We start from the raw sequence: 127127 nt of genomic DNA, 5'->3' as shown, positions 1-127127 counted from the left end.
GTCTTAAAATATAACCACCTTGACCTTTAGTTATAACTTATAACTAATTAACTAGATATAGAACTTATTCATAGTTTTAAAAATATATAAATCATAAAATATAGTAGGTACTGTTAAGTAATAGAAACAAAAGTAGCAAAACTTCCGAATTGCGAATTAACAGAGAGGTATATTGTAATGTGTATAGTGTATCAGTGTATACCTAGTATTAGTAGGTATAGGTAATATCGAAAATATATGGATATATTGTTACATCTTAAAATATAAGATATGTGAGGTATATTATATACATATAATTGCACAATATAACTTTTATTTTTATTTATCATGTGTAATTTATTCTCAAGTCTCAAATTAAATTAAAAATGTTGAGTTCTTTATACTGTCTGTGCTAAATCAGCAAACGCGAGTTAGAATCTTAGAATACAAGGTAAGTTCCTTATAACTTATTGATTATTCATTTATCATTTAAAAAATATCAAAAATACTTATTCACATTTTTTAATAACATTTAATGTAAAAATGTTGATGATATACATTTAAATCGTGAAAATATTTCTCATTATTTTGTAGTTTTAAATAAATAAAATATAAAAATGTTCTTTCATATCTAAGATTGAAAATGAAATGTACGATTTCTCATAAGTTTTTATACTTGTAATGAAAACAAGTTTATAGGAAAGTCTAATCACTTTTTTATGAGCGCTTTGATATATTTTTTTAATTAAACAACAAATAACTGTAGACACTAAATGCTCACCAACTGTATTAATTGTTATTTCTAACATGTGGTATAATTTTCTAAATATTTTGATACTCTTTTTGAGTATTGAGTTATTTATAAACATTTTAAGTTTTCAATTATTAAATATTTAAACATTTTTCTACATAAATTATCAAACAAAAAGTGCTTGCTGAGTCAAAAAGCTCGCAAAATTTAATACAAAGTTCTTCATACGTTTTTATTATACATTTATACCTAACCTAACCTACCCATTTAAAAATACTAAAAATACATCGGTAGTCGGTACAATTTATTTTCATGAGCATTTGAAGTTAAAATGTTGACAAAATCAAAATAAATTACAAATAACTTGGTAGGTAGTTAAAAAAGTATGTAAGTGGATACCGGCGTCCGGCGTTATCGATCTAGTTGACGAAATTGCTCCATCACATGCATAGTGTCGCACACTCGTATTATTATATTTATCGATTTACGTAGCCGTCGTCAGTCGCTTGAACAACACGGAAAGCACACTACCGAAGTGCGCAACGCGTCCTCCGTGCCGTTTATAAAAATTATTTTTTATTCTCAAAATCTCAATTATTATTCAAAATAGTTAATCTTGGAATACAGTCCACATATACACGAATAATTACGTTTTTCTTATTTATTTATTATCCTTGCTTACCACGTCCCAACACTCCCAACAATTCTTATTATATACTATATAGTAGGTATATATTTTAAAATAAATATACAAGGGGGATAAACAGTAGCCGGCGGAATCAATATGTAGATATTATAAACGGTAGCCGGCGGAATCGATACAAACCTTTTTCCTAAACAGGTAGTTTCGGCGGAATCGATAATTCCCCGTTTAATACATAATACGAATAGGTAATATTTTAAAATTAATCTACATATATTTTGAAAAAAATCATGGCGTAAAGTAAAATGTATAATGTACACACAAGTTTTAAGTCTATAAATAATATTATTAAATTATAAGAAAATTATAAAAATCATTATTCATCGTTTAAATATGTTACTTCGTTCAAATTTTAATTTCAATTAATATCTATAAAAAAAATTACGTTTTTACATTTTTCAGATTTTAAGTTCCATTATGAACAATATTGTAATACATTTTTAAACCTTAGCTATAAAAATTGAAGATTTTAAAATCTTAATTTGAATATTTTTTTGAATTCACTTAAACAGACAATATTCCTAATAAGTAATATTACCATATATTTATATAGCTGTCATTACAATTCATTTGAAAAAATATAACTGAGTGATTTAACACGTAAAGGTCTTCAAAAATTATAAATTGACAATTGGGAAACGTTAATATTATACATTATTAAATGTATTCCTTTTCCAATATTCATGTTATATGAAATAATATTTTTTTTAAATTACTCAACATTAAAAAAAAATAATAATTTATCATAATATAACTCTTATTTATGTAGGTAAGTCTTTTAGATTCTGAGTAGAGTGATAATGAATGTATTGATTTTACTATAGTAATAATTATTATAAATTATTTAAAAATAATAATATTGAATAGTTTCTTATATTACAATATTATAATATCGAATCATACCTGTTAGATTTTACGTTCATGTAGGTACTAGGTATATACATAAATTTATCGCGTTGTACCTATAAAAATAAAGCGCGATAACGATTAACGAGACATGCATATAGAATTCTCTGGACGACGAGATTAAGCGTGTAACTATTAAAATATAACAATAATTATTGTACTATAATAGTATTAATGTGAACTAGTGAACTTGTGAAAACACTGAAAACTTACTTTCCGTACCTCCCGCCAGCTCATAGACGAAATCATGATAACCGTATAGCCGGCGAGGGCAACGCACTGCTTTTCATCATCGTTATCAGCCAATAGCCATCAAGTTAATGTATGACGTATATATATTTTTACGCGATTACTGCACGCAAGAGAAACAATATTAATATATTTATATAAATATTAAATATATTATACATATTATATATATCATGATACATACAAAACTAGGTATAAAGCAAATTATGTTTATGATGTATGTTTTCCACTCGTGTGGCTATTCATCAGTGACGATTAAATAATTGCTTGGCCGATAGTACGTGTTGAGAAAAATATTTTACATATTTCTGAAAACATCAGTGACCTAAGTTAAAAAAAAATTGACCTCTAATAAATGTATAATAATATGTATATACATGGAAAACGCCGAAAAGTTGTACACACGAGCCCATCACTTAGTCTGTGGTATTGTGCACTCGATATTAATGATTAAAATTAATTTATTATTTCATTCATTATTGACACTAAAAAACACACATTAATCTTAGAATAGGTATTATGATAAGGATAACAGTTAACAGGGCTAATGTAAATTGAACAACTGCATTTTTGTACATCAATAAATTCCATTCAAAATTCAAAATAACCTTACACATTTGATGAAAAACATCATTAGTAAATTACCATTCTATATACAACATAAACATATTATACAGCATATTTATGAATTATGTGCATATAAATGCATACTACTACTTTTTTTAAATATTTATAATTATTTTCTTGATTTCATTTATTTTTTTTAATTTTCTCATTTATTTATATTTTAAAAATATTTTTTTTTATTTAAGCCTTTAATATTCTAAGATAATTTCAAGTCATAAATATAATTTTTAATTTATTTTGAATATTTTGGAATTGTTAACACTTATTTATGTAATACTTTTGTTGTTAAAAAACATAATAGTGATGAACTAGAGTAAAATTACACAAGAATATATAAAAACTTTACATTGTAACAAATAAAAGTATCATTTAACAATTTAATTTGATATTAATTTTGTTGTCATAAATCAAATAAATTATAATACAACATAAAATGTATGTATTCTACTAGTCAGGCTTCAGAGAAATTTGTTTTAGTTAATTTTTTTTTTTTTTTTAGTTTAGTTTTGTCAAACTAATATCTAGTGTATAATATTAAATAGATTTAAGACTGTAGAGGACACCATAGTGACATTAGATATATAAATGTTTAACTAATTGAACTTCTGATTAAAATAATAAGTACATACAATTTCCCTGGATTACTTCTATATTAATAGCTGTTGAAAGACAATTTATGTAGAGTAGAGGATTTTTTTCAAATTCACATTGAAATAATAAAAACCAACTAGAATTTTACTAAATAAGTAATAACACATTAAGGTAAAACCTTAATATAATACAGTTCTTTGTTAACTTTGAACAATAATTGATCAAATATCAAACAGAAATTTACTTAAACAGTATGAGTATTTGAGAAATAAAATATTTTGTCACAAATAATCTAAACCTTATAGTTACAGTTTACAACAACTGGGCACTGGAATTTGCTGCTATGTCTAATAATTTCCAAGCAGCTCTTGGATTTACTTCATTTACATCTCTACACATTGCCCAAGTATACATCACTCTGATAACAGTATGAGGATCTCCATCGATGATTAACCCATTCACATCTTTAATATACATGATTTGTTGGGCACTAAATGATATTATTAATACAGGACCATGTTCCATTAATTTTCCAGTTACAACATCCACATTATGTACATCTAGTACTTTGCAGTATGTTTGGTGACCTTTTTGTCGATGCTCATTAATAGGATGTGATAATACTCTATAAGGAGCTTCAAAACACCAGTCTTTAAGAATAACTAAATCTTCCCGTGCTATAGCTTCTAGTACATTTGGTATAATATCAGTTTCACATTGTCGGATAAAGTTTACTAGACTGAAATCAGGTTCAACACGACACAATTCTGTGACTACATCTGACATTTCAGCATTATGAAACACCGATGATAAAGTATCAGTTACTGAACGTGTTGCACGTGCTAAAACATGATCACTGTCATCATAGCGTTCTTTTAAGTCAGATAACTTTTGCATGAATGCATTTTCAGATTTGAATTTTTTCCAACTTTCATATAGCCTAAAACCAAAACAAAATTTCATTAATAATAATAATAACCCTCGAGGAAAACCTATAATGTACCATACATTTTTATTGTAATGCATAATACAATATTATATTATAATTATATATTAGAGCCTAGGGGTTACTAACTATTAGAGTTATTGTTTTATTCATAGACTAAGATTTAATGAACTGGTATCACTAAGGTGATGGGAAAGAGTCTATCAACATTCCGATTCATACAACACAAATGATTTACAACTGCTTTATAAAATCTACCTTTTATATGTTATTTGTGTAAATAAAATTTGCTATGCGATGTATGAAACATTAAAGTATTGAAATAAAAATTTGAATATGAATATTATAATATTAAATAATAAATTTATCAATCTTGATTAGAGTTTTTTTATGATAGCCTAAGCAACAATTATTAGATAGAGTTGATACAATAATAAGAAAAGATCTGAAGAATATTTAAATTTATTCTTGGACCCCATTTGAGGTCCACTGAAATTATTGTTTTGATGCAAGTCCATTATATTTAAGTCCGTAGTTTTATTCAATAGTTTTTTTTATAAAATAATTATGTAATTTGCTTGAGAAATTTTACCTAAATATAATGAAAATGACATAATTTAAAATAAATATTTTAAAGAACCATAGTATATATACGATATATTAACTATATGTGTGAATCTTTAGTACAACAATTTAACACCGCGAAGTTAGTTTATTTTCTGCTAGGCAAATCCATGTTATTTGGGTTAAGAAGGTTTAAGTCTATTTCCAATTTTATAAATTAATTTATAGTCAAGTTAAAAATTTTCAAAATAATAATAAAATACGCATATAAAGGTATAAAAGGAATGCCATTTCATCTACCAACAATAAGTATTATGAATTAAACGAAGTTTGAATCACACAAGAAGTGCCATTTTAATGGGCAATGAAGTGCACAGGGGCAGCTAGCTAATATAATATTAAACTTATATATTATACACATATATACACATATACGCATATGAATGTAATTTTAATTTTGTTATAGTTAGAATTTTTTTATTGTCCACGAAACTTCATAGTATAGAAGTAAAAATACCCAAAAACAATTACAATTACATTTTTGAAAAATTATCCTTAAGTTAGCCATCTCTGATAAATAATATAATAAAATATTTAAATGATAACTATCTTATAAAAATACTTAAGTAAAATGTATTTACATTGAATCTTTATGAACAGTAATACCAGTCTCTGTTTCATTAGGAACAACTGTTCCCTGATGACCCAAGTCGGAACGTTTCCTCAAAGTTTTTGGTGCTTTGTAGACCTAAATAAGTGGTAAAACAATATTGTTACACAAATATTGAATATTAAAAATAAAAATACTTACATGTGAATTTAATGAAGTATCACTTTCAATTTGTGCCGAAATAGCTTCAGCAGTACTTGAAAAAGTCTTGACAGGACCAGACTGACCAATTTTAGATCCCTTTTCCAATACTGTTTTGCTTATACTTCCGCTTAATAGCCCTTAATTTATAATTAATGATTAATAATAAAAACATTTAAACATATGCGCATAAAATATTTTAATTTATGAATTATTTTAATAATATACCTGCTTTTTTTGCCAAATCAGACTCACTAGCTTCATTTACTTTTTTCTTTACAGAAGCCATAACGATATTAGCAACAGATTTGGCTTGTTGAGTTACTTTGAATGTTTCTGATTCTATTGTGTTTAATTTCTGTCTAAAATGTTTATAAATTAGTTACCAAAATAATAATAGAACAGTCATAACTCATAATTATATTACCTAGCTTTAATTAAATTATCAGATTCTTCTAATTTCTTTTTTTCAGCTCGAAATTGTTTTAAGTTTTGTTTCATCTCTTTGCTTTTAGACATCTCATCTTTTATATTATTTAATAGCTGCATGATAAAATTTGGTTTTTGTGGAGGTGACATTGAATAATACTTCACACAATGCTATAATATAAAATAAGTTTAATAAAATTCATGTATTATATAAAAATTTCTAAAATAAGTGATTAGTAAAAACAAAATTAGGCAGTGGCGCCCACTTAGAGTACTAACTACTAAGTACTGCAATTTTACTGGTTTCACATGGGTTCCCAGGCCAACATAAAAAAAATGTCGGGCATAAAGTTACAATATTTTTAAATTTATTTAAAGAAAACATAAGAAATTGAGAAGTGTTATGTATTAGAACTTATAAAATAACTTATAAACTATAGTATTTGTAAAAAAATTATTTGAATCAAGTGAATACGAATATAGACGAAAATAAATTTGGTAGCCCTATAATTATAACTTTACTGATTCATGAGAAACTTGTGTCCTTGCGGATACTACTTTAATAAGGTATAATATTTTTTCATTATCATTTATAACTCTAGTAAACTTGTTTAAATAATATGAGCTTATTACCTAAAGAACATGGAAACCCATAAGAATGTCATAAACAGAACATCTAGAATATAATATATACTAATGTAAAATATAATATAATAAATTGAAGAAATAAATACAATATTTAGAGGAATTATTTTTTTTCTAAATGTGTTGGTTAATGTATTAACTTGAGTTTAATAAGAAACCAAGTTTAAATCAATAATTACATTATGTATAATATCATGGTGAATTAGTGACATTTACATACAGGTAATTATTTTGTTTAGTGATTGTATTAAGAAATATAAGCAATTAAATATAATTATTTTCACAGAAAATCACATTTACCCTAATACTCAAAGAACAAGATTTTTATTTCGTTTCCCAATTTATCATATGCCTAATGTACTTACTGTATTCCTGTAGACATATTGATACTGTCGCCAAACAGAATACATGGTTGAAGTTTTTAGTGTTTGTATTTATTAATATAAATCCTTAAAAGTCACACATTTGGGTAAAAAAAAAAAATGTTTTATTATTTACGAAACATGGATCGCCGGACCGGATGGACGACGGTAAAGTGAATTGGAGTGAGGTGATAATGAACGAAACATGATAAGGAACATTAAAACATGATTTCCAGACGATTACGAATGGGGCGTGACATTATTGAAGTTATATCGTAAATTATTTTTGAAAACGACAAAGGTATAAAAAATAATAACATGTACAAAGTCGATAATACGAATTTTCGAGTTTTATTCGAAAAATGTCTACGAAACTTGTGAAAATACTGAAAATAAAAAAAAAACGATGTAAACTGAATAAATAAAAAAATTTACGGCAATTTGATCCATCGTCCAACTGTGCGAAATCGTGAACGGCCTAATGTCCGCCACAGCGCTACTCCCACAAACCGCCAACCGGGCGGCCAGAATCTGACGGTAACTTCTATAACCACGTTCGCCCCCGTTCACGAAATAATGATTACTTTTCGGCTAAGCAAACCGTTTGCTCCATGAGCTCGGACGTTGGTTACAAAATCGTAATAAAATTTATAAAATACCCATATTTTACAATTTTTTTATTTGGGTCGGCAAAATACGATCGTATGAACCGAGTGTGGAATTCTTATTTAATTTTATAACTCACTATTTTGACGAGCTAAAAATGTGAGAATTATGCGATTTTGAGGGGCTATTGCATTTCATATTTTCATGGCATGTACAGTTTCGATTGTCGACGGAAGACGTGTCTAATCAATATTTTACAACACGACAACGCGACGGCTATGATAACGAATAATCACAAAAATCACGATAATGATGATTACAACTTAAGAAATTCGAGTTAATATTCGTATTAAAAAGAATCATTTTGGAACGGCTTTCAATGTTTCGTACTCTATAGTACAGACACTTGGAACCGTGCTCACAGAATTTCCGTATTGGTTGTTTACTAGACGCAATTGTTAAACCAAAATTTAACGCGAAAATACCTACCACCTATTCAACACTCAATGCATTAGAACACTGAACAATGTGGTCCGATACATTTCTCATCGTATTTATTTCAATTTGTACGGCTCTATTAGGAGAAGGTAAATTTAGCTTTATCAATTGTAGGTATATCGATTATCGCGTTTGTGTTTTGTTTTAAACTTGGAACTAGATGCAAATGCGAGGCAGATAAATATGATTTTATGCAATGATATTTTTGTACTCTTTTTATATTATGTTTAACATAGGGTAGGTGTGGTTTAGTTTGTGACAAATTTCCTAATTAAAGTTTGCTGTGTTAATGAAATCAAATATACAGTACATATTATAGCTAAACAATCAGTGTTATGGATATCATTAGTGTAAGACTTACTACTAGTGATTTGTTATCATGTGCTTGATTTTTAAAATTATATTTATCTAGTCTGTTAAAAACAATATCTATACATGTTACATATAAAAGGATCATTATTGTTTTATTTTATACTGGATAAACATGAATTTTTTACAAGTAAACTACTAATTAAAGTTACTAATAAAGATTGCATTTAAAAAAAATAAATAATTTGTTATTAAAAATGCATAAATGGTTTTGTAAAATAATGCATAGATATGTACATGAAATACATTCTAATGATTTACAGTTTTAAAATGTTATGTAGAGGTACATACATTTATATACATTATATTTAAGTATGAAATATTTATTTAATTACATCAACTATAGCTACCGCTAGTACTGATATTAATATTTTTAATTATTAAGTAGTTAGTTATTCAAATATATTTTCCATGGCTCTAAGGAGTTAAACCATGTTATTTGTAAGTAATATAATTATTACAATAATATATGTAATTATTAGTTTCAATGATAAGGTTTTTTTTAGATAGTGTAGACTTCAGACTATCATCTTATCAAAATCCAACAGTTTATTTTATATTAAGAGGATGCCATACCCACATGTGTTGTCTCTGTCTTACTAATGTACATCATAACACAATTTTTGTTCAGTAGAATACATTTTGTGATGTTAGCTTTAATATTAGAGTAAATTTGATAATATGTAAATTTACTCTAATATTAAAGCTAACATCACAAAATGTATTCTGCTGAACGAAAACTTGTTATGATGTACGTTAGTGAGACAGACAACACATACGGGTATGGTGTCCTCTTAAATAATCAACACAATTGAGTACCAATAAAAATAGCATTAAAATAGTTTATTTATTTAAAGTTGATCATAATTGATTAATAATCTTTATTATGCAATAGATAATTATTTTGTATTTATAATATTTGTTAATGTGTGTTATTTTGTATTTATAATACGTATTCATATGTAATTTAGTAATTTAGTATAATATTCATACTAATGTACATATTTTAATATACTGCATTACTTCATTAATTGCATTATTTTAAAAATGATTTCTAAATTTTTGAATTTTATGTAAAATTAATCATATATTTTAATATTAAAAATTAAATTAAAAAACAAAAGTAATTTAATTATTTTTGAATTGAATGTATTGATTTTTAATATCTAAAACTGTAAATAATACACTTGCCATTTCTATAACTTTTTATTTATTTAATCTTCAAACAAATAATGGGCCCTACTCAAAATATTTGTGAGGACCCATGAGTTCACATTTAAAAAGAATTAATAGACAAATAGTGCAACTAATCAAATATCAATTACAATAAATTGTTCTAGTATAACTAAATCATTAATATGATTTATGATTGATGTATTGTATTATTAATTTATAATGTAATATTACATATAAAATTATTTACTAAAATAATACGATGTAAAGCTATACTACTATTAATAACTATTAATTACTCAAATGATCATCTGCTATCAATTGTAATGAGTAGGTGGATAATTAAGCTAGCATTAACATAAAATTTTATTGAGAGAGAGAGAGAGAGATATCACACCCAAGCGGTATAACGATTTGAATCCACGTCGGCATGAACAGTCCTAAAATTTCTGTTTTTTAAATTTTCTCAAAATTATTATAGCTAAAAAGTTGATTGACAGCTCATTAAAAGGGGATTATCAAGTAAATACAGAATGTGAGATTAAAAATTTTCAAAAAAAATTATTTAATTTTATACAGTTAAAAAATAGTTATTTTTTGCTAGATTTTCATTTAATGTGGTAAATTTCCCGAAACTGAAGAACGGATTTTGTTATTTAGGGTCTTGTTAGATTCACATTAGCTAGGAGAAGTGCAGTGAAGATTTTCAGAATTATATCTTCAATTGTTAACTCACTACAAAGCTATAAAGCAGAAAAACATAAAAAAAACGCCCAATAAAATGAGTTTTAATTTTTTTTGAAGCTCTGTAGTGAATAAACTATAAAAGATAAAGTTCTGAAAATCTTCACTGCACTTCTCCTAGCTAATGTGAATCTAACAAGACCCTAAACAACAAAATCCCCTCTCCGGTTTCAGAGATCTATCTCACTAAATGAAAATAAAATACATTATACATATATATTGCATTACAATTAACAAATTTCTAAAAATTGAAAATCAAGAAAATTTACATGCCGTTCTCTGACTTGGCAAGCGTTGTTTTTAAGAATTTTGTGTTTAAATTTTAATGGCAGTTTGTTGTAATAAGTTTGTGGATTGTGTTAATTATTTGTACATTATACATGGTTGTTATTTTGATGTTAGGTATTTCAATATTTGTCTAGTATTATCAATTATGTCTGTGTTTAATTTTAAAAGTAAAATTATTTTTAGTTATTTTAAGAACCGAAGCTTTGTAAAATAATTTTCCTTCTGGTTGTCTATTAATATCATTGTGTGTTATCTTGGAGTCTTTTTTAATGGATCTAGAGTCATTTCATACATACCTCTTCATAGAGAAATATCATAATTAATTATGAATTCTATTAATATATAACTCTAACTTTTGTTAGATTTTTGAAAGCGTACATTTTTTTTCTTAATTTTTTGTGACAAGTTTCATAGTATAGTCCAGGGGTTTTCAACCTGTGCGTCGCGGCTCCCAGGGGCGTCGCCGGTTATTATCAAGGGAGCCGCGTTCGCAATAGAAACTAAAAATAAAATTTCGGCAATAAATTGTATCATTATTCATTATCTTTACCAGAATTTTGGATAGCTATGAAGAAGCAATATCCGATCGTAGCCAATAAGGCTATCAGGACTTTAATTCCATTTGCTTCTTCATACTTATGTGAAACGGGTTTTTCGGCCTTAGCAGTTATCAAAAGTAAATACAGAGGAAAACTAAATACCGAAAAGGAAATGAGAATCGCACTATCAAAATTTACCCCACGATTTGATGATTTAATGCAACAAAAACAAGCACAGCCGTCCCATTAAAAATTAAAATTATTATTAATGTATTAATTTTTTAATTGTATGTAAAAAAATGTTTCCTATTATTAATACCTAATTACATGTTTATCATTAAATAAAGTTAGATTAAAATTATTATAAGTAATGTAAATTTGTTTATTTTAAATGTTCGTATGGGAGCCGTATATTTTATTTCAAAATCAAAAGGAGCCGTGGACCCAAAAAGGTTGACAACCACTGGTATAGTCATTCTATCAACGATTATGACACATTTCTGTACATAAATATTTACAATTTTTAACTAGTTTTACTTAAGTTTGGCTTATACATAAGTTTTGATTTACACAATTATTCTCATGTACACAGATATATTTTATCTGGTTGATTAGAATTAATTATATATGTGGTAATTTTTTTTCCAAGTCAATATACAAGTTATTTTTGCATAAACATTTTTGAATATATTTCAATTTAGTATGAACATTAGTAAACCTCATCTTAAGACTGTCCTCCCTACAAAAGGTACTACATTGTCTGCATAGCAAGCTACTTTATCATGTGCATGTGTATTAAAATCATTTATTTGGTGGTTGATATTATGAATAATAAAATATAATGTGAGCGATGATAGAGTAGTCCTTTGAGGTACATCACATATTATTGAATTTTATTCACTTAATTCATTGTTTATTCAAACATGTTGTTTTCTATTTTTTAAATATCACCTTACTAATTTTTAAGCTGTTCCTTATAACACAAAATGTATTTAAATTTTGTAGTAACATTTTTATGATCTATAGTATCAAATACTTTTGTTAGATCCAAAAAAACAGTTACACATTTTTTTTTATTTTCAAAAGAAGAATTATAAATGTAGCTTGATAGTTAATACTGTAGCAATTGCTTGTTCAGTGCTTTTAACAGGTGTAAAATTGAATTGAATATATGTTAGTATATTATTATTTTAAAAATAATTAACTAATTCTGTTTTAACAATTTTTTCAAAAGCTTTAACAATATTTGATATTTGTGAGAATAGATGATAATTTTTAATGTTGGATTTGTCATATTTTTTTAATATTGGTGTTGTTACTAACATTTTAAAACTTTCTGGAATAGTAAACAATGTGACAACTAAATTAAAAATGTAGAGCCATGATTTTATTAATTAATGTGTATTTATTTTGAATATTTCTACTGTAATTCCATCTAACACAGAAGAAGAGTCATCTTTTAGTATTTTTATTGCTTTTATTATTTCTTCATTATTAATTAAACTAAATGTATTAAATAAAATATACGTGATGTTAGTGATTGTTTACTATCTATATTGACTTTGTCATGTATCGATTGATTTGTATTTTGTATTTGGTTATACATGTTAAGTACTGCGTTTGTGAAGTATATAAGGTGTAACAAGACTATTTGACAAATTTCCATTACAAATATTACTATATTTGTTAAATAGTCCTGTTACACCCTGTATATTATATTAGTAACTAAAATATGAAATGATATTATAACATGAGTTATAATTTATAATTTATATACAATAATAAAATTATTGTGTATGTAATTAAAAATTGTAATTACAACGAACAAGTGTTTGTAGTTTATTATAAATGAAAATTAAAAAACTCAAATTTTTGTAATAAAATGCATTAAATATGTTCACTATTTTAAAATGAAGTAATATCATTAGAAAATTAAGTAGGTATGTTTAGTGAATTATTATTTGTATCCTATATAATAATATTTCATATACTTTTTAAGCTGGGTGATTTATTTAACATAAATTACTCATTATTTTATCAAAAATTATTGAAAATTTTAAATATATTTTTGTTATATAATTTTAGGTAATTAAAAGTGTTATTTTTTTAAAAAAAATATATATTCTTTTGAGTACTTTGGTAAATAAAAGTTTTGGACGATAAGTTTAAAAGTTATAAGTAGGTATTTAAAGCGTAGATGAGCAGGGCGGAGTGATACAAACGTACTCTATAAACTAGACCATTATTCCGCTCATTTAAATTTTAAATACATAGATAAATTATAATTAAAAAACTACTTGTCCAGAATTTGATTTTGATAGATCCAAATACTACGAAAAAATGTTTTGCTCCAGATTGTGAAATTAAAAATGTATGCTGTAATTTTAAAGTTGTAATTTATGTAAAATATTACAACTTTAAAATGCTCATAACTTGCTTAAAAATGATTATATCAATAAAATCATTTAAGATGCCCTAGATCGGTGTTTCCCAACTTCTTTTACTCGCGGAACCTTTGCAGGAGCTTGAACGTTTTGTAGAACCCCCGTATAATTTTTCTAGCTTTTCAATGTTCAAATCAAAATTATTATTAATTAATATATATTTTCTCAAATTTCTCACGGAACCCTTGGCATCGGCTGACGGAACCCTTAGGTTCCGCGGAACAACAGTTGGGAAACACTGCCCTAGATAATACCTTAAAGTTTGATATTAGGTAAATTTATTCAAATATTAAAGCTAACAGCATAAAATGTGTTTTGCTGAGTACAAATTTGCTATGATGTATATTGTACACTAGAAAGACAGTGACAACACATGCGGGTGTAACGTGTTCTTATTGTGAATTATTCTGTATATACATGAACAAATTTAATTTTTCAAGTAATATTAACTATTCATTAGGATTTTTGCTTTTATAAACCCTAATTAAATTGTCGTGTCCAAAATTTTTACACAAAGTTTGATAATTTTAAATTTGAATTCATTATATAAGAACTTTTAATTTCCTTTAATTATAGTTTAAATTGTTTAGTGTTTTTATAATCTGAACTTTTAAAATTTTTATAAAATTAATGTTTTGCAGGCTTAACATGGTTATTAGTATATCGAACAGAAAAATATCAAAAGCTAAAAGTAGAAATTGAAAAATCTAGTAAAAAACGTAAGTTTTCAAACTTTAACAAAACATATTATATATCTTTATAATTTGTTGGAAAACTATTAATTTCATTTTAGTTGAAAAACGTAAAGAAGCTCATGGAGATTCTGTCGACAAACAACAAAAGAAAAAGATTGAACGTGTTGAGGAAAAACTTAAAATTAATAATCGTGATTTATCAATGGTAAAAATGAAGTCTATGTTTGCCATTGGTTTTGCATTTACAGCATTATTGAGCATGTTCAATAGCATGTGAGTTTTATTTGTTAATTTCTTAGACACACAAAAGATATTTAAAATATTTCATTTACATAGATTTGACGGACGTGTTGTAGCAAGATTACCTTTTACACCCATTTCCTGGGTTCAGGGATTATCACACAGAAATTTACCAGGTGATAATTACACAGAATGTTCATTTATTTTCCTGTATATATTGTGTACCATGTCAATTCGTCAAGTAAGTTTAAAAACATTATTAAAATCATGTAATATTTATTCATTGACAATTAAACAACTAGATAAGCAATTCGATAATATACAGCATATTACAGGCAGAGTGATACCAAAATTAGTGTAGCTCATACTAAACATGTATATCAAACATATTTTATTATCAAAATAAAAGTAATGGTATTTTTATGTAAACATTACCATCATGTTTATAGTGACTGTACATCAGAGTTGCTCTATTATAATATAGTCGGCTATATATTTTATTTAACTTTTACGAGCCATTTAGGCTCTACTTCTAAAACCAATCAATTCATCTCATACTTCTTGTGCGTAAGCTAGCCTCTATTCCAATCTGGTATTAACATCTCAGGTCTTTTGGAATTTATTTAATTTACGATAACCATTTAAATAATAAAACATCATATTAATGCTCAGATACTTAAAATAACCAAATTGTTGAAAGGAAGAGAGTTAGGTATCTAGTTGTTTTATGATTGAGTATTTATTGTACATTCAAATAATGTAACATGTTTTTTTTTTTATTATAGAATATTCAAAAACTATTAGGATTTGCTCCATCAAGAATGGCTAATAAACAAAGTGGTGGCTTATTTGGACCGCAACCTCAACAATTTAAATAAATTTATTTGAACATAAAAAATTAGTATTAATATAAAAGACCAATTTATGTTTTTTTTTTTTTTTTGTGTTACAAAAAAAATAATGAAATTATATTTGTACTTTTATAAGTTTTTGTAAGATGTTATATGATATTATTAGCTAAATGCAACTAAATGATATATAATTTCATATTTGATATTTAAATATCAAAAATTAAAATATGAATATGCAATATTTACCATAATTTATTCATTATTAAATTGCATGTAAATGTTATGACTCTATTGACTATTAAATGTCTTAAATGCCTTGTTCATGGTGAGAAATAGTGAAATGTATAACAAAATAAGATATAACTACTTAATATTCCGTTTAAAGTTAATTGAGAATTTTCCAAAATGCAAAAAAAAAAGTACTATCAATGATAGAATACCTATTACATTATTTAACTATTACAGCAACTTATTACAGTGAATTTGTGATACATAAACATAATTACTAGTCTAGTTTTTTTACTATGGTTATTTTTCAATTGACAATCAATAAGGAAGTAAACAAAAATTGTGAATGTATTCTTCTTTCCTGCCTATATTAGGCATTATAGTTATAAATTTTATAACTTTAATTTATAAAATAACATATTTTCTACTTTGTAAGTACTCGTAATATGTTAATCATAACTTATATTTATACTGCATTATAATCAATTATGGTACTTCTTTATGTGGAGTTACTTATGAAATAATTATAGACCTATTAAAAATAAAACTATTGACCATGCATAAGAAACTAACAAAATCCACATATTTATACATAGGTCATAGGTCCTAACTATAACTATAACTGTACAAACTATAAAAATTTTAAAACAAATATTATAGCAAGAACAAAATAAAAATATTGTATAACAAATTAATATCAGTAATTTGTTACTTAATCAATTATAGAATTTAATAATTTTAAAATACATAAAAATGATATTTTTAGTTACATAAGATACATGTTTGTAATTATTCTATTAATAAACTTATAAAATATTTTTTTTTTTATTGAAATTATACTTAACTTAAATTGTGAACATATAGGACTCCACACATATTCAGTTAATTACCTTGAGCATTACATTGAACTATTAGATATTTTCTTAAGTTGGGAATTAAAAACTTACCCATTCATATAAATAATTGTAAAATATGCATTTATAAAATGAACAATGGTCAAATATGCAAAATATGCAACTATAAATTTTAATTATAAACTCGTATTGCTATGAAACAAATTTCATCAATAGTAAATTAGCTATGTTTTTAATGATTATTTAAAAACATGCAAACACCTAGAAGTCCTGAGCCCTAATAATAAATATAATATGATTAATATAAAAAATGTACTCAAGTAGATTATAACAATGCTTAACTTGAATATACAGATATTTGTTTTTTTATATTCTCCCATTTTTTTGGTAGAAACAAATGTGTTATATCAAGTTTTTTTTAGTATTTGTAGACCTAGAAAAATTAGCAAAATGTTCGACACGTAATAGATATTTGATTTATTTTTACAATTTATAAAATAATTTTTTCCATATTATCTGTATCCCCAACAGCTCTAACCAATTAACTAAGGTAGCAATTATATGTTTGTAATCTGCATTAAACCAGTTGCATACAATTTTGTTTTGTTTTAATCATATAAAAAAACCAATTAATATCAAGAGGGGGGATGGTGATTAACGATATTTACAATTAGTATACAGTTTAAAGTAACATTGATTAAATTATTTTTAGATAGTATAAGATCTAATGTACTTTTATTTGAATTTAAAATATTGTTAAATTGATATAAATTTAGAAATGATACATAATTATTTTTTATAACCATTTATGTCAGGAGAAGATGTAGAAGGTACATTAAAATCACCTAATAATGTGATATCAAAATCAGGACACTCAAGTGAAATATTAATTATTATAATATTCAACGTACAAAACTAAAAGACAATAAATAGCCAGAACTTAAAATAATACTTTTCTTATTAAAATTAGAAACATTTCTATTAAAATTGATAATAGTCGAGCCTAATATTCTATATTAGCTTTCATACTTATTTTTTTTCAATATACAGTAGATACCTAAAGTATTTATTAAAACCATGATTAAAAATAAATAAGTATATGATTAAAACACACAATGATTAAATTAAATTTGTCACGGTCTTATTTAAGACCGTGACAAATTTTTTTTCTTATCAGAGTTGCTTTTGTACCATAGAATTAATGAAATTTATTATATTATTAATTTCATTTATTTTGTAGGTGTACCATCAAATTTGTATTTAATTATAATATTGATGATAAGTTTTCCAATATCTAAAATATCTCTTATAGATTTTCAACTGCCTCACCAATATTTTGGCTTTCTAGAATGTATAACAGTGTCGCTCAAAAATAATTACTCCTTATACTCGGTTTATTACTTACCAAATTTTATTCAATAACCAGCAATTATTTTACTATTTATTATTGAGTAATGCGTTAATATTTAGACATCATATTTTTTTTTCTTTGGCTAATGTCGTACTTATACTTATTGTGTCTTACATAACTTATAACAACTAAACCTAACTTAAAATAATTCTTATAAGGTAAATATTCTCGACAATTTTAATTAAAAAATATCCAAAAATTTGTTATGAAATGTCTTAAAATATGTTTAATTTTGTTATACATGATGCTTCAGTTGTAACTTGAAGATAATATATTAAAAAGTAAAAACAAATGTAAATCTTATGTCAATTGAATATAATTAATAATAAATGTATGTAAGTCATATAAAATGCATATACTGATAACAAGCAAAACACAACATAATATTATTAATAATTTAAAAGTCATAGCTAAAGTAACAATCAATTTTAAACTTATATAGATTGTTATAAATTATTATTAATTGCATATCAATAGTTAAAAAAAAGTTTCTATGCAGTTTATTAATAAGTCATTATAAATAAAAATGTACAATTAAACTAAAAATTGTGATACAATAAACACGAGTTTTTTTTCAAATAATGTACAGAATAATGTAGATATTATTCGTGAGTTATAATTTAAGCAGTTTCAATAAAATTAAGTGATTAATCTTAGAAATATCATAATGTTTAAAACAATTTTCTAAATGTTGGACTAGTAGTAGAATATTATTTAATATTATAAGTATATTACCAAAAACCTAAAGACTGTCCACCAGGAGGATTTCTTACACGAATACTAGACTTCTTAACGGGATCATTAAACTCAGCTGAAATCATTATTTTTCTCATTACCCACTTACTACAAATGAAAAATAAATTAATTTTTTATTGATAATTTTACTTACAACTGATTGAAAATGTGGAGCTCTGAAGATCTCGCTGTCCTTCCATACGCATTCCTTTTCCTGTATGAATCATAGGAGATTTAGTACATGTAGATACATCACTTATGACACTTGATGGTGGAGATATTTGCAATTTCAGTTCCTTGATTTCTTTGCTTTCGTCAATAACTTCTATTTCAGATATCTTAATATTGAAAAAAAAAATAGTTGATATGAAACATTATATATTATAAATTAAAATATTATTATAAATAAGTACAGCCTCCTGCAAAGTTAAATAATGATAAAATAATTTAATCTTATATAATTTAGAAATCTGTTAATTGTGGTGAAATATTAAAATAACTGAATTCCAATTTAAAAAAAAAAAAACATATAATTAACAATTTTATAAAGTTTTGTTCTAAGATTTATGTATGGCATTTAAAGATATATTAAGGTGAAAATACCAAAAAACTATATTTTTAAGTATAAATTTATAACTAAAAACTTTGTTACACCAACAAATAAATCATATAATATGCTAAGTTATAAATTAGAGAATTAATACACTAATCAAAATGATTAGGATTGATTAAATATCAATTTTAAAAAGTACATACTTTTTCATTGTTGTATACAAATTCTGAATGTGTAGGCGTCGGAACATATTTTCCATGACCTTGAACAACTTTTAATTGTCCTTCATCAACACAAACACGTCCACCAACTAATACATACTCAGGAATACCATGACATTCCATTCCCTAAATTAAAAAATATTGGTAAAAAATAAAAATATACATGACCGTCTATTTTTAGTTGTATTTTTAAATTGGTTTAAGTTTATATTTGTCACAAATATATATACTTCAAAAATATTATAATCAACAGCTTGATGGTGGGTTTTTGCAGAAATAATGCGTTTTCCTTTTGGATTCCATATGACTATGTCAGCATCTGACCCAACGTCTATACAACCCTAAAAATAAATATATACTTTAGAAAAAAATAATTTCAGTGATTAAAAGTATAGTTATATAATTTGACCATAATATATATTCTATTCATATCTAAGTAAAATATAATAAAAAAAAATTCCACAATTAAATATTACTTTATGAAATTTTGTATAATAAACTCAGCCTAATCAACTTGTACTATTTTTACTAAAATAATATAATATTTAATATAAAATTAAAAAATTTGAATCACTTTTTCTGAATTTTTTATTTTGATTTTAAACAGATATTTTTTGCTTTATTTTTAGAGGAGGAGGGGTCGTACATCATAAGTAATTGAAAAAAGCTACATTAGATTGTGGTTTTGAAAAACAAATTGGATTTTGTTTGTACTTTAGAGAGGTCAAAATTAAAAAATTGTAGTACTTTTTTTATGATAAAAAAAAAATAAAAAATTTAAAAAATGGGAATTTTATGCAAATCCAATACATAAACCTTATACTGAGGTATTAGTAAAAGATCTATGCTTCAATATTATTATAAAAATATTTGTTTTTATATTATTATTAATCATTATTATTATATGTAAATTCATTTTAAGATATTATCTACCTATTTACTATATACCCTAGGTACATACTATACCTATATAATGTAATGTTTTCATCAGCAATTAAATAAATTTACCTTAATACTTATGATAAAATTAATTGCTTTTAATGACTTTCAAAAAACATACTATATTGTACTTAGTAGATTATTTCTATCCAAAATTATTTTTCATAAACAATAATATACTCTCAGTATTATTTTAATCCAAATTTAATATATCCATAATAGTCATCCATTCGACACCCACTTGCCTACCATTTTACAGTTAAATCTAATACATACAATGATGTATAGGCGAGCTGATATTCATAAAGTATAAAATTAAAAATATGTTAAGTTAATACTAATACTAATAATTTATTTTATCAACAGAACCTAATAAATAAATATATTATATTATAATAATATATAAAACTTACTTTTCTGGGAAAAATATTGAAAATTTTGGCTGCATTTGTACTGGTGATTGCAACAAAACGACATGGGTCAAAAAGTTCTGACACCACACCCTTTTCCCAAATAACAGACATACGATCCTCAACTCCATTAACGCCATTAGGTATTTTTGTAAAATCACCTTTACCCAAAGATTTTTGATCTTTGTTAAATGTTGCATTATCACTGCCAGTTGTTTGTAATTTATCGCTAGAATATTAAAATATTTAAAATTTTGACATCAAGTAAGGTAAAAAACAAAAATAAAGATATGTTTCTACAATTTAATTTTAATAAGGTAAAATTACCTGGCTAACATATTTAGTAAAAAATTTGGAGTATTAGGATCAGCTCTTAATGGTGGACTTAGGACATGTGCTGCAGCATCATGCCAACATGTTAATTTATTTTCATCCCAATGTGTTCCAACTGCAGCTGCTAATGTCTCACCAAAAATTTTAGTATTTCCATTTTGCTTAATTTGTTCAGTACGATGTTTTGCTAAAACTTCAGCAGCTGCCTTACTCATAACATGAACAACATACAACGGTGACCCTACCTAAAAATACATATATATTTTATTTAAAAAAGTTAAAGCTTATACATACTAATGCAAAAACATATATTTGAATTTATTCATATGCCGGAGATTGGTGAATCTTTACAATTGATAATAAATAGTTAAATTAAGAAATCATTAATTTTCTACAAATAAAAAAAAATAATAAATAGGTATATATTATGTGGTTATTAGATCAAATCAAGATTTTAATAAAAGGTAATTTAAATTTAAAATGAAGCAGCTATTTGAACTTGATATTATTATCAGAAAATTTTCACATGACGTAATAGTATTTTACTATTTGAAATATTAAAAATAATACTAACATATTTTTAGTTAGTATAAACAGTGGAAAGATTACTATAGTTTTTAAGGGTAGCTTTCTGATGCTATACAATTGATAAGGCTATCACATGATAATCTACATGAAATTATAAAGAATTTTAATTATACAATTACCTAATACATAGATAAATAAATAATAAATCTTAATTTTGATCAATTTTTTTTCATTTCTAGACCACTAGAATGCTAAATACTAAATATTTGAATATTTTATTGTGATTTTGATCATAGCTACTCTTTATCTCCATAGTCACCTAGGCATCTGCTATTTAGACACAGCGAAATTAATTATTTTTTTATCTAAGAATAATTATACCTGATTTGCTAAAGTACAAGCTCTATTAACGGCTTCTGCTTCGACTTCTTCAGGTCGAGATAATGCATGTCCATCAGGTCCATTAATACCAGACTTTAATAATCGTTTTGTATTCTTAAACAGAAATAAGTTTAGAACTTTTTTTTATAAATTAATAGCTATAAATGCTGCTTACTTCAAATACTATATCTCCATTTTCAGCATGTACCATTGGAATTGCACCAAGCTCTTTGCATGCTTCAAAACTGTTATATAATTCGGAATCAGTTACCATAAAAACTCCTTTATATGCCATAAACATCTTAAAAGAATTTATTCCGTGCAATTTACAAAGCTCTTCCATTTCTTTTTTCACCTGAATATCATGATTAATGTTTAACAATAACATATAAAATTAACTATAAGTTAAAACATTTTGGATTATATCATCAAATAGAAAATGCATAACAATTGTATAACAATAAATAGTAGTAAAAATAAACAAAAGAAAATTATAACATGTAACTTTTTTTTATTTTAAAATTCTGGGTAAAATTTACCTCATCTGACCATGAAGTAACACCTATATGTAGAGCATAGTCACAACAAACTTTATTTGTTGCCCGTGTTCTCCATTTATGATAAGCATCTAATAAAGACTCGCCCTTACTCGGTAACACAAAATCAACTATAATAAACATAATGGTTTTTTAAATTATTTTATTTTTTATAAACTAAAATATTCCGTACTTATCATTGTAGTTCCACCAGCTATTGCAGCTTTAGTTCCTTGATAAAAATCATCCACTGACACTGCTCCCATAAATTCTAATTCCAAATGTGTGTGAGGATCTATACCACCTGTAATTTTACACTTGATATATACTTTTTTACAAATAAAAATTATAAAAATACTGTCTTAAAAAAAGAAAAAAAACCAAAATATATTATATCGCTTACTTAAAATGTATTATAAATGTATAATGTACAATTAGAAATTTTGGATAAAAAATATAGTATTTTCCTTGTATAATCTACCATTTTAATACAAAACATGATTATTAGACTACTTACAATTTCTAATACATCAGTATATAGTGATAAATGACAAAATAAGACTATATCATTAATAATAAATTTAAATAAGAATATAAAATTGCATTAAAATTAAAACGCAGCAAATCAAAATAATTAAATTTTAATATATATGTTTGGCAAAATATTTTAAAAACTAATAATAATATCAACAAATATTGTTAATTATAATATAGTTGTCTATTGTTTTAAAATTATAATATTGCCTATCACTATTTTATTTTATTTACTCCAATTAAAAGATCCTACATGTTTTGTAAATAAATTATTTAAACCTGGTTATAATTATTTTAGTAAATAAAAAGCTAAATAATGAAATGTTTAAAAGTTTAATATTTTTGTTAAGCTTTTATTTCAATACATCCTTAAAATAAATTAATAATGTAAGATTTATTATAATAGATATTTCTTTGAAATTAATTTGATATAGCTATTATTTTTAAAGATACACTTTCCAAAGTATGAAATGTTTGTGGCGTTTGTACCTAAAAATCATTTTAAGGTTAAATTATAAGCTGAGTAACAAAACTTCACCAATTTTTAAAAATATAAAAGATTATTTTTAAATCTTTTAGTAAATGTTTAATATGGGTAAAATGTTTTGAAATTAAAAAAAAAATACATAGTGAGATTGTATTATTAATGATCCAACAATTTGGTAATAAGCACTATAATAACTGACTTAAAACTTATAAGATAAGTTTTTTTAATTATATAAAGTGGATTTTTAAGAACTATTTAGATAATATTCTATAAATAACAAATATTATGTATTTATTTTAACCGCTGAATACTTTTATACAACTATTTAAAATATGGTAAAATTATGATTTTAGTATAATAAATGTTTCATCCTGCCATCTAATAGGTCTGTTAATTTATTCATGTTCATTTTAAACTAATCTTATACCTCAACTTGTCTGGATATCATTTCAAACAATTAATGCACGTCTCGATATTGTATTTTACCCAGTAGAGGAGTTGTGCTTGGCGCTCCGAGAGATGGTGATGACGTCAAAATAATTTACACAGTATATAAACATTGCTGTAATAAGATAATTCTTTGTCATTGGTAATATAAAACATTTAATTTGAAGCTAAAAGCAGAATTAATATCATATAAATATTATCTTTAAACGTGCAAAGCATGTTCCACCAGTATTATTGAAAAACTAGATAGATAATTGGTACTGTAATTATGTTTTGTTTAAAATTAAAAATTAGTGATTAGTAATTACACTAATAAAAACAAATGGGTCATTGGAGTCATTATGCTGTTTAATAGCAGTATTTGAATGCACTTCGCACTTTGTATACTTCATTATTGAGTTAGTCACTAATGAATGTATTAAAATTGAATTTAAAATTTAATGATTGCGTACAAAAAGCAATTCTGAATGTAGCTGAATTCCAAATCAGCCTTCAGTTTTAAGAATATCTTAGAAATGTATTAATCATAGCCATAAATATCACATTTATCATTTAATAATAATTATTATATTATTCTTCTTAACTTGATTTGAATAGGTTCATGGAATAAATACCTTAGAATTAGTTAAAATAATTTAAAAACATCATAGTGTATAGAAATAATAATACGAGTTTCAAAAATGTCTCAACTTAAAAAGTTGGTTAAACTACCAAAATTCATTTAAAAAAAAATAAGCAAAATATAATAAGTAGTTGCCATTTAAGAAAAAAAAAGTTGTACTGCGTATGTGCATGCCTAATTAGGTTTAAAAAATTCATAGGCCATATAAATGTATATTTTGTCATAACAACCAACTAAAAATCAGTATTCAAATTGCAGGGCTCTACGCAGAGATATTGAGTGTTTTCAATTAGTGTTTACACTCTATATTCAGTATTGAAAGATTTAAATTATTTGAACGATAGCCCGATAAATAGGGTTATTAAAATGTATTAACATTTGTATTTTTATAAAATTTGACCTATAATTATTAATAATATTCATTAATTAATTTTACAAATAAAATTATTTTTTTATTATATAATACCAGTATTTTTTGCTTTACTGGTTAATTGATAATATAATAACTAAAAATTATTCATTATATTATGAACTTCAATAATCATATTATATAGCTTATATCAGTGGTTTTCAAGCTGTGCGTAGCGGCTCCCAAGGGCATTGTTGGTTAATATCTGCAGTCGAAATTAAAAATAAAATTGTTAAAAATTGTTTTTATTACTATCATTATTTGTATGAGAGCTGTATATTTAATTTTAAAATCAAAAGGAACCATGGACACAAATAGGTTGAAAACCACTATCTTATATCGTATCTTTGCAAAAAATGTTAAAAATTATTTATCAAATTTAGTCAAAAAAATCATAACAAAGCTTAGATCTAAGTAACAAAGTAACCAGAATACCAGATTTAAATTTAAAATTATTATCTATCAATGTAAATTAGATTTCTTATATCTTACCATAGAGTAAGACTCTATGTATCTTACCAACGTGCAGTCTATCAATAACAATGAGATAAAAATATTATATGAGACCTAATTAGTAATTCTAATACATTATCTATTATAAGAGTACTACTAACAATATTTATGAATAATTTTAACAGTTAATACATAATAAGTACACAATATGCTTGTTACATTATCTTCACTTAAGTATACATAATTAATAGTATTATTAACCTTTTGTAGACGTTAATAATTATGTACTTAATACTATCTACTCGTATATTCAGTTAATAAATATATTCCCAAATAGTAAATTTAGTTTGAAGCTTTTAATATTTTTTTGATATTTATAAATCTGCAATTTAAAACTTTACCACCATGTCCAAAAGCGATGGTAAATTATATATTAAGGTTATATACATATAGAGGCTATATTAACAGCAAGGTGATAAGAATTAAATTTAAATAATTTCTTTAAAATTTTACCTGGCATAACCAACATTGATGTTGCATCAATAACTCGTGTACCTCCTGGTATAATGAGATTGCAACCAACCATTCTAATATAATAATAAAACAATTAATTTATTAGTTCATACATAATAAACAAACATATAAATAAATATGATTATTGTAGGATTTAAAGTATAAAGTTAAGTTTGATATAAAAATTGTTCACAAGTAGTAAGACTAAGAATAAAAATTGTACGCATATTTTTTTAATTTATTATGTTTTTATGAATTTTTTTTAATTTTAAGGACGTATATATTTTGGCAATATTTTATAGTATTCTAAGACTTTATACATTCCATAATCCATACATATAGTTTATCTTTAATCATTCCGATCGTAAACATTTACACCGCAGTGTTTTGCAACCGTACTATTTTTATTTTGTGTTCACTGATGCGATTTTTGTGTCAGTAAAACCTATCTACATATTCGCTTGTACAAAATGACCGCGATATGCAATACACGCTTTCTTTAAAACATAAAATAATTTTTTTCGATTTGTCAATTAGATTTGACACATCTATATTGGTCTACCTAGGTATATATTTTTTTAATTTTTGCTCAAAATCATTACAATATTATGATTATTTTATTAACCATTTTACACGTTTTTTTTTTTTGTATAAATAAATCATTAAATGTTAAATTAGTCCGTAAAATTAAAATAAAAAAATTATAAATAGTTATAAATTATAATTAATAATAAGCTAGCGATTGTCATTCATTAAACCACCATAATATATTCAATCAAATAAATAATTATTCTAGACGTTTAGGTCATCTTAATCCTTTTAATGTATCCAATACAAAAGCATAAAGGGAAAATCGTTATTTTTTTGCACCGGTAATAGCAATATAAGAAGAATTTTTAATTACAAAATTATTTGAAAATGTTCGTGATTTTGATGAATGTCATCAATTATTTCAAACATAAATAAAAAAAATATTGTGACCGTATAATTTTGATATCTATATTTAAATTGTTATAAGAACAGCTATATATGAGAAACATAATACTAAATATTCTTGATTTTTACTTACAAATAAAAAATAAAAAATAAATAAAATATTTTAAAAAAATTGTTTTTTATTTTTAAACTACAGTGAATAAACAGTCTATTTAATCGAAAACTGGTTTTACGTAAATATTCTCGTTTTTCGTTTATTATTTATTAGATTTCTTGATTATTTTGGAAAGTATTTTTTACCTTCACTGTCTCTTAGACCTAGAGTTCTAAATACATCAATTTTTTTTATCAGAAACTAATCTAAAAATAAAGATTTAATCATTTTTACTGATCCAAAAGGTGAGTGAAATACTAAAATAAAATATAATGTAATTTTATAGTAATTACATACGTATGCTATTATTTGGGTTAATAGTCAAATTATATCCAATTTAAAAAATAACGGATATCCTTTGAATATATTAGATAGGTCAATGCAGCTACTGCTACAGACTTATAACAGGGAAAGGGTTCTATCAAATTAAAGTATAATTATTATTACTAGAATAGTATAGGGCTTGGATGTATATACATGATATAAAATAGCAAAATATGTATTTAATTTTGTTAGAATATGCTAAAATATGTAATAAAAATATAATAAATTATACAACGAATTTACCAATAATAACTATATTATTAGGTAGGTATGTGAAATAAAATAGCATTAAATAAAATGAATAAAGTTACTTTTAAATTACTTAAGTTAAATAATGCATGTTAGTCTTACTTAAAAATAAATTTATATTTTATATATTTTTTATTATTTCGTCAATGACAAAATCGCCGAATTTATGAAATTAAAAATATCCTATATTGGTGTAATATAACGCGGCATCTATAGCCTTGTAGGTACACTAATTTTTATAAAATATACCATAAATCCACAAAACATACTTTTTTCGAGTTTATAGTTTTAGTATGCAAAATTATGCAATAATATGCATTACACTTAAAATATAAAAAAATATGCAAAATAATAATTGACCATTTATATGAGACGATACATGAACAATAACATCGTAATCAAAACTGTAAAAATACGGTGCAAACAAATATGACATAAATCTTCGTCCAAATCCCTTACATACAAAACATCTTCCGAACGTACATTTTAAAACAGATAAACTAAAAAAGGGGGTGAAATTTTAAAATAATTATTATTGTAAAATGTAAATATATTTTACAACAAAAACAGTCTTAATAATCTTATTTTAGAACAGGATCCACGTAATATACTGAGAAAAAAACTATGGGTCAGCGAAACTCCCTATAACCCTTACTCTAATGGAGAAAAAATATTTTAAGTAAAGATCAGACATAAAATATGGCATTTTGGATTTCCCCTTAATTTTTTTTATAAAGTTAAACTTTAATAGGTAGTATTTTATACACTACCTTATAATATAATATAATAAATTATACATACTTAATAACGCCATCTTCGATATAAACATCGCTGTCAACCATTTTGTCTGCATTAACAATCTTGCCATTTTTGATCAAAATACGGTTTTGCGAGCTCTAAAACAAAATTTAATGTTACTAAAATTTGAACAACATTTGAAGTCCTAACTTTCTTAATTTTATAGACACACTTATAGGTATTATTAGTTAATTGTTTGACATCATATAAAAATAAATATAAATTAGTATTTTTGTTTTAATTTAATTATCATTTTTAAGTAAGATACAAATCAAACAATATGAGTATAACAAATATAACCGTAACTAAACTAACCAAAAAATATCAAAGATATCTTCCAAAATTATTTTCTTTTAACCGGGGATAAGTCGGTCGCTCTGCTACAAGTATAATACCTCGTAATTTAGTAGGTCACTGTAATGAATGTGTCAAATACGAATTCAATAATAAATCGATAAATCATTGCTTACCAAAAAAGATTCCGAGGCCACAATTTCTTAGAATATTTTATAATTATTTAGTATTAAGTAATAAAAATAGTTTATTTTTCTTTAACATCAATATTATCATATTATGTAATAACTAAGGGACGGATTTATTTATTTAACCAAACTTCACCTTATAAAGTTATAAATAATAATTGGTTTTAGTTTGTATTATAAATATGTTTTATTAATTTCCGAGTAAAATGGCAATAACAAAATATTGCATATTAATGAATATTTGTGAAAAAATACATATTTTTAAAGTATTTTTAAAAATTGTTGATTTTTTCGATGTTTAGAAATTTATAATAAATAAAACCAATACGATCCACTCAAAATCTAAAATGCTTATAATAAATTATCAATATAATTAAAATGTACTATTATTCAAAAAATCATTACTACTTTATATTCTGACCGGGCGATGAATGTATTGATTTTATAACGATGTGTATTTGTAATTGAATCTAGTTTGTAGTTTGTACTTTTGAGATCAAAATTAAAATTTATTTATTTTTATGATTGGAACAAAAAAAAAAATAAATAAATAAAACAGGAATTGTTATATACATCAAATTTTTTGACAAAATAGATTGTTTTACTTTTTGTGTAACTTGAGAACAAATAACCATAGGTATTTAAAATTTTCATCAAATATTTAAATTTATTTTCTATTTACGATCAAATTTTCAAAATATTTCGACTATTTTGATCTATTTTTAGGCATAAGATTTTCAATTTTTATAATAACTGTCATTAAAAAAATTATTTGCTAGGTCAAAATTATTGAAAATTTAATACAAAACTTCTATAATTTTTTCTTGTATATGTATTTATATATTAAAAATGCATAGGCACAATTTTTTATACCCTTTAAAATAAAAACTTTAACAAAATTTGTTAAAATCACAAAAAATCACAAACTTTTTTGTATTCAGAAACTCATAAAAACTTTTTTTTTAATATCTAAGTTTGAAAATGATTCCTCATAAGTACTGAAACCATAAAATGTATAAAATAAATAATATAAATAATGTTATAAACAACAACTACTTTTTAAAAACTTTTGTGGGGACTTAAAATTTACGAATTTTACTATACATTTTACTATACACAATGACATATTTGATTTGTTTTAAGATATTATCTATTTATACTATGAATTTACTGTTTACAGAAATATGTTATTACATTTTGAGTTTTATAAGTTGATATAATGTGGTATAAATTACAATAACTAAATACTAATTATATAATAAAGTAATTAAATTACTATACAAAAAAACATATTGTGAAATATACTTAGTGATATAGGCTGACAGAGTCAGTCTGACACTCTGATAGACCATCTCTGCCCAGAATCGTTAATCATGTACAATAATATTACATTGAATTCAAATTTTACACATCCATAATAATGACCCACTCAACAGTTAATGTACAGTTGAGTAGTACTGACTTGCCTGTTCTTTAAAAATTCAAATTGAAATTTTTGAGTACATGATTTTACTATAGATTATATTATTGTGAAGAATGAAGTCTGAATAAAATAATAATGTATTAATTGTAATATTATAGTAGCTTGCAATGATGTACTTTTATTATTTCACACACAATATCGTGTTAGATTATTTAACATAATACAATATGTTCCAGTGAATAATTACTATGTAGTTATTACAAATACACAATTCTTCTCATAAAATTAATTAATTAATTTCATAACAATTATGTGTAACTAAATATTAAAATATTAAATACCACATAGACCAATTCATACTTTGTACTAAAAATAACATATAATTACCTGTAAATGAATAGGAACTTTTTTCACAGGATTTGACTGGTTGGCCATATTTTAATCTGAAAATAATTTAAATAATATATGAATAATAACACTCTCAGTTTCACACGCACAGGAAGTGCTGAAGTTAAATTTTATACATTTCACAGGAATTATTTATACTTGTTGTTATTAGAATAGAAGACATAGCACATACACATGATTAAATGCCTTTATGTTAATGTTAATTCATTACAGTTTTATTTTACTTTTACCAAAATGGAAAAAAATAATGTTTGTTTATACCTATCAATTCTTTCATGAAAATCAAAATATAAACAATACTGATTAAAAAAAAAAGTATAAACAATACCAAATTTTGATATAAACTAAATTATAAATTATAATCAAAAAATTATCCTTACCACAATACCACTGTGTTTTGTGTTAATATTTTGCACACATAAATTATTATTTTATTTTTATTATTACTGTATGGTTATAAACTTATTTTTTAGTGTTTTTAAAGCACTAAATATTTATTTTATGAATAAATAAGTATTTTAAAAGCAATAAAAATCAATAAACTAATAAAATTTATTATGTTTACACAGCCAAGGCCAGATAAGACATTAGGTACATTGAATAGCTACACTGTCAAAAATAACTAATATTCAAGCTTTTGACTAGATGCCTATTGTTGTATTACATAGGTTGGGCTATAGGTACAAGTGGAACTACCTATTGTACAAAGCTAATAATTTGAATACTACCTTCAAAATTCATTAACATATTATTAAATTAATAAAAGAAACTCAATAAATTGTATTTTGACCATTTAAAAAAAAAATAATGTTATAAAATTATTTAACTGACAAACTTTTTTCTACAAATATATTTTTGTATGTTAAAAAACATAGCGATATCAGGATTACAGAGAAATCTAAGTTTTAAAACTATAGCTATTTGTTATTTTTATGGTTTTACAAACTTACTAAGATAATTTTACATAATAAATATTGAAGGAAATTTAAATTGTCTAAGCAAATACAGTGAAAGAGTAACTTAGTTGTATGTGCTGTAAAAAATATTGAATGGGCGAGTACCAATATTATTTAATTCTGAGCTGAAAAGGCACTTTTATATTGATGGAACTTTAAAGTTAGGTACTCTAAACCAACTAGCTATTTCTCTTCATTTATTAAAATACTTAAGATACTACTCAATTATTTATATTTTGCAGTAACTAAATACCACTACTTAAGTTTTGAATACTGCCTATAATGCTATAATTAATGTAGACAGATAGATTCTTATTTCTTATATATTATCCAGGCTATTCATGGATAATTTACTGGACAACTATAAATACCATTGCTATTTTTGCATATTTTTATTTATTGCATAGTTAATACATAATATAAAATATCACAGTATATTATTATTATGTATTTTTACATAACGCCAATCAACTATGTATAAAATAAAATAAAATGATACAAAATTAATATTATATAAAAACATTCTATGTCTTTAAAAATTTAATAAAATTGGTTCATATTGTTGGGATTTTTTCACCAAATAAATTCTATCAAATATGAACCAATATAGTATCTCTTTCGGTCTCTATGTGGACTTTGTTGTGCCATTTTACTGATCCTCATAAGTCATAGGTTATAATAAACAGATAATCTTTCTAAATTTTGCATGTGGTTTATAATATGGCTTCATGATAAATTAAACATACTCTAACAAGTGGCAAAACTCCTCTCTCTTAAAGCATTTGCACTGATTCTTGTTCATTATTTGGTAATAACCTCAAATTCATTATAAAAAGGAAATATCTAAATGTTGCAAACAGTTTGGAAAACAGACATTACGAAAATGATAATCAAACTATGTGTATTGTATACTCTAAGTTCTTTTATTGGCATATCAACAATTTATTAATATTATTAAATTTACATTTTAAATCGATCCAGGTAGTCTAGGTAATATGTAACTATGTAAGTACCTACTAACACAACTATTATAAAATAGATATATAATTATTAATTTGTTTAAACTATGTTACTACTTACTACGTACATATTATACAAATTATAAATACAATAATTTACTGAAACTTATGATAGGAAATAATAATTATTGCTAATTGAATTAGTTATATGTACTTATTGGCTATTATTATTACTATTCATTAAATTTATAATATGAAAAACTATTAAAACTAAAAGATAATAAATTATAAAAAAAAGATTATAATTTATAGTTATACTTTTCTATTTTTTTTTCGTAAACCTGAAATTTCAATAATAGAATATAACAACAATAATCAAGAATCAATAGAACATAGGTTATCTCAAATGGTATACTGCACATCCACTTCATAGGCGTGTTCATGTTAAATTATTGGCAAGAGGACAAAAACTAAAAAAGTATAATTTATAGTGGGCATAAAATGATACAACCCTGACAAAATGTATTTTAAATTTAGTTTTAGGTTTTATTTATAGTCAATATTGTATTAATAATTCGCATGAAATCGAAATTCAGTTAAATACAATAATAAATGGCGATCTACTTGATCTCGATAATTTATAGGGGGTAGGATGTCGGTAGTCTACCCTGCCGCCCCGAAAAACAATAGCAGACACGCCTACGTCGGACAGCAGATTTGATCGACCCTTTTATTATTATTTATTAATTATGTGTAGGTTTAAGAAAAATGTATTAAAATAATGATGATGGGTAATTTAAAAATAACTCACCGGAGACAAAACTCTACTCGCACGTAAGATTGATATGTAAATTGATTAAAATACTAAACAGTCGAACCGAAAAAATCGAGCAGAGGGCACAGAATGTGTTCTGAGAACGACCGATCGGTGGATACCTAATATAATTGTATTATATTATTATTTATCAGTCAACAATAACAGCGACAGACACTGCGAGACAAAATAATATTAAATGTTATTAATACTATATTATTAGTATTAACGTCGTCGTTTGTGCGGACTGCGGAGGGAACGAAACACGACTGGTCAGAAACGTACGCGATCAATTACTACTCGGGTAATTCGGTGTACGGTGCTAGTTGTAGTACACAACCGTATACGCCGCCGTTGATAAGCCACGGCGGATATCAGCGGAACATGCTCTACGCGAGTGCGCTTGCGCGCGTGTGTACGGGTAAGTGTGAACGTGTACGAGTGCGCGTGTGGTGTGCATGCGTGTGTGCGAATAGTGTGGCGTGTGCGTGTTGCGCCGGCGCGTGAATGTTCGTGTGTGTGTGTGTCCGCGCGTATTTGTGTGTGTGTGGCGGCGGCGGCGGCGGCCTACTTGTTACAAATTAAAATCATCGATTTAAACGCGACGGCTACACGTCCGAGCGGTGAGCCGCGAACGGCAGATGCAGTTCAAAACGCGGCTGTTGCTCCGGTTGAAAATAATCTAATCGTCCCCCTTTTGCGTATAGTATACTGCATAATGTAAAGGTATACAATACGAAAAATAATGTTTCCCGCAAGTGTAATAGTGTAAATATTGAGTTACGCTATTATACTATTACCGGTGTATCGTATTATAATATATGTTGAAATGTGTATTATACTGTGTGTGTGTGTGTGTGTGTGCCGCACAGGTATCATACAACAGTCAATAACCTGTTATAATATTATAATATATGACATAAATAAATAGGTCACTACAGTGACCTACTTATTATCGACGAGTGTACGGTACGGTACCTGCCCGCGGTGTCGCATACGCCGGACGTATAAAAAAAAATATTTATTGCCGCAATAAATGTTGATAGGTATACGGTAAATAATTCGAATAGATGTTCATCGCGCCGAACGTCGAATCTGGTGTGATTTAACCGATTGACCTCCGGAGGAGAATAGTAAAGGTTTTTTTCTCGGAGCCCGCTGCAGGAAGGGCTTAATCGCTTGCGGAAAACTCGCCCTCCAATGTTATTTACGCGCCACCGCCCTTTTACATCTGCACTTTTGCGGTCGTGCATAGTGATCTGCAGAGTAATATACTTGAAATCAATAAATTAATTTTTACTATGATATTCAATCGTTGTTCATAGTTCAAATTTGTAATTTTGTGTAACTTAAAAATTTAAGTGCATATATAATATTAAATTGTGACTATGTCGTATTTTAAATATTTTTATATAACTATAAAAACAACATATTATGTATTTATATGGGATCTTGTATTACATTTTTAAGCTTTTTGATCGAGCGTAAATATTTTTATCGCCAATAATTAAAAAAAAATTTCAAATATCAAATGTCTGCGAATTATTCAAAAAATCGTTCAAACATTTTGTAAAAACCTATACCTATATAAAATATTAATTTGAACATTTTGTGATAATTTCAAGTATTGAAGACTGAAGTATCTATAGTTATTCGTTTTTAAATCGCAACAAAATATTGAAAATCGTTTAAGGAGAAATAATTATTTTACGGGTATGTTATAAAAAATTGAACTTCACTCATAAAAAATTAATGTGATTACGGATTCCTACCTATTTATTATAATTAGAAAAACTTATAATAAATCTTATAGATATAAAAAGACAATTTTTAATGAATTTCTAACTACAAAATAATTTAAATGTTTTTGAAGTTTCATAAATTTTATTAAAATTCTATATTTAATAAATTATTATAAAAATATTGTGACAATGTATTTTAAATATTTGTTAATTGGTAATAATAATTAACAAATTATGAGGAACACTTCGTAAGTATTTCTTCCTAGATGTTAATAATATTATATCAACATTTATAAAAAAAAAACTAAATTTAATACCATGTCTAGAAAACGCTAACATAAATATTTGGTGAAAATTACTTATAAGGATTAAGGACTGAGGTTATTCGATTTCATGTTATTCCATATAAAAATCAAAAAAATTTTGTTTGATTTTGTCTTCTCCAAAGTACAAATTAGAATAAATTAGATCTAGTTTGTTACCACAAATACCAGATACCATCGTCTATCATACTTTTTAAGTTGAAGATTCAAGTTATTTTATCAACTTTTTAAGTTCTTATTGTGTATACAAATACAACAAATATACACTTACATCATTGTAAAATCAATACATTCATCACTCAGCTTAGAATTTAAATCGTTAAAACCTTAGTTTTTTGAGCATAATAATATCTTCGGCTAGATAGCTCATAATATGGGTCTACACTCTACACTACATCAAGTATCAACGTATATCCGGTCATTGTTTTCCCGTACACGAGCCATAAGTTAACGATAATCAAGTATTCAAGTATTTATTTTAGTGTTTCAGAAGTTTATGGCTTCCTGCACTCCTGCGGAATACCAATATAATAGCCTTAATAGGTAAACGTGTCAAAACTTAAAAGACAAAAGTTAAGTCTATCGCAATGGCATTCCGTTGCAGCTGACTTCTATGCAAGGTCTATGTCTATTATTTATGATTATAGATTTATTATTTATATAATATATGCATCATACATTTTTATTATAAATATTTCAATATTTGAATACCTATTGTAAATATAATATATTACACACATATTCATATGCACGATGTACAAATTAAGTCATTTAGACCAGCGTTTCTCAACCTTTTTAGTCTCGCGAGTCGCGACCCCCCAAAAAAGATATAAAATATGGTCAATTACTTCATGACCCTTCTCCCTATCTATATTAAATTTGAAAAATAAAAATACCATATCGTTGGGAAAGCCAAATTTTGAATGAAAAGGTTCATTTTGTAAATCGGTGTTTTATTATTTCTTACCTACACAGAAAAAAAATTGGTTATAGTAAATAGTTGGTAATTGGTATAATAAATATTTTAGTTGTGTCAAACAATACGTTTAGTTAAAAATACTAAAATGAATTAGTTGAACAATTATAGTCAAAACAACTTACTTTATAGTTATTGCAATTATACCTATATAAACTAGGCAGTAATTCAAATATAACTATATGAAATGGTTGATGTACAAAAATTAAACATTTAAAGCAACCATAACCATGGCACAACTTTCCCGCCTAATTCAAAAGATAGAATTTTGTACTAAGTTATATGAATTATGAAATGTAAAATGATTAAAATTTGGTTTAAATACAATTAAAAACGTATGAATATATTGAATAACTTTTGTCACATTACACGCGCGATAGCTAGTTTAAGGAAGGATAGCCTGCAGCCTGCATACTCCACGATGTATAGCCGTGTAGGTACCTCGTAATTATACATTATATAGTATCTAAATGGCATATAGTGAACTTGCACTTATGACTTATATATAATACCTACTTTTATAGTTCCAATTAAACGATATTCGCGAAAACGGGTTAATATTGTTTACACTTGCGGATTACGTCATACATTTAAATATTTAATATTAAATCAACTGCCTAATACAGTAATACATAGAATTTATATTTTTAATTATTTGTTAAATCTTAAACACAAAGAAAAATAGAAAATTGTATGATATATTATATACGACCCCCAATCAAGGCAATCGCGACCGCTCCGGATAAAAAACGCTGGCTTAGACTGTTTAGAGGTCTGGAAATATTAAATACGAATATTTTTTAATATTACCTGTTGTTATACGTAATATTGAAATATTTTAAATATTTAAACTTTGGCACAAATATAATTTTAAAAATTTTAAATATACTAAATAGTAAATAATATAAGAGCAATAAAGCCAATATACAGGTACGTGTATACATTTCAATTGTTAAAAATTAAATAAAAATAAATTAGAATTTTCAATTTTTAAATGGATAACGTAGGCACGCAGCAATATAATGAGAAGTATATTTATTGAGCTTATTACTTTACTTAGGTTTCAGATATTTCAGTTAGGTATTAAAATAATTTGAATAACGAATAACAATCAAAGTATTTTCATCATAAAGACACACACTAAATGAGTTGACATTATAATTTCAAATAATTTGTTTTTTATAATTGATAATAATAATAAAATAAATAGAGTAATTAGATGAAAAAAAACAATTTTTATAGAAGGAGATGACCTATGGAAATATGGGTTACGCATTGGGCAATTACGACAGAGAAGGAGCTATATTTTAAAATTTACTTTTTTTAAAATATTTGGACATTTGGTCGCCATATATATATAGGTAACTATATCTACATAGTGGATTTCCAATATTTCCATATTCTATTGTATTATTTTTTCGGACTTAACATTTTATCTATTTATATTTTTTCAATGTTTGTATATCAAGCAATAATATTTATAAGTATTAAATAGTAATTATTATTTATTTTTAAGATAAAATTAAATATTTTGTTCAGTGTAACGATTAGACATTCGAAGACAGGTACGCACCAGTATTCTCTAGTAGTTATTTTTAGTTATATTCGTTCGTCAATAATAATTGTGAGACATTGACTCTCGGTTAGGCTATTTATATATACGTTTTAATGCTTAGGGCGATTGATAGCCACTATACTATGCTAGTTTAGCAATAATTTATTTTTTTTTATGTCACGTACTTATATGTCTGATAATTTAGAAAATATTGTATAATATAATTAAAAGAACATACTGTACTTTATCACGTTGTATTTATTATTATACATTATTTTACAATATTCTATATATTATAAATAAAACACAATAAAAAATATGAATAACGATGTCCGTGGTTAGTCCTGGGAATATATTATATTGACAGTGGTTGCGATGTTGTTATTATTTATACCTAATTAATAGGTACGTCGCTTATTTTCGGTGAATTAAAAATAAATATATAAACATGTAGGAAAATATTCTCTTGCCGGTTACAAAAGCGATCGAGTTATTATTATCAAATATTAATAATGAATAATCGGTTACCATGTCCATGTGGCTACTGGCTAGTTAAATTTGAATTTTTAGCTATTCATTTATTTGGTACCTACTCAGTATTCAACAAGCCAGAAAAAAATGTGTGATTTTGTTTTTAACATTTAAATAAACTTTATTAAATTTTTATAATAATACTATATAAATTTAGGACCGGCGCTAGGTTTTGCGAGGCCCTAGGCAAAATATTCCTGAGGGCCTCGAAAAAAGCTTTTACAAATCAACAGTGAAAAACAAAAAGATACATTTTAGTATTTTAGTAATTTACTATAAATTCATAAAATGATCTTTGTTAATGAACATTTTTTTTGCTCATCACCATAGGTTACCTATAGGTATATTATAATATTATTATAACCATGTAACTAATATACGAGTTTTAGATTCTGAACTGAGTGATGAATATATTTATTCATAATGATATGTGATTTTTGACTTCAGCCCCTCTTTGAAAAGGAAAATTCATCTAGCTGGTACTTTGGGGGGTAAAAAGTAAAAAAATTCCAGTAGTTTTCAAAAGCGTCAAGAAAAATCTAGAAAAAGTAACGAAAAAAACAGGAATTTTTACGCATAACCACTTTTCGACAAAATCGATTTTTTTATTTTGCTGTAACTCAAAAACGAAACATTGTAAATACTTGAAATTTTAGCGTTATCTATTTACGATTATATTTTGACCTTTTTTAAGCTACTTATAGGCAATTGAAATTTTCGAGTTTTCTAAGTTTTTTTTTCTGAAATGATTATAAAAAAAAATTGGCTAACCAAAAAATCTTTAAAATTTAATTCAAGGTTTATTATAAGTAAACTACTTATCGTAGTAAAAAAAAAAAAAACAAAAATCATTAGTCACAATTTTTGTTTATAAGCATTTAAAGTTAAAATATTTACAAAATATATCAATATCGCGAAAATTTACAAGGAAATTTGAAGTTGAAAATTCATAAAATTGTTGTGATTTATACCTAAGGTTAAAAAATCTAATACAAGGTTATCCATAAGTTTTCCTTCAAGTAACTGTAAAAAAAAATATCTGCGTCAATATAGCAAAAATTTTATGAGCGTATGAAATTTAATTTTTTACGAAATCGCGTAAAATAACGATATATTACAATTTAAATATAGGTAATAATATAAAATAATCCTACTAATTATCATTGACTGACAAATCATCTCCGTTCAGAATCGTTTTTTGTATACAATGATACCTGTCATTGCATTTACATTTATTATAGTAACCAGTGACCTACTCTCCATCTCTACTATACAGCAGAGCAATACCTACTTGCCCGCCTTTTTTTGTTGTTTTTTTTAATATAATATATTATATAATTTATAATAATCATAATTATAATTATTTATAATTAGGTACATAAATAAATATAAATAATTTGCTACACTGAAAGTTTAACTATTGGAATAAACAGTGGCTATTTATTAAGTAGGTACACAACATTTTGTGCACTACGAAATCACAAATGTGTACTACGGAAAATAAAAATGTGCACCTATGTCTTTATAATAATCAAGCTGTTATATTTTTCCTAATAATTTACAAAGCTATTGCCTATTAGTAAGATTAATAAAAATTTAGTTTAACTATACAAAATAAACTAGTAAAAATTATTTTGTTAAGAGGCCCAACAAACAATAGGACAAAATCGACCGTAAAAAACATGTTAAATGAACATGTATAAACGTTAAAAAAAACATTAAAATAAAATATTTACAAATGTATAATAACTATAATAATATTAATATCTATATCTATTATAATTTATAATGTAATATATAATAATTCATTATAGTACGTATAATGACCGCTACTTACGTAATTTTGACAACGACAAGCAATCTATAAGAAAATGAAATTGTGTAGTTTTTATTCACTCGTGTGTTTATCAATAGAGGCAAATATTCGGCAAAACCCATGAATATCAAACAATTTGAAATTATTCCTTATCAAGATTGGACTATACTATTATTATACTTGTACATATTTAATGACTCTGTTGGATAAGTAATTCAGGTATAAAAAAAACCTAACATATCATTAATCATATGAGTTTTAACTCATATAAAACGCAAAGCCCTATAAAGCGCGAGGCCCTAGGCGGGTGCTCAGTTTGCCACCCCCTTCCGCCGGCCATGGGTAGGGAGACGTTCAAAAATCCACCGGCACCGAGCACATATCTTGGTACCTAACCTACTTAGAATAATAGAATAACTACATAATATTATTAGTTCAGGTGTCATTAAGGTAGTATATTTTTGTACATTCATATTTTAAGCTTAATATCTATAATTCAATATACCTAATTACATAATTTGATGTTATTTATTATTTATTATTAATTTAAGTTATAAATTGTGAGCACAACTCGTATCTTGTTTGGTACATTCCTTAGGGGTACTGCACACGCTAATATGAATCATTAAATTATTATTACTTATTATCCTCTTATATTTGACTAATGTTAGGATTGGGGTGCCTTTTGATATTAAACAGTATTTTATAACTATTAAAATTTTTTACTACAGTTAATTTTAATATTCTTTCAATGTCGAATTCCTTTATATACATTTTGTATTATTATTTATTTTTATTTGATTAATAGTTCTATTAGTTCTTAACTTGTTTTTTTCTTTGGGACATCCATTCTAATGCATACTGTACTATATTAGGGTTTTACGTGTTGGGCGATTAATTAATTATTATTAATTATCAATCTGTATTGTAATTAGTTTATATTCTGTTTATCAATATTATATTGTTTTTAAATGTTTTGTCTTTGGACAGTTTTATTAATTTATTCTATTATCATACTATTAGACGATTAGTTGGTGATACATTAATTAATTATTATAATCTAATTTGACAATTTATTATCAGCTCAATATTCAATTAATTTAATTGTTATGTTATGTTGGTTGATTATTTCTTAACGTTTATTGAACTTTATTTAGTTTGTTCTTTATTTTATTTTTATTTTTTTTTAGTTAACTGTTAATTATTATATTTTTATATTAGGTTAATTATTTTTTAACCGCTCATTGTTTGGTTAGTCAGTATTTTATGTTTCAATAGCTTAGATTATAAGTCAACTATTTTATATTTGGCTAATTATTTATAAGTTCTCATTGAACCTTATTCAATTCATCATTTGTTGTTAGTTGTTGTTTTAAATTAAATAAACTCCTTGACTGCTTATGTTGGGACTCAGTTCGATACTCCCTGTCTATAGTTCGACTAAGTTCCTATAAGTTTACGTAGTAGGAAACCTGTAGGTGTTATCCTTGAACGATTTTTCCACTGTTTTTATTGAAACAATTTATTTACAATTCAATAATTACCTACTCTTATCATATGTTATTTATTTATTATCTATTATTATTGTTATTATTATTAATTTTTTTTTTGTATTTAACTTTTTGAGGTTATAAAAATATATGTATAGAAATGTTTAAGTGTGTAGCTCACGTTGTGAGTCTCCTATATTAAAGAAATTAAAAGAATCTTAAATTGTATCAACTCCTATTAACTGAAAAAATCCACTCCTCGAATTTTCATTTCCTTCAAAATTGGATTGATTAATGCAGTTATATTTGATATTTAGTGTGTATCTACTTTTTTTTGTTAATAAAAAAATTATTTCAATTTAAAAAATAAAACAAGTGGAAAAATTAGTACGTCTTTTATATTTCTTAGCTGCGGAAATTGATATTAAAATTTAAAATTGTATGTATGGCGTACAATTTTTGCTTCAGCAGTACAATCAAGACTACGTTAGTGTTTATATTCAAATATTACTCCAAGTTTTAATGGCATACAGTACACACTACACTTTATTTCAAATTTGGAGGGAAATAGTTTTCTGATACAGAAGAGAGGTTGCCACAAGATAGTTAATAGTAGGTACCAAATAAAGTAATAAACTATAATAGTTAAGTTATTCACATTTTGCACCGCAAACTGTATGATAATTTAATAGGAGTTAATGTCTTAATATAATAATCCGTGATCACTGATCAAAATCACTCTTATAAAAACAGTAAAATCTTAGTAGTACCACTTGCTTAATATTATTACCTATTTAATACAATTTTATAAATCAGCAAAAGTGATAAATTACCTCATTGTAGAACCCATTGTAAAAAGATATTATGTTAGCGATATTGGATTTACCATTTCTAATTCGTAACAAATTGTTTTCTATTAGTCAGGTAAAAAAAAATGTTTATATACAATTAAAATAGTATTAAAATATTTATTGAGATTTAATATAGTAACAAAATAAAGTTAAGTGTATATAACTTAAATATTATATCATTTATATCAAATATATTAAAAAAAATATAAATAATCATAAGTTTTATAATAATAATATTGCTTAATTGTTATAAAACAAATTTGAAGTTTTCTAGGTTTATATATTTTTGCTTAAATTATTTCCACGTAATAACATTTGTCGTTCATAAACTTATTTGTTTACTAAAAAGTATATAAAACATTTATTGTAGGTAGTTCTGGTAGTTAATTATAAATTTTCAAAAGATCAACATATAACTATCACTATTAATATTAATGTGAAAAAAAAGTCAAACCATATAGTCATGATAACTTGATAATCAACATCGCCCAATTAAATATAAAATATGATAGTTTATAATGCTTTATCCGTGCTATTTAAAGGTATAGTTCAGTGGTTCTTAACCTTTTTTAGTTCAGTGCCCCTTTATCGCAATAACACTAATAATTAACTATTAACGCTCCCCTCCTTCATGCAAAATCAAATTTTCTTCCTATATATTTATTTATTAATCAGTTATTCATTCACTATTATAAACAAGACGTTTCCTATTGACACATAAAATCCGATTAGATAACATGCCGTATGACGATGTATAGCGTATTCAATTACAACTATTCTGATTTCACGTTCAGTTAGTAGGTATATATTGAAAAATTTTATTATTTTAATCTCCGAGTTTGAAAAAGCTCACCGCCCCCCGGAGAGACCGAAATGATCCTAAGGGGGCGATAGCGCTCCAGTTAAGAACCACTGGTATAGTTGATAAATTAAATGCATAAATATAAGATTAATACTCCTATGGTTTACATGTAACATAATTAAATCATTATTTAACAACTAACTTTTCTTAAAAAAAAAATGAACGAAACTAAATCTGTAGTACAAATTAAGTGTCAGATCTGTTAAAGTATTTATATAAATATTTTGTACATTGTTCATGTATTCTAAGGCTTAATATATTTTTGTTATAAAAAAGTTTTTTAAGTTAAAAATTTATAATTTATTTGTTTAACTAAAAAATAAGATTTCATTGGATATACTTAGTATCTTACAAGAATAACGCATAACAGAACATTTAAATTCAGCAGAACCCATTTTGTATCGTTATTCATCTAGGGAACCTCAAGATTTAATTAATATTGATACATGTAACCATAACCAATTTTTAAGATTAGAAGAACTATTCTTGATAATATTTTTTCATTTAAGTTTGATAATAGGTTAATTCATTTTAATATTAAAACTAACATAAGATTGGTTCCACGATCACAAATTTTCCATGATGTACATACAACATAGGTCAAAGAGAAAATAAATGGTATACTAACATTCTATTTTTATATAATAAAATCACAACCCATCAATTCTTTTAACATTATTGTCTAAAATTATGCAAAAAATGTTATATAGCTACCCTCCTCAAAGGATAGTTTTTTAAATTTTTAAACACTTGTCTCGGAATAATTATTTGAATTTTTAAAACTAACTAAATAAAATAACAAAATATATAAGTATTAAATTTGAATCTGTCTGCAAGTTAATTTAAATGCACATATCAAATTGGCTGACTGTTATCATGTCATAAATAATGTATGTAACAAATTCAATAAATGATAAATTCTTTTAAAATTTCTAATCATTCTAATATAATAAATATTAATATCACAAATAAACAAATTTTGTGCTAAAAATCTTAAATATGTTGATGTTAATACATACATAAACATCAATTACAAAATAAAATTACATACAAATAAATTATATACATTAATAGTCTTTTGTGTCTACACCTCCTAAACCGCTAAATATTAATAAGAATACATGTTGAATAAAAATAAATACATTTACATCAATACAACCAGTTGAAAAAAAAATATTATAAATGTTAAATCATGTTCATAAAAATTAAAACAAATAACAAGTCATATTAAGAACATATTAAATCATTCATTGCCTCCAACATTTAACAATGATATTAATTTCTTATAATTAATGTAGTTAAATTTAATTAAAAACATAATCTTAAGTAAACTATACTAATAGACAGAACATCTTGGTGAGTAGTGTGGTTTATTATAACTATGCTTTTTGTACACTTGGTTTGTCTTTTACATTAATATAAGTGTGGCATATCGTTTGTTAAAAACCGTGTGAACTACTGTAATGCTCTGTTATTAGTATAAAGCCTATTACAAAAAATATTGATAACTCTAAAAATTAAGACAGTCTTGTTCTTTTATCAGAGATCAAAATTTTAATATTATAATAATAAAAAGGCTTAATTATGAGAATTTAAAAATAATTATAATAAAATGGTAGTTAGAATCACAGCCTAAGACATGAAATAAAACATTTTAATTTTTATATTTATCCGTTTGAGGACACATAAAATAATTCCAAAATAATATTACCGCATAAATTACCACAAGTTATGGTAAAAATACATGGTATTTAAAATGAACAAACATTTAAAACTATTAATTACTTAAATTAATACTTTAAATGTTACACTTTTAGATTAAAAAGTATAATATTAACCTGTGGTACATGGTTAGAATAATAAACTTTTACTTTATTGACATTTTCAATTGTATTTAAAAGGACCACTAATTGGAAAGTTAATATAAAATATTAAGAGTACTGCAGTTTGCTTTATTTTAAACATATTTTGATACCTTGTGAGAAACAGTATTAATTTTTTTTTTTTAAATGTTCATTTAAACATCAATATGAAGGTTTTATGTCTAAGTATGAGTTTATTATTAAACTACTATGTATGTACTCAAATTTGTAAGTTATATGATTATTTTGTTATAAAAATACAAGTTATTGTAATTATAAGAGCTTGACTATATTATTTCATTAATTGGTTACTTCGATTGTAAACATATCAATAACAATTTGTAACTATTGATTTTATTTTTATTCTTCGATTAGCCGTTAAGGGAAACAGAAAGTCAGTGACAACAACTAATGAAATTAGGAAATGACAATAACTGCATGCTTAGCGTGGTAGCTTTACCTAGTCAGTTCTCAAAGAAATGAGACTTGTGAATAGTGTGGAGGCTGTGTAGTATTTATTATAAAGTATAATGATTAAATAAGATGCATAATTAAATACAATTTGAGCATTCTAGCTAAGTTAATCAACTAAAATCTACTTGTTAATGAATAAAAATCTATCTTCAACATTATATTTAGTCTAACCAAATGTATAACAAGTTATTAAACCTAAATACAGTATTAAATAGTTTGTATAGTGATATTAAGTATAGAAAACGGAAGGAATTATTCTACATATAGAAGAATAAAATATCCTATAATTGGTACATCAAAATACTTATCTGTATTACCTATTATTTTCTATAAGTATAATTTTGAAAATATAAAAAAAAAATTACATATTATATCACATAACTTAACTAAAAATTAAAAATACCTTATACTAAAAATATAAAATCATAGCTTGTAGCCATTCTTAAGATAATACAAATAATAAGTTAATAATTTTATGATACTAATTTATTTAATGAAAAATATAATTTAGTAACAATAAAAATATAATTTTGACTAATATTTAAAATTTGTACTATTATAAATATATAAGGCTGTTTGAGCATGTTCTCAATAATAATTATTTACATATCTACATTATTTACATACTGAAGTCCAAAACTTAAAATAGGTTAACGCACACGTGCTGCAAACTTACGAGTAGGGTCTTCAGGGTGGCAACCAATGTCTTTACCATTAAGCCAGTCTTTATACTTTTCAGGTTGTAACCTCCTGACAAAGGTGTCCATATCAATTTTCACTGTGTCCTTGCAACAACGACACAGTGTCGCTCTTTTCCCATATTCTACCCAACGGGGCGACGCAAAATTTGTAGATTCAGCCATATTAAATCCATGGTTAAATCCAGCATGATAACCATAGGGGAATGTTATAATAAATTCACCTTTCTCTTGTGTTATCTAAAAAAATTATAAAGAACAATTAAAATGTTTTAACAACATTTTTTATTTACTATCTGTTATACCTTGTCAAATGGAACATTGTGAGTATTTAATAACTGTGGAGATATAATTGACATTTTATGTCTTAGATATGCGGGACATGTTGAAAAGTCATCAGAAAAAAATCCATTGGCCACTCTTTCGAATCGCCGTCCATATTCTGGTGGTATTGCATACCTTAAAAAATATAATTCATATAAATAAAAATCACTTAAGATAAAGCATATAAAAGTTACCATGACTTTGGGCTTCCTTCATGTATATAATTTATACTATATAAATCCATGTCCTCAGTATGCCATGCAAATGATGTTTTCCACATACCAAAGTAAAGGTATGCTGTATTGACCCCATCAATTCTGATTCCGTAATCCTGATTTACGTAATCTAATACTGTCCCCAGTTTATTAATATTCCATACCTTAATTTAAGAATACATGTAATTTTTTTAATTATATATAAATTTAGAAATATTCATATGTATTGAACACTCACTTCTACATCTTTATCCGTAATACTTCCCGATACATCTGCACCATATATTGGACATTTATATACTAGATTTTTCCAATATTTTCTTTCCAGATCGGCATAATCAAAATAATATGGTGCCTTATATTCATCTGATTCAGCCATTTTCTTATACTGCGCTACTGTCATACCTTTCTTTTGAATATTCAGCTGTTGGAATACTCCTGTTTTACCTCGGACATCCTAAAATAACAAAATTAGTATAATTAAATAGATTAGCAGTTTGTCACTACCTTACTACCACCCTAAGTTTACAATACCATATTAATAAAAATTGTTTTTCTTTTTTAATTAACACGTTGATTGCTACATGACCGCTGGCAGTCATTTTTATAACCGCCGGGCTACCAAAATAATATATATTTCTTATATAAATTGTGGAATTTGGCACTTGGTTTATTATCATATGTGTGTAAGTATGGTGTAGAAGAAAAAAATATGTTTTGAATGGTCTAATACCTTTTTATGACATTTGTTCATATGTAAAACATTCCCATAGATATTTCTAAAAATATAATATAACACATTTTCGGAATGACAATAAACACAGTTGTATAACCACCGGCAGTCAACATGTTAAGGTTTATGTATGACTGGACTCAGAAATTATGTTAATTACATTTTTTGAAAAACAATTGACTATGAATCAAATATGATACATTAGTAAATTTGTATAATTATATTAGAGGTAACTATATCAAAAAAAGATTGTAATTTATTGGACTATGTTTTTAAAAAGAAAATATAATGGAGGAAAAGTATGAACATTACAGGGAATATTTATAGACATTTGTTGGGAAACTAATGAGAAATTTATACCATAAATAAATGGCAATTGAGTCTGGTGGTAGTTGAAATAATGGAATTTTTATGAGTTGGTCATCAAGCAAGTTAAGTTAATAGAAAAGTAACTCAAAATTTAAATTTAAAAACATAAATTAATTATTACTTGACAGATTGGTGCAGGGATAAGCATACTCATTATATCATCGCTATAATAACTCTCTTTTCTAGGGGTCCATTCTGGTGGTGGAATAACCTATACAAAAATGTTATTAGATATAAGTAATTTTGAAAATTTGAAAAAATAATAAGCTTTATAATAAATATTGGTAAAATAACATACTTTGGCGATACCAGCTTTATGAGCTCCCTGACTTTCCATGTAATCCACATATTGACTGAAATTTTGAAATTCAGACCACTTTGGTCTAAATATCATAATTTTTTGTAATTCATTTTTATGAATACTTCTACTAGACATATCTAAAATATACAAATTACATATAATATTATTACTAAAATTTATAGTGACTTATTTTTAAGAAAAAAAATTATAGAAGTTCACTTACTGAAAAAATTGAACACCAACTGGCTACTAGTTATTTTTTAAAATGGATATTGCTCTAAAAACATAGAAAATACATTTTATAACTGGTTAAAAATAACACTGGAGTTGGCATTTGAGAATGATAATTAGCTGCTAGCATGGGCGCCTGGGAAGGGGGACACGGGTCATTTTATTATTTTGACTTGAGTAAACATCATTTATACATTTCAAGGTATTTTCTTGTAATACGAGACTACCTTGTTTTTTGACAACATCACAGTCCTGTTATCTAAGACTACCAAAATAGTTCTTACTATTTACTATGGATTTATCGCGACTACCAAAATTTGCACACTCCTATTATCATAGACTATCTATTTATTGTTTTACTTATTATCATTTATAGGAGACTTCAGATTTTATTTAATAAACTAAATAACATATAACTCTGACACATTTTGTAGTTTGCAAGGAATAGACTTTTTTTAAATGTACTTTTTGGTGTTTGATTTCATTATGCTCTTCCCAAATAAATTTCCTGCAGTCACCCATGACTGCTAGCATAACAAATACTCAAGTAAAAATTATGACTTCGATATTGAAAATATATAACTGTGGTGTATTGGTACAGATACGTGGGTATACACCTTATACTTGTCAGCAGATTTTCGATTTTTGACTTTAACCGAATGTAAAATATCATTTTACGGGTATACCCTCCTCCTAAATTAACTTGATTATTATTGGCTAATGCGAATAACGAGTAACAGCACATATAATACAATAAATTGTATAGTAAGACATTAAAGGTTAATAGTTATAAACATGATACAAGAGAAAAAGTTAATTTTTTTAATTTTTTAATGTCTAGCGAGAACAATTTATTTATATTGAATATACTTATTTCATTAATGCGTATACCCATAAATATATTAATATATATTTACCAATATACTACTGACCACTGTATATACGTATCTATAAAAATAATAGACTTGAATACCTACTAACCTAATTATATCGTACAAAATACAAATAAATAAAAGTGCAAAACACACATTCTTGGAAAAATCGAAACCTTACCTATTTTTTTGGCACAAGTAAAAAATTCAAAAATTGATCGAACAAAAAAACACGCGACTTGTAGTGAGGAAATGCCAAAAAAAAAAAATGGCCGATAGCGTTACAAAATAATTCCAACAGTTTATTCCAATGAGTTACAAGTAGTGAAACGGTGTTAACAAAACCACAAGACGATCCAAAAAGAAACGTTACACAACGTACCGTCGTTATTGTCTAACACATTAAGATCATAAATGGCGGCCGACTACACGGATAGTGGGATGTACAGTAGTTCACGCTAATGGCGAGCTTGTGTTCGCATAGTTACCTTAGAGCTGCAATGGTAGTTGATAATTATGAAAACGGCGATGGATGGAGACAGCCGCGATTTCAGTAGCTTATTCTCCGGCGATTAGGTTAGAAATTTAAAATGGTGGGCGAGTTACAAAAAATATGTATAACACAAGTTTGGTGTAAATGAAATAATAAAAGAGAACCGGCGGAAAGCAATCGTCACTTGTTAGAACACAACTATACCGGACTGACCGATAGCACACCAAGTGCGTGACTGCTCAGAAACAGACGCCGTGTGCCCGTTTCCCGCGATGCGCGCCAACCTAACCGGTGTGTTATCAGTGTTCACACGCACGCGGCTGTCGAATCGTACGCCATTAAGAGAATTCTGTTTGGCGCGTACGCCATACGGCATACAATATTGCCGCTAAACATGGTTATCACAAAGAATGTGTTCTATGGTTATCCGAACCGTTCACGACGCCTCGCACAATTATTGTTTATTCCATGATTTTATCTTGACCATAGAAAAGTGATTCTGAGGCACTATTGCCACTATAATTCTGTAAAAGTATCAGAGAGGATAGAAACATGGCTAACGAAACGTTTCATTTCGTTTCAGTTTATCCGATATGCAACGAGCTGAATACGGTAAACGGGTAAAAATCTGATTCAGTGACCGCGGTCCAATCATCTAGTTCCCCCGCTCCCGGAAGCCTAATTTATACATTTTTTAGTTAAATTCAATTTGTCCTTTACTAGCTGCTTAACTCCACCTGGAGCCGTTTATAAACGTTCACGTTAATTCGTTCCACGGACAGAGTATCTGAAGGCCGGTTTGGCGATTACGTTGCATAAAACCTAAGATAGTCCGATTATGATCCAGACAATATTGTGGGGAACAACGGGTACTGAGATCTACTGTCATCCAGTATCCACGATAACATTATACTCGACTACTATCATAGTATCATTAATATTGTGATTTGTGATCATAATATTATTAATTAAACTATTTATTATTGAAGTATATTAATATGTTATGTTTATTTATTAAATACCCGTACTATTAAATATTCATGTTAAACAACGAAGAAATAATATAAGAAAATAATATAAACATAAAAACATTATTGTTTGTACTCGTGTAAGTATTTAATTTTATTTTGCGTACTTAGGTAGGGTTTTTATCATTTCCGGATTACAAAATTATTATGCAAAAATATATCAAAGAAACAGTCTGCAATAAAACATCTTAATTCGTTCTCGCCTTTGTAGTATTGTCAATACTTAATTGTAATTATATCAAACTATGTACATTTAATGACAATTATTCATACTTGGAATTGTGTTTATCTTATCGTGTGCCAATTGGCTACTGTATGATGATCAAAAACAAAGGACATTAAAATAATGACTATTAAAAATATATTCAACATAAAAAATGTGAATAGGAAGAATGTAATGTTTATCTTCTCAAACCACAATAGCCAATGAAATTAATTTACTGAGTATATAAACATTATAAACAATGTATGTTCGTCCTTGGTGAAATATTCTGGTTACCCTAATTCACTTATCAAATATAAAAATGGCTTCTCTTTTATTCTTTACAAATGCACTAGTATTATAGTTCCTAAACAGAAACCTTCATTTTTCTGATTAAAACCATATTTATGAAATATTCAAGAATTGTAATTTATTAAAAAAAGTAAATTAAAAAAAATTGATAATTTTTAATTGTGTATCTAGTGTATTCAACTACTTACTAATAATTTTATTCATTCTTTAATAAGCTTTCATTATTTACCTAATCACCTATTTAAACTATATAAAAAAGTACGAATTTTTAAAAAAAAAAAATAGAAAAATAACCAATTTATTAAGAAAGAAAATGTCGAAAGATTTAGATCAAAGTATTCTTTCATGTATTTACATTATTGCTACTTTTATACAAACAGTTAATTTTTATATCACAAAACAAATATATCCAAATTGTCATAAAATTTCATTAAAAATAGTAATCTTTATCTAAATTTTTCACTAAGTAAATTATGCTGTGTCTAGATACTCGTGTGCCTGTATAGATAAAGTATACATGGAGTCATCTGTGTATATATTTGATACCCAAATTGTAAATGTGCATGACAGCCATAACACCATAATATTATTTCATATATATATGCTCATACATACCTTATCCGTAACTGTACATAAACTTAAAATTTTCTATAAATTTGTGTACCTTACAACCACTATTGATTATAGTACCTACCGGCTACCTATATAAAAATTAAGGTACATATTATCATGAAATAATTAAAGATACTAATTATCAATCATATTATTCACAAAATTTATTTTTTATAAATGAACAAATTATATTAAATACTTTCTCAAAGTATCTCAGAATATCTTATTAATTTAAATATTTTCCATTTAATTTTTTTTTTAATTATGAAGTTTGCATTTTTAAGATTAAGTTAGGTGACGAATTTGTCGATTTCCAAGATTTTGAGAGAGTGCTTACACTATATATTCAAACTTTGTCGATTTTTCAGTAACGTTAGAATCTGTAATGGTGAAGCATCTAGCTGGAAAATACGCTAATGCCCTAGAACAATTAAAGTACTACTATATATTGTATATATATGTATACACGGTGGTGTATTTAAAGAAAAGAAAAACATGCCCTAACAAATGTATAACCTCATTATTTTAATTTTTATCACGTAAAAGAAAAATTTTAATCAAGAATATAATGTACAATAATACATTTTTTTACCGTGAATCGTAATTGACCGAAAATTCAAATATGTAGGTTCTTCGACAAAGAAAACAGATGAGTATTTCAAAGTTCCACAAAATGATACGGTGTAAAATGATAAATAAAACATGAAAATAGGTTCTGTTAATACTTAAATTATAAGGTAAAAAAAATATTTTATAATAAATTTTAAATTGTTTGGAAGTATCTATACTTTTTTCTAAAGTATTTATATTTATAGTCCAAATTCATTTTTTTTATTTAAATACTTTTTAAAATAAGTATAATATGTATCTGTACTTGTATACTTTTAAAAATTATCTTTTACAGTTTTACAAGACTGAAAATTAATGATATTGATTTCTATATTCTGAACACAATTGTTCAGATATTTGTGCAATTAAGTCAATGTATTAACAAAGTTAAATCATGTCAAATTTTGTCACCTACTTAAGCTTACTTACTTATATTTTTAGTTATTTATGACAAATTGTGCCCATCATCAATTGTTTATTCTGAATTGAGAGTAAAATTCATCTTAGGGCTTTAGGCAGTGTGCATAAATAATGAAGACATTGCATACAATTCTTTATGATAAATATAATTATATTGAAATTGATATAGTCAGTTAGTTTTTGATTTCAAATTATATTATAACAACTAAGCAGAACCAAGGATTCAATTTTTTCTTTTTGGGTATTACATTAACTCATTCTTTATGGTATAGTGTTAAACAGGAATTGTTAGGTACGCAAATGTATAGAGAATTTTTAGTTTATGTGCGGATAAGGTATTAATTAATATTATGGTGTCTAAGGTGCATGCGTATTAATAATTCGGGTATTGAATATATATAGTCAATAGGTGTATGAGAAAAGTTATTAAAAATAAATTAACTAATTTTCAATAAGTTGATATTAAAAATAATTGTTTTTTAAAATAACTATAATATAAATGAATTATAGGAGAAAACCAATTGGAAAAAAATAAAAGCTGTTGTGGTACCTACGATATGTCATATCTATAACAAAAACAATTATGCTGTAGACTAACTTATAGTGAATTGGCGTTTTGCATCTTTGAACACATTTTTAGAAATAATTAATTAATAAATAATTAAAGAAAAAACTCCTACTACTTTCAAAACTTAGTATAAATTATAAGTAGAGTTCAGAATTGAAAGTAAAAGCCTTTTTTAAAAAATATTAATAACATAAAAATGATTTTTATACAAAAATGTGTTTCATTTATTATTTAAGTTGGTGTGTTTTTTGGCCATTTTTACTTATAAATGCCTTTTTTTTCAATTGATCCGATACTTTTATAAAGAAAATATGTCTGCCATAGAACAGCGGTTCCCAACCTCTTTAGTTGTGCGGACCACCTATTTTGTAAAAAAATCTTTGAGGCTCACTAATGAGTAATAGCACATCTATTTACATGCATGTATATAATATTATTTAAATATATACGTTAGTAATATTAATATTATATGATCCATGACTCAGTTCTATGCTGTCCGCGGTTTGGGAACTGTTGCCCTAGAAATTTAAACCTTCTTCACTCAAGACTATTTAGATAAGGTAATATGTAGTTCAATTACACAGCTATTTGAAAAAGTAATCTATATATTGTAGCCAAATAATATAAAATACGACAATCTTATGCTATAAACTGTCAATGTTTTACTGAAAACAGTTTATCTAAATACATAGTAGTTAATTTTTTTTAATATTTAAATATTTAATATAAACTAGTTAAATCAACTGAGATCTATTTAAATTCTTAGTAAATTTTGTAATTGCTTTTTTATAAAATTATAAATGTTTTTTTTATCGATTATATTACATTCAAATCTGGACCCTACTTATTAATAATATTGTTTTACACATCTTTTAAAGTTTTTTTACATTTTTTTACAGACTATTTTGAAATAAATTTCAATTAATTCATGGTCAACAATTATTTTGTCGATTGTAATGGATGATAGTGTTGAAGACAAAATAATATACCAAATTTATTTGACACACATGAAGTTACTATCATCAAAATTAACATCAGCTAAGAATAAAGTTAATTCTTATAACAACATGTGGAAATATATGCAATTTTATTTTACTAAACCAGAAGTAATATTTTTTTTTGCATTAATACTCTGTTTACTGTTTTTTTCTGGAAATTTATTTCGAAGCACAAATGGATTTTTAAAAAAAATTAATCGAAGCCTGTCATTCATTGGATTTAATGATTTTCAACAATTGATGGTTGATGAAAAAGATGCACTTAGTAAGAATTGGAAATTTAATGGTAAAAATGTTGCTTTATATGCTATCAAAGGTAGACGATCGCAAATGGAAGATAGATATGTTATTAAAACTAATATTATGAACACTGGTATATCATTATTTGCTATTTTTGATGGCCATGGTGGTGAAGTAAGTAATATTATTATTTATATTACCTTTTTGAAATTAAAATAAATATATAATAAAATACATGCACTACTTTAAAGTAATATTTTGATGTGTTTATTATTATATTATACTTAGTATATTTTAAGAGTATTCTCATTTATATAAAACAAAAATTAACTTTATTATTACTTACAAAAATATAATGACATTTATTTTATTTAGATTATTTATTAAATATAGTAAATATAATAGCTATAAACATAACACACTAAAACAACTTCTAAATTGCACTGATCATAAATATAATAGAATTCTTACCAACATATTATAATATGTAAAACACTTATAAATATTATAAATAATTTATACTAAATTACCATTATATTACAATTTTTTACTGTACTTTAAGTTATTTTTCTTACCTAAAACAATTTTTATGTTGTAATTTATATAATTTAAATTTGGAAATAAGATACATCAGTATTTTAACTTATGACTTATTTGGTTTCAAAGTTTTAAAGTCATTAATTTTATTTTTATATTTTATGCAATACTTTTATAAGGAACATATCAAAATATCCAATATGTTATTGTATACTTAAATTTATTGAAAGTAAAATAATTGTTTACCTTCTATTGGTTGAGCAGTATTTTTTCACATATGATCACATGGGGTAAAAATGTTCCAAAACGTATGTATTATTTTATTTATTTATAATTAGATACATATCTTTTGAAGTGTTTTTAGCTGTTTCCATGCAAAATTATATTTTTTTTGTTTTTTTCTGATATACGAGTACAAAAATAATATTTTTATTTATTATATAAATATATTAAGTTAGTACAATACAATTTCTATTGGCCGTAAAGAGTAAATAATCTCCCAACTGAATATAGACACATTTTCCAAAATAATGTACCTATACCAAATATTTTGAATAATTATTCATTTTACATGATAATCTAAATTTATTAGTCAATTAAAACTTGTTTTGTTGAACAAATAAACTTGAACCGTTGGTTAAAGTTCATTAAAGTTTATCAATAAAAGTAATAATAACAATATTTAATTTCACATGGTAAATATTTTCCACGTTATTTATTCAGTATTAAAGTTTTGACAAAGTGATAAATTTAGATTAATGTGTAGTTATTAATTAAGTAAATACATAATATTGAGAACATTTTTATGATATTTATATTTAAAGTATGGAATTATTTAACTTTGCGACCATTAGAAGGTTAATTAATATGCCTTGTAAAATAACCATAACATTTTCAGTTTGCCGCAGATTATGCTACGACACATTTAATGAAAAATCTTACAAATAAAATTATTGAAGTAAAAAAATTGCTTGATGAAAAAACTGATACAACTGAAGAACTAAAAACATTTAATTCAAATATACCTGATAATTTAACTCCAAAAATGAAAACTAAAATTTCTAAAATTGAAGAACATAAAATGAAACCTTCAAGTTCTGCAGATGATAGCGTTATTAATCATAATAAACTTAAACAAGATTCTCTAAGTTTGATTAAGGATATAACTACATTAAAAAATGTTGATGACGAAATTATAAATCCTTCTTCATATTTACAAAGAGATGGAAATATTAATTTTTCAAAAATATTAATTGATGAAGTTCTAGCTGCTGACAAACTATTAATTGAAGCAGCAAAATTAACTTATGATATTGCCGGTAATAATTAATTTTATTAACATTTATATTATCTCGAATTTCCTATAAATAGATAACTGTGCAAGTATTAAAAAAAAATATTGAACCTACATAAAACTAAGAGTTACACCTTTGCTTAATATAATAGAGTTATTTATTTATTTGAGTGCATATTACACTTAAAAAAAAATTTATGTTAGCTGTCTTTTTTTTTTTAACTATTAAATCTACTGGAAAAATTAGAGTAGAACTTTAAAATTTTTGTTTATATGAATTACAATATATAAATAAAGTTTTCATTAAAAAAAAAATATATATATATTGTTATAAAATCTATAGTAAAATTAATTTTAAACTTAAAAACAAATGATTTTAGGTAGCACAGCACTGATTGTTTTAGTGGAAGGCACTACATTATTTGTTGCAAATGTTGGAGATTCAAGAGGTGTTATGTGTGATAAAAAAGGAAATGCTATACCATTGTCATTTGATCATAAACCTCAACAGGTAATTATTTTTATAATTAATACATTCGTTCAAATAAATAGATTGTGAATATATTTATTTATTTTTTATTATTTAGATGCGTGAAAAGAAACGTATTGCTGAAGCTGGTGGTTTTATATCATTTAATGGGGTTTGGAGAGTTGCCGGAGTATTAGCTACTTCTAGAGCACTTGGAGACTACCCATTAAAAGAGAAACAATTTGTTATTGCCAATCCAGATGTTTTAACATTTGATTTATCACATCATGATCCACAATTTATAATTCTAGCATCAGATGGTTTATGGGATACATTTACAAATGAAGAAGCTATTGAATGTATTAAAAAACATATAGATGATTCATTTCACGGAGCCCAATACTTAACAATACAATCATATAATAGAGGATCTCTAGACAACATTACTGTACTAGTCATTAAATTTCCACCTATATGGAGTAAAGAATCTCAAGTAGTTGATCATGGTGGTAGTAAATATTAATTGTTAAACATAGTAGGTAATTTAACATAATAGGAAACATTTTGTAATTTTTTACCTCTAAAGCTAATATAACCTTGTATTTAATTAATTACCCACCTATTTTAGTGACTTATATTAAGAAGTTAATTTTTGGTTTTATTTCAATATAACTGTTATGTTTGTGGTTATGTTAACTGTTTTGTATAATTTAAATTAATATATGATGTATTTCAATGAATAACAATAAAAAATTATTAGTTCTAATTGTGTCCTAAGGTTGCAGAGCTCAGGATATATGTTTGAATAGAAAATGAAATTGATATATCATTGCCAAACGTTTGAAAATAAAACAAATTTAATTAAATAGACTATAAGGTTAAATCACACATTTGTAACATAATGTTTATTATACATAGAAAAAAACATAAATTGCAGAATTGTGAGAATTGGTACAATAATGATAAAAAATATGGCAATTAAATTCTTGTTTATATTTTTTATCTATTGTAAAAGAAGAATTAGACTATTTTTCTTTTAAAAAATTAAGAAAGCACCTAATCTAAAATAAATAATACAGTGAGTTCCGCTTAATGTGATCACTGGTTTATAGAATCAACCGTTTATTGGAATCAAAATTGAAAATCCCAAACCAGATCTTATGTTACTAATGTTTACTCCTTTTAATAATCGCCAAGTACCAGATAATTGAATCATTGATACTCGTCTAATATGTTACCTACCGTAAAATGATAGTTAACAAAAAAACTGTAAATGCGTGTAGTATGCTACCTACCGTAGTTATTTTTATTTTATTTCATTTTATTGCGGGAAAGTACATTTGAGTTGATGTGATTTTAAACAAAGATTTTTTAAAATGGAAAAAAGAGATAAGGAAAATTTTTTTTACCAATAATACAAAATGAAACAGAACTATTAGGATCAATAAATTATTTAGTTCAATGGCAAGCACCTTAAAAGATGTAGGTTTTCATCATGAAACCATCAATTATACCGAGTTTTTTTGTTGATCCTACAATGTGCGCATAAACACAAACAATCAAGTGTATATGCAACATATTTGTTATACCGAAATTAACTCTAGAGCACACGCTTCACGGTAAAAAAGACCGGGCTTTTAGAATTTTGTTCATTGCTTCAAAAATATGAAGTATTAATCTAACCCAACCTAGGTACCTTCTAATTAGATGATAAACTAAAATTAGATACAACTCCCAATTGTATACAATTTGATTCCTGTACTATAGAAAGGTTCAAAGTTCATTATCTATTAAAAAAACTGTCTAAAAGACTGTGCGCGTGGTATACTGTGATATAAACTTATATGTAATAACATTTATATGAAAGTTTAATTTGTTATATGTATCAATTTAAGTATTTGACAATTTTATTTATTTAACAGTAATAAAATAATAATTATTTAAATTTGTGTACGTAGAATCTCGTAAATATTTTAATGCATTTAATCTAGGGTTAAGAACATTTTTATCATTTTAATGGTATTTCAAACTTTCACTAAGAAGAAATCAGAACTGTTTTGAAAAAATTAAATGGAGCTATTCAAAAATATGTCAAAAATAATACTTTTCAGTTGTTCCAAAAGTTTTAGGTTCAATGTACATACATTATTATTTATTTAATTTTAAATAATTAAAAATCGTGTATAATATATTATAACTGAATATGGATTTTAATTTCAGGTTAATATTAAAATTAAATTAGTAAATTCTCAAGTACAATCAAAGATAGATAGTTTCTTTACATTATTTTTAATTTATTGTATTTTAATTTAATTTCTAACATGTATATAAATACAAAATTTATAAATATATAATTATTAAGTATAAACTCATCAATAAAAAAAACAAAAATGTTTTATGGAATCAACCGGTTAATAGAATCAAAATAATCTGAACCAACGTGATCACATTAAGCGAAACTCACCTAACCTACATATACTGCATACTTCTAGTTACTTGATTTGTGATGTTGTCAAGACCGTGGTATTTAGTATTTACTACTATTTGGTATCAAAAATTAACCACTGAATAAATTAATATTTATATTACTTATACATAGGATGATACACTCAACATTAAGAAGTGGTTCCCAAACTTTTTTTTCACGGTGCCCCCCTGTAAATACCATGGGAGACAGAATAAAAAAATACTCATTGATTTATTATAGCCGTACACTGTGGTGCTCTTAAAAAGTTTGGAAACCACTGTCGTAGAGTAAAATACTTCAATATTACAGTAAAAATAATTATTCAGAGATGAACAAATTTAGTATGATTTAGAACAAGTAAAATGTTCAGTTATGCTGTTACTAGTGTGTAGACATTCAAGGATTTGCTTTCAAAACATGAATTAGCTGACTTAGCAGCAAAATATGTCAAAACAAACAAACAATAAAGTGTTAATTTATTTATAAATCTATCGTTAAACAAATCATGAAAAGGTACTATGATTTTGAGAAGAATATAATTATAAATATAAAAGACAAAACATTTATCAAAATAAAAACCATTTGATTTGACTTACAAACAATGATGGATTTATGTTCATTTATAGTCATAACACTCTTTTAATAACTGCAAAAACAGCTTTTTCCAATAAGACCTACATTTTTTTTAGGATTATATCTATTGCATAGTTGGTACCTTGGAAATAATAAAAAAAATATATTTAGTACAAAATCTATTAGAATAAACTATAACATAATATATTAAAAACACTTGCCATTTATTAATTATTAACTAACAATATTTAACACTATAACAGTTAAGAATGTATAAATAGTTATAAATAGTCAAATTTAACATTTCATACTGATTGGACGGAATATGAATTTACAGTCACAATTTGAAAATCACATAATACAGGTTTAGTATTTCATAAAAACATAATTAATAATTTAAAAAAAAAACAGAATAACTAAAAGTATTTAATATTAATTAACATTAAAATAATACCATATTATGTTACATTTTCATTATCATAAAAATAATTGTTACATTTGAGATTTTTTTTATCATTACAAGATGTAATACTCAACAGTTATTTATTTATCTTAAAAAATCCAATTAGGTTATATGCTTAATGATAAATAATTCTTGTAAATTTGTGTACATAATTTAAAACGTTTTGACCAAGCATGAAAATGGAAATTTTTGTAAATATTTTTACAAAAACTGTACTAGCAATTAGAATTGTTTACAATAATTACAATATTAAATTATAGACTAATTTAGATATCAAAAACCCTGTATTCCGTTATTTTAGACTAAAAATAATGGCATTTAATACAATCAAATTAACATATGATATAGGATGAAAATAAAACTGTGCAACAATAAAGAACAATAAATTAATATAAAAATAATTAAAACGTCTAGTCTAGACCAAATATGAAAATGAAAATTTTCGTAAAAATTATTTACAAAAATTGTACTAGCAATCAGAATTGTTCACAAAAACTCAATATTAATACAAGGTGGGTGTCTAATTCTATATTTAATGATACTTGCAAGTAACAAAATACTACAGTTTATATTTCTAATAAATCACTAAATAAATAAAGTAAAATTTACAAAGATTAGGTAGGGGTATGAATAATTGTGTACATAGGAAATATTATGTTTAATTATATTACAGATAAAATAAAGGTATTATTATAATATTAAATGTAAAAATATGTATTTACAATGTGACTTATGAAACATAGTATCGCGGACTTTAATCACAACTGCAATTGTGCTCTAAAAATTAACTTGTGGTCAGGCCCGGTATAAGGCGTAAACATTATAATTTACAACCTACATAACTGAAACGGATTACAGATTTAGGGGTATTATTTCAGCAACAATATATTTGTTTTGATAAAAAATACAAATTACTTTTTATTAATTTATTTATTTTTTTGATTAAGTATGAGTTTATAGTAAATTTTTAACTAATAGATTAGTTTGTGAACATATTTAAAACCCTATAGTAGTCCTATTGTTGTTTAATTAAAATTGATAATATTATTTAGACCACACTGCGGTTTTAAATTTGTATAAAACATTTAGGTTTATTTTATGTTATGTTTAATGTTTTACTTTTAGTTCAAATAATATATCCAATAAGTTACAAATATTATTTTATGATTAATTCAAATTTTAATAATGATGAGTTTTTGTATATTGATTGAAAAATATAAAAAGATTTTACAATTAATTATTAAACACAAATTAAATATTAAAATAAAATTTTCAAGTTGTAAATAGGGGCACAAAATTTTTTAATTTTCCTGTGGGCTTTGGTTTTAATCCAGGTCTGTTAGTGGTAAAAGATTTATTACTTTAGTACTTATATTAGACATTATAGGATCGTGCATTGATATATTTTGTGTTAAAAAATACTAACAATCTTTGTTCGTTCAATCGTAAATGTACTATACTAAATTTCACATAATAATGATAATAATAACGGTGTGAATATATACCATACCAAGGATGAGTATCGTACACCATAATAAGTAACAGGTTAATATCTTTTATAGCACCAACCGCCTAAGAAAATATTGGTAAACTAAAAAGGTATAGCTCTGTCACTATTATAGTCACAAAAAATGTAATTTCTTTGATTCCGTATAATTCAATATCATATGTAAAGTACCAAATAACAATAAGTATATCACAAGCGACAGGTAATTAGCCCAAAAAAAACAAACTAATCATATCGTTGTACAGTACATTTTTCAATTGTTAGTATTTTGAACACAAAATGAGTGCTTACACTCAGTAAATAATTTGAATAGAAAAATTTACAATATAATATAATATCACAGAAAAATAGATAACTAAACATAGGCAAATTATTTTATAATAAAGTATACCTAATTTAATATTTCTTGTTTTTTTTTTATGGAAGTTTAAGTTTATTTTAGTTAATAACATGTCAGGTAAATGATAATTTTACTGGTACAACTTCATATTGACCATACTAGTCAATGTACTCATTAATAATCAATGGATATCTAACTAACTAAAAATGAGTTAATTAAATAGATGTTTGGAATGTATACTTATAAATAATATAACACTATTTTAATACAACTGAATTTGGAAGTAAAGTAAATAATTAGTAATTAAAATTTATAACACAACAGAAGTTTTGGCCAGTAAAAATATGTTTGATTACCTACAAGCAATAGTTGAATTAAGTGAATTAGTATTTTAATGCAGCTAAATGTTTTCTTATTTTTTCTTTCACACAAGTTATGATATTACTAATACAAAAGTTAATAACGAAACATTATGAGTACATAAAATTTTAAACAATAAATTAGTACAAACATTTTAAAACTATAAATTATAATTATAATTTATAATGAATATAATAATTTATACCAGAGATGGAGAACGATTATTTACTCAAATCTGTTTTCAAATTCATGCAGACAAATCCTTAGTAAAAAAATGAGTACACAATTATTGTGTATTTGTGTCACAAATAATGGGCGAATAATATAATTTGCCTATTTTTAACAGTTTTTTACAATATATTTTTAAACTATTTTCTCAGAAATATATTATATTAATACAGTTTTAATTATTTTATTTTAAAATACAATCAATATACTGACAAGGCACTTTGGACGGAAAATTTTAAAACTCAACAAAATAAAATAACTTTGTTTCGTACTTACAATTAATTACTTAGATAACACATATAACTTATATTACATTATCTATACCAATCAATACAATGAATATTTTAAATAAATAAACTTGTGCTCCTTTAGAGTAACAGCATTTCAACAAAATCATTGAATAATGTAGACATTATTAAAAAAGGGTAAATACCAAATATTTTTTTAAACTTTTATGTACTTAGAAATAAAACTCTTAAGTACAAAATCATTAAAACAAAATATTTTAGCTTTGTTACCAATCCATTACATGATGAATATTTAAAATACTTAATTTAGTTATACAAAATAAAATATATTTTAAATATTTGTGCTTGGGAGAAAATTAAATAAATACATTTGTTTTAAAATAATTAATTCCATAAAATTAATACAGTCGACCACTGACACGTTTTTTCATCATAATAACCTGTCAATACATAATTTTATTTTATTTGGTTTATTTTGATAGGTATGCAATTAATACTGTAGTAAATTGTTGTTAAACAAATACAAGTAGTCACCATACAATTTTAAATTGAATAAAGACTATCAGTCATACATTTATAATAAACAATCATAGTTTATGTTATATTTAATTTAATTTAATATTATTAATTTGTATAACAAGTAGGTAGATTAATTTTAAAAAATGAATTTATTAATTTGTATTTTTTACTTTTATAACAAAAAATTATTATTTCCAATACTACGTTTGCAAAATAAATCAATTGAAATATTTTAAGTTTTATGGCTAATATTGCAGCATATTTTAAGATATATTTTATTTTGGTTATCACTGATTAAATACATTATTAATTAAAGTACTAAGACATTACAATATAGATGATATGAATAAATTGTTTTTGGAAATAAATAATGTATGAAGATTATTGATGGGTTTTACTAAGTAAATGAGAATTAAACTCATATACGTTACTACATTGTTCTCCACAAATATTGCATTTCCATGGGTTTGTTTCAGAATGACACCCCTTGTGAAGAAAGTAAAGTGTTTGGTCTGGAAATGTAATACCGCAAAAGGAACATTGTAATGTTTTTTGAAATGCTATATACCTCCAAATACCAGGATCTGTGTTATGAGGCTGAGATAATTCAGGGGTATTCATATTTATGTTACGTTTAAATTCATCACGCAACAATGATTTTAGAGGTGATACTTTGATTAATGATGATAAACTTGATGCTGGTTGAAAACGTCCAGACTCAGTTTCTCCATTTTGGACATTATTTGAACTATTTTTTCTTAAATGCTCATCTCCTTGTTCTTGTTTTATAGGAATGAGAGAAACAGATGGTGTGATTGTACTTACTTCACCTTCTTGTCGACTATTTCCTGCTAATATTGGTAATGTAGACATATTGGAGTTTGAATCTGTTGATTGTGGAGAGTTTGGACATTCATTATCTTGTGAAACATCATCATTATTTAAATTTTGAATAGTTTCAGTTTTCATGTTATTATCATTAACCTAAACATAACAAAATAATAGTAAAATATAATACAGTCAAAAAGATATAAAGTCTTACAGGAATTAAAATATTTAAAAACTAAGAAAAAAAAATTAATAGTTGTATCTTATAATTCAGTGTTACAATATTAATTTGAGTTTTACAAATTATTTACAAAAAACAAAATAATTTTTAGTAAAAGTAAATAAATATCAGAAATGATAAATGTGTACAATTTATTCTTTATTCTCAATAGTTAATTAATAGTTCTTCCAAAAAAAAAATATATATGTTTTTTATAAAATAATAAAAATAATACAAGCAACTTTACACATAAACAACTAAATATTGTTAATGATAAAAAGCAATGATTGGCATGAAAATAATATTTTTTGTTGGTGGTGATTTTTCATTTACACATTTAGGTTTGTGAAGTTTTATCCTTTACTAAATTATTAAACAGCAAACAAACACGTAGGATTTTCATACTAATATACCTATAAGTTTTATTTTTAAGTTGTTTAAATTATTAGGTTAATTATTAATTATGATTATACAACACAAGTATTTTATGACTTATAAAAATGATTAAACCATGCTTAAAAAAAAATATGTATCAATTACTATGTATAACTAATCATTAATACATTTTAAATTTGAGGACATTTTTTATATACTTTATTCCTTAAACTTTGCATTAAATATAGTTTTATGATCCAATTTATCTGATATTTTGAATTTGTTTATTTATAAATTGATCCTATACGTTGTGTTTGAAAACATATGCTTTAGGTCAATTTAAGAAACCAAGATAAATTTCAAGTAGAATAATAAAATAAATATCCTAATGCAAATAAAGTAATATTTTATTTAATTATATTGCATGTTTACATTTAATAACCAGAATAGAATTTAATTTGTAACATAATTAACAGTTATACTTACTTGAGAAGAGGAAAAAGATGAGCACTCTGTAGGATTGGGTTCTGTCATTGATATTTCAACATGGGGTGTAAGAAAATGCATAGGTGGTGTTGCATTACTTTCTGAACGACTTCCTCCAATTGAATCTCCGCTATCACTACAAGCTCCACTAGTACTTACATTTCCGCTATTATATTCAATATGGTTTGTTAAAGTAGAATTTATTACATTAACACCTGGGTTATCTAGGTCAATTCCATGTCTATAAATATAAAAATATTAGAATGTAAAACAAATATTTCTATTATCGAATTTAGTAAATATTTTTACCGGTTAAAAAAATGGACTCTTAAACTTTTCATTGAACTAGCTCTAAAATTACATAATGGGCATGATTTAACCATATCGTGTTGACCAACATGTTCATTTTGAAAATGTGCTCTCATTGCAATTTGACGTTGAAATCCTCTATTACAAATTGGACAATGAAATGGTAATGATTTTGTATGTGTTGTAAAATGTTCAGCTAAATGATCTTTTCTAAAAAAACGCTTTTGACAAATTTTACATTCATAAGGTTTAACTCCTGTGTGTCTCATTTTATGTCTTCTCATATTAGCACCATTTGAAAATTTCATGTTGCATATATCACATTCAAATAATTTACGATTTGTTTGTAGATCATTCTCATTATTACTTTCTGTTCCTTGACATGTAGCCAAGTGTGATATTAGACTTGTTTCATTTAAAGTTTCATAGTTATCACATCTATCACATCTATGAACGGAAGTTCCACAGTCTGAGACTGTATCATAATTAGAATTTGATTGATCATTTTCAATGTCCCCATTTTCTTCAAAATTATTGTTTGAATTATCATTATTATTTCCAGATGATACATCAAATTCCTTTTTTACAGGTGAATATGAAACTACTTCAGACATGGTATAATAAGATCTCTTTGTTTTAATAATTCAATTGTAAATAGACCAATTAAGTATACCATAAGTATAAATAAGTTTGATTCTAAAACAAAATAAATTATAATTACATGCTGATATTTTACTTCTAAGTGATATATTTACATTAAAGCATACAAAATTAAATTCAATATTTTGATAACTTTTAATATATAAAATCATTGAAGTGAAACTTTATTTAAGTACTAATTTTTAAAATTCATTATTGGATAAAAAATAGTTGATATACTATATTATCTAATTTAATAGTCAATAACATACTGTATTATTTATATTAACATTCTACCTAAAGAATTTGAAGATTGTACATTAAATAATCTTTAAAATATAAAACATAAAATCTATCAGATAAACAATGTATTTTTCATACACTGAATGAAATAATATTATTTATTTTTTTATAAATATTAAACTTGTAGGGAGGCTTACTAAGGACAGAACATTTTATAAAAACAATTAATTTGATAAAATATATAGAATAAGAAGACATATTCTATATGCAAGTTTTTAAAACAAGATATCTTTTTTATTTAAAGTTACTATTATAAAATTAATTTTTTTTTATTTGTATTAAAAACTTTTATAAGTCAAATGTATTACACACCTTAAAATAATCTGTATACCTATAAATAGTACATAGTCATTACAGATTTAAAAGTTAAAATTTTAAACTACAAAATATCTAACATAAGTTATGTCTTTTATAATGATTTATTTAAATGCAAATTTTGTAAGAATGTTATTTAATAAAAATATAAAATAATTGACAGATTTTAAATAAAATATTAAATGTATTACTTGATTAATAAAAATATCTAAATACAAATAAACCATAAAAATATTTGATAATATTATATACCTACATATGAAAATTAATTTCACAACACTCATTAGAAAACTCAAATTTAAAAATAAAATTTGAATATAGAAAAGGATTTACATTAAGGTCATATTAACTATGTAAGTTAGGTAAGAGTTATGTAGGTTAGTGCACTGATTATATTGGGCAAGAATGCAATATCAGAATATTTGTGAATACCTAGAAACTAGGTCAATTTTATGTAAAATAAAACAGAACATACCACATAATCACATAGAGTATGAAGATCACAATAAAACGGAGTGTATGAAAACTGTAACATTTGTATTATGTATAAGAGAAGAAATTATTGTACAAAAAATGTCAAAATAAATGTTTAAATTAATCAAAAACATAAAAAAATGGAATGAGAACAAACATTCTAATGTGTTCAATAATGGTTAAATACAAAGGGAACACTAACTATTGACTTATAATGCATAATTAATTTAATATAAACAAATCGTGAACACTAGTGATTTTCTAAATTTATTTTAAAACAGTATAATTGCAAAAAAAAAAAATTGTAAAAAAATAATTTTATTCACTTATGTATACCTAAAAACTAATTACTGATAAATGATAATCAAAATACTAGCAAGGTTCATCTATCAGGTGTTATTTTTTTGTAGGCCAATGCTAGGTTTACTGCTAGATGGCAGTATATATTCCTTGTAATTTCAACAACAAGCGAACTGATGATAAGGATAAAAGTAAATAATACCCATCAACATTTCATGATAATTTTAATCTAACATTCTTAGTTCTTACCGACTTATGCAGTTATACTACTTTAATGTTACTACTTGGTACTTTACTAATTACGCTTACGAAGATGTATGGAAAAACAAATATGGATTACAAGAATTGTACCATCTTCTTTTTCTGTAATTAATTATTATTTGTTGTTATTTCTTACTAATAATTATATTTGTCTAATATCTATATAATTATACAAATACTAAATGTTAGACATTTTTATTCTTTATTGTAAAAATGTACGTCTTACATAAAATTGATTTAATTTTAAATTTCGTAGTCTACCCATTGACTTATTAACAAAAAATATATAAGTTAATGGTTTTACCATGTAACAATTTTTTTTTTGACAATTCTTGATCAAATGATGAATAAAAAATCACAAATTAATTATTAATAATCATAATGTCATTGATTAGTATATAACACTTATAAAATAGTAACATGAACTAAAAAGAATTAGTTTTCTTTGTCCCTGGTTAGAAGTCTCTCTTTTATAAAACTGGGATTTAGATGAGTTTTTGTATTTATTTTTAAAAATTCAAGTATTTATGTACAGAAGAAATAAATACTTTGAACTTTTTTTGGCCAAGTGAACTTAGTTCCAAAAAATTTAATATTATCCCAATAAAACTTTTTGTATATTTATAAAAATTTCATCATCAGTATGGGTAATTGTATTTGATCAGTCCAATGGGCCTAAACACGCAAATTATTTTAATATTAAAAACAAATTTTAAACGAACTAATTTTAATAAATTAAAATGTTTTTATTTAAAATTTAATGAAAATGTATATTTCATCTTTTAGTTAGCAATTAGAGGCAGCTATTACTTAATTCGTTAAGTATAAATGTTTTTGTTATTAGTAATAACTACAATTTTAGATAAAATTTATACTTTTTTAAATATTTATAAAATACAAAAAAATATTCATAACATTTTTTTAATTTGTTTCTGCCATGTTATAAAATAAAAACTAGATATCTTTTTTTAAACATTTCTAAAACACTATTTACAAAATGAATATAATCATTTTAACAAATAATTGATTTAATTAAATGAAAAAGTAAAAAAATAATTAGATAGAAAATTGATTAAAAATATTGTTAATTTATTTTTGTCGGCTAGGTAGAAATATTCTTGATTAATATGAAAAATATTATTAAAAATCTCAATCTAAGACTGTGGAAACTAACAATTCCAAAATAAGTTCATAATCAATTACATCATGATAATATATTTCACTGTTTATAATTTTTAAAAACGAATTAAAACATCTTACAGTTACTCAACAAAAGTTAATTAATACTAAATTTTACTTTCTTCATTATTTAAATAACCTTACTGTGGCTGTATATAATTACCTAAATTTGTCTACCAACATCTAATAAAATAAATAAATACTATTGAAATATAGACCAGCGTTTCTCAACCATTTTAGTCTCATGACCCCCAGAAAAGGTATAAAATATGGTCAATCACTTTGCAACTCCCTCCCTATATATATATATATTAAGCATAAATTTGTATGATATTAAGTGGTGTGTTGGAGGGTATACGGCGTATACTTCCTTCTCAATTTTTTTGTTTAGCGTATAGTCTCTAAATAAACGACGATACGCGGGTATACGGCCGTATACCTGTTAGAATTTTCAAAAATAAATAAAATGCACTAAAAATACTACAAAAATGACCTCAAAGCATAAAATTCCCTAAAAATACTGTACTATTTTTTTTAAGTTAATCTTTGGTGAAAGTGATAGGTACTGATAATTAGAACAAAGATTGTTAGTTAATTCGAGCGAAGCGATAAAAAATTTTTTTTGATTCAATGTTATAGGTATATCATTGACACCTATGACCTAGAAGGCGTATACCCACGAATATTTTTAGCAATACACCACTGATCATATCGATGAGAAAGCCAAATTTTGAATGAAAAGGTTCATTTTGTAAATCAGTGTTTTATTATTTTTTACTGTTTCAGTTAAGAAACGCTGGTATAGACTACATCTTTACATCATTTTGTAGTCTGTATATTCAAAGATGGTCCTATTATTAAATTTAAAAAATATAATGAATTAACAATATTAAGGTAATAATGTAGTATCAATCAACTTATCAATAAAATTTTACTAAAAAAAATCCTTTTAAAATACCTTCATTTCAATAGAAGTTTTGAAAAGTTATAACCACTTATCCAATAAATTCTTCGGCCAAAAATAATCAAACATTCAAAACTTTAATACTATTTTTAATATCACAATAAAATACATCAACTTTTCTAAACACATACTTTTTTTATAACAACACAGTTTTTAAATGTTTAATATTGTAAAATAGATTATCCATGAATTGTGATACTTACTAACATTTAAAAGAATTAAGTGTTTAAAAATGCACCAAGTGTTATTCTTTTTTTTGTTGGTCTGATGTCACAACACAGTTTGTTAGTGAATTAATACTATAGGCATATGTTAATATAAAATATATTTTTAAACAATATTGTATTAAGTATTTTTATAAAATTACTTTATTTTTAAGTAGTTTTATTTTTATATTTACATACTTACTCTTGTAAAATATATTCTACCAACCAACAAAGTCTTATTGCCAATTTGTTACTGGCAATTAGTTTAATTTAAATTAGATTATCTATCATAACCAATTAGTAATTAGTATTAATTTAATAACTAGTAATTACTAATAATAAATAAAATTATTTAGTTATAGTGAAAAATATGTTAGAAATAAAACCAAGAAAGTATAAAAAGTATTTAGATACAAAATAAAAGTATCTGGTTATAAATATAAGATACAATAAATACTAATACTTCTATCAATGATACTGCAAATATACCACCAATAGCTTTCCCAGAGAGGTGCAATATCCCTTTTTCATTAGTATATTTTTTTTCCATTAACATTATAAGATTACAGTATTTATGATAATATGATATGAAATTAATATATTAAGCTGTGTTAAATACGTGGTCACAAATATACAGGGGCGGATAGGGCTATTTTATGTTACCGGGAATTGAATTCAAGGGCCCAAAAACATATTGCTCGCCTCGCTCGCAATACATTTACAAAACAAGTCTATATTCTTATTCTAATATTATTTTATTTTAATATAAAATTATTCAAATCATAATTATTAACACGCCTTAATCTTTTTTTTAATACATCACTTTGTGCAGCCACATTATCAATAATATCATTAAGGTTAATTTTAGTAAATATTTCTTTTTCAATACTCATTAACATTATACTTTTCTAAATGCTCTTGTGACATTGAATTTCTTAAATAATTTTTACATATAGAAAAAAAATCTCGTTATTTTATTGCACTTAGAAGCGCTTGTCATTAAAAGATCATTTTTGTTCTTTTTTTCTTTTCTGAACACCACTCAAAAACTTTTTACAGCCACTCATACATACGATACATTATAATAGGTAATAGTAATATATTTATTATCCATAATATACATAGAAAACGAGCATGGACTAATTGCGCCTAACACAAAATTTTTGTTTAGGGTCAGTAGTATACCAATTGTGCTTGTATAACACATATTAAAATACTTGAAAATTAAAACTTATTTATTGATCAATTGATTACTGGTTAAAGTGACTGGGTATTTAATTAATAGTATCAGGAATCTTATGAAATGAATTATAATGTAATATAACTGATATTTAATTTTGAATAATAAACAATCAAAAAATAACTTGTATAATGCGAAAAAAAATTATTTAATTATTTAAATTATATTATGTATTAAAACTCACAAAAAAGTTGCAGTTTAGTGTTTTCATTTATTATATAATAATTATAACTAATACATTTTCCTTAAACCTTAGGTATTATAAAACGTTTTGAGCGAAATTGGTCTATCGACTCTAAAATGTATAGAGCACAATTGGTAAACTGCCTAGAAAACATACTATATGTCTATACACAATGTCATGTATTATTAACGTAAACGCAAAAGTATTTAATTCATTTTTAATTATAAACATCAAATACCTACCAATAAAAAAAACTTTCCAAATTGTATATAGTTCGATATTATTATTATATTATAAATAACATTAAAAACATAAAATACAGTGTTGAAACTGGGGACCCCATAATTTGATATAGACAGGAGCCCACTGGGAAAATCCTGATTTCCTGATAGGCCTGCAAATATATATTTGTCCAAAATATGTTCTAGTACAAATTATTAGTGACAAATGACAAAAGAAATTGTATAGATTTTATTAGATTTTTTTAATCACCTCTCCCTCTTAAAAATACTAGCTATGACACTGTATACCACTAATATAATATAAATACTAAAAAAAATTATGATTAACTAATAAATGTATAGAATTATATTTTAAACTATACAGTTTGACCATAAACTAATTTTAATATTACAGTATAATATTTAATTAGATGTTTAATATAACAGTAGAGACCCTATTTATTATATATTTACAGACAAAATAAAATAAAAAACAAGAATTACTTATGAAATTAAATGAATGTTTAAAATATTTATATTTTAAAGTTCATTAGTAATGTAATCTTAAATTGAACAAATTAAATAGTCAGTTATATATCCAAGCAATCAAATTTAAAATATTTTACTAGTTTTATAATTTGATGAAAAAAATAAACAATCATTTTTAAAATGTTTTTGTATATTAACAAATAAAACTACTTATAAGTTTTACAAATAGTCAATAATGTAAACATTATAATGTACTTCACAAAAACTATGTGAACTATTTGAATTATAGAAGGACAAATAATGTGTTTTATAATGGGTGTAAGATAATTACACAATGACATTGTAATATCTTATATAACACAAATGATAAATAAGTTTTAATGGTAGCTTTATTTATCGTTTTGATTTCTTAGTATAGAACGTAAATTATCTAACATTTCTTTTTCTGACGATTCTTGATCAAATGATTTACTACCTGTAAAAAAAAATCACAAATTAATTATTAATATTCAAAATTTATAATATACTAATTTATAAGTTAAAAAGATTAATCTCTCCTTTATCATAGACTGGGATTTCAGATAAGTTTTTATATTATTTATTTCTCAAAATACAAGTAGTTATATACAAAAAAGTAATTACTTTGAACTTTGATTGATTAAGTGACTTTTGTTCCAATAAATGTAAATTATCCCAATAGTGCTTTTTTTATTTTTGTGAAAATCCCATCATCAGCTGTTTGGGTTGATTGTGTTTGATCAGCTGATGGGCCTAAAAAAAGCGACTATTTTTGAATTATATTCATAATTTAAAAAAAAACTAAATTTAATTATTTACTTAATATTTAATGAAAATAAAGATTGATATCTTATAATTTAGGTCCGGATTTATAATCTATCTCTAAATATGCCTAAAATATGATGCTTATATTCTCTAAAAAAGTGCAAAATTTTTCTATGTATATTTATATTATTCATTAAATATTTAATTTATGACTAGTTTTTTATTTTGTTAATTTTAAAACCTCAAACGCAACATAATATCAAAATAAAGTAATTGGATTTTGAACACTTGATAAGCAAATATTTTGCTTTTATCAGTATGGATCGAAATAAAAATCAAAAATTGGTTAAGTGTATCAGTGGTATCAGTATAGCCGGAATAAATTTATGTTTTACTACTTAAAGATTTTTAATACCATTGACATAATATTATATATTATATTACATTATTTCAATGGTTAATACATATTATATAAATACTAGTAGTATTCTGTGGTAGTATTTATAATCAATGATATTATTTAATAATAAAATTATGTACAATATTTATTGTGACAATAAGTTGTAATGTTGTATTGATAGTTGTGGCCATAGACATAATATTATTATATTATATCTTTAGTTAGGGCATCGGAGAACATAAAAACATAAGAACCCATGTAATACTAGAAAAGTGAGACTTCTGGTTTTTCTAAGGTACTATGATTGCGTAATTTTGTTTTTTATCAAAATGATACAAAAATAAATTATAGTAATTATTATTTCCATTTACCATAAATGATCCAAAACATTTTTTCCAGGTATTTTTTTATTGAAATTATAAGGAATCAGCATTTTTTTACTCAAAATGGACCAAATATTCCAAAATATTTTATAACCAATGAAATATTGTCAAATAAACTAAAAAAACTTTTTCTTGTGAATTAATTGTACAATGAATCGTCTACAATTTTTATTCTCGCAAGACTGCATATATTCAGAGACATTATGTAAAAACATAAATCCGGACCCTACTTATAATATCATAAGCAGTAAAGTAGCAGTTATTAGTTTAAGTTCAAATATTTTTTTATTATAAGTTGTAACTAAATTTATATTTTGTAAATATTCACAAAACTCAACAAAATATATTTAAATTAATAATTTGTTTCTGTCATGTTATAAAATTAAATAAGTGACAATTAGAAATCATGTTTTTAACATTTATAAAATTAATATAATAATTTTAACAAATAATTATTAATTAAAAATAAACAAAAATCGTATATAGGTAGAAAATTAATTAAAAGTAATGTTAATTTTTTTTGTTGACCAAACAGAAGTATACTTGTCTTGTTTAATATTAAAAGATAGTTAGAAACCAACTGCTATATTATTAAATAAATTCCCAGACTATGAAAACTAAGAGAATAACATTATTATATTGAAAGTATATTGATATGTCGCAGTGACGCATACAAAAGTATTAATTTTATTCAAAGTATTCTTTTTAGTAATTTTAAGACGTAAGCAAATCTTAAATTATTTATATCTTTGACATTTTCATAATTCTTTATATACGTTAAACTTGTATCAATTTTTGATTTTTATACAACTTATAATTAATTAATCAGAAATTTAAAAATTATTTTATTTATGCATGTTAACATTACACATATTGTATTTATTAATTCAATTTCTTCAAAAATATATATTTTTTGGAGGTTGTGTAGAAATTTCTTAAAATTAAAAGCTAGTAGTCAAAACAAAATTTTATTTCGAGTTAATGGTAACCATAAACTATAATATTATGTACAATTGTTTACAGTTACCTCATCTATCAAACATTAAATACTGCGTTAAGTGTAAAATTAAACAGTAGTTATATAGCATCTTAGATTAAATATAAATTTTAAAATTAGTTCAAAAAAAAATGGTTGTATACTTTTCTGGTATTAGAAACAAGAGTAATTTAATCAATAGTAGTAAGTACCAAGTTTATGTACGCTATTTATTAGTAAACTAGAAATATTTATATAATTTATTTAAATAATTTATCTACCATCTTTTTTATAATGTAAGTCTTTTATTGTTCCAGGTGTAGATTCTTCAAGCTCTGCATAAGCTTTGACCAATGCTTCTTGCTTCTTTGTTAAATACTTAGGAACATCTATTTTAATATTAACATAATGGTCACCGAGTAGATTGGAATTCACTCTTTTCATTCCTTGTTTGATTAATCTAATTTTGGTGTGTGAACTAGTACCAGGAGAAATCTTTTAAAATAAATTAAAACAGAGTTACATTAAATATAATAAATATTTAATACATAGTTTATATAATTAATAAAAACTTTATAAATATTACCTGTACTGTGTGGTCATCATAAATGCCTCTAACTCTAATAGATCCTCCTAATAATGCTTGGGATATAGAAATTTTAGCATCTGTATGTATATCAGAACCATCTCTTCTAAAATAATCAGATTTTTCAACTTTGAAAGTAACAAAAACTTCATTTCTATTGACCAAGATTCTAATAGTTTGTCCATCTTCAATTCCTATTCAAAATAATGATAATACATTAAACTTAATCTATTCATACATTTTATTATACAATACAAAAATATGAAAGGTTTATTAAAAATATTTTTAAGAAATTACATATCTACTTTATGATATTTTAAAGGATATGATATTTATACACCTAAATTACATTAATTGTTTGAATACATTTTATTTATCTTATACATTATTTACAAGCATTTAGAATTTATTTGTTGAATAAATAAACTTAAATAATAAGTATGTATACTATAAAATGTATAGCCCTTATAATAGTATTAAAAGGTTAATAGTTACATAGGTATTACAATTTTTATAATTTTAAAAGATTAGTTATAAAAAGTATTTAAGTTAAAATAAATAATAATTTAATTGTTAATATCATAAAGCATACCTTATTTTCAATTTAATATTTATTATAATTTATGAGTATTAAAATACAGCCTTAAATTTAATATAAATGCAGTAACATTATTCAAAATCAAATATGTACCTGCTGGAACTGGTACTGTTACTTTTTTGTGTTGTACAGTGCTTCCTTTCCCGTGACATTCTATACAGGGATTTTTTATTACAACTCTACTTCCTTGACACTGTCTACATGTTGACTTCATTAAAAAGGGACCTAAAATGATTTATACAATTAATTTAAAAAAAAAATACTTATTACAAATTCTGTACCCACCTCGTGATACTGTTTCCATTCCAGTTCCATTACAATGTGTACATGTTGTTGCTTTATACCCTATTTCACAGCGAGAACCACGGCATTTTGGACAAATATCAACCACATTTAAATTTAAATCTTTATTCACACCTCGAGCAGCTTGCTCAAATGAAATTTTAACAACAATCTAATTAAAATTAATTTAAAAAATAATTAATTCAAAACTTTTTTTTAACTTAAAAGCAATGATTACTTCTTCAGCAGCTCCAAATCCAAATTTTGAATCGGCAAAATCTTCTTCAAACGAACTATTTTGCCCAAACCCACTTTGATTGAATATTTTTCTGAATAATTCTTCAGCATCTACATTAGACTGGTAACTCCATGCATTTTGAAAATTATCATTTCCTGTACCTCCACCAGGTCCACCCATATGGTTTGGATTACCAGTAGATCCCCATGTATCATATGTGCTTCTTTTTTTTTCATCTCCTAACACCTGTAAATAATATAAAATAATTAAAGTGTGAAAAGAAATTAGATAATAGAGCTAATAGTAGAACTTGTATCATTTATATAATCATACTATTTTAACTCTTTAATAGATGGGAGAAGAGTTGAGTGAATCATTAACTGCTTACTCTAATACCTAGTAAATACTATAAATTACAAAGCATACATGGATAACAACACGGGCACAGAAACCTTACCTTGAAACAATTTCCAAATTTATCATTAATTTTGTAAGTAACCTATTTTTCTTAACGAATCGAAAATAATTAATTTTTTAATGAAGTTGATTTAATTTAGTTAATTTTTTATCCATTAATCTTTAACTTAACAAAGTTATAAAAAATATATTAGTTAAATACATATTAACTTAACTAACTTTTTCTTATGTTAACTTAACAAGTTTAAAAAAATCGCTGACTTTCCTAACTGATATTATGTATCATTTATAAATATTTAAAATAATACCTATTATTTAATAATTGAACAAAAACTACAATAATTAAAAAAATATTAAATTAAAACAAATTATTTTAACAAATAATAAAAAAAAATTCTAGTAAATTAAAAAGATGCTACACCTGCATACATTGTCTTTGTCTAACAAATTCATAATATACCTACAAAATTCTTCATTCTTAATTAACCATTTAACTGTTATATTAAATATTGAAGTCAATAAAATTGATCTATTATAAGATTTTAAAGTAAGAATATTTTTTAGTGAATGTCATTGGATTTTTTTTTATATTTTAATTTTGAAATAAGGTTTAATAAGCATTTTAAAATGCATTAGTCTCAAATATATATGGAGGTGCTTTTCAATAAAACATCCGAACTTTATAAATTATTTTATAAATAACTGATACTTAAAAGTTAACACGTTAACTCAGTGTTTCTCAACCAGTGTGTCGCCGGGTAAGTCCAAACTTATCGCGAGAAATACTAATATTAAATGCACTAACCTTGTTGACACTATATTTACAAAAATTAATAGGTATCATTCTTATTTTTTTTCTTATTGTGTGTCACTAAGTATGAACATTTTTAATAATATGTCGTCATAATACAAAGGTTGAGAAACACTGCGTTAACTGTATATCATATTTAAGTATACTTACCATAGCAATAAAAATATTAGGGTTTAAAATAAAATCTTAAAAATGTATACATTAAAATATCAACGTACAACTTGCATGAACACATGAAATAATAATTGTATAATACATAAATAAAAAATCAATAGTTTTATCATAATGCTAACTAAATTGTAGCGTCTTTAATGATCAGCTATATAACTCAAATTAGCATCATTTAGAATATGTGAATGATATTTATTGACATAATTTGGAATCATTCACAAAAAAATGTATCAACAACATTTCTGGTATAGCTATTTGAAATTTGACAAACTTACATTTTTAGGATGTTTTTTTTATGTACTTGTATCCCTTATGAATGCTATAAATTATATTTTACTAATTAATACTATTTAGAGCTTGCCTTGTATTATTAGTTCTCTTGTGTAGAAATATTTAAATTATTACAACAAGTTTAATTATTATAAAAACTATTATATAAATAAGAAATACTTTTCATGCTTCTATAAAAAGTTTGATTTTTATTTAAAGAGAAAAACAACTATACCAATAAAAGTATCAGATAATTTATTTAGATGAGTCAAAATAAGCAGGTACCTAAGTAAATAAAAAAAAATTGCTGACAATTATTATAGCTCACAACTAACCAAACCAAGAATGATGCTAACAGGTAGGGGTATACTGTTTAAAATATCAAAATCAACCAATTATAAGATCTATAAAAAATAATTAATAATAAATATACTATGCTTACTTCATAGGCTTCAGAAACTTCTTGAAATTTTTTACTTGCACTAGGATCTCCCTTGTTAGTATCTGGATGAAATTTCTTAGCAAGTTGGTAATAAGCTTTCTTAATTTCTTTTTGAGAAGCGTTTTTTGGTACTCCTAATATGTTATAAAAATCCTTTTTATTACTTAAATAGCTTGTGGTGTGTATACTTTTATAACTATAAGAATTCAGTGGTTTGACAACTGAAACACAAAACAATGATAAATATAATATTTTCATTATAATATAAAATACAATTGTAAATTAATACTTACAGTGTTGAAATAAACGTTTATTACATAATGTGGAATAACTGAGAGAAGATGAAAATATGTGATGGTTTAATTTTTGGAAATTACACAACAGAGATGGAGAGTAATATTTATAAGAAATCAATAGTTTTATTTTCATACTGTTCATTGTGATGAAATTTTAATTGTCTCGTTTCAGTGTTTTAAAAATGTAATCAAGATGCATTAATAACGTTAATTGCTTAAATATATGAAATAATGAAAAATTAAAGGTATTGAAAATTACAAACCACGAAAAATGAACGCGTGATAGTAAGTAGTATGATACTAATGCCGGGCAGGAAATATGGATGGCAGTAATCTATCGATTTAACAAAAATATCGATATTTTAATATAATCACTTACATTGAAATATCGAATGATCGGATTGCTCCAATATGACATTTAAAAACGTATAATTTTTTTGACCGTTACCAAAAAACAATCCATTTAAATTTCGAAATTTATGATTTATGATTTACGAATTAAAGATAATATGTTTATAGAAATTAATCAAAATCAAACCATTTTTACAGTTATCGATATAATGTATACGATATATCGATAATCATCCAATCTTTACCATCTCGAAGTTTCTATTATAGGTAATGGAATGAAGTTAGGAATATAATAAAATATAATATATAAATGTATACCTATCATAGAGTAATTCTTAATAAGCGATAAGACAAACTTATCATTGTTACTTCACGTATCGGTATCACTAATAGTCTAGACTCTAGACCAGTTGTAAAATCAAAGTACAATATATTATTTTAGACATAAGATATAATAAAAACATATACCTATACCTACATAAAAATTAGAATAATATTACGGTCTTATAGGTATCTACATTATAATAACGTAGAGAGTATACATATTATAGTTATAGAATATTAGAATCTTTGACGATTAGAATATATTTTGAGAAGCAAATAGCAAATTAACTACATAATATGTAACGTAACAATAGTATAGTTATCTAAATTTGATGCTTAAACAGTGTTGGATTAGTTATTAACACAGGTATATTTTTTTATTGCTAGTTGATATGAATTAACTGGTGTTAAAGAAACTTTCATTTTGTTCTTAGTCTAAAAAAAGGTGGGTATGAAAACTATGATATATGGTACCTCAAATAAAAAGTTTTTATTTAGACTTAAGACTATCATTAATTATAATTACTTACTTGCATACAAAAATGATGAACTGATTAATACTACACAAGTATTATAAATATAAATCTTATTAAAATTCAGATAATATGTATACGTAATAAACATATTAAATTATATTTTAATATAACAGAAATTTTATTTTTGTACTGAAATTCACTCTTTATGGCGTATATGTTTATTAGAGTTAACTATCAACTAGAATCTAATTAATAGATAGACATTTAAAATATACCACATCTTATAGATCACTATAAATTTAACATTCAATCAACTATTTTCATTTTTAGTCATAATATGCATTATTCTGGTTAGCACTTTGACAGGGAAATAATAAAATAATCAGTTTTGTAAATTATGTTTAGGAATTGTACTGACAACATTTCTTATTCTGATGTTATTTCTGATCTGATTATTAAAACATTACTCTGATTGTTATATTCTCTTATGTTTTCTCAAGTTTTAATTTTTTGTTAACTCTGTTATAGTATAGCCAACTAATAACAGCCAATTTAAAGGTACTTAACTAAAGTTGTTAAATAGTTATAATAGTAGAACACTAGTAGTAGTAGTAGGCAAAAACTTGGCCTTTTATAACAAATGCAGAAAAAACCATTTAAGTTATTTAAGATAAATATTAACATTAATCATTATCACAAAATTGAAATTATTGATTAAATGTTGTATTGTCATTTGTCTGAATCTTTGATTAAATATTTATATGAAAAAAAAAATATGTACTGTTAATAGTGTACTTCTAACAGTTCTAGTATAACAGAAGACTTTTTATAGTGCATTTAATACATTTAAACTAATAAGAACCAGTTAAACTTCTTAGCAAGTTTGGAAATTATATTACTATTAAAAATATATATAATAGCCCAATGGTATAAAGAAAAATATATTTAAAAACAAACAAAAAATATATTAATAGTTATATTAAGAACAGTCAAATATATATCATATAGATAAAAGAGATCAAAATTAAAACTGGAACTAATATTTTACATTTTAACATATAAAAAAGTTAACTTTTGATTTTCATCGAAAAATAATTATTAAATTGTACAGTATAGAAAGATCATTGTATAAACATCAGTAAATAAAAACAATATAAAACTAAAATTACAAAAAGGACATTCAAAAAAAATTGTAATTAATTATTTCAATTGAAATAGATGAGGGGTTTGTTGCTTTAGAAGGTTGATTTAATTTGAGGATTCCATCTTTATGTAATCCTTGGAAATAAATGCACAAAATAATTATAAAAAAAATATCAATTTTAATTTGTACAAATACTAACCTAGAATCTCTACCAAAACTGAAATAGCATATCGTCTATTAGTTATGTGAATAGGACAAATATCAGTAAACATCAAACGTGAACAATTTTTAGGAAATTGTTTTAAAATATTAGATATTATTTTTTTTATGTCAATAGATAGTCGATGACATTCTTCAATTTGTTCAGCAACACTATAAATAAAATAAAATAATATGATTTTGTTTTAGTATATACATTTATATTAAGGGGTCGCCACACCAACATTTGTTTTTTCTGTCTATCTCCCACATAATATAGGAACAAAGATAATCCTTATTTCCACGATTACAACTCTCTGGTTTAGTTTAAGCAAAGGCACCTATTATATATTTTATAAAGAAGTATATTCCTTGTGCATTGACCATCTTTTTTTCTATATTATGTGGGAGTTAGAAAGAGAAAACAAATGTTAGTGTGGCGACCCCTTAACCAAAATACTTACTTTTGAATATTCTGCAGTTTTTTCTGTTCAAATCGATTCATCACATTATTTTCTTGGTCAATATTAATGTTTAATTCAACATGATTAATCAAAGACTTTTCGGGTGGTAACAATTGAGGTGATCCAGATTTTGTTATTATAGACAAAGAAGGCATGGGACAAATATTTTCTGTATTAAATGGAGGCATCTCAGTTGAATTGTGTGGTTCAATCATTGTTTTACCATTTAAAAGTTTATCAACTTCACTAAGAGATGGAAATGCCATAAGAGGTTGTGGTATATCTATATGAGATAATTCAGGGCCAACTAGTGTTTTATGGGCTACTAAACTTTGATTCACTTTATAATTTAATTTGTCTTTAAATTTCTTCCACTTGGTCTGATCAATTTTTGAGATGGGAGAAATTTCTCTTAAACTATCTTCCAACTTATTATTTATCTAAAATAGGAATAATAAATTTTTGAACCGAAAATTTTACAATTATTAAAGACAATTTTTTAACTATACTTTAATTTTTTTTATGTTAATAGAAAAAATAATGTTTACCTCATTAATTGTATCTCGCCATACTAAACTATTATTGGTTAAACCTAGAATACATTAAAAAAATATATATAAAGTTATTTTATTATCCTACAATTACTATATTAAACAATTATTATATTTATTCTTTGTTCAATTAAATAGTTCTAAAAGAAAAAATGAAAAATGTATTATACACTTTCCAATAAGAGAACATACGGTGTCCAGAGAAAAATCAATTCTTCTGCACACCCTCAAGTGACATTCAGCCATAGTGGAACCAGCTCAATGGCAGTTTATTGAATGGGGGAATGCACAGAATTGATAAATGTATATGTTCACTCACTGGACAGAATAGAAGATATAACAATTTGTTCTTAATATAAATAGCATGATATAAAAGAAGGTTCTTATTGTTATGTTAACCATACAAGAAAAGTATAATTTTAGTTAGTTATTTATATTATAATAAACATTTTTAATGATAAATTGCACATTGTATGCCAAATTGCCAAATATATATTAATAGTGATTACTTACATTCTTCAACTAAAGGAAGTAGAGTTAAATGAGGTAATGAATTGTTTTTGCAATGTTTATAAATACTGTAAAAATAAAATTATTAAATCATTTTTATTATAAGAATAAATATTACTGTTATTCTTTAATTATTAAATATATTTTGATAATTAGATTAAGATGATCATAACTTACAAGTGTTATATTTACACCAATTAAATAGATTAAAATAACAAAAAATAAATATCATCTTAATTATGTAACATATTTCATTTTAATATTAAATTAGAGAAATAAATATATTACATACCAAATGTTTGAAGTATTGCAGTCGTTTAATTTTTCTTCATTGGTTTTGTAATTATCCATGGTCATTTCACTATTAAAAACATCATCTAAATTCTGATAATAATATTTATAAAAATAATTTTAGAATTAATTATAACGATTAATAATTGTACTAAGAGACTAAGTATAAAGAACAATATAATTAAACTTGTTTTTTATTTATATTAATTTTTATGAATGATAATAATAAAATTAATTACAAACTATTGAGAATGATTAAAAAATAGTTTGTTAATTATAGATATAATATGAGATTCAAAAACAGAAATTAGAATTTTTTAATACATTAAAGTATACAATACTTTGTTTTCTTCTAATTCCATATTTAATGTAAGAGCAGCAAATGGTATAATAAGTTTATAACGGTACATAGCATATCTTATGGGTAAATGATCTATAGATTGATTAGTACACTTCAACATCATACATTCAAGTGGTCTCTAATGAAATAAACAATAGTTAAATGATAATGACTACTTGTAAATAATAGTTAAAATTATTACATCAAACATTTCTCCTTGAAGTTTCTTCAACCTGTTTCTAAGTACTTTACTGTTTTGTTCAATCTGTTTTTTCTTAAACTATATAAAATTATAATAAATAAAAATGATTATATCTTTTATTATTACCTATATATTAAGGGTATTTTAAATTTTGTGTTAGAATTTTGAAAAGATAGTTTCTAATTTTGTTATTTTTACATTTTTAGCAATTTTAGTGGTATATTTTTAACCTCCATAGAATATCCTCCATTATCGTATAATAATTTTTGATAACTATACTATAATGAATTAATAATTAGTTATATTTTCAGTAGTTTAAATAAACTTAATCGAGTGTATGAATATACATGTACTTTACCAACAGGATAAATAAATAATATAATAATTCAAAATATTTATGAATATACCAGTATCCACAGTAAATAAGTAAAAAATATATTTACTAAAAAGAAACTTACTTTTTTCTTTAGAAGTAAATTAGATCTTTTTCTTTTTAGTGATTGATTTGTTAAATTTTCAGGAGTACAATTATCATTAGTTTTCTAAAAACATTATTTTTATTTTATTATTTATTTTGATACAATTTTAAGATAACTTTTTTTCCTAATCATACAATTGTACCTTAACTTGTAATTGTTGTTCTTGTAGATTTGTTGAATGCTGAGGTAATTCTGTTCTAATTTGTTGATCTAGTAAATTTATTGTATATTGTGATTGTTCTATAAATTGTTGTGGTACATTATTTTTAGGCTGTACATCAAAGTCCATTAATTGCAGTCTAAAATCATTTTTGGATAAAAGAGGATTCTCATCAGTGAAAACATCTTGATTAATAACTGGAAATTCTTCAGTTGGTTGAATGAATAACTAAAAAAAATAATATACTTTTATAATAATAAATCAACAATACCAAAATGTTGAATTAACAACTTGTAGTGGGTCTAAATCTGATATTTTATAAACATCACCAATATTTTCTTCAGTGTTCACACTAAGCATATTTTGATTATGCGGTATTGGCACACTAAGAGCCTATACAAAATAAGCATTTAATAATTAAAAATTGTATATAATATCTAGAAACACAATAAAAGTTAAGCACTAGGCTAGCTCTGAAACTTGAATTAGTACATAACAGCAATAGTTATTTATTAATATTTTAAATTTAAAATAGATCTTAGTTTATTAATAAATATTAGCATAAAACAGTTTTTGTAATAATATTTTCAAAATATATTAAATATAATTTAAATTGTACAAAATAATTGATTGATTCCGTAACATTTTAACCATAATTATTTACTGAGAAACTAAAATATTATATTTTGTAAATTATTTAAATATACTAACTATTTGGTTTGGAACATTTGTCTCAAGTTGTTTCATTTCTGTAGTATTTAAAGTGTGTATTGGACGATTCTATACAAATTAATAACAAAACATAAGATTAAGTTAGTAATTAATATATATAAAATTAGCTAACAATGTATTGTTTTATTACAATAACCTAGTATTTGTTCAATATACTTTTAACAAACTAAAATAAGACTATAAAGTCTTACAATTTTTTTTTACACTCATACAAATATAATAATGCAGATAACTTTTAATTTATATTTTTTTATTAATAATTTATTCTATGGATATATTACAATATATTATTTATTAAAATAAAATATAAATAACCTATCGACTATAAATCTATTAGTCACGCACATCATAGAAAATAAATTACTTATACTAGTAGTTTTTTTTGTATAATTACATATTACTTAGTAATTGATTGTTAAATTGTTACCTAAAACTTAAATATTGTTATTGTAAAATATTTAACTATATAAAATGCCTGTAAATTGTTGTTATTGATATGTAAACAACTTGTTGTTCCTACTGCCTATCCTAATTGTTTTACATTCAAAATTCAAATACCAATGTTTTATTATAGACCAATTACCAATAATTTCATTATTAGAATCTATAATGGACAACAAAACTAAAATCCTATGTATATAATAACATGACTTACTATAAGAATATCTATCTCATTGCGGTTTGTTTCTAAACTAGATGCTTGATGTTGATTTGATGATTGAACTTTCCGGCCTAAAATATATTAAATGTGTTAATCAGATCAATTAACAACACAGTTTAACTTAATTTACGAATATTAGTCATCTAATAACTTAATTTTTATCATTTATTAGAAAAAAATAATAAATAAAAAAATTTACTTTGCGTAGATTCAATGTTATGTGATTCATTAGTAGCATCGGATTCCCTTTTTTGTTTCTTTTTTGGTATTTTGACTCTGAGTTAAAATCAATTTATATAGACATAAGTACATAAGTCAAACACAAAGTATACAATTAGGCGTTTATAAAATTTCTAATCATTCTTAAGTTACAGCTTATAGATTCCATCATTATTTTTATTGCATAAGGTACATAACTTAAAGTGGGAAATTTGAGAAATGCCTGGACATTTTATAAAATAAGTACTCAAATGATCATAGGGCAAATCATTATCTTTATTATTAATATCTAATAAGATAAATTATATCTTTAAATATATATATATTCTATTTAATGTACTATATATACATTATAATTGTAATAAACATTCTATAAAATACATAAAAAAAATTTATTAAACACCAGATTAAATACTTTGAATAATAATGTAAATAATTCTTATAATAAAATAAATATATATTTATACTTACACAGCTATTTTATTCTTATACAAGGCCGTTGTTGAATTAGTACAATAACCTAAACATTTTTTTTTTAATCAAAGGAAACTTAAATATTTACATGAATTTATATATATATATATGAATAAAGATATATATATATATAGCCTCATTGGCTATAAATATTAATTGCCTGATAGGCTCATTTTTCAAACAATTATTCGAACAAATAGTTACGAAAAAATAATAGAATAATTTTGATGAAGAGTGACCTTGAAGTTGAGTAAGGATAATAAATAAGATGAATCAACTTAACCATACAACAATCTTTTTAGAAACTTTTGGTAGGGTATACACCTACATTTAGCTAAAGGCCTAATTTAACTAAAACAAAGAAATAAGTGTATGAAAGATGTTCAATACCTAACAATAAACCAGTAGATCAATATCAAAATAACCAGAGTTGAACTTTGTCAAATTGCAGAAAGGGAGGCTATACAAGATACAACCACACTATTTTCTAATATTGGTCAGACTTAAATACAAAATAGTAATTTAAATTCTCAAGTAAGTTTATTAATCCAAGAATTTTCTTTATTATATTTATGAGTCATAAATTATGACATAATATAATATGTATGACAGTGTAAATTGTTAAGTACGTTTATAACCTTTATTGAGACCATTTAATTGAATATAGCAAAAATACATTTTATTCTCAGAGCCATACCGTTAAGATTTGGCGCCCAAGGCAAAACTAAAATATTTGCCCCCCTATTTTATTTATCATTATGCATTTCAATTTTTTTGGCGCCCCCTTTAAGCCATGTGCCCGGGGCGCATGCCCCCTGCCCCCCCATGGCACAGCTCTGTTTATACTAGTTAAATTATCATAACTTGCTTCAAAGAACCACTCTCTATTATTATAAAAATAAACTTACTGTAATACACTTTTGTAGCATTTGTATGTATTAAAATTAAGCCAATATAAGCTTGACTTATCAAAACAAATGGATATTTAATACGTTGAAAGTCATTTTGTAAAAATGTTAAGGTTGAAGAAATAGCAACTACATCCTCAAAGTTGTGCAAAAGTATAATTAATTGATCACTGAAACAGAAAAGTGTATGAACATTATCAACAAAAACAACATTTATCAAAAAGTAAATTGTATTTATATTTAATTATTTAAATAGGACATTTTATAAAGTTACTTTTGTTTTTAATTTAATTTCCAGTAAATTTCCACAATTTGATTTTATATTATTTTTTATTATTATAAACACATTAAAATGTTGATCATATTAAATAATAAGCCAAAGGAAAAAATTTAAACTGCTTATACTTAACAATGCGCTAAAAAAAATATACTTACAATATAAATGTATTTATTTTTATAAATGTAGAAAATAGGAATAAAATTGATATAACTAGAAAACTGATTTAATGACTAGAAAGACAATAGACAACTGATAAGTGCAATGGAATTTTAAAATCATAAATATTATTTTTCTTGTATATTCATAATTTATACTTATAAGTAATTACTGGATACTTTTTTTTTTTATAGGTATTTGATTTTCAATTGTAAGGAAACCGCAGTGATAAGGCATTATTAATCAATGTATTAAATAAGTAGTAATAACTGTCAAACTAAAATAAGATAATTAATACAAATTAAACTTTATATGGCAGATTTTTTTCAACTTATAGTTAGGTACCTATTTATTACATAGTTAGGTTAGGTAAAGTTCATAACTTATAGTTTTATTAATATTTTAGTAATTTTAAATTTTTCAAGCAGCTCATCAACAGTAACGTGTCCAGCACAAAATAATTGGGTAGGTCTGTTCTGTTCTATAGAGTGTAGTGCATTTATAATTATAACTATTAGGGAAGATTAATTATCACATAGGATATAGGTATAATAATAATATTCAATAATAAATATTAATAACATTTTTATTTGTGAAAAAAAAAAAACAAAATAGTCACATTAAAATTGGGTAGGCCCGGGCTTAGTCAGCCTACCCTGTAAACACCTCACTGCTCATCAATTAAATACTTAATTTATGTAAGTACAAATACTTTATTTTATTATTATTAAAAAGTTCAAATTGTCAATGTTGATGTATAAGCATTATATAGGTATTAAGGTATGCATTACCTGGAATTCAAGCAAAAATTCCTAAGTAGGTATTTATAGAATACATAAAATTTTTAGAATTACAATTACATACTATACACTGTACATATTATAATAAAATATAAATCATCTAATCATAAGTGTTAGAAAATAGAATAAAACCTTATAGGCTGGTATAGAATATTTATGAGAATAAATTATTACGACTTGAGTTAATGTTAAAAGATACCTACAATAATCTTATAATTAAAAAATATATTTATGTTAATATACAGTAAATTTAAACACTATTCTTGGGTATAAAGAAAACAGTAAGAGTAATTTAAAAGTTTGATACTAATGTACAAACATAATGGTACACATTATAGTATATTCGTATTTTTTACCACATCCAGGGCACATCCAATTTCCGAAAATCGTTATTCGTTCTAAAATATCTCTCGAGACATTTTCCATCAGTGAACACGTTAAGTGGCACATTCAACATGCCGTTTGGATCCACACTACGGATCAGCCGGTGGAAGTGTTTATTATAAAAATCCATGATTTATTGAAACGACGAACAGTGTACAATTACGAACCAAATTTGTAAACATCGACAACAATTGGCGAATTGGCTAACCGACGGGCGACTACCGAGTACCGAGTGTTTCAAACTACCACGACTAATATAGCTACATATCATGCACATAGCAACAGAGAAATCAGAGAATAGCCACAATAACACTCACAACTCAGTACTCGCAAATGAAAAGACGGAAATCCCGATTGTGGCGGTTGCCAGTAGTGGGCCTCCGCCGCCACCACTTGCCGCCCGACAATCACGACGATGAGCTTGTCAAATGTCAATTATTATTGTGGACCGGGAACAAAAGAATCGCAAACTATGCAAACGTGCATTACTGCAGTGTAGACTTGTGTAGTAGTAAATAATTATAATTATTTGGAAATATTGAATGCAAACAATAAGCGATGAACTTGGATCTAAACTTGTAATAACTAATAAGTAATAAGTAATATTTTACTCTACGTATAATTTTGGCAATGTCACAATTTTGAATTTAATAATAAGTAATATAACTAATAATTAAATAGTTAATGGTATAATGTTCTAAATATTATTTTCTATGGTAAAGACATATGTTAATTACGTTTTAGCTTGTAAAGTTGTTTCTTGTGTATCAAGCTCTTATAGTTTTAAAAATGCGATGATGGGTTCCCAGATATATTAGGTAGGTACCTAATAACATTGGAGGACTCTAAAAGCGGGTGCCGGGCAGTGGCGTAGAAAGACTCGTTAGCGCCCTTGGCAAACCTAGGAAAATGCGCCTTTTTAGCGATTAAAAAATTGACGAAAATACGGAATGATATTTTTTAACACACACAAGCACGCACCGTTCCTTCTAGTAAAAAACGAATTTAACGATAAACAAGATAAACAAAATCATACACATTTCAAAATGTATAGCCGTATAGGTAATAAAGAAATGTCGTTTTGAAAGTAGAATAAAAATAAGTACCAATTTTAAAGCATAAATTTGCGCCCCTTCATAATTTGCGCCCCTGGCGTAGGCACAGTTCGCCATACCCTTGCTACGCCACTGGTGCCGGGTAGTGCCCATATTTATTATTGGCCTTCTAATGTCTGATTATTGATCAACCATTTTATAACCCCCTTTTCTTACATAGTTTAATATAATTTTAAGTTTATTACTATATTATTTTAAATACTTTTATACGAAACAGGTAATAGTAAATTAAAATAATGTATAATTATCTAATAAATATAATAATTATGAATTACATAGCTAGAAAATAGAAATCATAAATGTATTTTATGTACTTAAAGAGATGAGACATTTGTCTATTACCCATATTATTGAATTCATATACCTATTACTGCATTTAAATCTACGTTTGATACCATTTCTGTGAAAAGTAGTAATAATGACTCCAAACGTTCATGACCCATTGTACTGCAAAATTTGTTTTTTACTATGGTTAATTTTGAAAAACCGCGTTCACGCGTACATTATTTACAGGTATGAATGTATGATAGTAAACATATTTAAAGTTATAAAAACAACTAACAAGTATAAACTGTGGAATTTACAATTTTTTTTCAACCTGCGATGAATCCATTCATAAATAAATTCACTAGTAGCACCATTTAGTTGCCTAACATTTTGATAAATTTTTTAAAGTTTCAGTTCAGTAAATAAATCTTCCTCTGAAACCTTGGAAAATGTTTTTGTAGTATTTTGAGTTCTATTCATATTCAGCATGCGTGCCAATATTTCATAGTAACAACCAAGACAAATTTATCCTGCTTAAATTTTAAATTAATCATAATGAATTATTCAATTTTATTTTAAATTCGCTTTAAAAAAATTATCTAAAATTGAATGAATTTAATTATTTAGGTAGATTGAGACATTCGGCCCATGAAAAATGACAAGCGTGGCTGGGCACACTCGGCACGCCCCGTGCGCACGTCTATGTACTAGTAAGTAGTAATACTAGTTAAAAATAAATAAATAAATTATAAATAACACAAAAAGATCAATAATATTTTGTAAATTATTTCATGTTTAATCAAATATGTTAGTTTATAAATATTCGATTGAAAATGTCAAGTCTCTAGTCGTTAATTTTTGAGTTACAACAAAAAAAATCAAATCAACTATATCAAAAATTGATTTTAAGTTAAAATTGTCGTTTTGAATATTGTTAACCCTCCTCCCAAGTACTAACTAGATACTATTGTCTACCGAAACCATCCTCAAAGTTAAATTTTAAGTATTTTTATTGATAAAAATAAGTCACAACAGACACAGAAATAAAACAGTCATCGCATTATTATAAAATCAATACAAAAATGTATTCAATTGAGACCTAAAATGTATAAAATTATTAATTTTTATATTATGTTTGACAATTTAATACAAGCTTTCTCATAAGATTTTTGTATGAATTTAAAAAAAAAATGTTCTTTACCCACATTTGTTGTCTGTTTTATTACGTATATACCTACATCATTGCAAATGTGCGTTCAGCAGAACACATTTTGTGATATTAGCTTTAACATTAGAGTAAATTTACCTAATATCAAATTTAAAGGTAAGAATATTATCCAGGAAATGCCATATTCTTTTATTATATTATAATTTTAAAGTAAGTTATAGCTATGTAAAACACTACAACTTTAAAATGTTCATAACTCACATTACAACGATATAATATCAATAAAAACATACCTATGACATTTCCTATAAATAATATTCTTACCTTTAAATTTGAAAAATTATTACTCAATGATGACAAAATTTGTTAAAATCACAAATATTTTATAAAATTTTGTAGGTTGTTAAAAATTTTAATGTTAATTTTTACAGCTTATGATGGAAATTAAATGCAAGATACCACATAAATAGTTCATACCAAAATAAATATATATTTATAAAATAAATCAAAAAATATATAAAATTATAATCACTTTTTTTATACTTGAAGTACAATTTTGAATAAAATTAAATACGTAAAATGGTAAAATACGTTAAAATAAATTTAACACACACATTACAACGACTTGTTCAATTACGTCTCAACATAGTCGACACATAGGCTATAGAGACTGTACAATAGATATACGAGTACCTACACGTCCTACACTATTGTCACTATGTATGTAGGTATATAAATACATATTACATAGTTACACAGTACTTAAAATCAGGAGCATAGTTAAGCTTAAATTCGATATGAGTTCATTGTTTAAAACTCACGATTACCTGAGTACCTGACCATATATCATAAATGAAAGTTGAAACTTTTTTTACTCAAGGTGGTTATTATTCTATAGTTCGCCAGTCGAATAAAAATTTTGAAAAGAAATTTTATTTGTCAACAAAACTTAACAACGATTTTTTTTTAAATGTCTGTATACTTTTTTCCAATATATAATATTATGTTGTTATTATTATTTAATATTTATTAGTTTTTAGATTCAATACCAACCTATATAACCTATACCGTAGAAATGCGTGAATATATTCGTAATATAAATAATACATAATAGTTTAAAATTAATCTAAATAGTTTGAAAATATCATATTATAGCTATATAAAATATATAATGATAATATTTGTAATTTTGTAATTTTAAATTATGTTATTAATTTATGATTTAAATATATACCTATAATAATTAATAATATAATTAGTGATGTTAGTAGGAAATTTTCATTAAACAATCTCATAACAATCTTACACCTCCTAATGGTTGTTTATGTTTTATATATATTTTTCTAACTTATTATTAATTATAGAATAGTTTATTTAAAAATTATAATATATAATAATATTATAATAAATTAATATATATATATATATTATAATAAAATAATTTTAATAATATATAGACTTAAAGACCGTCTAAGTAGTAAGTGCCAAGTGGAGACACTTAAATCATTTTTTGTGTACAATAATTTATCACGAATTAAAGTTAACACATCCATTATGGTTACCAGCTATTTATTATTTAGCACTCTATGCCCTATGACGTTTGACGAGTTACACGAGGCACAGCACCTAATAAAGCATAATAGCGGTTACCTACTTGACTTGACCGCTCTTTTGACATTGCTAATATGTAGGGAACGGATTGCATTTGTATCTGAATCTCTGAAAACATTGCTTTCCAAGCAAAAAATTCATTTCATACATCAACGAATTAAAAAATGTAACTTTTATTTTGCATTTTTTGACATTTTTAGTGCATTTTTTTATGTTTTTAACTTTTTAAGTCATTTAATCATTTTTATGTAGGAATTGATGAAATTTGATATAAATTAAGCAGCACCTGATTATACAGTGCTATATGAAACACAAGGTAAAAGTATAACGAATATATTTATCTAAATTTTATATTCATTTTCAGAGAAGATAATGAAAATGATACAAATAATTAATACCCAAGAATAAAAATTTATATAATTAAACAAACTTTTTCAATGTTAAAAATAATTTTAAGAGAATTTGTTTAGTGCATTTTTTTTTAAAATGTCTGTTATAACTTTATAACTTCATTAAATCGTATTTTTTAAGTAATTTTTCTTGTGTTTTAGACTATTTAAATCCGTTAGTTATAAATAATCTAATAAAATTCCCCACGAGTAATAACGATGAAGAGTAAATTTGGACAATATTAAAAATAATAAAAATGTGTTATGTTGCCTATTGGATATTAGTTGTTTATGAATATTGAATAATTATAACTTATGATAAGTAATCGAACATTTTTTGAAAAAACCGTTCAAGTTATCAATGACCAATGTAATACTAGTAAACGGCTTAACAATTTTAATGAGTATATAATTGAATAATTGATGGCACTCGCCGCATTTACAAAAATCATCAATACGTACCTTTCAATTTCCATGTATTTAATATTTACCTATTATCGCTATATAGGTAGGTACTGACGGTACTGTAACATATCGATAAACACTAAATCAAAATTTGAACAAATACCTACCGAGTCTTACATAGTTTCTAAATTTTTAAGAATATTAAGATGTTTACAGTACCTATAGTTATAGTACAACTCGATAAATAATAAAATATGTAATATTTTTTGGTTCTGGAGGAGCCATTGCCGAACTTAAGGGTCACTGAGCCCCAAGGCAGCTACTAAAAAAGGGGTCTTTTAAAAAAATATTAATAAAAACTGCTTTAAATTTGTTTTTTAAAATGTATAAAATACAGTTCTAAATTTCTAATACACATTATCACTATATATACATATTATTAAATTCATAGTTATATTACCCTTATAGATACTTCATAATAATATTCTTATAAAGTTATAACCCTATTTCTATCGAAGGCTTAAAAAAAAAATAATAAAAAATAAATAATATTCAATATTCTTTACACGAAATATTTCTTCGTGTTGATATATTTTGTGTGACTTTTTTTTTTGATACTTGCAATTTGCATGACCGGTATATAGGTATAGTGCCAGACGCCAGTAGTGAATATTAAGATTACTCAAAATTAATAAGTATATTTTTTATATATATTGATTTACGAATTTGTATTTACAAATATTATCATTTATTATTAAATATCCTCTAAAAAAATTTTAAAATGTAAAAATATATCCTTAAACCTAAAAAAGCACTAAATATGCCCTACAAACTTATTTTTTATTTCTCAAGGTCTTAAAACTAGCTTATACTTAGCAATAAATCTAAATCTAATAGTCTGCAACAAAAAACATGCTAGTGCAATAACTTTCAAACTCTATACTAATAAATAATAATATCATAAAAAATATAAATTATAATTGTATAGCATAGTACTATAGTCTCAAACCCTCAGTTGTATCCTTTAATCCTTACACTGTGTCACTGTAGCCTGTAGGTGTAATGATATTAGGTAGGTATTTGATAATAAGTGTTAATGCCATATTAATTTAAAATATTAATTGTAATATCATTATATAAATATAATTTAATGATTTCTAATATTAATATTTAGTACATTGTACATAATATACTTAATGTCTTAGTACAGTAATACTTATTGGGTATATATACAATATTGTGAAAGTTATATAATCATTCCTGCTGGCTGCTTGAAATCTATTTGTTTTTATTTCTGATTAGAATAAATTGCGCAATAATTTTAAATACCTATATATAGATAGTATTTGTTTTTACAATTACAATAACAATAACAATTAGGTCAACCTTTAGATTATAATTTATGAAATATTATCGCAATAAAAACTTGGATATTAAAAATATACCTATTAATTATTATAATATAGGTCATTTCCATAAATAAATTAATAGTAATAAAATAAAATAATAGATAGGTGTACTAATAATGTTTCATATAGAATTATAGTTTGTGGTTTTTTTTTTATATACATATAATATACAGAATCGTCGGAATCTTGAATTAATTTTTTAAAGTTCAAATGAGTGGGTTACACACCAAGGTTGTTTTTATCATTACTTCCATGTTCTAATCTTTATAAAGACTGTATATCGGTATTAACTCTGCTTGTGGTTAATTTAAATTAATCAAAAAACCATCGATTTAAATCAATTTCCAATTTTAAAACATCCACGTTTAAAATAATTAATATATTTAAAAAAACTCAACTATATTATACCTATATAGGCTATATAGAATATATACATTACTTTGTATACATGTATAATATTGTATGGATTTTAAAATTTCTCTGTATTTTTTTTTTCTACTTCATTGATATAGTCATATAGTAATATGTTGTAGTTATTAGTCATTATTCTATTATTTACCTTGATAATTATTATATGTCTATAGTCCATACTCTATACAGCTCTACTCGTAGAGTATTATATAGGTATTTTCTAAGAACTGTGGAACTAAGGGGAAACTCTTGCAGTCTTGCACTTCAATATTATAATTACCATTACTGCACTCCTCGACCCCATTTCTTTTTATTAAAAATCAGTTTTTACTAATTTTTCTCTGTTGATAATGCTTTGTCCTTGTATGAATACGAGCAAGGGGAAGTTACATAATATATTTTTATGTTCTACCGGCTTTATAAATGCGCTAGTGTGTTATTCTCTACGTTCCAGATACAATACACGTCTGTCAGAATATCTGCATCTGGCATTCGTCAGAATAGTTTTTAATATTTTAAAAATTATTAATTCGTAATAAATAGATATATTTAAAATTGTAAAATAAAATTACTTATCAATTATTAATATTACAAAAACTAATTTTAAAAAGTTTTTAGTTGATAATTTATGAGTTTATGACCAAGAACAATATTACAAAATTACATGTTATGTACTTTTTTTTATTAAGGGTGAACTCAATCTATTAACGGGAGTGCTATTCAAATTATGTTCTTATGAAAATAATTGATATACCGAGTTGTACTATTTAATATTTATGTTTCCTGTGATCGCTGAGGGAGAGAAATCCCCCCTGGACCCGCCTCTGGATAAATAGGAGTACTATCTAAATAGTGATAATGAATTATTACTACTATCTAATGGTTATTTAATTTTGCATGGCATTACAGTACACCAGTTAATAATTAATATCTATAATAAAATTCACCACTCGCTTTAATACATGTCTAAATGTCTACCTACTGAGTTCCAACGACCAATGTCCAATATATATGTTATAATATTATAATAATATAATATTTACCAATAGTAATATTCTAAAACACTGCCACAATGGTTAACATCTTATATAGTGTTTAGCCAATTTATGTTATATGCATTCATGCCCTCAATACATATGCCTTATAGTTTGTTAATATTTTTATAATACCTATCAAATATTAATATAATTAAAATAAAACTATGAAGTATGAACTAAGGCTATAAATATTGAAAATAATATTTCAATAAATTTAGAAGCAATATTAAAAACATTTTCAGAAATCGAAAGGATAAAATTATTATTTATAACAATTGTTTGTGTACCGGTTGTAGCACACTTTGTACGGTCACCAGGAAAAAATGAAAACCGCGGACAATTTGTACTATTTCAGAAAGTAATAAAATTTACATGGCGGACAGTTTGTACTATTTCAAAAAGTAATAAAATGTATATGGAGGACAGTTTGTACTATTTCAGGTAAAAAAAAATGTTGAGACATGAAATGTCAGACATAATTATTTGTTATTACAAAACACAGGTAGTTAACAATGTTAACATACATAAATAATAATAATAATAATCAGGGCTAAGATTTGTATGCAATAAACAATTGAAGACCCCGGTGCAATAACCAGATACGTCCATTTTTGAAAATTATTCAAGAAATGAAAAAAAACGATCTATAAAATTGAAAACTTAACCAAAAATTAAAAACGTAATATTATTTTTTTGTAATAATAAGATACATCACTCAAACCCATTTCCAATGGTTTATATTTTATACTCATGATAATATTTATAAAAAACTAAAAAACTATGATAATTATATTTTTAATGATTGCAATAACCAGTAACGTCCAATTTTGATTTTGGACGTAACTGGTTATTACAGCCAATAAATTATTTTATTGTGGTCAATAAGCACTCTATTATAAAATATTATTATGTATTATTAAATAATAATCATGTTATTAATTTTAGTATATTAATATTATAATAAATTAATTTTATTTCATTAAAATATATTTTTATTTTTATACTACATCAAAAAAACTAAGTCTTTATACCTGGTTATTGCAATGGATAGAATATTAGAATAGCAAAATTTGAATAGAAGTGTTGGTAGCAATAACCAGTTACGTCCGGACGTATTTGGGTTTTGCGCCCAATGAAAAAAAAAATGGATATATACTGTATCAACAGATACGTCCGGACATACCTGGTTATTGCACCCAACAGAAATTTAAAAATCAGTTTTATCATTTTTATTTCAATACTATTCGTTGGACGTATTCGGTTTTTGCACCGATCGATAGAGAATTTTTTTCTGATTATTTCTATATCAAAACATGATTTTTGAAAAAATGTGGACGTATTTGGTTATTGCACCGGGGTCTTCAATTGTAAAATATGCATTTTTTTTTATTTTAATTTTTAGAACCTTAAGTAATTCACATTCAATAGTGGAAATATTTTTAATTTTATGTTTGAAAAATTGGAAAATTTATGTTTGACAAAAAAAAAAACCAAGTTTTATACTTTAATCAGTTGGGCTTGAATTAAATACGAAATATTAATTACGAAATATACTATAAAGTATAGAACATGAATTTTTCGCAATAATATTATTTTATTCAATCTCTGCAATAATATGCATTTTATCCAAAATATGCAAAAACATGCAAAATAAAAACACCACCATTTGGCATTTACATACCGTGCAAAACGTCCGCGATCGAATTTTACCAATTTATTATCACCATACAAAGTGTCCACGATATGCAACTCAAACAATAAATAGTACAAACTGTCCGTTTACCTTGAGTACCTTCCTGGCTACCTATTAAGTACCTGATATACTTATATAAATATAATCTAGTATATTTTCTATGAATGTAATATTATAATAATCGTACTGCGTGTTTCATATAATTTCAATGTTTCAAGGATAAACATGGTATAATTGTACAATATAAAAAATAAATATGATTATAATATGAACGATCTATAACAGTATAACATATAGGTATAATTAAATTTTTTGCTAAAAGAAAAACTGCAAATTTAGCATTACGGTGACACTAATCGGAGAGATCAGAATTTTTGTAGTTTTTTAGACTACAGACGACTAACCGAGAGAATGCAATGGACTTAAGCAGTAAAGCCCGCTCTTAACTCTTTCACACCAAAATTGAAACGTCATTCATGCGTTTTATGATATCGGAGTCATTCGTGCAAAACGCGTAGGTACAAAATATGTAACTACTGTGCACAACGCACAACGTTAACGTACGCTATTCGGCGCGCCGTTTTCATTATTATTCATTATCAATCACGGCGGCGTCGGCGCCTTATCATGAACGCGCGACGCCGACGCGCCGACGACACCGCTAACTCGCGACTGCGCGAAACGACCTCCACGTCCGCGGCTGGACGGGCCAGCCACTAAGCCCACCGCCAAGCGAAAACGCCCCGTTCCGCCGCCGCGATTGAATGCAACGAAACTACGAAACGTTCTACGCTACAGTTCGCAGTGCGGAATTGGACGCCCATTACGGCGTGTTATCGAATACGGCAATGTTTCGTTTTTTATTGAAACCATTATTATATTATATTATTCGATAATATATATATATATATGACACACGACGACGACGTGTGTATGTTCAACATAATATATTTTTATTTCGTTGTCCGCACAGCGCTACGGCTACCGTCAAGGCTGTCCCTTTCTCCCGCTCGTCATGCGCCACCACTGCGCGCCGCCCGGACTATAGTATCACAGTAATACGCGACGCCGCGCCGTATCATCGACATCGATGACACGCGACTTTTAAAAGTTTTATTTTTCTTCTTTATCATTACCGACGCGGGCGACGAGGAAAAAAAAAATAATAATAATAATAATAATAATACGTTTCTCCGCGGTAGGCACAAAACTACGGAACCGTCCGGTGGCCGGTGGGGAGACAACACTACAGTCGGTGCAAAACTACCAACTATACAGTGATATTATATATCATTGTTGTTACGATTTACCGTTTAGGCGTTTACGACATTCACTCCGTCTCCCGTCCGAATCAGTTGTGGTGCGTCACCGCCGCCGCCGCCGTTAATTATGTGATAATCAATCGACGACGTAAAACATTCGAAGAATTTCCCAAAGTTAAACACTGTATACCAGTGTTCCGCTTTTTGCGTATCACATACACACACACACACACACACACACAGACACACACGCTCGCGATAAAATATAATAATATATAATATTCGGACTGTGATTAGAAAGGAAGTAGTCAGTGAGAGTTTAATAAACGACACACATATATATATATATATATACACACATACACATAAATATAATTTATTAATTTTTTTAGCAATTATTTCATTACAATTTTCGTTTATTTAAATTTATATATTTTTTTAATTTATTTTTTTTTAACAACTTTATCGTTCCTACATTAATTCCGCAACACATAATAATTATTATATAATATTAATACAGTATTACGTTTTCAACGGACCCCGGGAGGAGAAACAGCTTGTAGAAAAATCCAAAATCACGTAAGTAAAACATTATCTACTTAAATATTACAATAAATACCTATGTGTATTATAATTTTACTACCTACTGACCCACTTCTTACCACTATCTCCCAAATGATTTGGTTGATCGGCCAATTCATATGATGATTTCATTCGCGAATTTGATAAAGTATTTATTGGGTAGGTATGGGGGGCAAAGCGCATTTTGGCATATGTTAACATCGTGATTTATAGTGCGTACTAGACATTTACGACTTTGTTAGGATTTTTCAGTATAGAATTGACTTTTTTCTAGTCTAAACACAAATATATATTTTTTTTTTTGAAACTATCTTATCAGTTAAAATTGCGATATTTTAACATAACATTTTTCTACTCTCACGGCATCTCTCTAGGGAGATATTTATATAATAATAAAAAATATAATTTTTACAATAGTGAAATTAAACATAAAACAAGGTCAGTTCAACCATCTACACGGAGGTGTTTCAATCAGTTGATCAATAAAATATATTATAATCTATTAGTATTGCAGTATCTGAGAGTCATGCAAGCAAGTTTATTTAACTAAATTACTTATTTACATAATACAAATATATTATTTCAAATATTTGTCCTGTTTAGTAAACAAACTAGGTACCTAATATTATTACTTAGCAAAGTATTTGAGCAATTATGTGGTTGATCATTGTTAATTGTATAATATATAATATACTTATCAAAAGTAAAATTAAAACAAAACTAAGTATCTTAAAGAAATTATTTAAGATAGTTATTATAATTAGACATTAGTTAACCACTACTCAGTAGTATAGCCAAGATTTTGCTTGTGGTATGGAAGAGGGGAGGGACACAGAACATATTTTTAAATTTCTCCAAAATTTAGTGGAAGAAACTGGGTCAGTCAAAAAAATATATGCTGATTAGCGCTTTTAAAGATCGGTAAAAATAATACCTAATTGTATTTCAGGTATACTGAAGTGCTTAATCATAGGTTTTAAAATGTTTGTTATATTTAGTATTTAAGTTTTGAATGTAGATAGATAGGTATGATTGTAAAAATATGTATTTATCTAGTTAAAATATATATTGTTTTCAAAACTGTGGACTGAAAGACTTAAATATTATTTTAACATAGAAGTGGATATATTATTGTTCATTATAATTTAAGAATATAAAACATTTTGACTGGTTCAAACAATATACAAATATTTTGTGAAATAACATTAATTAATTATTTTGCATCTTAATTTCTTTTTTTATATTTTTTTTATCATTAGATTAGATCTTAGTCTTAACTACCTACATACCTAGCAATTATTATTTTTATTATTAAATAATTGATTTTAAGTTAAATTTTTTTTTGCTCCACGTATATTTTGTTGTATCTAAGATATTCAAAAGATAAAAAATAATAGGTATTTATTTATAGAAATTTATTTAATCACATTAAATGCTGATTTATTTGTATAGTTGGGAATCAATTGTACAAAAAAATATATATATATATCATTCAGTTAATATAATTGATTACCTAAAATAATATAGGATAATAAGTACTTAATAACACATAGTTGTTTATTGAAAATAATTATCTTGGCAAATTGATAATCAGCTCTAATTAGTTTGGATAATTAATATTCAAATATACTTAGATTAAACTATTTGTATTAAAATACTATTATAATTATGATAAAAAAAATCAATAAAATAATCATTTTTTAGTGCCTCTTAGTTACCTAAATATAAATTTAATCAGGTTTAAAATCTTAAATTTAACATAGATAGATACATTGAATGAATATTTATTAAAATATTATTAAAGTTTTAGTACCTAATACATATTTTTTGTACTTATATTGTACATTTTTTTTGGTTATCCTAATTTATTATATTAATTCATAAATAATTTATTTTATTTAAATCAAAATTGAAGTTTATGAAATAAATAGGTAATTTCTTAGATGTGGCCTATGTATATTATGTTTTTAGTTAATTACACCTTAAAAAATATTACCTTTAACTATTATTATTTTATGGCTAAGAGTAACAAAAATATTTATCCTTTAAACTTTTTTGTTTCTCATCGATTATAATTGTATTTTAATCATTAAAATAACACTTTATTTGAAATATTTTGGAATTTTCTGTAATGGGAAATTTTTTTGAATCTTACACTTATACTATAGTATATTATTTTTATATTTTCTTTATGAAATGTTGAACAAAATACATATTGTCTTAATTATGTTAAACAATTTATTCCTCGATTTATCCTGTATAATTATTAAATATATATATACATGAAATTTTAAAAAAACTCATAGAGTTTTTATGTATTAAAAATAATTTTTAACTATTAGTCACATGATATTTTTACAAAGTAAATTCTAAAATATTAATACATTTTTAAAATTTCAAACTGCATACAACTAAACAATTTCTCTTGTACAATTGTATAGGCTAATAAATACACATAATTTCATATAATTTTACTAGCTATTTTTAACTCATAAAAGTTAATACCACTGTCGTGAAGAGGTTTTTCTTATTAATACCATTAATCTATATATTTTGAAAATAATATTGAGTAAAATAAATAGCAATACAAGTAGTGGCAAAATGTTATAAAATAAATATATATTATGTATTTATAATGTTCTATTTATGTTATATTATAATTTTGAGATTTTGAGGTTACTACAAAAATTATGTGGAATTTTGAATTAAATTTTCAGCCATAAGCTATTAAAACTTTATACATTTTTCACTACCAAGTAATTTGCAAATTTATATGATTTTGTCAAATTATGAATACCAAATGTTTATTGTAACAATTGTAACCATGTATTTTTTGATATTTTTAAATAAGTAGAATTTATGGGATATCTTGTTTTTAAATGTTAAAGCCTTAGGTTTTAAAATTAAAATGTTTTTATATTTTTGACCATAAAATAAGTTACATATATTTGTATCTTTGATAAATGTCATAAATATTTGAGCTTGAAATGCTGATAAAAAGCATTAGTGATTATAAATGTTGATGTTTGAATTTCTATAATAAAATCTCCTAATAAATTTAGAACCCTGTATAAATTTTTAAACTTTTTATTTAAAAACAAAGTGTTTAACATAAATTGAAAAAATAACTAAATAAAGTAGAACATTACAAATATTATAAAATAATTCAAACAAAGCCAGATTTTTTTTTAAATCAAATCATGTCAAGAATCAAGGTAATGCTAATATAAATATTTGATGATATTTTTAGTCTATGTTTGCTATCTTTTAAAAACCTACCTACTATTTTGGTGTTAAAATATTTTTGTTGCCCCTAAGTATAATAAAAATACATATTACAATTTTAGAGAACTATTACGATCCTTGATCCGCTCAGAACCTAAAATCTCAAAATATTATGCCTTTAACCTATGCATTATGATTTATGAAATATTTTTTAAATATAAGTATACCAATTTTTAATGTCTATTAAACAATCCAAAATGCATTAAATTCTAAATTTAGTTTGTTATCAAAAAGTATTTTTTTTATACTATACAGTTAACATATAATATTTACATATTTAAATGTACATAAAATATCAAATATAATATGTAAAACTAATGTTTTTCTTCAAAATGACATGGTTGTTTGAAATTAGAATTATTGTTGGGTGATTTTTGAAATAGATGTTATACTATTATGTATTTGGTAAATAAAGTAAAGTAATTTATATTATATATATTTTTTTTATTTTTTATATTATAATATTTTTTTATTGGTAAAGTATAAATTAATGTTAATTACATTAATACCTATTATTCATTTATTAATTTGTTAACTAAAATTAGTATTGTCCTTTTCGACACAAATAGAATTGTTATAATTATTCTATAAATTATTCTTACCTCCAAGTCCATATTTTTTTAATTTAATAATATATATATTCATACTGTTAGAAGTTCGCTTATTATGTCTGACTATAAATTATTAGTAACAAAATTATTTTTTTGTATGTTATACCTATTACCTATGTTTACTTTAATATTTATAAAGTAAAAATAACAAAATTTGGGATTCAATGAAAATTTATTTCTTAGTTATCTTTCTACCACTCATTGGTATTAAACTTTTGGGTTTATTGTAAAAACTGTACTTGAATCAATTGAAAATGTTATTAAATTGACGAGTGGCTAGTAGATAATCATTAAGTACCAATAATAATTATAAATGTTCAGCAAAAATATAAATTGATAATCACTGATAATATATTCAGACTATTTAATTCAACTCAAGATAATTAATTTAATACGCTTAAGAAATTGTCCATCATTATTTTTAGTTAAATTATTTAATGTGTCTATTATAATCTTGAATTTCAATTTTTATAACAAAGAACTTAACCAAAGTTTAGAACTATCAGCTTTAAAAAATAACTAAAAAAATAATAATGCGCAGAATATAGGTAATTAATTAAAATATATTCCAAATTGTTTAATTTTGCTTAAGTTATCTATACATAATTTGTTTAATATATAACTATATACCTATATTGAAATTTTTTATTTATGACTTTATTAAAAAGAAACCAGATACATCCACATTGAGGTGTATCAATAAATGTTGCATATATTTAATATAATAATATATAATTTATTATAAGAATTTAAAACATCAAGTTACATGTATGGGTAAGCTGTAATTTGCAATGCATTTGTAGTCTTGTATAGTATTGTACAATATTGTACTGCTATCTGTTAGAATTGTATAATATTTTGTAAATTTATTTTAACATGTTTATATGTAATACTACAGTAGTACATAATGCATATTACATTCACAGGTATTCCAAGTTGTTTGTTAGGTTATAAAATGTTGTAACTAATCTTGCTGAGTTGTGACATTATTATAGTAGTTTAGTAAATGGTTTGGTAACTTTTCACGATTTTATACAAAAATAATTTTGTTAGGCTTAGTTGAAACCACCAATTCTTTACTTTTCCATTATTTTTTGTAATTGTGTTAAGCTTATTTAAATTATTAAGGAAATGTTAACATATCCAACCTAGTTGCTTCAACTACCAACTATGAGTAGACTTAATTGTCCATTAAATAACTACGGTCACTTGAAACTACTGAAGCAATCCTCTTAAAAAATATTACTTTTTATTTGGACCAGTATTTTTATAATTATATATATATACAAATAAATGGGAAGTTATTAATATCTATTTGTTATATAAATTATTTGTCATTATTATTATAAAATACAATTTAATTATTACCTTGTAATAATTTTAAATATATTTTTCTCTTTGCAGTAATAAATATATAATGGCCAACAGAGCTGTACCGCAGAGGCCTAATGGTCAAACACCAGGAAAAATATGTCAGTTCAAGTTAGTTCTTTTAGGTGAATCATCAGTTGGAAAATCTAGTTTAGTGCTTAGATTTGTAAAAGGCCAGTTTCATGAATATCAAGAGAGTACCATTGGTGGTATGTATTTTTAACCACTTATATTTTAAATCTCTTTGTTATAATAATAATAATTTAATGATTTTTATACTATGATATATTTATTCAGCTGCTTTCCTTACCCAAACAATTCATTTAAATGATGTAGCTGTTAAATTTGAAATTTGGGATACAGCTGGTCAAGAACGTTACCATAGTTTAGCACCAATGTATTATAGAGGGGCTCAAGCAGCTATTGTAGTTTATGATATTACTAATCAAGTAATAATTTATTTGTTCTTTTTAAAACTGTAGATATATTAAGGTATTAATGAATAAGAATTTTCTTTAAAAGGATACCTTTGAAAGAGCTAAAAATTGGGTGAAAGAACTCCAAAGACAAGCAACACCTGGCATTGTAATAGCCTTAGCTGGAAACAAGTTAGATTTAAATACTATGAGAAGTGTTCAGACTGATGAATCACAAACGTATGCCTATGAAAATGGACTGCTGTTTATGGAAACATCAGCAAAAACAAGTGCTAATGTGACAGAAATTTTTAAAGCAATTGGTTCGTAATTAAAAACTAAAATGTATCAGTCTTATTTTATTTTTGACAATTAAATTGATTTAGCTGAAAAACTTCCTAAGAATGAAACAACTAATACAGCAGGGCAAGGCCGACGTCTAGTTGAATCTGAAGGAGCTAATAAGAGCCTTAGCAGCTGTTGTAAGTGATACAGTAAATCAAGTCAGTTTTCATATGGATTATTGACATTTAATCATCTAATAAACTATATAGCTTTGTAAAATTATTAAGCCTCAGAATTATATTTATCAATTTGCATTTAATATATTTATCAATATATTATCTAATAATATATACAAAATGTTTTGTTTATTTCCATTATGCTTCTGTATGCATAATGCGAGTATATTGAGCCATCAAGATGTCAATACTGGCTGATGTTGGTCATGTTCAATAATAGTTAATACTTATTTTCATTCATTCGATTTTTTTTTTTTTTTAGCAGTAAAATTGTTTATATTTAAGGATTTTTTTTACTCAATCAAGTTTTTACTATCAATTTTAAAATAAATTAAATATTTTACCATAGCAAGTCAGGTAGATTTTAATCTAATTAGTTATTACTTATATTAAACTTAAAACTGTGCATTTTAATTAAATATTATCCTAATTATTTATTGAAAATAAATTAGTTTAATACAAAAATTATTGTACCTACACTATCATAGGTCACTGCCAAAGTGATCAGAAATTTAACTGTTTTTATCTGAACCGTGATTTGAATGGTGATATTCATATGTTGTTACATTGTTTGGTTACCCCTCTAAACGTTTGCGATAATATTGTGATTAGAAAGTTTTTGATGAAATCGGCACTCAATACAATTTTATTTATAGAATATTATAACTGTGAACTCTGTGTTACTAAAATTTAATCACATATTATATTATATTTTATTTTGAAACCATTAAAATATATACTATTGGATCTATTTATATATATATATATGTGTGTGTATGTATTATGTATGTAAAATATATGGATATATATATGTATATGTATGTATATTTACCAGGTATTTGTTTAATGGTATAGAATTTTATTGTTATATATTTTATCCAGAAATAAATTAGAGTTATGTAATTTACTATGTATATTTCTTAATTTTAGTGGCAGTTTAGTAACTAGGTTTGTGTAAATGGTGGAAGAATATAAAACAAATATTGTATTTTATCATTACAAAATCATATTTATTTCATTTCAATTTATTGTTTTGTTTATTATTATTATTATTATCATTATTATTATTACAAGTACTTTTTTTTTTAAATTATTTTGTTGCTTTGATAAATTATTTTATTTAGAAAAATTGATATATAAGAAAAATTCCATTAAATATATGGTTGCAATATATAAATTTATATTAAATTTAAAATGTTTGTGTATAAAGTATAATAATAATAATAATAATAATAATAATAATAATACAAATAACAGATGCAATTGAAACATATTGACCAATGAAATTAATGTATATTTTTTTAATCAAATTTACTACCCAATGAGTAGTTATATTTTATTTTATTTATTAAATGCACGAAATATTATTATTATTATTATTATTATTTCTATAATACATATATACATATATACATGTATTATATAACTTAAATTAACAATCAGTGTTATCATCATAATCACATTAATTTCATTTTAGTTAATTTTTGTGCTGGACAAATAAAACTGTAATAACTGTATCTATTTTAATAACTATGTTGATGTTCATCAGTAATTATAATTATATTATAAATAAACAGTAGTAGATAATATAACTGAAATGTAAATATGATACAAAATAATTAGTTATGTAGTTTTAAACATTATATATATATATATCATATATTATAAAATATAATATAATATAAAACATGAACATAGTAAAATAAATAAAGTTGAGTTACGCGTTAAAAATTAGTAGACAATAGTTTTGCATGTGAATTTTGTATTATAGGTGTGAACAGCAGCGCAGAAGTCCAAAATTATATATATATAATAGTAATTTTGGTTATGAACAATCAAGATCTATAAAAAAAGTTATGACTTCTCACTTAGTCATAGGCGGACATTTGATTAACTTTTTAAGGGATTATAATAATCCAATGTAAAGTATCCCTGCACCCCCTTTTTTATACACAAATATAACATATTACCTTCAATTTTTGTGGGTCTATTGAAATACTTTGGTGGCTAAGCCCCTTTAAGTCCCTCCGATGTCCGCCTATGCATTTAGTATGGCATTGTCATTTGCCTTTCAGACAAATATAATATATATAATATGAACTTATGCGGTACTGGTTATAGACCTATTATAAGGACCACATTGATTTATATCAAATGGTTATGGTTGTTGACATTTTCAGTAGATGCAATGAAACCAAAAACTATTCTCTATTTTATTCATGTAGACAGTAATTGCACAATATAAACTATAGTGAAGTGCTTAGATTTTCAAAAGTATAAAGTAGGAAAGTAGTTAATTTTTTAGATCAAGTACTAATAATGACTCAAGTAAAAAATATAATGTTTTTTCTTAAACCTTAAACCATATAAATAAATACATGTAAGAAAATTAAAAATAATAATAATAATAATAATAATAATAACAATTAACATGTACCCCAATGTATTCTATTAAAATATTTTAATTTATTTATTTTGTATAAAACTAATTTAAAATTGTTAAAAATGTACAATAAAAATATTAGCAAAAAATATAATTTCAATTTGTTCAGTTAATACTCCTTATGATATCCTTACTACTTATTACTTATCAATAATAATAAAAGTAGTTTTATTTATAAAAATAATAATTATTGGTATAAGTTTTGAAAACTACTTGAGACAAAATTTTACTGCAAGTTGTGTTTACAAAGTAAAAAATGAACATAAATTATATTTGATCTGTGTTATTTATATTCTAAGAAACTTTTTACAATGTTGAGTAATATGAAAAAGAAAAAAACCAATTTTTAGACTTAAATAAAAAATATTTAAGTGTGTACATGTATCTAGATTCATTATACTATAGCCTATGCCCCTATGGGACTACATTTTAAAACTATTGCTGGAACAGTCCAGGTTAGTACATCTGTTGAGTGTTAAAATTAGTAAAATTATTATTTTTTTAAACAATACAAAGTTTAGGTTTTTAAATATAATATGTCAACTATTATAATTAGAGCTCGGAAGTTAATGTATTAAAAACTATCAAAATATGCATGCAAAAAAGCACTTAAAATCATTAAAATATACGCTGAATATGCATATTATTTTATTTTTTATGACAATTATATGCCCGACCAAGCATTAAGCAACGACTTTTAATTTTAATCAGGTTTTTATTTTATATTGGCAATGTTTTTATAAGGACATATTTTTCAACAAATAAATTTTGAAATATTATAAGTCCGACATTATCATGAAATATTAATAAAAAAAAAAACACATGATTAGATATACAAATGCAGTAAAATGCATTTTTATTTTAAAATATGCATATTTTTTTAAAACATTTCAAAATATGCGAAAATATGCACACTAAAATTTCATTTTTGAACTCGTTAGATTGTGATTCAAATTTTTATCTCATCCAAAAACTTTTTGATGCACTCAGTAATAACATATAAATGCATGAGCTTCCGGGCTCTAGTTATAACTGTTGTATGCATCCTGAAATTACCTTTTTTAATGTCCTACTTTCCGAGTGCTTCCGAAATAAGGTATCACCGGACTGTGTTCCAAGAAAAATTTTTGACATAGCCAAATTATTATCGAAATTAAAATGAAATGCAATGAAAACCATTTCCAGTATTTTTCAATCATAGCTGTAAAAATTAAACACCTATAAATTATTATAGTTGTAGATTTGAAGAGGCATGGTGGTCCATTGCGCCTAAGACAACAAATTGTTTCAACATAAACAATTTAAACACTAAAATGTTTGAAAGTTAAAAACTTTTTTATTGATCAATTGATTACTGGTCTAAGTGATTGGTTATTCTTTTTAGTGATGAATGTATTGATTTCACAATGATGTGTTTTTTTTATTTTTGTGTCTGTCATCACGTTTTGGAGTAGTAATAGTGTTTTGATTTATGACTTCAGCCCCTCTTTGAAAAGTAAATCGAACCTAGTTGGTACTTTGGGGTCAAAAGTATAGTCAAAAATTCCATTAGTTTTCAAAAGCGCCAGGTAAAACCTTGAAAAAGTAACAGAAAAACGGGAATTTTTACGGCGCATAACCACTTTTTTGATTTTGCTTTAACTCAAAAACGAATCATTGTAAATACTTAACATTTTCACCAAATGTTTATATTAGTGTTATATATTTACGATTAAATTTTCAAAATATTTAGAATTTTTAGACAATTGAAATTTTTGATTTTTCTAAATTTTTTTTCTTGAAATTTTGATAAAAATAATTTGGCTTTCCAAAAAATCTTTAGAATTTAATACAAGGTAAGTTGTTCTTATATCTTATTGTAGTAAAAAAAAATCAAAAACCGCGAAAATTTACAAGGAATTTTGTAGTTGAAAATTCATAAAACGTTTGTGATTTATATCTCAGGTTAAAAAATCCAACACAAGGTTCTCCATAACTTTCTTCAAATAACAGTAAAAAAAAAAACTCCAGCATCAATATAGAAAAAAATGTATGAGTGTGAAATTAATTTTTTTACGAAATCGAGTAAAATAACGATATATTACAATTTAATATAGGTAATAATATAATATATCCTACTAATTATCCTAGATTGACAAATCATCTCCGTTCAGAATCGTTTTTCTTATACAATGATACCTGTCATTGCATTCAAATTTAACACATCCATTATAGTGATCTACTTATCTCCATCTCTACTATACAGCAGAGCGATATCCACTTTTCCACCTTTTTATTTTATTATGTTTTTTAACATTAAAATGTGTTGTTTTTATTGTTTTTTTTATTACTCTCCGGCACATAAGATTTTAAAATTCAAAAAATTTGTCTTTTAGTAACTATTTGAATTGCCGATCTCTGGATTTTATGATTTTAAAATAACATTACCATAGTAATAGGCTAATCAAATAACTAATAATGGTACCTTGTAAGATAGAATGTATAACTACCTATTATACCTATAATACATATTTATTTAGTGGTTTTTGGTAGTTAAGCAATTTTATAGGTAATAGCTGACCCGGCAATGCTTCGCTATTGCAAGATTATTGATAGATTTATTAATACAAATATTGGATATACATTTTTTATTGCAAGATTTCTCAGATATTAAATTGCTATTTATTTTCTGGATGTTAAATAATTATTCTTATTTTAGACCACTTTTAGTCACGTCTTCATGGTAATGTAGCCATATAAATTTGAACTATGCCAGTATTTTGATAATTATTCAAAGACTTAAAAAATTTCTTTGTAAACAACGTTATCAACTTTTTCTGGATCGGAGGCAAAAATATACAAATTAAATTTGGATGTCACACGTGACAGGGCGACGTATAGTTGACCGTGAGAAAAACATTGAACGCTTAGGTCAATTCCAGCAACGTTAAGTGTTTGTTCCTGTGCTTTATTTATAGTCATTGCAAATGCTAGTTTAACGGGAAATTGAATACGTTTAAAATTAAAAGGTAAATCTGAGGGTATAATTGGTATTCTTGGTATTAAAATAGTTTTCCATTACCACAGCCTGTTAATATTATGCACTCGAGTAATAATGAACTTCTCAATTTTTTGATTTGTAGTCTTGTACCGTTGCAAAGTGTGGGTAGGCTCAAATTTCTCATTAAAATAATAGGTGCCCCTATTTTTAAAATCAGTGAATGTGGTGGGACTCCAGAAGGCGTTAAAGAGTTAAGAAATTCATTTGGGAAGTGGACTGCATCCTCTTTTTCTAAAACTGTATCAACTGAATAGTACATTTGTGATTGAGCGTCAAACCCAGATAGAATCAAATCATTTAATTTGTTGACTTGCTCATGTGTTGGTGACAAAATAGCCCTTTCTTGAAACCATTTCAATGATTTAGAAGATATATTTTGAATGTTCGGGTACACGTTTTGAATCAATTTTGTTATAGTGGGTACTGAATTACAGAAACTTTTAATATTTATTTTATCATTCGTTGCTTGAAATTCGCCTTTGCCTATTAAAAGTAAATCTTTGACAAAATTTATATTATCTTGATCTGTACATAGCACTCTCATATTAGTTTTAAGTTCTAATATTTTTATATAAGGCCATAAGTATAGGATCTTTTCAAAGACGCTTTGACTTCATCAGCTCTAACTACTAATTTGTATTATTAAGATATTAATACGAATATTGGATATACATGTTGTTGGTGTACGTGTGATACACCGTCGATATCAAACACAATACCATGGTAACCCATGGCCCGCACAATGTATACAATAATATATATATAGGTATACAATTTACACGTTTATTTTAATTAATAATAACTAATTATTTATTAACTTAATCGGACTAATTTTTTGCCTTAAACCTTCTCTGTGATGTCCTCTTTAATTTAAAAAAAAATTGCACGACGATTGAATAAGTATAGTTTCGGAGTTTATCCCGAACAAAAAAAAGCGACTTCAATTTATATAGTAGTATAGATTTAGATATAGATATAGATGCTCGTTAGATACTTTTTTGTTGTAATTGATGTATGAAAGACTGAAATAACACATTTACAAAAAGAGTTTTTGCCTCAAGACCCCTAAGGTATATTTATCTTAGGCAGCTCTGGTCCTTAGTCTAGCTCTGATGAGAATGATGAAATAGTATTATGGTGAAATCAATTATAGGTAGCTATAAAATATATCAATATTAAATTTAATTACCTAGAGTCAGTGAAACCAGTTCAATTAAAAAAGGCAATTCAATTCTTTAACTAAAACCGGTGAGTAGGTTTCAAAACTGAACAACGCTAAAATTACTTAGTTTTTCTATGATGTTGCACTTGTTACTCTCGAAGCTGTATGCTATTCAAAAAAGCATAGTTGGAAATTGATATGGCATTTCGATTTAATAATGTAGGCATGATACAAACACCATCAAGATGAAATGCAAAATTTTACATAAAATATATTTTCTCAAGAAAGTCATTACGTGGCAAGAAAAATGTTGATTGTAATAATTAAATAATACTAATTTCGTACCTTGAAAGACGAAATAAAAATATCTCTACTGTTTTACAGCAATTTTAATATTGTTGTCAAATTTTTAATACATCGCATGATTCGTATGGTTGAATAGTTATGTACAATTTAATATTTTAAATGACAGATATATAAAAAAAAATATTTTCTTGAAAATTTTCATTATTAATTTCGATGTGATTTAAGTACAATATGCCTATTGAGTAGATCTCTCAAATGAATGCATTAATCGTGAATTAAATAATAATAAAAAATAATTGTATTATTATTTGTAATACAAACTTTGTACATATCCTATTTTTTTTTTTTATTAAAGTGAGATTTGTGAGAATTTTTAAATTGTTATAATTAACATCCCTACTTGTAACTTTTAGAAATTTAAATATCTTAAAAACTCCAACGTACAAACTACAAACAGATAAAAATGTTACGATATGCATAATAATTGATAAATTTTCAAAAATACAATTCATAGAGTACATCAAATTGTACACATTTACTCATATACCTAAATCATAAGGTTTAATGTTTAAATTCAAATAATTTAATATATATTTTACATAGCAGTTTTTTAAACGAGACTATGATTGTATTATATATATTTAACTATTAATAGCTAGGACGTTATACCTGCATGACGTGTTGTCTCTGTCTTACAAACAATAAGGGAACATTTTCGTTCAGCAGAATTCGTTTTGTTATGTTACCTTTAATACTACATTTAATATTTACCTTTTATATAGATTATAATATTATCTAGGAAATTCCATATGCTTTTATTGATATTATCATTTTAAGGTGAAATGTGAACATTTTAAAGTTGTAATATTTTACATAGCTTTTGCTAGTTTTTAAAACGATAATAATATTAATAAAAGTTTATGACATTTCTTAGATAGTATTCTTACCTTTAAATTTTGTAATAGGTAAATTTACTCTATTATTAAAGCTAACATCACAAAATGAATTCTGCTGAACGCAAATCTGCTATGACGTACCTACATTAGTAAAACAGAGACAACACATGCTGGTTATATTGTACATAATTGTTGTATATCTATTGAATTTTGTTTATTTTTTCGCAGTTAATTTAAAAAGTATGGGAAATTTATATTCCATATTTTTTGAATTTTGAAAAAATAATTTATTATTCTCTGAGTTTTAACTCGGATTTGATAGAATTGTGTTTGAACTGTTTTCCCGTCATTCTTGATTTTATATTTTTCCTAACACATTATCACAAATGTCCGAAAATAACTAGGCGGTTCTCAAAGTTACCAATTAGATGATTTAATTAGCTAGGTACTGGAAAATGACCAAGTACGCAAAAGTTGTTTCATGTTTCGTTTTAATGGGAACAAATTATCAACTGACATAGGCAAGTCATTGACACAACAAAATTGTATGTTACATAATATAATGCGTGCAATATGTTATCATTTATCTGGATGAATGATGAATGGTACTTATGTCGCAAGAACAGAACACTAATAGCAACATTAGAATTTGATTACCTATAAATGCTTTTTTTATTTAATGGCTTATACCTACTATTCACCAATACATTTTCTCGTACGTTTGTCAATTTGGTCTACATAATAAGTTACCTGCTAATGACTTGTTATTGCTTTAACAGCAAAAGCTAACATTTGTCAATTCCGGAATACATAATATACTAAGTGTAACAGAAAGACCCAAGTCTAAGTACGTACCTAATAAATTTAATTACTTTTATTCTAATCAGTATTTTTTAATTTTTTTTTTTTATATTATTTACCAACATTTGCGCTACGAGTACAGTATTTTTTTTATTATTATTTAGTACAGAAAATAAAATAACTTAAATTTGAATACACTTTTGGAAAAAGTTCAAAATAGCCAATTTGTAAATCTTATTTTAAGAAAAAACTTTAAGGGTAAAAACATGGTAAAAGGTAAGTCATTAAACATTAAAAAAATTTTTTGAATTGTTTTTTGTTGAGTTAATTCATTAAAACGTAATAACCAGGGCTCGAGACTTAAAAAATTTGCTTATTTTTATGGATTGACAAAATTTAGCTAGAATGCTATGGAAGTGTATGTCAATATGTCATGTTAAAACACGTTCAATTATGAAATTTGAAAGTGCTTTTTTCTTTTTTCTAAGATTTTTTAAAAATATGCTTATTTCCAGTTTTTTTGATTATTTTTGTTTTTTCAGTTTTTCTACTTTTTATGATTTTTTCAGAAAATCTCCCAGAAAATCTATAAACAATAAGACAAAATGTCAAAAGTGAAGTTTGATTTATTTTTTTATAATATAAAGATTAATTTTTAATTTTTTTGATTTTTTAGTTAGAAACTTTTCCTAATCATTTTGTTTCAATATTTTTTGTAGTCTTTAATTATATTATTTTTAGCACAGTTACAAATTATCTCTATAGTTTCTACTTTATCATGAAATAAAAAAGTTTTTTAAAAAAAAATATTTTTGCTCAAATTTAAGTTTTTTAAACACTCAAATAATGTTTATAATGATGTTTTAAGTGCTTATTTTAAAGATTTTAAGTGCTATAAGTCCCGAGCCTTGTTAATAACTTATTCCAAAATTTTATTTTTAAGAATTTTCAGATATGAGTAAATCTTAAATAATTTATCCATATTATTAGCATTTATTCACAAAAAATTACATAATATAACATTATACATTGTATAATGGGCCTCACTGAGCAAGCTCAGTAATAATTGTCATAATTTTCTTATATATATGTTATACTTAAATTGATTTTCCATTTTTATTTACGTGGTCTTTTTGTTACATTCTGGTCACTCTGTATAGCTTTACTAATTAACTAATCATTTAAAATTCTATCTTTATATACATAAAAATTCTAATAAAAATATTCTACTAGAATATTATGAAATTAAAAATGTATCCATGCAGTCATTTAATAAATAAGGAGGTTAAGTGAATACTAATTTGTAGTAAATTAGGTATCGAGTATTGCGGGCATGTTAAATTTAAATTCAATGATACATATAATATGTATATTATTGTAATGCCTATACTACTAAGTATATTGTATGATATGTTTTATAATATAGCTATTAAAGTTATTTATTTTACTTTTAGTATTTTGGTTTTTGTTAAGTTGAAATAATTTTTTTTTGAATTTTTTTTGAATTTCTGAACATTTTCAAAATATTGCATTGAGCAAGAGCCCTTATTCCACAAAATTACAATATTGTTTTATTAGTGTTTATAATTATTATAATATATATTTATTATTTATACCATATTATAATCTATTATATCAACATAACTAAAATTGAAAATCAGTCTTTAAGTATAGGTTCATTGTATTAATATTTAATAAATAATATCTTAAAATAAATATTGTTGTATGTGCATTACGATGACCCACAATGACGCAATAAAGTTTTTTCTACTTAATTTACATCTTCCAATTAGTATTTGGTAATATTGAATTACAATAGATTAAAATCAATATCGCAAATTCATATAATTCATATAGGTACTAGTATATACTTGGGTGTAATGCGCAAGCGGTCCCACAACATTGTCAATTTAAAAAAATTTAAATTTAAACTTGGAAAAAAAAATAAAGGTACTAGTATATTAATTAAATACTATTATTATTACATTGTCAATCCAATTTATTAAATTGATTTAATGACTACCAATCATATAATATTATATAGTTATAGTAATTTTTAGAAATATACTAGTTCAATCTATTTCTTTCAGGTGGTTTTTCTTGTAGCAAATTGAATATAACTGATAGAACCAATAACAAAAATTCACAATACTTTTCAAAAGAAAACAAAATTCCAATAAAGCAGTTTTTGCAAAATTTATTTTTATTTTTGTTGTTATTAAAAGTTAATAACTATAAAGACTTTGAATATCTACCAGTTATTTGAATAAGTTTTTTCTAGTTAATATTGTATAATTTTTAATATATTCCTAAATTCACTAGAAATTAGTGGAGAACGCAAAGCATTTAAAGTTCAAACATTCTTTTCTGCATAGCATTCAAGTGCTGTAAAACATATTTAAAACTTAAGATGATACATTATACATTTGACAATTAGGATCAATTAAATATATTATTAATACTATTTATAAATATTTTCTTCAAGTTGATGAGGTGGGCCCTGTGTTTAATTTCTATATCATTATATCTAAAAAATTAGCACAAATTATTGCTTAGGGAACAAAATAAAATGACCGAATATAGATTAAATTTAAAAGTAAAACGAAGACAATAATTATTTATTGAGATTATCATTTATTTATTTTAATATTTCATTGATTAAATTTGTTTTTATGATATTATGCAATAGGTATCATAAAGATTACAAACAGTAGAAGCTGTTTATGACATTAGTTATAGTGACATTGACATACCTGATTAATTATCTAAAATATAAGGTCTCTGCAACACTCTGTTCTTACATAACTTTTATCGGTTGTTATGATGTTCTTATAATTACTATAAAGACGTAACAATATTAAGTTTTGGTAAATTTAGACAATAGACAACATAAGTTATATTATCAACAGTGTATGACAAGAATACATTTTAAGATAAAGCAGAATAGTAAACAAAATTATTCATACTTAAATAATTTTATAGCTGCTAATCATATGAGATTAAATCAAAATTTGAAAAACTAGAAACAAAAAAACAACACATTTTGTGTTAAAAAAAAATAAGTTACCAACAAAAATAACAGATTTTTTTTTTTTATTATGTATACTACCTTCATGATACATTTTATTTTTTAACTTTGATTGTTATTATAACTTATTTTCCCATGTTCTTAGAAAGTTACTATAAATAAATTCTACTGCAATTATAATAATTCTTATAGAACTATAGCTTATCTATTGGTTACTACTTAAATGTTATTATTCTTATTCTTACTACTATTGATGAATGTTCAGAATAGTATACATTATATTACTAAAATATAATACATACTTAATATTTAGTATTATGTTCCTTTTTATCATTATTTGAGCTGATGAGAAAGTATAGATATTTAATTTATTTTTTAGTTGAATTCAGATAAGAAATAATAATATTTATTTTTATTTTTATCATCAGTCAATCAACTATTACTGATGTATAAAAGAAATGACAGAATCTAGGTCACACAATACTAGACATATCTAATATAGTCACATTAAAGGATTAAACATTATTTTAAGTCAGACAAACCTAGTGTTAGGTTATTAAATTTAAATACATTTTCTCTTTTAAACATACCTTGAAAAAAATTAACAAAAACCTTAGGAATAAAGGAGAAACATAAGAATAGATATATTATTCTTATATAAAAAAAATCTGGGTTGCTTATTTTCTATTTTTATTTACAACCATTAAAAAAAAAGGTAAATTATTGTTTATTCTATAATAATTACAATCATAGACAAAGAGAAAGGTTTTCAGTAATCTGTTGGAAGCCCAAAGCCCAGACAACACACAACAGCTAATTATATTCTATAACAACTTGAAACTAGATAAATTATTATAAACCATGTATATGTATATTGTATACATATAAAAATGTAATCTAATGTAAGTTAAAGTATATTTAATAAAAAAAGCTAATAGCCAATTATACCAAGGCTAATATATATATATATGAAAAAATATAATAATTACAATCGCCAAACATACAAATTCTATTATAATAGTAAATATTTAAAATATTGGTAGTTAATTTGTATAAAAATGTCGAGGCATACATTAATAAATATTTGTCAAAAAGTAAATCAGATTAGTAAGCTTAAATTCAGAACTACTATGTATAAATTACCATAAAAACCTTTCTTGAATTGTGTAATTAAACATCATGTTATAAATAAAATAAAAACTTAATAAAGTGGACACTTTTTACCAAATTTTGAAGCATTTTGTTTTTAAATTGCATAAATCCTTGGCCTAACTAATCTAACAGAATCAGTACATGAGAATTGTTGGTAATTTTTATAGCATTTGTATAATTTAAGAACATTTTTGCCACAACACAGGTTATTCTTACAAGCACGGATAAAAAAAAAACTATAGGCATAAATATTTATTGAGGGAGATAGCAATAATTGGTAATTTCTCAAATCATAATGCTTAACAAACAACACTAATATAAACATTTAGAATTTGCAACAAAGATTTAAGCATTATTTTATGTTTATGTTATTTTAAATGATCTGCATAAATATTAAATGTTAAAAAAATAAACTTTTTAACAAATTAAAAAAAATAAAGCTTTTATATTAACAGTTTATACTGAAATAATTAATATGTCATATTAGTTTCAGTATTATTGGTCAGAGGTTATGTTATCATATATGTCATATGATTAATATATAATTGATTTTATTTAATAAATTAACATTTGAAATTTATGGCATATAGATAAATGACTAATAAACAATCATGGTACTATTTTTGTACAAATGTTAAATAATTTTAATAATTAATATGGTCAACTGGTTTGAATAAATATAAAATATATTCACATTAGTAAATATCATAATAAATATTAATTAAATTTATTTGTTGGTCATATAAATGTATATTGTCTTTCAAATTATTCATTGGTTATTTTTTTAAAGTCAATATTGTAAGTTATTCTGTTTTACCGAACCTAATTTATGTATAAATAAATTTTTAATTCACATTAATAAAATTAGATTTTGATATGTTTCACTTACTATTGCTTTATTGAACAATCAATGCAATAAGGTATATTTTACATATTTGTTCAATATACTTTACATTATAAAGTTTTCTGATACATATTTACTTGTTTTCTTTCAATTAAGTAGATAAAACTCTATCTTAATGAATTAACATACAATGATTTGTTATAATAAAATATATCTGTATTAACCTATCTAGTTAGTTGCCATTAGCGAAACTTATTTTAAAAATAACTAAGAAAACTGAGAAGCTATAAAAAAAAAATATTAAAATTAACTGTCACTTATACAATCATTCATTTCAGAGTCTACAAACTCCACATGAGTAAATGGAAAATGTCCGGTTTTACCATTGAGTTCTCCTTCCCATTGACCATTAATATTAGTTTTTGTTACTTTGATTATGTCTCCAATTTCAAGTTTTAATGCTGTCTTGTCATAGGCGTTTGGTACACGAACTTGTTTAACTCTAGCTAGAGCTGGTAATTTTTTCTATAAAAAAAATAAACAATTAATAAATAAATTATTTACTTTTGTACAGCAACTTAATCAAAATAATAATCATCAATAGAGATTAGTAATTAAAAATATATATATTATTATTCATAATACTATAGTAGTATAGTCAGGGTCGGCCTGGGTACTTGAGGGCCCAGGCAGGAATCCCAGCCCTCCAGCCCTGGCCAGGATGACCCCGAGTATATTACTATCTATATTATTCACAAACAACACTATTGTCAATTGAACTGAATAATAAAATATGTTAATTACATAATGTAATGAATGTTACAAAACATCAGTTAAATTTAATTAATCTACTAAATTCGCAATATTTGTGTTTAGGAGCTCTATCCATAGAATTAAATTTGTTAACACGATAAATAATTGAATTTAAATATAAACAAGAATTGTATATAAATTTTATTAGTTTAATTTTAAAGTAAATTAAAAAAGAGTTGACAAACAATATTTTTTCAAATAATTCAATTAACTTACTTGAAGACTAGACCGCCTTAATGTCGACTCATTATTAGATCCAGGAATTTGATTATTGTCTTTCATTGGTAATGGTGGATTTCCATCATACTAAAATATTTTAAAGTTAAACACATAATTAAGAAACATTTTATTTACTTTTTGCATCACAAATGCTTATATATTATACAAATTTGTATTTTATACATAATGCTTCAGTTAAATTATGTCATTAATATTAATAAATAATACTTTTAATATAATTTAACAATCAATTAAATGTTATGAATCATGTCCTTATAACGTCAATATAAAATAAAAACCTGATTAAAATTAAGTCGTGCTTGGTCGGGCTAATAATTGCCGTTCATTTGTATTTGAAAACCTATCAAAATATTCAAAATCCCAAGTTGTAAATTTTAATTCTTGAAGTAAATATAACAAATTGTATATATTTTTCCACATCTATTAATCATTATTTTTACCAAAAATGAAAAAAACAAAATAAATATTTAGAGCATATTTTAATGATTTTAACTATTTTAAGGGCATATTTTGATAATTTTTAGTCCATTAACTTCCAGGCCTTAGTAGTAACCAATGATAATAATATATTATATAAACATAAAAATGCTTGCTTCTCATGAGTTATCCTATAAAACCTTTAGATGTTGAGAGACAAAGCTATAATCAGAGTCTGAAAAAACAAATGTGCAAAACTTAGTGCTAACTAGCTCATTAGCTTTCAAAATTACTGAGTAAATATAGATAGAAAATAGATTTGTGCACAAAAAATATAATATATATGCATATTCTATTTAATAATTATACCCATAACTAAACATTAATCTTATTCATAAACAAATAAAACTTGTGTATTAGATAAATCTAAAACTATCTTGCATTTAAGAAATCAATTGGCAACTAACTATCTCATGAAGAATTTTTTTGTTATAGTTTATATCATTAGATATTTATATTATGTGTACCAAAGATCTATGACAGTAAGAATACTTTCTAGAGTACTATACCACTAGACTAGAGATGTTTTAAATTGCACTTTGAAATAAATTTATTATAATTTATAATAATATACTATTTAAAAATCTATTATTTAATAAAATAATTCAAAATCTAAAATAGCTAACTTTTTGTACATATGGAACTGGAATAGAACCCATTTGACCCATTATATTCTTAGCTGTCCACCATTGTTCTTCGTCTTTTACAAGAATTGTCAAAATATCTCCTTTTCTAAATGGTAGATCATCTTGATCCTAAAAAAAATTTAAAATATATTTTAATATTATATATATAATGTACATTAAATAATTGAAATAAAATCTTACATTTCCAACAAAGTCATATTTGGCAACAACTTTTTCTATTGGTTTAACAGCAGGTTTCAAAAGAGGAGTTGTGTCGAGATAATGTAATTTATAAAATGCTAATAAACTAGGTAAATCAGCAAACATCTGATCACCAATCCGATATTTTGTTTCATTATTTTCTTGTATTTTATTGATAATATAATGACTAACTTTGCTATCTTCCCTGTAACATCGATAAAAAATTTATTTAATAAAATCACTGTCTAGAAACAGTTGTCATCTTAATTTAATAAAAGAATAATTTTTTTATTTATATTAACTATATCTGATCATAAATTATATTATATAAATAAAATAAATAATTAGGTAATGCATATCATATAAAATTTAATTCATCTAAGAAAAACCAATTGATTATATTAAATAGTTTTAATATGTTGTATTAATCTATAATTTATATACCTTGATAACTAACTATTTATAAATGAAAAGAATAATAAATATTTTATTCTCGTGTTTATAATATTTGGTGTATGTTTGACAGTTTAGATATTTATAACAATTATAATTAAATTATTTTCATTTCACCAAAAAATTATAGCATATTATATTAAAATTGGATAAGTTAGATTATTTTTGTTTAAATTAATTTTAAATTAAGAATGTTACCAAATTATATTTTTACATTTAATCAATTTTTGTAATTTAGATTATATTTTCCAGAAGGATACTGTAAAAAAATGATACCGGTTTTATACAAAACAATGAAAAACATAATTTTATAAATCTAAAATTTTTATGACTACGCTGTTTTACTTTAAATTATATTTAAATTTAAAAATATTTTAAAGCAATAACTTAAAGCAATAGCCCCCTTGAATAATTTATAAATTTCATACCTCACACATAACACATAGTCTCCTTGAATACTGAGACTATCTCTAATTAAAAATGTTCCACATTCTCGTTCACCCATTAATAGATCAGAAGCTTCAATTCGGGACATTTGTCCGAAATACCAACTAAAAAAAAAAAAAAATAAATAAAACAATAAAAAAAACAATTTAAAAAAAAAATGTTCAACTTTTAAAACATACCTGGCTTTATTGTTAGGATCAAAACAATGTGCAGCCATTTTAAAATTATTTTTTATTGACTACTAAACAAATAAAGTTTGAAATAAAATAAAAAGTAAAATCATAGTATTGTTTTCAGTCAGTTATTTATATTTGCATGGCTGTTGAAATACAAATCTGAAAAATAAATGCAATTAATTAAATTATTTGAAAAATCATTGTTTTGGTGACAAGCGTAGTTACTTTGTTGTCATTATTACTTTTTAAATTAATTATTTATTAACTTCAGTTTTCAGTCATAAATTCAATTAATTTATAATATATTTTTTAACATTTCAAATAAATATCTATATTCTTTATCTTATGGAACAAAACTAATTTAAAACTCTTTTAAACATATTTAAATATCCAGGTCAAAAACATATAAAACTTTATTATAGGTTAAATTATGTAGAAATGTCCTAAATAAATTTAAAATAATATGTCATTTGTAATTTCTTATACAAAAGCATAACATTTATTACAGATGTAGAATAATGTAAATATACATTTATTAGAATTTATAAATTCTGTTTATTTTTATTTTGATAACAAATGTATTTAATTATTTAATTAGCTATCATCAATCTTATTATATAGTAAATATAAATGGCCAAATATTATTAAATGTCATTCATATAATTTTTATTTTTACTAAACATGTTGGTGTGAGGGCCCCCAATGAGTTCACCTTTGAATATAAATTCATGTTTAATATAAATTGATAAAATACCTATCTAATACAACTAAATAATTAAAATTTTCTGCTTTTTCAATATTTATAAATAATAATTTAGTATAATAGGTACATAGAATTGTACAGTAACTAATACAATAAAAAACTAAAATTATGAATAGACAGTGACATCATTATCTAAGTAATGTAACAAACAATTTCATACAGAAATAATAAATTATAAATTTGTTATATGTTTAAAGTTTGATCTTGTAGTAACCAAAGTTAAGTTTATTTTTGAGAATCTTGATAAAGTTAGTATGTATTAATGTCTAATGATAATATATAATATATATCTAGGCCAATTTTTAGTAGGTACATGGATTGTATTAAGTTTTAAAAGTAGGTATTAATATGAATGCATGATTATAAAAACATTTTATTATAAGTGTAAAAAATCACCAATTAATTTATTTACAATACTAGTATTTGATATGGATATTGTTTTGTTATTCAATATTGTAATATAATGTTGATAAATTATATGAAACAATGTTGATACTAAAAATTATTATTTTAAACCAAATTAAACCACATCACTTGTATCTATTAAAGTGAGTAAATTACTGCAAACATAATATATAGGTACTTAATATTTATGCATAAAAAATCAATGTTAATTTTGATGTATTTCAAAACAATACACAAAAATAAAAAGAATTTAAATCTTCTATATAAAAAGTTTTTGTAAAATATTTAGAAAAAAATTATAATCACATTTACTTTTTATCATTTTCAAAAAGAAATATGTTTATTTGTGTTCTTAATAAACATGAACATTTATCAGGTTAATCATTGTAATCATTATTTTATAAATCTTTTTAAAATAAAATATATTAATCTAAATCCAATATAATATAGAATAAATTTGATGAGTATAGATTAGTTCGAAATTTAATTTGTTAAGTTAAAATTTTCTTTTTTTTTAATTGGTATTTACTACTTAGCTATACAGTAGATGTAAAATATACCTTATAATGGAGTAAGTCAATGTAATGAATATGAGTAAATCACTGCATATAAAAAAATAATTCTCAGAAGAGGCTGTGTACTAGAATTACTAAGTATATTTTATGCTATATTTAAATTGCTTTAATATAATTATTTATTTTACTATTATTAAAACAGTAAGATATATTTATT

The 127127-nt window shown here is 24.5% G+C and overlaps 11 protein-coding genes across 15 annotated transcripts in view; 3 read left to right on the top strand and 8 right to left on the bottom strand.

Moving 5' to 3' along the window:
• Positions 1–3929: 3929 nt before the first annotated feature.
• On the bottom strand, positions 3930–7912 carry LOC132924083 (mitochondrial import inner membrane translocase subunit TIM44). Its single transcript, XM_060988172.1, has 6 exons — positions 7567–7912; positions 6555–6727; positions 6356–6489; positions 6128–6267; positions 5958–6064; positions 3930–4746 (listed from the first exon to the last, which is right to left on the bottom strand). The coding sequence occupies exons 1-6, from the start codon at positions 7609–7611 to the stop codon at positions 4119–4121; spliced, it is 1227 nt and encodes a 408-aa protein (XP_060844155.1). The 5' UTR covers positions 7612–7912; the 3' UTR covers positions 3930–4118.
• A 548-nt stretch (positions 7913–8460) lies between these two features.
• Positions 8461–16293, top strand: LOC132924084 (calcium load-activated calcium channel). Its single transcript, XM_060988173.1, has 5 exons — positions 8461–8756; positions 14866–14943; positions 15018–15192; positions 15256–15400; positions 15945–16293. The coding sequence occupies exons 1-5, from the start codon at positions 8696–8698 to the stop codon at positions 16035–16037; spliced, it is 552 nt and encodes a 183-aa protein (XP_060844156.1). The 5' UTR covers positions 8461–8695; the 3' UTR covers positions 16038–16293.
• Positions 16294–18801: 2508 nt separating this feature from the next.
• On the bottom strand, positions 18802–34453 carry LOC132924082 (dihydropyrimidinase). 2 transcript variants are annotated; one of them, XM_060988170.1, is made up of 14 exons: positions 34105–34453; positions 31358–31413; positions 29069–29163; positions 26605–26678; positions 23333–23443; positions 23143–23270; positions 22779–22958; positions 22604–22717; positions 21689–21939; positions 21365–21590; positions 20243–20353; positions 19995–20138; positions 19393–19576; positions 18802–19314 (listed from the first exon to the last, which is right to left on the bottom strand). In XM_060988170.1, the coding sequence occupies exons 2-14, from the start codon at positions 31403–31405 to the stop codon at positions 19235–19237; spliced, it is 1746 nt and encodes a 581-aa protein (XP_060844153.1). In that variant the 5' UTR covers positions 31406–31413; positions 34105–34453; the 3' UTR covers positions 18802–19234. The 2 variants fall into 2 exon arrangements, with proteins under 2 accessions (XP_060844153.1, XP_060844154.1); XM_060988171.1 differs by lacking the exons at positions 31358–31413; positions 34105–34453 and adding an exon at positions 24588–24722 and having other exon boundaries at positions 29069–29085.
• A 10728-nt stretch (positions 34454–45181) lies between these two features.
• Positions 45182–51213, bottom strand: LOC132926902 (probable lysine-specific demethylase 4B). Its single transcript, XM_060991320.1, has 8 exons — positions 50821–51213; positions 49453–49506; positions 49227–49366; positions 49050–49139; positions 48065–48283; positions 47806–47990; positions 47593–47746; positions 45182–47527 (listed from the first exon to the last, which is right to left on the bottom strand). Exons 3-8 carry the CDS (start codon positions 49362–49364, stop codon positions 47240–47242), a joined length of 1074 nt encoding a protein of 357 aa, XP_060847303.1. The 5' UTR covers positions 49365–49366; positions 49453–49506; positions 50821–51213; the 3' UTR covers positions 45182–47239.
• Positions 51214–51525: 312 nt separating this feature from the next.
• On the top strand, positions 51526–58880 carry LOC132926830 (protein phosphatase 1L). 2 transcript variants are annotated; one of them, XM_060991237.1, is made up of 5 exons: positions 51526–51933; positions 55476–55988; positions 57250–57670; positions 58026–58156; positions 58233–58880. In XM_060991237.1, the coding sequence occupies exons 2-5, from the start codon at positions 55533–55535 to the stop codon at positions 58635–58637; spliced, it is 1413 nt and encodes a 470-aa protein (XP_060847220.1). In that variant the 5' UTR covers positions 51526–51933; positions 55476–55532; the 3' UTR covers positions 58638–58880. The 2 variants fall into 2 exon arrangements, with proteins under 2 accessions (XP_060847220.1, XP_060847221.1); XM_060991238.1 differs by lacking the exon at positions 51526–51933 and adding an exon at positions 55062–55136.
• A 2160-nt stretch (positions 58881–61040) lies between these two features.
• On the bottom strand, positions 61041–69075 carry LOC132924390 (zinc finger protein ztf-16). Its single transcript, XM_060988672.1, has 4 exons — positions 68770–69075; positions 67038–67733; positions 66729–66969; positions 61041–65803 (listed from the first exon to the last, which is right to left on the bottom strand). Exons 2-4 carry the CDS (start codon positions 67649–67651, stop codon positions 65201–65203), a joined length of 1458 nt encoding a protein of 485 aa, XP_060844655.1. The 5' UTR covers positions 67652–67733; positions 68770–69075; the 3' UTR covers positions 61041–65200.
• A 4909-nt stretch (positions 69076–73984) lies between these two features.
• LOC132924391 (protein tumorous imaginal discs, mitochondrial-like) lies at positions 73985–80757 on the bottom strand. 2 transcript variants are annotated; one of them, XM_060988674.1, is made up of 9 exons: positions 80463–80756; positions 80170–80390; positions 78059–78304; positions 77824–77992; positions 77632–77763; positions 76941–77134; positions 76636–76849; positions 74455–74583; positions 73985–74287 (listed from the first exon to the last, which is right to left on the bottom strand). In XM_060988674.1, the coding sequence occupies exons 1-8, from the start codon at positions 80605–80607 to the stop codon at positions 74501–74503; spliced, it is 1404 nt and encodes a 467-aa protein (XP_060844657.1). In that variant the 5' UTR covers positions 80608–80756; the 3' UTR covers positions 73985–74287; positions 74455–74500. The 2 variants fall into 2 exon arrangements, with proteins under 2 accessions (XP_060844657.1, XP_060844656.1); XM_060988673.1 differs by lacking the exon at positions 74455–74583 and having other exon boundaries at positions 80463–80757.
• A 1792-nt stretch (positions 80758–82549) lies between these two features.
• Positions 82550–90946, bottom strand: LOC132927577 (uncharacterized). Its single transcript, XM_060992128.1, has 17 exons — positions 90542–90946; positions 88950–89119; positions 88039–88087; positions 87548–87624; positions 87343–87419; positions 86667–86735; positions 86247–86348; positions 85938–86183; positions 85775–85858; positions 85317–85394; positions 85116–85253; positions 84776–84867; positions 84487–84551; positions 83971–84014; positions 83423–83862; positions 82960–83132; positions 82550–82894 (listed from the first exon to the last, which is right to left on the bottom strand). Exons 1-17 carry the CDS (start codon positions 90697–90699, stop codon positions 82797–82799), a joined length of 2160 nt encoding a protein of 719 aa, XP_060848111.1. The 5' UTR covers positions 90700–90946; the 3' UTR covers positions 82550–82796.
• Positions 90947–100874: 9928 nt separating this feature from the next.
• Positions 100875–110659, top strand: LOC132924478 (ras-related protein Rab-5C). Of its 2 annotated transcripts, none has more exons than XM_060988825.1 (5): positions 100875–101915; positions 107219–107394; positions 107483–107634; positions 107708–107924; positions 107988–110659. In XM_060988825.1, exons 2-5 carry the CDS (start codon positions 107232–107234, stop codon positions 108089–108091), a joined length of 636 nt encoding a protein of 211 aa, XP_060844808.1. In that variant the 5' UTR covers positions 100875–101915; positions 107219–107231; the 3' UTR covers positions 108092–110659. The 2 variants fall into 2 exon arrangements, with proteins under 2 accessions (XP_060844808.1, XP_060844809.1); XM_060988826.1 differs by lacking the exon at positions 100875–101915 and adding an exon at positions 102307–102450.
• A 2684-nt stretch (positions 110660–113343) lies between these two features.
• LOC132925327 (uncharacterized) lies at positions 113344–114149 on the bottom strand. The gene is made up of 2 exons (XM_060989735.1): positions 113627–114149; positions 113344–113534 (listed from the first exon to the last, which is right to left on the bottom strand). Exons 1-2 carry the CDS (start codon positions 114147–114149, stop codon positions 113344–113346), a joined length of 714 nt encoding a protein of 237 aa, XP_060845718.1.
• A 6322-nt stretch (positions 114150–120471) lies between these two features.
• LOC132926789 (adapter molecule Crk) overlaps positions 120472–127127 on the bottom strand; it is a 7895-nt gene continuing 1239 nt past the window's right edge. The window contains exons 2-7 of the mRNA XM_060991191.1: positions 125231–125386; positions 125033–125155; positions 124152–124356; positions 123951–124079; positions 122824–122913; positions 120472–122319 (exon numbers count right to left, since the gene is read on the bottom strand). Of these exons, the coding sequence (XP_060847174.1) occupies positions 122101–122319; positions 122824–122913; positions 123951–124079; positions 124152–124356; positions 125033–125155; positions 125231–125268 (804 nt within the window). The 5' untranslated portion in view covers positions 125269–125386 and the 3' untranslated portion in view covers positions 120472–122100. The remainder of the gene's footprint in view (positions 122320–122823; positions 122914–123950; positions 124080–124151; positions 124357–125032; positions 125156–125230; positions 125387–127127) is intronic.

The sequence above is a fragment of the Rhopalosiphum padi genome, chromosome 3, assembly GCF_020882245.1.
Source record: "Rhopalosiphum padi isolate XX-2018 chromosome 3, ASM2088224v1, whole genome shotgun sequence".
NCBI classification, from domain to species: Eukaryota; Metazoa; Arthropoda; class Insecta; order Hemiptera; family Aphididae; genus Rhopalosiphum; species Rhopalosiphum padi.
Note: the sequence above shows the minus strand (reverse complement) of the source record. Positions and strands in the feature narration are given on the sequence as shown.

Excerpts from the sequence above, each read along its gene's own strand:
- LOC132924083 (XM_060988172.1), bottom strand. The coding sequence starts at position 7,611 with ATGTATTCTGTTTGGCGACAGTATCAATATGTCTACAGGAATACA. Across the intron at positions 6,268-6,355 it reads TGATTTGGCAAAAAAAGCAG|GGCTATTAAGCGGAAGTATA; the intron begins GTATATTATTAA and ends TTATAAATTAAG. Across the intron at positions 6,065-6,127 it reads ATACTTCATTAAATTCACAT|GTCTACAAAGCACCAAAAAC; the intron begins GTAAGTATTTTT and ends CCACTTATTTAG.
- LOC132924084 (XM_060988173.1), top strand. The coding sequence starts at position 8,696 with ATGTGGTCCGATACATTTCTCATCGTATTTATTTCAATTTGTACGGCT. Across the intron at positions 14,944-15,017 it reads TGAAAAATCTAGTAAAAAAC|TTGAAAAACGTAAAGAAGCT; the intron begins GTAAGTTTTCAA and ends ATTTCATTTTAG. Across the intron at positions 15,193-15,255 it reads TTGAGCATGTTCAATAGCAT|ATTTGACGGACGTGTTGTAG; the intron begins GTGAGTTTTATT and ends TCATTTACATAG.
- LOC132924082 (XM_060988170.1), bottom strand. The coding sequence starts at position 31,405 with ATGGCCAACCAGTCAAATCCTGTGAAAAAAGTTCCTATTCATTTACAG. Across the intron at positions 23,444-26,604 it reads ATCAATGTTGGTTATGCCAG|GTGGTATAGATCCTCACACA; the intron begins GTAAAATTTTAA and ends GTAAAATTACAG. Across the intron at positions 20,139-20,242 it reads TTGATTATAATATTTTTGAA|GGAATGGAATGTCATGGTAT; the intron begins GTATATATATTT and ends TTTTTAATTTAG.
- LOC132926902 (XM_060991320.1), bottom strand. The coding sequence starts at position 49,364 with ATGTCTAGTAGAAGTATTCATAAAAATGAATTACAAAAAATTATGATA. Across the intron at positions 47,991-48,064 it reads TTACGGATAAAGATGTAGAA|GTATGGAATATTAATAAACT; the intron begins GTGAGTGTTCAA and ends TCTTAAATTAAG. Across the intron at positions 47,528-47,592 it reads ACAATGTTCCATTTGACAAG|ATAACACAAGAGAAAGGTGA; the intron begins GTATAACAGATA and ends TAATTTTTTTAG.
- LOC132926830 (XM_060991237.1), top strand. The coding sequence starts at position 55,533 with ATGGATGATAGTGTTGAAGACAAAATAATATACCAAATTTATTTGACA. Across the intron at positions 55,989-57,249 it reads TTGATGGCCATGGTGGTGAA|TTTGCCGCAGATTATGCTAC; the intron begins GTAAGTAATATT and ends TAACATTTTCAG. Across the intron at positions 58,157-58,232 it reads TTGATCATAAACCTCAACAG|ATGCGTGAAAAGAAACGTAT; the intron begins GTAATTATTTTT and ends TTTATTATTTAG.
- LOC132924390 (XM_060988672.1), bottom strand. The coding sequence starts at position 67,651 with ATGTCTGAAGTAGTTTCATATTCACCTGTAAAAAAGGAATTTGATGTA. Across the intron at positions 66,970-67,037 it reads AGAGTCCATTTTTTTAACCG|ACATGGAATTGACCTAGATA; the intron begins GTAAAAATATTT and ends TTATATTTATAG. Across the intron at positions 65,804-66,728 it reads CATCTTTTTCCTCTTCTCAA|GTTAATGATAATAACATGAA; the intron begins GTAAGTATAACT and ends TGTTATGTTTAG.
- LOC132924391 (XM_060988673.1), bottom strand. The coding sequence starts at position 80,607 with ATGAACAGTATGAAAATAAAACTATTGATTTCTTATAAATATTACTCT. Across the intron at positions 77,993-78,058 it reads GATTTGGAGCTGCTGAAGAA|ATTGTTGTTAAAATTTCATT; the intron begins GTAATCATTGCT and ends AATTTTAATTAG. Across the intron at positions 74,288-76,635 it reads CTTACATTATAAAAAAGATG|GTAGTAAATCATTTGATCAA; the intron begins GTAGATAAATTA and ends TTTTTTTTACAG.
- LOC132927577 (XM_060992128.1), bottom strand. The coding sequence starts at position 90,699 with ATGGATTTTTATAATAAACACTTCCACCGGCTGATCCGTAGTGTGGAT. Across the intron at positions 85,254-85,316 it reads TTCAAGGAGAAATGTTTGAT|AGACCACTTGAATGTATGAT; the intron begins GTAATAATTTTA and ends TTATTTCATTAG. Across the intron at positions 83,133-83,422 it reads AAACTGCAGAATATTCAAAA|TGTTGCTGAACAAATTGAAG; the intron begins GTAAGTATTTTG and ends TTTTATTTATAG.
- LOC132924478 (XM_060988825.1), top strand. The coding sequence starts at position 107,232 with ATGGCCAACAGAGCTGTACCGCAGAGGCCTAATGGTCAAACACCAGGA. Across the intron at positions 107,635-107,707 it reads TTTATGATATTACTAATCAA|GATACCTTTGAAAGAGCTAA; the intron begins GTAATAATTTAT and ends TTTCTTTAAAAG. Across the intron at positions 107,925-107,987 it reads AGAAATTTTTAAAGCAATTG|CTGAAAAACTTCCTAAGAAT; the intron begins GTTCGTAATTAA and ends AAATTGATTTAG.
- LOC132925327 (XM_060989735.1), bottom strand. The coding sequence starts at position 114,149 with ATGAGAGTGCTATGTACAGATCAAGATAATATAAATTTTGTCAAAGAT. Across the intron at positions 113,535-113,626 it reads CATAATATTAACAGGCTGTG|CATTTGCAATGACTATAAAT; the intron begins GTAATGGAAAAC and ends CCGTTAAACTAG.